Below are 125187 nucleotides of genomic sequence, written 5' to 3'. Positions count from 1 at the left end.
AGTTTAAAAAACGAATGAAAAAGTATTTAATCTGGGGATTATTATTGAACCCATTCTGTTATATATTCTGAAATAAAATTAAACCATATGTTAGTCCCGAAATGACCTAGTTTGTGTTGAGTGGACGTTAAACCCCATTTCTCTCTCTCTCTCTATATCATAAACCATATATATGGTCATATCACGGGGTAGTTCTGTTATTGAAACCCAACTGCATGAAAATGGCTTTCGATCGTAACCGATGTAAATTTAGTGAAATGCTGAAGCAATTTTAGTATAAACAAATCCATTAATTAAGTGTGAATTACTACTATTGAGCAGGCTGTGTAATATAAATTTAGCGTAGCCGTTGGATTTGATCAAATCATTTCACCTCTATTTCAATTTCTTATAACTGATTTCAACAACATAGGAAAAGGTACGAATCAATTTGAGGTACGAAGTGAAGTACAAAACGGCTCATGTGAGGTACAAATGAACTAAGTACGAAACAGCCAGGTTACGAAACAGCTGACATCCAAAATGGAATTATATGGAGCCGGGCAAAGAGACCAGAATTAACATTGATGTCAATTAATGGTGGTTTGACACCTATTCTCTATTTATACTTACCTCCCTTGCATGTGTGTTGGATATCGGTGAAATGCAACCGGTATTTGTAATTATTTTGTACATGTTATATATTTTATACGCATTTAAATTTCAATGGGGTGTTTATTTTTCACATTCCATTTATTTGCTTAATTTTTATTTAAAACAATGTAGGGCATACGTCCCCTGTGCCGCCTTTTCGGAAATCATGCATGGCATGTGCGGATTATTTGATTTATACACGTAATTTTAAATCGATTAATGAGGAGTAAACCTGTTTTTGTCCCCCGCTTTTCGAAGAAAGCAGGGGACTATTAAAATGGGTTCGTCCGTCTGTCTGTCCGTCTGTCTGTCCACACTTTTTGGGACACAATAACTCTCTTCCTAATTGAGCTAGAATGTTCAAACTTGGTGTATGTGTTTATTAGGTCAATGCCTTGATGGAGTTCGAAGATGAGCATTTTCCGCTTAGGGTAAGCAGAGATAAGCAATTTGATTGGTTGATGCTTTGGGACACGATAACTCTCTTCCTAATTGGGCTAGAATGTTCAAACTTGGTGTATGTGTTGATTAGGTCAATGCCTTGATGGAGTTCGAAGATGAGCATTTTCCGCTTAGGGTAAGCAGAGATAAGCAATTTGATTGGTTGATGCTTTTGGACACGATAACTATTAATTGAGCTAGAATGTTCAAACTTGGTGTATGTGTTTATTAGGTCAATGCCTTGATGGAGTTCGAAGATGAGCATTTTCCGCTTAGGGTAAGCAGAGATAAGCAATTTGATTGGTTGATGCTTTGGGACACGATAACTCTCTTCCTAATTGAGCTAGAATGTTCAAACTTGGTGTATGTGTTGATTAGGTCAATGCCTTGATGGAGTTCGAAGATGAGCATTTTCAGCTTAGGGTAAGCAGAGATAAGCAATTTGATTGGTTGATGCTTTGGGACACGATAACTTTAGTTCTAATTAAGTGAGATTGATGAAACTTGGTGTATAGTTTCATTACAGTAATACCTTGACTAAGTTTGATAATGAGCATTTTCTGCTCAGGGTAAGCAGAGCGATACGCAATTTGATTTTTATATGTGTCCTCTAATTATTTTCCTATTTCGGCGGGGGACATCAGTCTCACTGTTGGCTTGTTTTCTATACCGATAAGTATTAGAGAAAGAAGTGATCTTGAAATATATAATTTTATTAATAATAAGTGTCATTATTTGGTTTATACGGGGGTGCTCGGTTGTCTAACTGGGACGTACTGAATTGCAATCGAATGACGCGGAGTTCAGCCCAGTCACAATTCTGCCTGTCCCCAAAACAGTGATACACAGATGTTAGCATAAGCTCCATGATGCTAGTAAAATCGTGACATATTTAAAGACAACATAATATATAAAGCTGTCATGGTTGGTTGAGGTATTTTCTTATGCAGCACAAAATCTTCCTTTTCGCTATTTTCAGGATTGAGATACAATTCCTGAACTTTCAATCGAGTATTCGCAATATGCATGAGAAAAAGGGGGAATAACTCCTTTAGGATTGCATTTGAATAAATAGTGGGAGAAAGCAATAGTTTGCACATTAATTATATAAGGCCTATGGATTACAAACAACATTATTAGTGTGCTGTTAAATTGCATATCAGAAAGAAAACTATTTTTATCAAACTGTGAAGCCTTATTTACTTCTTATTCAACATATTAATATCAGTTTCGATTTGAAAAAAAAAAAATGACTAAAAAAATTGAGCATGATCAGGCTGCCTGGCCTGTTTTAATAGACACCAAAGTCACAAAAAGTAATTAAGTTAGGATTTATCATTGACATTCAGTGTGTTTGTTATTTTTTACTGACATATCGGGGGGAAAAAAACCTTTGACTTGTTGAGTGTAGGTCGATTTACAATTTCGAATGAGGAGAAATACATTTTCTGAAAAATGATTGTGCATTTCTCAGTTCTTCAGACAACCCCCCCCCCCCCCCAAAAAAAAAAGTCTATAAATGCAGTCTTTAACTGATTAGTGTCATCTTTTTTTTTCTTTTTTTTTTTGACACTAACACAATGTATACTATAATTCTTTAGGCGAAGTGTGGCCCGTGAATGAAATTTGTTTTTATAAAATGGACGTCCAGCGGTAAACGAAGTCGAGTAAATATGGACTGGAATTACGAAGATTGTACAGCCAATATGGACTCTTTTTTTTTTAGACCCGTGGAAAATACTTGTAGTTTCAAAATAAACCGAACTTCAACAAATGAGATGTGTTCTTTTTAAATTAGACGACTTTTATTTGTTGTATATGTCTAAATATTAAAATAATGTTTTACATTTTGTAGCTGAATTTTTAGCATTACTTATTTATAATTCTGTACAAATTAAGCCAATATAATCAAACAAGTAGTGGTTTAAAGGCCAGCTAAATGGCGTCATCTACGGTCTACCAAGTGACATTTTGAACACGTTTTAGGCTTGTCAGCGAGTCTCAAATCACTGCTTAAAGGCCATGACTTCATTTAATTTTACCGTTTTATTAGCCAGTGTTTATTTACAAATTTAAAGCACAGTTTCATGGTTCAATTCCTATTGCTATGGCATGTGTTCTTACAGTTTCTGTGATATTACTAGATCAAAATAACATTTTCAAAGTATGTATTATTTAATAATCCACAAAACATTGACATGTAATATTATTTTACAAAATTGTTCCGTTTCAAAAAAATTGTTTTTAGCAAGCCCAAAAAATAAAATACCCGTGCTTACGGTTACCGTAATGCCGATTCAAGCATGTAAATACCAAAATTTCAGTGTCTACAGAAAACCACGCAAAGACCGATTTATATATATAGCTCTTAGAAAATGAGAACCAGCGGCTGCCAGGCAGTATACGCCCACATTTTCGAGAGATGGATAGAAAACCAGCTAAACGAAAGTGATTTTTCCTACAATCAAGGGCCATAATTCAGGAAATTACAATTCGATATGCGCAAATATCAAAAGGAACCAAGATCTTTGTGTAATAAACTTACATTTCAAGTTTCAACAAAATCGGATAAAAATTGTGACCTCTATAGGGTCCACAACCTTGATATACCATATTTTTACGCTATTTGAGAACAAGGGCCCGCCATTTTGTCAGTCAGTTTTGGGCCAATTTTCACGAAATTCGAACTCAGTCGTCCTTAGGGTGTAACGGTGATATAATAATACGTTTTTTTAAATCGGATAAAAATTATGACCTCTTTAGGGTCCACAAGCCAAAAAACGCGTTTTTACGTACAATCAGGGGCCATAATTCAGGAAGTTACGGTCCGATATGCGCGAATATCGAAAGGAACCGAGATCTTTGGGTTATAAACTTACATTTCAAGTTTCAACAAAATCGGATAAAAATTGTGACCTCTACAGTGTTCACAAGCCAAAAACGTGATTTTTCGTGCAATCAGGGGCCATAACCCATGAAGTTACGGTCCGATAGATGCCAATATCGAAAGGAACCGAGATCTTAGGGTGATAAACCTATATTTCATGTTTCATTGACATCGGATAAAAATTGTGACCTGTAGACTGTTCACAAACAATTGTGGACGGACGTCCGGACGGACGGACGGACAGGGGCGACGACAATATACGTCCACATGAAAATGTGGGCGTATAAAAATATGTTACGGGTCGTCGATTTGAGCCTTTAAATAAAAAGAAGGGTCGGTCGGATAAATGTAAACATATGTATTTATATTTGCCTAATGGTATGTATTATGTATTTTACTATGTTTTTAAGTTTCGTATTCAAGTGTAATAAAATAGTTGACTTTGTAAATTGAGTAATGTTTCAAAATAACCATACAGGAACTTGGAATATGAGTAACCATCCGGGAAAGGAAATTAAACTACCTTTGTGTGTTTATTATGACGAACATGCGCTAGATATCCAATCCAAGTAGACAGCTGAAAAGGAAATTCATATTTTTTATATCCCTTAATGAGAGCATCTTGTCAGTTTTATTTTCATGAGGTCATCTTTCAAAATGTTTCTGTTTCCCATAAACCTATCCTGTATCCAACGACAATAGTGTTATGTCCGTTTTTATTGGCCCAGCCGGGGCAGAACAGTAGGATGTTAAATCTCATTATTTTATTTTTTGATAATTTATTTGAATATGACTTATGTAGGAGGTAAATCTACCTATTATAATGACAGCGATTGTCGCCATAACGATGTTAATTTAGGGTTTTGTATTGTATAATATATCCGATTTGTCAAGTTGCGTGGTTTAGACCAAGAGTATTACGTTTTATCCCATGTACTAATTGCTCTCTCTCTCTCCCTCCCTCTATCTCCCTCGTGTCACTGGGAACTGTTTAAAGCACCGGGTTTGATAAAGTTGTCGATATGGCCCTCAAATGACACATTATTCACTATGCAGATATTGATTTAATATTTGTGCTTTCAGATGGTCGTGGTTGGGGAATGGTCTAATTCGTGACAAGGAGTAGGATCGCCTATAGCCGCCTAACCTCGTTGGTTTTCTGTTAGTCCAGTGGACGTTAGTTGAATGAAATGAAATGTGGCTTATAACGTCCTACTGTACTGAGCCTACTGTGCTTTGAGGGGAATTTTGCCCGGACAGCGGCGCTACGGCCAGGGTTTTTCTACGTGCATTGCAATGCGTACACGGGTCCTCGGTTTTTCGTCCCATCCGAACATCTATACGTTGTCCCATGCCAGGCCTCCCGTTCTATACCAGACGTATAGCAAGAGTGGGAGTTAAAAGCTCCCCCTCTTTCTTATAGCACGAATCATTCTAGTATTCGCGTATATGAGTAATGCGCTTTTCTAAGGTAGATCACGACATGGATTTTCGATTAAGTAATTTTATAATGAGGCTTAACTGGATGGATTTTCATTGGGATAGTAATAATATCTTCTTAAACTTTATAAGGCTGTCTGACCGGTTGATCCTTTGATCCACGCCAAATTGGTCTATTAGTTATGAGTGTAGCCGTTTGATGATAGAAAAAACAAACCAGCCGAAGTTCACAAAGTCAAACGTCTATCAATAACAAACGACGTCGAATACCACTTGATAGTATTAAAAATGCTGGAAGATACCGGATAAAAATATCGATGCGTTATTTTCGCGTTTGCCTACAAGTTTACTTTATATTTTGCAAGATTTATTTGGACCTAACAAAGCTACGAGAACGTTGAGATAATTCTATTAAGTTTATTTTATAGTGTATTTGATCCTTTTCGAATACCTTCTGATATTTAAATATTCGGCATAAATTAAATTTGATCGATCTTAGTTTCGTATAGGAATAACTCATTTAGTGGCAGCGGATCTTCATTAGAGATATAGGGTTAGCGCTAAATGATGAGGCCAACCCTATCCATCGTGTAAAAAGGAATTTTTTTCATCTGGGGATACCAGTTTGTCATCTGCGAAGTATCTAATCGGTTTTTTAGAGGCACGCAAGTCTTTTTTCATCTAAATTATGTAAATTATCATTTAGATATTTTTTTACACGTGTGAGTGAAACAATTTCTCTTTTTTTGAACTAGTGTATAGCAAGAATGGTCAACTTTTTATCTCAGTCTTGTATAATAATGCGTGACAGAAAAAAATAATATGGTCATCAGTTACAAAAGGTTTGACCCCCAAAATTCGTAGACTGTGCAAATGTTACACTTTTTAAATAAGAATCTTTAAGATGTCTGACATTGTATGTGGCTTTGGTAGGGCTAGATCTAATTGACCACGTCAACTGCATATTTCCTCAAGACGTTTAATCATCAACAGACGTTGAACAGCAGATCGGATTTGAATCCAATGAAAATCGGACATATAGGATGGCATCGGAGTTGATTATGGTCTTTTTATGTAAATGTCTAATTAATAGTTTATATAACATTTCAGGCCTAAAGTAAGACCTGCAATAGGCAGATGTACCTCTTGCATAATGCATGTTTAAATATAATCAAAAATAATTAAATATAATTAAAAATAATCCGCACCCAGCTAATAGTTGAACTAGTTCATGCACCTTAGTGCACTGGATTTGTGACGTAATTGCTGGCTGATAAGGGTGAAGGCACCGGCGTTTGATTTTGAGGCCGACTACTGTTGCACTATAAAAACCTAATTGTTCAGATTCAGTTAATGTTACGGGTCGTCGATTTGAGCCTTTAAATAAAAAGTAGGGTCGGTCGGATAAATGTAAACATATGTATTTATATTTGCCTAATGGTATGTATATGTATTTTACTATGTTTTTAAGTTTCGTATTCAAGTGTAATAAAATAGTTGACTGTGAATTGAGTAATGTTTCAAAATAACCATACAGGAACTTGGAATATGAGTAAACATCCGGGAAAGGAAATTAAACTACCTTTGTGTGTTTATTATGACGAACATGCGCTAGATATCAAATCCAAGTAGACAGCTGAAAAGGAAATTCATATTTTTTATACCCCTTAATGAGAGCATCTTGTCAGTTTTATGTTGATGAGGTCATCTTTCAAAATGTTTCTGTTTCCCATAAACCTATCCTGTATCCAACGACAATAGTGTTATGTCCGTCTTTATTGGCCCAGCCGGGGCAGAACAGTATAAGGATGTTAAATCTCATTATTTTATTTTTTGATAATTTATTTGAATATGACTTGTGTAAGAGGTAAATCTATTATAATGACAGCGATTGTCGCCATAACGATGTTAATTTAGGGTTTTGTAATGTATAATATATCCGATTTGTCAAGTTGCGTGGGTTAGACCAAGAGTATTATGTTTTATCCCATGTACTAATTGCTCTCTCTCCCTCTATCTCTCCCTCTATCTCTCTCTCCCTCGTGTCACTGGGAACTGTTTAAAGCACCGGGTTTGATAAAGTTGTCGATATGGCCCTCAAATGACACATTATTCACTATGCAGATATTGATTTAATATTTGTGCTTTCAGATGGTCGTGGTTGGGGAATGGTCTAATTCGTGACAAGGAGTAGGATCGCCTATAGCCGCCTAACCTCGTTGGTTTTCTGTTAGTCCAGTGGACGTTAGTTAAATGAAATGAAATGTGGCTTATAACGTCCTACTGTACTGAGCCTATAATACTGTGCTTTGAGGGGAATTTTGCCCGGACAGCGGCGCTACGGCCAGGGTTTTTCTACGTGCATGCCAATGCGTACACGGGTCCTCGGTTTTTCGTCCCATCCGAACATCTATACGTTGTCCCATGCCAGGCCTCCCGTTCTATACCAGACAAAAGCAAGAGTGGGAGTTAAAACCTCTCCCTCTTTCTTATAGCACGAATCATTCTAGTATTCGCGTATATGAGTAATGCGCTTTTCTAAGGTAGATCACGGCATGGATTTTCGATTAAGTAATTTTATAATGAGGCTTAACTGCATGGATTTTCATTGGGATAGTAATAATATCTTCTTAAACTTTATAAGGCTGTCTGACCGGTTGATCCTTTGATCCACGCCAAATTGGTCTATTAGTTATGAGTGTAGCCGTTTGATGATAGAAAAAACAAACCAGCCGAAGTTCACAAAGTCAAACGTCTATCAATAACAAACGACGTCGAATACCACTTAATAGTATTAAAAATGCTGGAAGATACCGGATAAAAATATCGATGCGTTATTTTCGCGTTTGCCTACAAGTTTACTTTATATTTTGCAAGATTTATTTGGACCTAACAAAGCTACGAGAACGTTGAGATAATTCTATTAAGTTTATTTTATAGTGTATTTGATCCTTTTCGAATACCTTCTGATATTTAAATATTCGGCATAAATTAAATTTGATCGATCTTAGTTTCGTATAGGAATAACTCATTTAGTGGCAGCGGATCTTCATTAGAGATATAGGGTTAGCGCTAAATGATGAGGCCAACCCTATCCATCGTGTAAAAGGGAATTTTTTTCATCTGGGGATACCAGTTTGTCATCTGCGAAGTATCTAATCGGTTTTTTAGAGGCACGCAAAAGTCTTTTTTCATGACTTAAAATGTTATGTAGATAATCATTTAGATATTTTTTTACATGTGTGAGTGAGACAATTTCTCTTTTTTTGAACTAGTGTATAGCAAGAATGGTCAACTTTTTATCTCAGTCTTGTATAATAATGCGTGACAGAAAAAAAGAAACAGTCTAAAACCATATAGTCCAGGAGCTAATGACAAAATAATATGGTCATCAGTTACAAAAGGTTTGACCCCCAAAATTCGTAGACTGTGCAAATGTTACACTTTTTAAATAAGAATCTTTAAGATGTCTGAAATTGTATGTGGCTTTGGTATTATAGATGGTTAGGTAATAATATGTATTCATTTGAGGTTCTGGGTTTTCGTATTTTTACAGTAACTATTCGAATACTGTTCGAATATTAGCTTGATATTCGCCCATTATTCGAGTAGTGAATTAATTGGAATGGCAGAACATTATTCGTTTAACGAAGATCGAGAGACCAAATACCTGATTTAGGTTTAACAGAGGGTTGCGGGTTCGGGACCTGAGAAAAGCTTTCGACGTGGTTTCGGCATCAAGGACAAACAGATGCTAACGGACCAACATTAGTGACGTTTTTGCAAATGAGGACGGACAAGTATATGGAGGAAGTTACACAGAGACGAGCCGCTTTTAAAGATGGGTTCCCGCGTACAAACTGGGTGATTTAATGGTATATATGGACTAAAAACATATTCAAACTAATTAATTTGTCATAATTTTGCTTCAAATCCTTCTCAAACATTGTAATTGCGAAGGAATGCCCTGCTATAAAGATTCGATCAAACCAGGTAAGGTTTACGTCACGTGACTTACCTCTCTTGGAAGTCAGAGGAGAATTCATTGTATACATAAGACAATGTTGTCTTTAATCGCTTGCTATTTATTACAAATATCGATTCCTAATTAGATTCTCGGATTATCCACTACCCGCGTCTTTTTCCGTCATTTTTATCTCAGAAAGTGTTGTACGTCTAACTCTTCATAAAGTTTATCAACTTGTACATTAAGCGCTCAATGTTCGTGTGTGACCTTTGACATGTACGCGTGCAGAAATTCCTAATCGTCGGGCTGTTGATTAGGGGAACCCTTACATTTTTGTCCTGAAAACGCTCTATGAGTGTTTTTCGGGGAATCCAGTATTTTTCTAGTAAGATTGGATATCTCTACTTTCCATATATACCAAAATTACCATACTTTTATTGGAAATAACCACCCGATAAATACTTTTCTGGGAACTCATCTTTAAACTAAGACAAGGGCTAGATCTAATTGACCACGTCAACTGCATATTTCCTCAAGACGTTTAATCATCAACAGACGTTGAACAGCAGATCGGATTTGAATCCAATGAAAATCGGACATATAGGATGGCATCGGAGTTGATTATGGTCTTTTTATGTAAATATGTCTAATTAATAGTTTATATAACATTTCAGGCCTAAAGTAAGACCTGCAATAGGCAGATGTACCTCTTGCATAATGCATGTTTAAATATAATCAAAAATAATTAAATATAATTAAAAATAATCCGCACCCAACTAATAGTTGAACTAGTTCATGCACCTTAGTGCACTGGATTTATGACGTAATTGCTGGCTGATAAGGGTAAAGGCACCGGCGTTTGATTTTGAGGGTGACTACTGTTGCACTATAAAAACCTAATTGTTCAGATTCAGTTAATACCCTTTTTACAATAAGCGTGTATATTAATGGATTTTATCGGTTTTGAGGATGTCGAGTTTCAGTAACAGGTGCTCATCATGTCTATTGATGACCATCAACAAACTGGACGTTCAGTGGCGTCCAAGATCCCCCAGATTATGGACAAAAGATATCCCCACGCAAGGCTCCCGGTCACTCATATACGACAGTTCTTATATATAGACCCACACTGATCAGCAGTGAATATTCGCTAGGCCGCGACAATCATTGATAAGGATGAAATCGATGCGACTTAATGAGCCACAAATATTAACTTTTTTTCCCCCGACAAATTAAATTCTAAAACATTTTTTTTATGTATTAGAAAAATAAATAAAGACGTTTGCCGTATTTGTAGGTAAAAATTATTTCCTATTGAGTCAATGATTGACGCCGCGTGATCAGACGTCACGTGATGAATGTAGTCATCTTTTACAGAGATATTAGAAGACTTTCGTAATCCTCTGTGAAACAGATTGATATTGACCCCATTGATTGTGTCCACTACATGGAGGTCTGTCCAAAGTACCGGAAATAAATCTGTTTGTTACGCTTTGGGATATTTTTGACGCTCTTCAAGTGTTAAAGGAGCTAATATTTGGGACCTAGAAATTGACACAATTGGGTCGCAACGCATACAATAATGTAATATGAATGTATATAAATTAATTTATATTTAATCGTTTCTGTTTTTACTGTAATTTCTAATCGTGAGGTTCGGCGAAATACGCCAGTAGGCTATTCTCAATCGAATTTCAATGTCTATTATAGAGTCTGGTTATTCCAGTCTACGCCGATAGAATATAGCGTCACCGTTTGACATGACTTGTGGAATATGCCTAGCCTCGTTTTTCGAGTCACTTATTACAAATAGTGCTGAAACGCATTATGGTACACGATGGAACATGTTTATTTTGTCTTAAATATTGGATCTTTTCCCGGTAAGATCACATCATCAATGTTGATTTAAAGCGACAAATAATTCGTGTTTTCAATGTCGAAGATTTTGGATGATATTGAGTTAGAGACTTAGCTACTTTAACATGAAATACTCGACGCATTGCATCTCACCCCATCCGTGATCCTATCTGACAGCATATGAATTAAGAACCAACATAGAGACATAACTGGGTTTAGCATCAAACCAAGCCCAATTTGTTTACAGAAAATATAACCTAGAGTTTCTTGTAGGCCCACATCTTCAGACATTCATGTAGTAGGAGTAGGAAAAGATTTGTAAAATGAAATGAAATGGGGTTTAATATTTTTTTTCAAAGTTCGGTTCAGAACTGACAGGGCTAATGAAGACAGGGTGCGCCATACAGTGTGCTGCGAAGGACATTTTTACCCGGACAGCATGACTACGGCCTACTCTTATATCGAATTCCAACTGCTAATGAATCTTTTACGTAAACGGCGCTAAGATTTGTAATTAATTTGTAATAAATAATATGTTGAGATAATTATTTTAACTTCTTGAGGTAAAATAAAATGGTCTTAAGCTAATTTAAATAAGTAATAATTATTGATTATATCATGCAGAATTTTGACCGAATTTGAACTAGTTATGGCTAGTTTTTACTAGATTGTTGGGGCCAAATCAGGATTTGACCGCTCATGATGTCTGTTATAGCTACGTGTGTAATTCACGCTAAACTGTGATCAACACTTGTCTGCGATATCACTTCGGTGGAAGCGGGCGTTAAATAAAGCTAATTAACAAAGACGGGAGAACACTCGTCGAAACGTCGCTGTAATAAAACTCTTTACGTAACTTGTATTCCAATTGTGTCATGTGTTAATTAACTCACGTCATCAACAGAGCAAAACATAATAATGCGGTGCTGTTTCTGCCACACCTATCACTAATAAATTTAGTGTCGTGCGTGTATACATTAATTTGCTTGTTAAAGCCTATTATCAGGATTTTGATCACTTGAATTTTTCCTTCCTCATATTCTGACACTAATTGTTTCCTGGAATTATTCTGGATCCGGTTTTATTGGTTATGGTGTCCGTAACTACAGGCCCAGGCGTGGACCGAGGAGGAGTTCACGATAATGCTCTTACGTCATCTGAGGGGTCTTTTTTTTAATTTATTAGGGAGAGGGGTCTTATTAGACTTGATTTTACGCAGTGTTTGATGAATCGGTAAAACATCACACGATAAATTAAAGAGCAAATATGTTAAATAGTGGATTACTGTCTGTTACAGGTGATACTCCGACTCGAAAATTGCTTGCCATTTCTTCATTTTTTAATTACAATGGCTAAAACTTTGTGACATACCTGTAATTTTCACCCCTTTGATTTCTTCCCTTAGCCTAACTGACTAGGGGTCCGATGTGCCCTTTGTTCTGACTCGGTTGTTCAGGATACTGATAAACCTGTAATGGGTTGTTTACCCGCGTGCCCAAGTAAAAACCCGATCATATTAACCCGGTGATTGTGGAAAACAGACCATGAATTTTCATGCGTGCACTGTATTATAAATAACATTGACCTGTTGTGGATTTTAAAGATAGTTTGCCAAACAACGAAACATACGCCCACAGCCGCCAAGTCGTACGGGCATTCAACAAGGGGTGTGTCATATTTTTTTTTCTTTTGTCGGTAAGGAAATTATTTAAAACACACTAAAATCTAATTACAAATAACAACCCATTAAGTAATTGTCAGACTTGTTTGGCCCCTAGTTCTGTCCCATATTAACGTTTAGTGCACAAAATATTATATATCAAGGGCCATAAATCTGGCAGTAATAAACGGAAATCATTGAAAGTCAGTAGGATTCTTCGTCTCGTCATTGTTTAGCCTCCAGAGTGCACACCGGACCGGCGGACGGGGATGACAACAATATACGACATGTAGGCGTATAAAAAAAGTGTCGAAACCCTGAAATCAGTAAATAGGCTTGAAATACATTTATCCGTATACCAATCCAAATTTCTTAGAATTGTATTTCAAAAACCTGACATTGGAATGATCTGATCTGTATGCATCGTAAATAAACAGGTATAAACTGGCTATATTCAAGTTATTGACCACCTCCCCGACCTGCTGAGTAAATATTTATCACCCAATCCCTTTTTTTAACATGCACAAATAAATAATTACAATTCTTTGCTATAGATTTCACTTTTACTGAACCTGATTACATTACGGCGTAGTGATACATCATTTTTTGAAAGCAATTCAACGATTGCAAAGTCCTTTATATTGACCCGGTGTTTCCAAAAAGTTACTTTTAATAAAAAAAAATGAACTGTTCTTTGAAAATGAATAAAGTAGTTACTTTTTGATTGACCAATCAAATCCATGTAAAGCGATATCTCCTAATTTATCACACAAGATATCTACTGTAGAATGTATTATTGGGTGATAAAGTTTAATAGTTTAATAGACACCTACACATCCAAGTAGGGCGAAACGACTTAAAGCCAAACAGCACCCAGATTAGGCCAAACATGGCTGTTTTCAGTAGGCCTACCAAGATGTCAACAAACTACGATTTTTCAAGGGAGAACAGCAATATATAGCTTGATCTGAACTTAATTCTCACAAGACAGAAAGCAGGCAACGTGATGACCATTCCAGGTACTTCACAAAGTTTCGGCCATTTTAAATAAAAATTGAAGAAATGGCAAGTAATTGTCGAGTCGTAGTATCACCTGGAACAGTGTAGCCGGAAAGCATCATTTACAGTCAGTTTTTTTTTACATTGTCTCCGTCCCCAGTAACGCACCTGTGCCAGGAGCCCCAAGGTTTAGAAGCTCCTTAAAAAGTTAGAACCCCGTGATTATTATTCTACGATCGCTTTTAACCACCCAAGTCTCTAAACGTTCCTTTGGTAATATGAAACGAATTAAATTAACCCAGTGTTCCACTATGACACAGGAGACTAACCAATTTGATATTGTTAAGTAGTAGGCCCTATAGGTGACTTTACTCAGACTTTTCGGATATCACGGATTCTTTTTGTACAGCAAAGTCACGTAACCAACTAATTTAATTGAAGTTTACTGAACAACAATCTGATCATATTTCTAAAGCAATGACCCGAGAAATCAGGTCCAATTAAAGGAAACACTATGAGGAGTATGCAATTTGACGCGCATCGCTAACATTGTGCTGAAAATGTATACGTCTCCAACACACACACACATACACACACAAATTACATGATTGACTTTAAGTATTTAACGTATTTTAGCAAAGGGGCTGGGCAAGTGCCCCCATTTACCTAAGTATGCCTTAATCCGAAACTGTGTAGCGAATACTAAACTGGTATAACTCAAGCAAAAGGTTTGCGATATCAATTTTGTGAAATCAGACGTCCAGCAACAAGAAGACGAAGCAAAAGTTCAAAGAATTATACATGTATATAAATAACACATATTCTGACATCAAAGTACGTCAGTCTTTGAAATTAACATCTAATCATAATAACACATTATTATTATGGAAGACCAAACAGCTCTTTATTCTGTGTTCCCAATTCTTATTTCTTAATTCAGTCCTTAATTCTTATTTTCTTCCTTTGTTGTCGCATTTCTAAACTTACATTTGTATCTTAAAATCAATATTTGTTTCATAAATTAATATTTGTTTCATAAATTAATATTTGTTTCATAAATTAATATTTGTTTCATAAATTAATATTTGTTTTATAAATATTAAAATTAATATATTTGTTTTATAAATCAATAAAAAAAATCAGACAAATTTTTCATATCAAAGGGGGGGGGGGTGGATGGCTGAATGGTTAGCGTGCGCGCGCTGTATCATAAAGTCTGCTAAAGACCCCTACGCGCAAGCGAATTATTGAAATAAAATTAAACCATTTGTTAGTCCCGAAATGACCTAGTTTGTGTCGAGTGGACGTTAAACCCCATTTTTCTCTCTCTCTTGTCATATCAAATTTGTAAATTCAAATTGTATCTTTATTCAAATTAATAGTATTTTAACATAATAATAAACTTTCTTTTCGACCATCAAAATATTATATTTAAATTTCCTCACAAAAATACAACGAAGAACAAATCACAAATCTCGAACATCAAATCTCCAAATACCAATCTTGCATATTTACACGATGACATGCACGGTTATTGAAATAACCACTGTAACGTTTATTGAAATAATGTCCATATTTCTCTCTTTCTGAAAAGATTTTAGTATAATTCATCTGCCTTACGAAATTATTTACAAACTTACGAGAGAGAGAGAGAGAGAGAGAGAGTAATGCGTTTAATGTCCACTCGACACAAACTAGGTCATTTCGGGACTAACATATTGTTGGACAGGCGATCCTACTCCTTGTCACAACCGGGGAAAAGAAACCTCAATGACAGACTTTATGATACAGCGCGCGTCATGCTAACCATTCAGCCATCCAACCCTCCACAAACTTACAAGTAAGTTGTTTAAAATTATAATTATATAAAGAGTTTGATAATCATTATATAAAGTTTTAAATTACATTGACGTATATTATCAAAGGACGCGTATATTGCGGCTACTGTGACAGTAACGCGCTAACCATTTGACCACCCCTATCCCCCACTATAAATAGACAGTAAAAAAACCCTGCATATATGGTACATTATATGAATATACGAAACAAAACGTACAAAGTATAAAATCACATAACTAGACAGTATAAAACCCACACACAAGATAGTATATGAAAATTATGAATTAAGAATTAAAAATTAAAAACACCGAATACAGGGCTATGGTCTACCATAATATTATTATCGGTAATAATAATATGACGCGTTTTCAATTAGATAAAGGATGTGTTTTACAAACGTAATATAGGTCTGGTTAATCTGACATTCTATTGACGTCAGTAATGTGTCATAGCTAACGCGTTCTCTGGTCGCTAAGCTTCTATTAATAACCCCACTTGACATCTACATAAGAGGGAAACACGACCAGTGTTTCATATAGTAAATATTATTTGTAAAGAAAACATATAAGAGTGTTTTAGCTTAAAAACATTGTGATATCTTTAATTGACCTTGTTTGATCCAAGCTTGTATAAGTATGTATTCAGCAGTTCTTTTAGACAAGTGTGGTATTCACGAATTTGTTCCAGTAAATTGTACCATGGAAAGAAGAAAGGGACTCGGATATATATTTGAACGAGTGGATTTGGAAGCGTTAAAAGAATTAGGATGGTGTACGGAGCACTTGGATCAGAGAATATGCTGTGAGGAACTTTATGAAGAGTGCGTGGAAGAAAATAACACACCGATAGAAAAACCTACGAGAAGATCCCTTTCCGGGAAACTTGGACATCCGAATAGCCAGTTATCACAAACAGACGGAGAATATTTAAATATTGTATTTGTCTTAAACGAGAAAAAACGCCGGAATGCTGTTGGGGATTTAATGAGCAGTCTGACGTTGAGACAAAGAGAAGTCCTAGCCTCGATTGTTGACAAATATTCAGACAATAAATCCGGAATTGTTCAGAAAATTCAATGGCCAAGCAATAACCAAGTTATTTTCTATCATTAAATGTTTAGAAACTTTTTATATTTTCTACGCAAACTGTCAAAGAGGACTAATATCTTCTATAGTACTAGTAACATTTGTAGGATAGCGCTACTCGTAAGGACACTGAAACGGACTAGTAGCATCTATATGATAGTGCTGCACCCAAAGACACTGGAGTGGACTTAACGCGTCTGTCTTATACAAGGCATATTGGTGATACAAACAGAAATCCAATCCCATGCATTGGGTTCAAGAACTATCGAAAAACCTTTCTGTGATGGAAATAAAAAACCGGATTAGGTCCGGACGTGATTGCTCTTTTTACTCAATATATATAACTTATTTATTTATTAATCTGGGAGGGGGTGCATTTGATCAATGGATTGATAATGCGAGAGGTATTTTGTTTATTCATTGTTTTGCCATTCAATGAATCACTGCTATGACTAGCTAGAGAATTATTGAGAATGTATTGATTTTGAGTAAGACATCGTCGTTCACTGGTGACAAATATTTATTACTAAACATTATATGTCAATTTACTACATCACTGAATTATAATTCGAATACCTACAAATTATGTCCGTGAGTTATGGAAAAATATCCACTATTTAACTTACAATGTACTTGTTATTTAATAGAGAGCATAAACAAATAAATCTAGAAGACAACCCCGCGGACATACATATAGCATACGGGCATTGTAAGTTATATAGATAAAAGTACAAATAAATCAAATGAATGAATCAGTTATGATTAGGAAACGATTGATCAATTCAAGGTATTTTTTGATGTATTACTAATAATTCTATGAATTGATATCTGATTGCTAATCTTAGAAACTGACATTGTGGGATTTCCAAACAACGGTGAAACCGGGATTCAATGCTTTTCTTGGAGTACTAATGATTCTATGAATTGATAGTTAATATCTAAACATAGAAACTTCAAGTAATGGTGAATCCGGGATTCAATGTATTACTAAAAATTCTAACAATTGATAATTATAATATAATGATTAAACTTAGAAAATTACACAAACGTGGGATTTTCAAAGAACGGTGATATAAACTGTGGTCGACGAGCTTTAATAAATTTGTCTTCTTTTAAGGATGGGCAGGTAACGACATCATAATCTGTCGTTTTCATTTTGTTTTCCGTTTCATAAAGGTGATTGAGTGTACGTTATTAATTGTTCCTAAAGATAAAAAATACAACGATAATATTATCCTGTATGTGTTTCACTCTTTTCGTTTTTTTCGAAGTTGATCTCAGACTGACTGACTTAATCTAGTTTTATTATTTTTTATACAAATGCATATAAAGTGTGTATTACTGTATAGCCTGATTATTTGTTGATGTCAGTTATTGTGATTCATGTAATGGGATTTTATTAATGCTCATGACATAATATTATTATCTTAATCCCTAAAATGGGATTTCTGTTAATCCTGTATTAATGTTGGTTTATATTTCATATGTTTTTTTTTTAAAATAAATATAAAGAAAATACTTATGATGTTTGTTTTTATTTTTATTTTATTTTTTTTATGTATGTTTCCTTAAATGTGAATGAAGAAGCCACTGGTGTATAGAACTGACAACGTGCTCGTATTTTGTCTTCATGTGACTGCAACTCCTGGGTTATATTTTCTAACACTGAATATCTAAATGAAATGGGGTTTAACGTCCTACTGTTCTGCGCCGTCTGAGTTAATGACGGAGGCGTACGCTATACAGTGTTATATAAAGGACATTTCGCCCTGACAGCGGCCCTACGTTTCTCGACCAATACCGGGACCGAACACGGGACCTCCAGGTTAGCGAGCCAACGTCTTACTCACCCGAATACCTAAATACGCCGGTGTCAGTGATTCTCCTAAAAAATGGAGATAATGCGACTGGATCGAGATTCCTTTATATCCCGCGTATTAGGTGAGAATTCATAGATTAAATCACCTTGAAATCTCATTTTGGTTGTGTCATTGGGTCGATTGGCGTGGTTTCGAATCCCCGCGGTTGTACGTGGCAAGGAGTAGGGTCGCCTGTCCAACCTCGTGGGTTTTCTCCGGGGCCTCCGGTTTCCTCCTACTGCTAAAGACCCCTACGCGCAAGCGAATTATGTAAATAAAATTAAACCATATGTTAGTCCCGAAATGACCTAGTTTGTGTCGAGTGGACGTTAAACCCCATTTCTCTCTCTCTCTCATTTTGGTTGAAAAACTATAAATAATAATTATTATTTCATCAGCATAGACTTAGTTACTTGGGGTTTAGTTATTTGTACCGAAAGAAGGTCATGCAGGACAGTATTTTGAAATAGGAAACCTCATTAATTACAAAAATCTCCAATTATTTATTTAATCTGGAAATATCGTTGCTAAGATAATTAACAGTCAACGCTACATTTTGTCAAAAGTTCAAACATTCATAGCTTCGCACTGAATATTTTTGAATCATTATAGGAAGAATGCCTAGCTCCTTATATCTTATTCTTACATAATCAATCTTTGTAACGTCATTATTTGCTGGCTTTGTAGAAGATTACGATTTGGCTGAAGGCCAGCTGGAATCATTAGCAACAGGGATAAAGATTTCTGACGTTGATGACACACGGTTAATCCACAAAGACACATAATAGAAGAAAGAGGTCAAGCGAAATCGTAAAGCGGTTAACTTTTGATGACTCGTCACGTGTTGAAGGTATGTTGTCATCTTTTACAGAGATATTCGAACACTGTTGTAATCCTTTGGCAAACAGATTGGTTCATTCGATGTATTGCCCCGAAATCGAATCGAAAATTATTTCCTTACCGTCTGCCGTGGATCGCAGAAGTGCAAATGCCCCTTTAAGTTGCGTAAATCTTGCTGGTATAGATTAACTAGCCGCGGTGGCGAAGTGAGTAGGACCCTGGCTCAGTAACGAGGAGGCGCCTGATTTAATCTCCGTGTTGACTGATAACGTTCCTCGAGATTCTCCAGCGTGATCCCTCTTCATGGTGCAGGACGGAGGTCCTGGCAAGGAACACGTCTAATAAAACCGAAGGCCCATATAAGCTATACACGGAAAAGTAGGAAGTTAAACACCAATTCATTTCGGTATGATATGAGCAGAAGATATTTTCACCTCTGTGATTGGCTTTATATCGATCTACGTAATCGGTGCTCGAAGAAAAACTGTCTATGAAAAAGGTTTTATTCACGATGAACAAAACAACAACAAAGCAACAAAAAAACAAAACAATAAAAACACAAAAATAACCTGATGGTACTTAACGTAGCTGTATAGCGAACAAATAATGTTTGGTGGTTTTATTGGTCGCTAGGAACCAACGTGAGGTCGGGGGTTTCCCCCCGGCATCGATCCCGGTTACCCCCCTCCCACCCCCCCAATAATCCTGGCAACATCGCCATATAAGCGAAATAATATTGAGCGTATAAAACATTAATCAATCAAATTGTTTTATATATTTTTTATTTCAAATGTCTTTTGTTTTCGGGCAGGATCCGTCACTTTTGCTGAATGACATACTTTTCAGAATGTAGTCATACTCGTGGTCATACGGAAAATTCGAGAGTAAAAATAAAACAGAGCGTTATAAACACACTGACAATTATGACAGTTTGTGCCATGTTCAATCCAATTTGGAATGTATGTCACACCGTTTGTAAATAAAGCCTTGGTTTAATTTTAGATTTTCTAAGTACATAATTATAGTTTTATATATTTTGAAGAGTTAATAAAAAACTGTAGTTTCCAGCGCGAATGCCTAATGAACTGGATGGGGGCTATTTTTTGTTTTAATCTTGTACTAAAAAATGGCCACGGTGTTCTAATCTACTTAAAGTGGGAGCCTTGCAATGTCCCGGAGTGTTGATTGCGGATTTGTCAGGTTATTTTTTAAATTAAATTAATAAAAATTCCAATCCATTCAAAACTACAATCATCCGATAGTCTAGAGTGTTGATTATGGGTTTATCATGTAAATAAATGTTTAAATAATAATTTATATAACATTTGAAGCCAGAAAAAGAGCTGAAAAGTGTATATTTAATTAAAAACCATTTGATAATGAGTAATAATACACTTTTTAATTAGTTCTCAATGATCTCTTAATTTAAAGATGCGTTATTTAATATGGTCTAAAAGGTAATCCTTGTAAGACATAAGTGTTTTCAATTTGATCTAAAAGGATTTAGAAAATAAGATGACCGTTCTTTGTGTAATAGTTTAAAAATAGATAATTAAAATGAATATACTGAAAGTTTCTGTCAAATTACATTATTCTGGGACAAGTTATGAAAGTACGGTGGCCCATATACGACTTTTAAATATTTTTTAGTTTTGGGTTTTGTTTTTTAGTTTTAGGTTTGTTTATTTTTAGTTCTCACCTAGGTGAAAACGTTTTCACCTCGGTTGAAACGTTTTCACCTAGGTGATAAGTTATCACCTCGGTGGAAACGTTTTCACCTAGGTGAAAACCTTATCACCTCGGTGGAAACGTTTTCACTTAGGTGATAACTTATCACCTCGGTGGGAACGTTTTCACCTAGGTGAAAACCTTTTCACCTCGATGGAAACGTTTTCACCTAGGTGGGAACTCACGTGTTACTAATAGGTCTCGTTGTCATGTGTACAAACAGGGCGGTTCCAAAGAAGAGCGCAAATTAACTACACAGAAATTGACGAGTATAACTACATTCTGAAAAACAAGAAAAGTATGTCATTCAGCAAAAGTGACGGATCCTGCCCGAAATCAGATATTTGAAATAAAAAATACATAAAACAATTTGATTGATTAATGTTTTATACGCTCAATATTATTTCGCTTATATGGCGATGTTGCCAGGATTATTGGGGGTGGGAGGGGGGTAACCGGGATCGATGCCCGGAGGAAACCCCCGACCTCACGTTGGTTCCTAGCGACCAATAAAACCACCAAACATTATTTGTTCGCTATACAGCTACGTTAAGTACCATCAGGATAAGTCATGTTAATCGATTGATTGACTGAAGCTTATGTGGCGTCTTTCAACTGAAGCATACTTTATTTTAGCTTATATGTTCACTTTAAATATAAAGTATGCTAGACGATATCTACTTCAAATTGTATTTGTTCCGATATTTCCACATGGGTAGGGTAGGCTTATATATCGGAACAAAAACAATTTGAGGTAGATATCATCGTCTTTCGTATGAAGCATATTTTATATTTAAAGTGAACATATAAGCTAAAATAAAGTATGTTTTCACCTAGGTGAGAACTAAAAAAACAAACCTAAAACTAAAAAACAAAACCCAAAACTAAAAAATATTTAAAAGTCGTATATGGGCCACCGTATGAATGTATCAATTTTTGGCAAGATTTAGCCTTTAGCCTAAATAGTCTTGATTATGATGTAGCAGTGGTACGAAAATAATACATTGATATATGTATATTTTATTTTATATACATTCATATTTTATTTTATCTATATTCCATAACAAGTGTGTTATTTGAGTGTATATTTCATATCAGTTAATGTAATAGATATTACATGTTTTATTATTTATTGATACAAAGGTATCAGCATCGGGTATGGGGTTCTCTGGATTTGCTGATTTACACTAATAGAGAGGGAAAGAAAATAAAATGGTTGTGAAACTTTGTTATATAAATAAGGCTTTGACAAAAATAAATGATATAAAGGTATACCAGAGGTTTTTACCCTCGAGGTATGAAATAGGGGGGGGGGGGGGGTGTCTGTGTGCAGAATGACGAATGGTAGACCGTCAAGATTGGACACGCCTTTCGGTCTAGTTATACGTCATTCGCTACATAGATTATGCTCTATTATTATTATTACACCAGGAACTGGCGCCGACTATAATTATTTCAATATAATATGTATATTGTAAGACCTCTAGATAATTACTGAATAATTACGCACCGTGAATGTTATTAAATTTGTATTGTTGGAACGAACAGTATGAAGATAAAGAAATATTCACAGCCAAAACACCTTAATACGTTTAATGACGTCAAAGCGCCTTAAAGGATTTCTACGGAGCCCGGTAAGGGACGCAAAAAAAAAAAATATATAATAATAATAACGGGCGCGCGCCGGATAATAACGGGCGCGCGCCGGGTAAATAACTGGCGCGCGCCGGATAAATAACTGGTGCGCGCCGGATAATTTCCAATAAGAAATAGAATGAAATGGGGGTTAAAGTCCTACTGTTCTGCTCCGACTGCACTAATGAAGACGGGCATACGCCATATAGTGCGTGCTATGAGGGAAATTTTGCCCTGACAGCGGTATTACGGCCTACTCTTATATCGGATTCCAAATGCCAAGGGATCTTTAACATGCATGCCAATGTGTACACCGGACCTCGGTATTTCGTCCCATCCCAACGTCTGTACGTTGACCGTAGGCTCGCTATCCAGGAGGCCGCTTGTTCCATCCCTGCGCTGGCGGAGAAAGTTCATCGGGATTTTCCGGCGTGGTTCCTCCTTCTCAATTAACGGTGCAGGAGGAACCACGCTGGAAAATGCCGATGAACTTCCTCGGCCAAAGCAGTGATGGAACAAGGGGTCTCCTGGATAGCGAGCCTATGGTCAACGTACAGTAGTTGGGATGGGACGAAATACCGAGGTCTGGTGTCCACATTGGCATGCACGTAAATGATCCCCTGGCATTTGGAATTCGATATAAGAGTAAGCCAGTACCGCTGACCGGGCAAAATTTTTTTCCTCATAGTACGCACTATATATGGCGTATGCCCGTCTTGATTAGTCCAGTAGGAGCAGAACAGTAGGACTTTAAACCCCATTTCATTCTATTTCTTATTGGAAATTATCCGGCGCGCGCCAGTTATTTATCCGGCGCGCGCCAGTTATTATCCGGCGCGCGCCGGTTATTATTATTAATTTTTTTTTGCGTCCCTTACCGGGCTCCGTAGATTTCAATGTGATTATATGGAGGACCAAATGGGACAATATTCATGATTCTTGTTTCTAGTTTCTACATTCCAGTTTAAACATTTTAGACACGAACGCAACATTCTAAACTAATGATTCTTGTTTCTACATTCTTGTGTCAACATTTCATGCACAAAATCAACATTTTAAACAAAAATTTGACTTTATGTTTCATTTTCGGCGTTTTATCGGTAACTTTTATATATCATTAAATATTAAAATTAAAAAAGAAATCAATTCATTGGTTTCTGAAAGTATCTAACTGGAATTGAACTCTTATGAAAATATTTTCTACGTTTCAAAAAGTCTTGAAGTTAAAATCTTGAATTGAAAATGTCCAGAAAAATATAATGAATTATCAACATTATTACACCAATTTTTGGTTTCACTCATTTCAGAAAGTTTATACCCCTTTAAGGTAGAATCACATCATTTACACCTCCCTAAATTTAGCACGTAGATCAATCAGCATGCAGACAAACAGGAAAAATATGAAAATTCCGAGAAAAACTTATAAAAAATAATGATTAAAAACACGTCTTTATCATGGTTAAAATCACATCAAATATACACCTTCGTGTTCTAGGATACACATAGATTCATAAAAACGCTATGCCACAACATTTCAGCGTATAAAAGTAGCAAAAAAGGCGATGAAAAGACGACGATGTTATACGGACCTTTTCGTATGAAAGCTGTTCGATACGTGCTGCCGTATCCGTGGGCCGTATCACGGTATGAGAAATACACACACATTGATGATGACGTCACACACAAAATCCATACGGATACGCGATGCGGAGCAGGAATTTACGCTATAATATCCAAGTCTACTTTGACGTATGCCCTCACTAATACTGTCGTTATGTCGTGTTGTCGGGTTATGAAAATGGCGAAAAATTGCATGGCCACTGTCAGCCAGTTAGAAAATCCTGAATAGAAAATCTGAAGTGGAAAGTCGAGAGTCAAAAGTTGACAGTCGAAAGTCAAAAGTTGATAGTAGAAAGGAGAAATTATGTCCATGAAAGTAGAATTATTACGATTAAAAGTTGAAAAGCTTGATGTTTCTACTGACTAAGTACATAAATTTATAGGTTTTCATCATAAAATACCCTTTTAGATAAGAATTTTCCCGTTTACTTTAGATTTTCTACTTTTTACTGTTGACTTTCTGCTTTTTACTCTAGATTGCATTTTGAACCCGATACCCCGCCATATGGACGAACATGATAATATTCTTATATAGTAAGTGCACCACACACGGCAAACTCACGGACAAGACATACTTTACAGGACAGATATTTCAAACAATAATAAAAAAACTGTATAATCAAGAGAATAGATCCGTGAACTGGCCGTAAAAGTTATTATTCTGTTTTTTCAGTGTTTGATATAGAGCTACTTTTTGACTTTTAAAACCATAACTTTTCCGAATCAACATATAGATCTATATTTGCGCAATACCGATGCTGTGCTTTCCGTAACACGTCAAGGTCTCATGGATGTATTGGCGTGAGCAAAAGAAGTAAAAGTATTAATATAGATATTATTCCTTTTACAGAGGAAGTGTTTTAGCAGTTTTTTTTTTAATAAGGTGTGAACAAAAAACAGATAATTATGTGGGCCCCGGACAAATTTAGGTCACGGGCGAATTTGGGTCATTTAGCTTCCGGGAGAATTTGAACCCCTGGTGAATTTGGACCACTAGCGAATTTGCGCCCCGGGCGAATTCAACCCCTGCGAATTTGGGCCCATGTTGAATTTGGTCCCGGGCCAAGCCGGGTATCCTGCAAGCTATTGATAAAATGAGCAATGGGAATTGAATATTAATGGGTGGTCAGCGTCCGGTGTAGGTCGAGAAAGTTCCTCGAGACTTTCCACCATGGAGACTTTCCAGCTTGGTTTCCCTTGTCAGTGATGCACGACGACGAAACGGCTGATATTTCTTTCAAGCAAAAGACTTAAATTGTAAGTTCGGAAGACTTCGAATTAGCTATAATCTTCTGTGATAACAAATGTAATGCGTTTAGCCCGATCCAGATTACATATAATCCTTCAGCTAATTCTCTTGGTTGGTTAGGTTTTGCAGGACGGAGGGGCTGACAAGGAAAGCTGTCTAGTCGTTCGGATGGGACGGAAATCCGAGGTCCCGTGTACACATTGGCGTGCACGTAAAAGATCCCTTGGCAGTTGGAATTCGATATAAGAGTAGGCCGTAGTGCCGCTGTCCGGGCAAAATTTCCCTCATAGCACACTGTATGGCGTATGCCCGTCTTCATTAGCCCAGGTTAGGAGCAGAACAGTAGGACGTTAAACCTCATTTCATTTCATTTCATTTGGTTAGGTTTTAGGTACACTTCCACTACCAACATTATACAACGACTTTAAATTTACAAAAATATCCACCAGACTGTTGAACAATACGGCAAACTGTATGAATTGACAATGAATATAAAACTTGACGAATAATCAATACACATAACCCTACAACATATTTGAATAATGTGATTTAGGCCTATTCAGTCATACACTTTATTATGAATCAAGAATGATTAATACACCGTCTATAAATGGGCGTGGGGGAGCCACGGTGATTAAATGGGTAAGATCCTGGCTCGCTAGCCTGGAGGTCATCGAGATTGTTCGGCGTGGTTTCCCCTTGTCAGTGGTGCAGGACGGAGGGCCTGACAAGGAAAGCTGTCTAGTCAATCGGAGGGGATTAAAAACCGAGGTACCGTGTAAAATACCCCTTGGCAGTTGGAATTCAATATGGGTAGGCCGTAGCGCCGCTGTCCGGGCACAATTTCCCTCATAGCACACTATATGGTCTTCATTAGCCCAGTCGGAGCAGAACAGTAGGGCGTTAAACTCCATTTCATTTGATTTCATTTCTCAACCGTTAGCCATAAGATCCATACATGAATCGCTTCTTGCATCATTTAGGGGCATCCTGTGGGCGCCCCATGCGTTCTTCGGGAAGTCCATTATTTTTATATCAAGATTGGGTGTCTCTACTTTCCATGATATATACCAAATATGCCATACTTTTATTGGAAATAATTAACTACCATCTAAATACCTTCATTGGAATTATTGGAAATAATTAACTACCATCTAAATACCTTCATTGGAATGTATCTTTAAGCGGGGGGGGGGGCTGAATGGTTAGCGTGCGCGCGCTGTATCATAAACTCTGTCATCGAGTCGACTGGCGTGGTTTCGAATCCCCGGTTGTACGTGACAAGGAGTAGGGTCGCCTGTCCAACCTCGTGGGTTTTCTCCGTGTCCTCCGGTTTTCTCCCACTGCTAAAGACCCCTATGCGCAAGCGAATTATTGAAATAAAATTAAAACCATATGGTAGGCCCGAAATGACCTAGTTTGTGTCGAGTGGACGTTAAACCCCATCTCTCTCTCTCTCTCTCTCTTTAAGCGGGTATATCACTTTGTGCCTTTGACCTACACACAAGCATATTATATGCCGAGTCGTGCAAATGGTTAGCATAACTAAACACAGCCATGTCCTACAAACCTCGGTCGAAATGAAGAAAGGCGCGGATTCCATTGGGGTGGGGCGAGTGCAGTGGTGCCTCTTTTTTTCTAACGGCTTTCTTGTCTACCGAAAATATCGGTGGTGGGTGCGGTGGGATGTGTTTGTGTGTTGGGGGGGGGGGCATGTTTTCACTACAATTTAAACATGCATTATGCAAGAGCAAAATCTGCTTATTACAAGTCTTTCTTTTGTCTAATTATCAATTAGACATTAATTAACTTATCCAGACCATAATAAACTCTCGATGTCAAGGCTAGCCTTCGATGTTGGCTGGATTAGATTCCTATATGCCGCTAATGGCCGTTGATAATTAAATCATAAAAAGTGGATAATCGAGACTATGCTGTTTATATTAATGATTTTAGTAATGATGACCGAGACTATGCCAAAATTTCACCCGCTTATCAATTAGACATTAATTAACTTATCCAGACCATAATAAACTCTCGATGTCAAGGTTAGCCTTCGATGTTGGCTGGATTAGATTCCTATATGCCGCTAACGGCCGTTGATAATTAAACATGCATTATGCAAGAGCAAAATCTGCTTATTACAAGTCTTTCTTTAGGCCTGAAATGTTATCTAAATTATCAATTAGACATTAATTAACTTATCCAGACCATAATAAACTCTCGATGTCAAGGCTAGCCTTCGATGTTGGCTGGATTAGATTCCTATATGCCGCTAATGGCCGTTGATAATTAAATCATAAAAAGTGGATAATCGAGACTATGCTGTTTAAATTAATGATTTTAGTAATGATGACCGAGACTATGCCAAAATTTCACCCGCTTATCAATTAGACATTAATTAACTTATCCAGACCATAATAAACTCTCGATGTCAAGGTTAGCCTTCGATGTTGGCTGGATTAGATTCCTATATGCCGCTAACGGCCGTTGATAATTAAACATGCATTATGCAAGAGCAAAATCTGCTTATTACAAGTCTTTCTTTAGGCCTGAAATGTTATCTAAATTATCAATTAGACATTAATTAACTTATCCAGACCATAATAAACTCTCGATGTCAAGGCTAGCCTTCGATGTTGGCTGGATTAGATTCCTATATGCCGCTAACGGCTATTGATAATTAAATCAATAAAAGTGGATAATCGAGACTATGCTGTTTATATTAAGGATTTTAGTAATGATGACCGAGACTATGCAATAATTTCACCTGCTTCTTTCTCGGCTCATAGTGGATCAATTTGACTGAAATTTTCAGCAAATTACCTTTACACTATCTAGTTTTTAACTATTATAGCGAGAACTGCCCTCATCAATGTATTTAGTCAATTCTGCATACATAAACTTGCACCTGCATTTGACATTTAGGGTTGTGGTAATACTATACATTTTCCCAAACATTTTTTGACTGTCAGACCAGTTGATTAAATTACCGGGTTAGTGTTATTAAATGATAAGACCAGCTCAATTTTTCGTCATCTAGGTCACGAGATGTAAACAGGGCTAGGGCTAATCGAACAGGAACCAGAAATGAAATGAAATGGGGTTTAACGTCCTACTGTTCTGCTTGTAACCTGGGCTAATGAAGACGGAGTGTGCTATGAGGGAAATTTTGACCGGGCAGCGGCGCTACAGCCTACTCTTATATCGAATTCCAACTGCCAAGGGATCTTTTACGTGCACGCCAATGTATACACGGGACCTCCATCCTGCATCACTGACAAGGGGAAACCCGGGCCGCCGGGAAATCTGAATGAACTTTCTCGGCCAATGCAACGATCGAACACCCGACCTCCAGACTAGCGAGCCAGCGTCTTAGTCACGTGATCCCCAACAGCAACCAGGATACAGACCGAATAATTGGGGGATTAAAATATAACTGTGTTTATATATATATATATATGTAAACATAAAAAAATCCATACTATAATATTGCTTCAAAAGAACTTCTATTCTATTCTAGGCTATTCTATTCTATTCTTATCTACTCTATACTTTGGGGATCACGTGGCGAAGTGGGTAAGACGCTATAGCTCGCTAGCCTGGAGGTCGGGTGTTCGATCCCTGCATTGGCCGAGAAAGTTCATCCAGATTTTCCTTCGTGGTTCTCCCTTGTCAGTGATGCAGGACGGAGGGGCTGACAAGGAAAGCTGTCTAGTCGTTCGGATGGGACGAAAAACCGAGGTCCCGTGTACACATTGGCGTGCACGTAAAAGATCCCTTGGCAGTTGGAATTCGATATAAGAGTAGGCCGTAGTGCCGCTGTCCGGGCAAAATTTCCCTCATAGCACACTGTATGGTGCATGCCCGTCTTCATTAGCCCAGGTTAGGAGCAGAACAGTAGGACGTTATAAAACTCCATTTCATTTCATTTCACTCTACTCCTATAATGTCACAAAATCTGTTTTAATGTAACTATGGACTAATGTTTGTCTCGGAGAAAACCACAAGAAAGAATAATGATCCACCAAAATAAATTTGCCATGATACGTTTGGCCACACTTTGGTTTTGCATCAAAGCCTTTTAAAACTGTATCCGCCCTCTTATGCTTCTAGTTTCTAAACTGGGTTATTTCCGCTGAACTTTTTGTTGCCAGTTCGTACACGCAAGCATCGAATAGTCTACGCTACTATATGAGTTGGTCTACAATGTTCTTAAAACCGAAATTGGACATTGAAGATATACAGCGACTGGTTTTAAAAGTGTACGGATTAAAGGTTTTATCGGTGGAAAATCTAGACAGCTATGACGATAAAAATTATCACATCGGAGTCGTCGAAACTGTTGATGGGAACTGTAAGATAACCAGGACCGATCGACATGGATACACCTTAAAAATTCTCAATACAGTTTCTTCTCAGAAAACTGCTGCAATAGGTCTGTAGGCTGTCTTATCGTTACATCACGTGGCAGATTATTTCCGTGTGTTTCATGAGATAATCGTAATGTAGTTTTATAGGCTACGTGGGTCATGATTCCCACACTGCATTGTAAATATCTCAATCAAATTGTTAATCTAGATCTCTGCATCTTTTATTTTAAAATGTAGCATATGTATTTGTGCGACAAAAAATAAATGAAATGTTTAAAATAAAAGTTTTTTAAGCTGAAGAACAAGTGGTGTATGGAGCGGAATTCCAACTACTAATCTAGTAAATAAATATACTATCTCCCAATGTATGGAGCAGAATTCTAACAACTTCCTTGTAATTATGAAGGCAATGATTGTTAATTCAATGCATGTGTGATAAGTTACCCAAATCTACCCAATATATCAACTCATATGACACTAATTTATATCGATATTTGATAATGTACCATAATTCTTTATTCCAAATTGACAAATTTAATTCAAATCTTAATGTTTATATTTTTGTGCTAAGATGCGATTTCCATGATTTTGTTTGAATACAAGTTGAAATTACAAAAAGTCACAATAATTAGCAGTTATATAATATTTTTAGTATAAATTTGTATTTTATTCTAATTTCATTATTACTTTTAATTTACTGTCATTTTATGTCCCCTGCCTTTTAATTGGTCGAGACTTTTGGAGCTTGACAGCTTTAATTCTAATTGAGTGATAGTGGTGAATCTTTGTGTATATAGTTTCATTACATCAATCAATACCTTACTTAACCAAGTTTGATGCTAAGCATTTTCTGCTTAGGTAAAGTAGAGTCTTCAATCTGATTGGTCAAGAAATTGGAACACAATAACCCTACTTCTAAGTGATGTAGATGTAGGTGTCTATTAGGTGAATGCCTTGACAGAGATTGATCATGCGTTAAGTTAAGCAGAAATAAGCAATTTGATTGAGACCATGGTTCACACAATAATTTGGCTGTAATTGGGTGAGAGAGATGAAACTCAAAGTATAGATTCATCATCACCTTGACTAAGTTCGATGATGAAAATTTTCTGCTTAGGCCAAGTAGCGATAAGCAGTTTGATACGTCAAGACTTTGGAACATAACAACTCTGATTTTAATTGAGGTACAATGTTTAAACTTGATGTAAATGTTCATTAGGTGAATGAGTTCAATGATTAACATTTTACGCTGTCTGACAATAATTTCCCTCATGTCACATTGTATGGCATATACTTGTCTTCATTTACCCAGTCACATGAGAACAGTATGATGTTAAATAAACCGCATTTCATTTCATATCATTTCCATTTTCATTTTCAATATATTCAGATATTCAACATACTATGATAGAGGAAGTATCAAGAATAGGAATAAAAACACCAAAACCCCAGCCTAATCTAAAGGGAGATAACTGGTCGATGGAATTATTAAAATCAGAAGGTAAGTATATATATATATATAAGCTGGGTCTTTTTTAACCAAACGATGTAGGGTGAATTCAGCTCCTGCCTTTAAATGCAACAACAGTTTATTGTGGTCAAATGTCCATTTTAAATTGGATCATGTCTGTATTTTCTAATAATGATATTAGTGGACAGTATCAGTGAGTAGTACAGATTGTGTTAATGACTTTTAAACCAGACCTGTCATTGAGTCAACTGGCCTGGCTGGTTTTCGATTCCCCAGTTGTACGTGACAAGGAGTAGTGTCGCCTGTCCAACCTCGAGGGTTTTCTCTGAGTCCTCCGGTTTCCTCCCACTGCTAAAGACCCCTAGGCCTACGCGCAAATGAGTTATTGAAATAAAATTTCCCGAAATGACCTAATTTGTGTTGAGTGGACGTTAAACCCCATCTCTCTCTCTCTCTCTCTCTCTCTCTCTCTCTCTCTCTTTCTCTTTCTTTAAACCAGACTTTCAACAGTATTTAAAGAACAACAACAAAGGGGGTGTTGGGCAGCACCACTGCCTTAAAGACATAGCTGTTGGTGCATAAGCTGGTGCAGGTTGACAGTAACTAGCAACTCTTTCAATCAAATTAAAATCTTATATTATTTTTATACGCCCACATTGTAATGTGGTTGTATATTGTCCTCACCCCCGTCCGTAGGTCCGGCCGGCCGGCGTCCACAATTGCTTGTGGACACTCTAGAGGCTAAAGTTAATATCCGATTGACTTTAAATATATATACATTGTTTAAGGCCATGAAACGAAGAATCCTATTGATTTTCAGCGATTTCCGATAATTACTGCCAGAGTTATGGCCCTTGATCACTTCAAAAAATCTTGTGGACGCTCTAGAGGGTAAAGTTAATATCCGATTGACTTTGAATTTATACACAGTGTTTAAGGTCATGAAACGAAGAAGCCTATTGATTTTCAGCGATTTCCGATAATTACTGCCAGAGTTATGGCCCTTGATCACTTCAAAAAATCTTGTGGACGCTCTAAAGGTCAAAGTTGATATCCGATTGACTTTAAATTTATACACAGTGTTTAAGGTCATGAGACGAAGAAGCCTATTGATTTTCAGCGATTTCAGATAATTACTGCCAGAGTTATGGCTCTTGATCACTTTGAAAAATCTTGTGGACGCTCTAGAGGCTAAAGTCAATATCCGATTGACTTTAAATTTATACACAGTGTTTATGGTCATGAGACAAAGAAGTCTATTCATTTTCAGTGATTTTCGATAATTACTGTTACAGTTATGGGCCTTGATCACTTTGAAAAATCTTGTGACACTCTAGAGGCTAAAGTTATCATCCGATTGACTTCAGATTGATACACAGAGTTTAAGAGCTTGAGACGAACAAGTATATTGATTTTCAATGAATTTTTATGACTTGAACAGCTAAATCCATGATATTAAAAGTTTTGTATACTAAACGTTAGCATGGGGCAGAACTTTATAAAAAAACAAACAAATTCTAATGGTTTTCTGATGACTTCATGAGTTGTTACTCTTAATCAGATTTTAGTGTATTATAAATGTTTCATTACCGAAAGAAGTACAAATATGCGACAACACTTGTTGACTGCCCGGACGATTTAGCTGCTGTGGGCGTATGTTTCGTTGCCCGGCAACCTATCTTTGTTATGTGTGTACTCAGATGGTCACTCACTTGAAATCTAAGACATGCCTATAAGAGAGATAGGGTTTAACATCCATTTGACATAAACTGGGTCATTTTGGGACTAACATGGTTCAATATGATTTCAATAATTTGCTAGCGCTTAGGAGTCTTTAGCAGTGGGAGGAAACTGGTGGACCCGGAAAAAACCCATGAGGCTGGACAGCTGACCCTACTCCTTGCAACGTACAAGCCAGGAATTGAAACCACACCACTTGACGCAAGTCGGCCACCAAACCCCCAGACCAAGATGAAATGATCAAAATACCGAAAGATAAAATGTAACAAAATGTCGAGCACTGTAATTTTAAATAGACTTTTTGTGTGTGTATTTTGTGAGTTCCGCCTTTAAGCCTGGATGTTACGATGGCTCACTGAGTAAGACGCTGGCTCGCTAACCAGGCAAATTTCCCTGTGATTTTTCGGCTTCATTTCCCATTGTCAGAGTTGCAGGAATTAGGGCCTGGAAAGGATGGGACAAAAACCAAAATCTGTGAAGTTCAAAGTTAACAAAAGTTGGCTGTAGTGCCACTGTCCAGCTGCACAGGCAAAATGGGAAATGTATAGCATATGCCCGTCTTCATTAGCCCTGTTCTTGCAGAAAAGTAGGACGTTAAACCCCATTTTCATTTCATTTTGTATTTAAGCCATTTCATTTTGTATTTAAGCCATTTCATTTTGTATTTAAGCCATTTAAAGCCAGGACTTTCACTTCAAAGTCAATCAAGACTGATAAATATGAGTGAAATGAGAGCTCTGTTTGTTGTTTTATTCAGATGGTAACAACTGGTTTTTAGTTCGTCTGTTCAACTATGTACCGGGTACTTTGCTGCAGTCGGTTCCTGTGACTCTGGATCTCTGTTACCAGATTGGTGAATGTGCTGGAAAAATGGACGTAGCACTAAAGGTATTGTAATATTTGTGACTTACTATGATGAACTACCAAACACTTGTAGATGAGCTGTAGTAAAAGAGAGAAATGGGGTTTAACGTCCACTCGACACAAACTAGGTCATTTCGGGACTAACATATGATTTAATTTTATTTCAATAATTCGCTTTAGCAGTGGGAGGAAACCGGAGGACACAGAGAACACCCACGAAGTTGGAATGGCGACCTTACTCCTTGTCACGTACTGAGAGAGAGAGAGAAATGGGGTTTAACGTCCACTCGACACAAACTAGGTCATTTCGGGACTAACATATGGTTTAATTTTATTTACATAATTCGCTTGCGCGTAGGGGTCTTTAGCAGTGGGAGGAAACCGGAGGACCCGGAGAAAACCCTCGAGGTTGGACAGGCGACCCTACTCCTTGCCACGTACAACCGGGGATTCGAAACCACGCCAGTCGACTCAATGACAGACTTTATGATACAGCGCGCGCACGCTAACCATTCAGCCATCCAACCCCCCTTGTCACATACAACCGGGGATTCAAAACCACACCAGTTGACTCAATGACAGGCTTTATGATACGGCGCGCACGTGGTAACCATTGGGCCATCCAACACCCCTGTAGTAAGAGCTGTTTGGTAGTTGTATAATAAGTGACTCTTTTAGTGTCAGTTACTTCACTGATAATTACATGACCTTTTGGTGCAACAGTGTCTTATAAAATATATTGCTGTATCACGGTTGGAAACAACATTTTGAGTTGTACATGAAATGAAATGAAATGGAGTTTAGCGTCCTACTTTTCTCCATCACTAGCTCGCTAGCCTGGAGGTCGGGGGTTCGATCCCTGCATTGGCCGAGAAAGTTCATCCAGATTTTCCGGCATGGTTCCCCCATGTCAGTGATGCAGGACGGATGGCCTGACAAGGACAGCTGTCTAGTCGTTTGGATGGGATGAAAAACCGAGGTCCCGTGTACACGTTAACGTGCATGTAAAAGATCCCTTGACAGTTAAAATTCGATATAAGAGCTGGCCGTAGTGCCGCTGTCCGGGCAAAATTTTCCTCATAGCAGCCTGGGTCTGGAAGGACAATAAATGTAAGATGTAAAATATATTGTAATTTCTTATTGATTATGTTTGGTGAAATATGTGAATAGTCCAAATTCAGTCATGGTCTCTGTCATTGAGTCAACTAGTGTGGATTCGATTTCCTGGTTGTACGTGACAAGGAGTAGGGTTGCCTGTCCAATCTCTTGTCCTCCGGTTTCCTCCTACTGCCTAAGACTCCTGCACGCAAGTGAATTAGTGAAATAAAATGGAACCATATGTTTGTCCCAAAATGACCTAGTTTGTGTCGAATGGACGTTAAACCCCATTTCTCTCTCTCTCTCTCTCTCTTCTCTCCCCCATATTTTCACAGCCATATAACATTCAAACTTTATAGATAATGAAACACAAGAGTTATTTGGAAAACAATTACTCTATTTTAATTGGGAGCTTCGTTTCTATCGAGTTAGAGGTTTGCTCCTTTAATAAGGGAAGGTCTAATCATTGAGTCAAGCGGTGTGGTTTTGAGTGACAAGGAGTAGAGTTGCCTTCCAACCTTGTGGGTTTTCTCCGGGTCCTCAGGTTTCCTCCCACTGCTAAAGACCCATATGTGCAAGCAAATTATTAAAATAAATTTGAACCATGTTTTAGTCCCGAAATGACCTAGTTTGTGTTTGTTGATTGGGTTTTATACTGTCTGGTTATGTGATATTATACGTTTTGTTTCGTATTTTCATATTATATACCATATATGCAGGTTTTATACTGTCTATTTATGGGGTGGTGGGGTGTGGGGGGGGGGGGATGGCCGTATGGTTAGCGCGTGAGCGTTGTATCATAAGGTCTGTCACTGAGTCAACTGGTGTGGTTTCGATTCCGTGGTTGTAATTGACAAGGAGTAGGGTTGCCTGTCCAACTTTGTGGGTTTTCTCCTGGTCCTCCGATTTCCTCCCACTGCTAAAGACCCCTACACGCAAGCAAATTATTGAAATGAAATGGAACCATGTGTGAGTTCCAAAATGACCTAGTTTGTGTTTGTTGAGTGTACTTAGACTCTCTCCCTTTTTAATTGTGGCATCTGGCTAGAAAAGATGTAAAGGTTACAGAGGACAGTTGTCATAAAACTGTGATTTCAATTTGTCACAGGAATGTAGTTTAAACAATGAAGCACGATTTTTAATTATAACATTGATCATAAATTGTTGACCATAAAAGAAATAGATATACATTGTCCGTCAATTTTACAACCTTGAGAACACTTCCCGCCCCCCTCATTGCTCTGGGCTAGTTATGGCCCTGCAAGTAATTTGGGCTAAATTTTATATTGGGGGAATAGTGCAGTAGTTATATAGGTAGTTTGGTGGATAGTGCACTTGATTGTTATCCTAAGCGTAAATTATAAATCTAATAATTGTGAATATATGACAGTAAAATCAAATATTGCATGTAAATAGAATATTAATAACAAAAATGCATACAGAAGCTCAAATATTTTTGTTTTTTCAACTTCCTATTTTTACTTTTAATTTTAAAAAATCATTTCTATTCTTAATTTTTGATTTTTTAGAATATTAAATTAATTATTAATTTTTGTTTTGAATTTACAATATTGTCAGATTAATTTTTAATTCCGTAAATTAATTTTTATTTATAATTTTGAACTTACAGTTTTATATTTTGTATTTTAATTTCCATTTTGAAAATAATTTATATTTATCTTTTGAAAAACAATTTCTATTTCTCTCAAGCACCATTTAGCAAACCTGGGCTGATTCTGTGATCTTTATCATGTCATGTAGCTCGCCAGTTCGATGTAGCTTGATATGCATCTCCGCTTTCCACCTGACGTTTGGTACGGTCGTAGGTTTACTGATTAGGAAAACTTGTCACTTAACAAAAAATAGTTCTTAAAATGGCATCGTTAGGAGATTTACCGTGCATAGTCGCAAGATTCTATAGCCGAGGTCAGATGGAAGTATCAAAATAGCAGAGGTAAGCAGAATGTACAGGCGACAGGGAAATGAAATGGTGTTTAACATCCTACTGTTCTGCTCCAACAGAGCTAATGAAGAAGGGCATACACCATTCAGTGTGCTATGAGGGTAATTTTGCCCAGACAGGACCTTTTTTTTTCGTCCCATCCGAACGATACGTTATCCCTTGCCAGGCTCTTGATAATTCTTGTGTTCTTGGGGGTGAGGGGGTTGGGGGTAGTCTAGTTGTTTAGTGTGTGTGCATGAAACTATAAGATCTGTCATTAAGTCAAGTAGAGTGGTCTGAGCTGGATCAAGATCCACAGAGGCTCTAAGATTTTGGTGCTCCCATATGTAATTCAAAATTGAAAGAATAATAAACCACAAACAACGGCCAAGCATGTGAATAGAGTTTTTATACGCCCACATTTTCATGTGGACGTATTATGCCGTCGCCCCTGTCCGTCCGTCCGTCCACAATTTGTGGACTCTCTAAAGGCCACAATTCTTATCCGATTTTGACGAAACTTGAAATTTAGGTTTATCCCCAAAAGATCTCGGCTGCTTTCGATATTGGCATGTATCGGATCGAAACTTCATGGATTATGGCCCTTGATTGTACGAAAAATCACGTTTTCAGCTTGTGGACCCTATAGAGGTCACAATTTTTATCCGATTTTGTTGAAACTTGAAATGTTAGTTTATAAAACAAAGATCTCGGTTCCTTTCGATACTCGCGCACATCGGACCGTAACTTCATGAATTATGGCCCCTTTGTACGACAAATCGCGTTTTTAGCTTGTGGACCATATAGAGGTCATAATTTTTATCCTATTTACAAAAACGTTTTATTATATCACCATTAAACCCTAATGACGGTTGAGTTTGAATTTCGTGAAAATCGGCCCAAAACTGACAGACAAAATGGCCGGCCTTCGTTCTCAAATAGCGTAAAAATATGGTATATCAAGGTTGTGGACCCTATAGAGGTCACGATTTTTATCCGATTTTGTTGAAACTTAAAATATAAGTTTTTAACCCAAAGATCTCAGTTCACTTCGATATTCGCAGGTATCGGACCGTAACTGAATGAATTATGGCCCCTGATTGTACGAAAAATCGCGTTTTTAGCTTGTGGACCCTATAGAGGTCATAATTTTTATCCGATTTAAAAAAACGTATAATGATATCACCGTTACATTCTAAGGACGGCTGAGTTTGAATTTCGTGAAAATCCGCCTTAAACTGACAGAAAAAATGGCCTCCCCTCGTTCTCAAATTGCGTAAAAATATGGTATATTAAGGTTGTGGACCCTATAGAGGTCACAATTTTTATCCGATTTTGTTAAAACTTGAAATGTAAGTTTATAACCCAAAGATCTTGGTTCCTTTCGATATTTGCGCATATCGAATTGTAATTTCCTGAATTATGGCCCTTGATTGTAGGAAAAATCACTTTCGTTTTAGCTTGTTTTCTATCCATGTCTCGAAAATGTGGGCGTATCCTGCCTGGCAGCCGCTGGTTCTGTGATTTTATTAATTGCTACAAAACAGGTAACAGTATGAAAAGACAAAAAAACAATTTGAAAATTAAAATTTTAAAAATAAATATTTTAGATATTGCATCTAACAAAGCAGAAATTATGTGGTGCCCGCAGAACCATGATGCTCAAAGCACATGCTTATTTTGCTTAATGATTAATCTGGCACTGAACATAGTTTCAATTCTCGCTTGTATGTGAGTGTGCACAGGTTTTTTCCGGGTCCCTCAGTTTCCTACCACTACTGAAAACCCTTATGTGGAAGCGAATTATTGAAATAAAATTGAACCATATATTAGTTCTGAAATGATCTAGTTTGTGTTGAGTGGATGTTATACCCTATTTCTCTCTCTTTTCTTGTGGAGGGAGTTGGGGGGTGGGGGTGGGGGTGCCTAAGATTCCACTAATTACGATTGACATGAAGTATAATGTAAAAAAACAGAACTTAAAGCAGAAAAGAGACAAAAAAGACATCACTCAAAAGTAGCACAATTCCAAAATGGCTGCAATGATGTCATACCCATTCCCTGGTTCCTATAGTAGGATTGTATTTGCTTTTTATGCTTGCTCCACCAAACGGTAGAACATGGCTACCCTTCAGGAACAAGGATTCGTCTACGATTATTATTCCTTTTTTAATTGTAGAATGTTAGCAGACCTATTGGTTGGGAATGTGAATTTAGTCACTGGAGTATGGAAGTAATACCTGAATTATTACAACATTTACATCCTATTAAAGATGGCGATGATAGACATTTACTACAAACAGTTATACAAGAATTTGATTCAAAGGTTCTGTCCTGTTACGAAAAATTTCAAAAAGGTCAGTGCCTCTATTTTAAAACAATGGCTAGTTATACGTACTGTCATCACACTGTTAAAATGCCTTTGGTTTGAAAAGGTTCCATATAAAAATAGGGAACCAAACGATCACAGAGGTGAGCTCGGACAAATGGATGGGGCATCCAGAGGGAGCCTAATAAATGAAGATTTTCCCCTTTGTGATGCCCCAAGATCAGTTCCCACCCCCCCACTTCAGCTCTAGACAGCTGTGTGCATATAAATATGATGTCCATGCACTGTGATATCACCACATATGGACACAGCTCACCAAATATTTCTACGCAGTCACCCACTAATGTAGGGCGAAAGTTATTTTTAGTCTTTCTCTCCCTTTTCCTTTTTCGAATAAAAGGGTTTGAACATATATTTTCTGCCAGGTTTTGGTGAATATTCATGATTTTTAGGCGGAAGGATACAAGAGTTGAGAGGTTGGTTAGATTGAAATTTAGGGTAAAAAATTGCATGTTTTTTTACTTGTTTCCACTTCCAGCTTGTGTATCTCAAGTTTTCTATGGAGAACCTCATACATGCTTTTGGGCAAGAGGTTGCCACATGTTGCTCCATCTGTGGTAGAAAGCGTTCTACCCAACAAAAATTTGGGAAAAAGTTAGAGCCGGTCTAAGAGACGAGAATTAACATTAAAGTCAATGGGGAAATCATTAGTGATCTTTGGCCTGTCTTGATTTTCAATGATTTCAGAGTTATTCCCCTTTATGATAAAATCTTTTTAGCACTGTCAAATTTTCAATTATGATCTGATCGTTCTGAAATTTATTTTGACTGTCCACCTACTGAAGTGAAATGAAGATTGTTTTTTTTTTTTAACAGTTTTCGATTACTTCATGAGTTATTACACTTGTTAGAAATCTTGTTAGCTTCTTAGAAATTTTAAACATGAGCGGCAATTCTTCTACTGTACTTAGAATTATGCCCACACTGACCACATTTAAGTATGCGCGTATTATGTTCTACATTTATTTTGTTTTCTTTCACAGGTTTTATCCACGGTGACATGAATGATGCAAACATCCTTGTAACTTCAAACACAGTTCACAACAATAACAAAAACAGCACAAGTGAGGAAGATTATAAGCTTGAAGCAATAATTGATTTTGGCGACTTCTCCTTTTCTTTGTATATTTTCGAAGCTGCCATTATGATGAGTTATTTGGTTTTATTAACAAAAGATTTTGATATTGTTAACGTACCAGGAAAAATTTTATCAGGGTATTTAAAATACATAACCCTTTCCGACGCAGAACTATGTTTTTTAAAACTTTGTATGTGCGCTCGATTGGCTCAAAGTATTGTAAGGGGAGCACTCAGCAATGAAAATGATGTTGGTAATACCTATACCCAGAATACCAGTATCACAGCTTGGAAAGCACTGAAAAAACTTTGGCCAGTTTCTAATGAAGGAATCCTAAAACAATGGCTAATGGTGTAGACACAATGGTGTATAGAGGTCTTGGAGGGGGGTGGGGGGAGAGAAAGCAAGAGAAAGAGATAAAAGAGTCCACTGACACAAACTAGGCCCTTTCAGGACTAACATATGGTACTATTTTATTTCAATATAGTTTGCTTGTGTGTACGGCTCTTTGGCTGTGGTAGGAAACTGGAACTGGATGATCTGGAGAAACACACAAGTTTGGACAGGCGATCCTACTCCTTGTCATATATACAAGTGGGGAATCGATAGATTCGACCACTAAAGTCCCACAGATAGCCTGCCATGAAGACTCAAGTGGGGTTTACATCATCTTGATTGAATAAGTAATACACACTTATTATTATAATGATATTTGAGTTTCATGTTAAAAGCCATTTATATCTATATATTATAGGGGTAATGTATTTGTCCTGACAGCAGTGGATGGACCTCTGTTTATCAACCCAGCCTAACAACTAAGCCCACTTTTCTCGCTAGCACTGCAGGCGAAATTGAGATGTTAGAGCTGTCTATATGTTGCATTTTATCAGTTACAAGTGGTTAAGTTCATCGCTGCTCTATAAGCGAGGATCAAATAATAGGGAGCCACAGTGGTTGAGTGATCGAGTTACGGGCTGGGCTGCTAACCATGAGGTCCTATCTTAGGGTGGCAAATAAAGTTTATCCGGATTTTCTGGCATGTTTTTATGTTTGTCAGTGGTGCAGGACAGAGGGTCATACAGTGTCTAGAAAGTTGATCAGGATTTTCTGGCATGTTTTTCTGCTTGTCAGTGGTGCATGACAGAAGACCATACAGTGTCTAATCCTTCGGATGGGACAAAAAAAAAACCCCTGAGGTTCTAATTTGGGTCACAAAATTATATAGGAAGCCACAGGAATTTTTCATAAGGATAGTTATATACACTTCTATAAATAAATATTATATGATGTGTCTGTAGTTTGGATTGATTAGTTGTTAAAAAGAATTAAATTTTCCAATCAGTAGATGAATCAAGAGAGAGGGAGAGAGAGGAAAATGAGCAGAGGGTACACTGTTAGTCAGACTGGTACTAATACAAGTGATCATTACTCTAAACTAATTTAGATATAAACTTTTAGGGGCATGTAGTTACTGGATAAAGCACAGCCTAGAATTATTAATACATATAAGCGAATATTGAATGAATTGAGTGATTAGAAGACATGTCTTTAAATGGCATTCAAAATAGACGCCTTCTCGTATTATCAGCTCATGGCATTTCTTCGTTTCGTTGTGAATTTCCCCGGTGGTTCTAATTTTTATAGCAGAAATATGTGGGAAATAAAGGAATCCAGGTCATAAGTCGCATTATCCCTTTTTTTTGTGGCGTTCGCTCTTCGCCGTTTTAAAAGAATCACAGACACCGATTGGATGGGGTGGTGCTATTCTCAACAGGATTTCAGAGTTTCGAAAAATCACACATTTCTGATTTTGATTCAGGGTGTCTAGTTCTCAAACTCAAACTGCAGTAGTAGGCCTACTACTTTCTGTTATTTTTCGAGAATTTACTACGGTTACTGTTCATTTTTTTCGCGTGCTGCCGCCATATTTTTCAGGAAAAAATGATAAAACATAGGCCGTTATAATGATCAATGAATACAACACAAGAAATGAAGAGGCATTAACATAACTAATTATCCTTTCCAAGAATGAAATTCAAATTCTGTGAATTAAAAAAAAACATCCATAGCTTTACTTTCAATTTCATTCTGTTAGATTCGCAGAAGAAAGGTGTGTAATTGGTATGTTTTCCTTGAAAAAATCCTCAACCTCAGTTTTAAACGTTTCAGGTGTGTGTTACATAGTGTGTAATATTTGAGATGCCCCCATCCATTCTAGTACCAACATGGCGGAATTATTTCAAGACTGGAATCAAAGTGACAAATTTCAGAACTTTGAGCGAGTCTTAATCCATTGTCAATTGCACATTCTAATGTAAAATGAATGGTATTGACGAAATTGTAAATTATTGTACGGTGTTGATTCAAGCTAAAGTGTGTTTAGGCACGACAGCCTCAAGTATAAATATAGGATTATCAATATTGAAATTGGTCAAGGCTTTGCGTCATTGCCCTATATTTTTTTTAAATGAAGTTCGCAATTAAAATTTCGAACAGTTTTGCAGTAAATGTGATAACACATTAGAGGTATGTGATATATTGTTATACTTCTTTTTGAAATTTTTAGTAAATCGGAATCTTTTGTTTACAGGAGATAAGATTTTATATTTAAGAGAATAATAGTTAAATTGGAATTCATTGCACACATTCATTGTCGTTTCTTTAGAATTCATAAAATAATTCATCTATTACTTGTTAGCTTTAAATATACATTTCCACGAAAGTATTTATTACGTATTTATTTCCAATAAAAGTATGACAAATTTGGTGTATTTCCTGAAAAAAAAAACACCATAGGGCACGCACAGGGCATCATGCGATGTAATATTATAGAGAGAAATGGAGTTTAACGTCCATTCGACACAAACTAGGTCATTTCGTGACTAACATATGGTTCAGTTTCATTTCAATAATTCGCTTGCGCGTAGGTGTCTTAGCAGTGGGAGGAAACCGTAGGACCAGAAGAAAACCCAAGAGGCTGGACAGGCGACCCTACTACTTGTCGCGTACAACCGGGGAATCGAAACCACGCCAGTTGACTCAATGACAGACCTTATGATGCAACACACACGCGCTAACCATTCGGCCACACAATCCCCAGACTTAATTAGACGTGCTTGGTATGACGCGTTGATGGAATTACTGCTAGCGGGTGTGAGAACAGTGAGAGACTTCAAGAGTTGGCCAGTCAAAATCACTGTTGGAATTTTGGACTAGAAATAGGCATCAACTGTCTCCGCAGTGTCTCCAAGAATTGCCGGTCGTTTGATTGACAGACGATAACTCCACCCACATATTCTCGATTATCAAATAACATTTTCAATGGCTACGGTACCCTGGATTGTCAGTCATTTCATCGGCAGCAAATAATCCAAGAATTTATTGGAATGGCAGTGCACAAGATCAGCTCGCGGAACATTATTTTTTTCTCTTCTGACTTCACACCAAATGAGATTTAGAACTACAAATAAATTGATTTTTTATAATTCTATCGACATAATTTCCAAATAATGTGTTTAAATACTTACACACAGATTGAACAATTAAAATATATTAATATGTACATATCACATTTTAAAACACGAATCTCTAATTCACAAATAAATATGTCTCTTGGAAACATTTCAAATAAATATCAATGTCTTGGAAACATTTCTGAAAGCTTTCTTTTGAGCAATTTCATTCCTTGCAATTTCACACTTTCATTGTTGTGTTTATATTTTACCGACATTTTCTATTTCTTTTGTAACGTCATTCATTAACGTTTGTCAGACGTAAATGTCTTAGTAATAAAATATCACTTTCACACTACAACATTAAAACAGTTACACACCTTTAATAACATTATCTATTATCATATAGGTCTATTATTATCATCTTTTGAATTTTACGTGATTTGTGACGACATTTATCAGATTGCAAAGAATGAAAAGAAAATTAATTTTTTTAAATTTGAAATCATGCTGTTAACTTTGTTGAACAGGCTGTCCTATTTAATTAGAATAAAAAGTTTATGTCATCTATCTTTTTTTTATCACATCCTTTCTTGTAGCATACCAAACTTACAAAATTACAATATCTTGTTTTCTCATTCTTGAGATTGGGTTCATGCTCTTGGATTTTATTTATTATTTATGAGATTGACTATGTCAAAAGCTAAACCAAACTACAATCTAGACTTCTATATCATGACACACACACTCGTATAGTAAGAGCAGGAGGGCTACACCAAACACAAACAAATATACAAGACTATTCTACGGACAAGGCACAGTATACAGACATCACAATCAACAAACACATCAGATCAGGTGTTCATGTTAATCATATAGTCTCATATAATGCTGATGTTTCAGATCTAAAACATAACACACAATTGTTCATAGTCATGGATTTCATTAACTATTATTTATGAGAATGACAATCTAGACTTCTATAATGGCACAAACACACATGTAATCATCCTAAAATAGTCTCACATAATTCTGATGTTAGCGATCTAAAGCATAGCTCATAATTTCAGACAGGGATGGAAATGCGTTCATACTAGACAACCATCCTGCTTCTGGTACGGTCAGAGGTTGATCTTCCTGCGTAGAAAAATGTTCGTTAATCCCTTCATCTTCCTGATTAAAACCTTGAATGTCATTAGATAGAACCGAACGAGAAGTAGTCTCTCTGTTTTCTCTTATTCTATTATGCCCATCATCAGCCATGCCTGAAATTCTTACTTCATTTCTTATTATACCTCTTTCAGACAAACCCATAGGGTCAACAGTGGATGTTGTGCTGGGTCCAGATAAATTCAGGTCGTTACTAAAGGTCTGGTAGTTTAATACGCCATTGTTTCTACTAAAATCAGTTGCTGTAAAATCTTGTTCGTCAACTATACAACTGAATGTTGGTGATTCATCATTGCCATCATCAGGCATGTCCGAAATTCTAAATTCATTTCTTATTCTACCTCCTTCAGATAAACCTGTAGGATCCACAGTTGATATTGTACTGACAGATTCTCTAGACGAATAGGAAGTGTTAACCAAGTTACTGGAAAAACTGTTTGGAGAACCCAGGGTTGAAGGCATTGCATTGTCATATATCCCTCCATTATTTGCGATTTTGGTGTTAAATGACACTTCGTTATTGTTGGCAGTGGTCTGTGAAACGCCAACTTCATTTCCTGGTGGAATTCCAAGCTCTGTTGTTGGGGTATTATTTTGTATCTGTGCCACCACGATCTCACTTCTTGGACCGTTCAGCAGATCAATCGTAGAGGCACAGCTGGAAGTGTTAGCACCACTGCACATGTTGATTGAATGAGCTGTTGATGAAGGCTGGGCTACATTATGCACACCTCGATTAGTAACATCTATGTGATTATCTTGATTGCTGGGGAAAACTGCAACTTCACGGCTTGGTTCGTTCTGCAGATCAATAGTAGAGGAAGTGTTTAAAGCGTTACTTGTCGAACCACCAAATGAAGTGAAATGGCCACCATTTCCATTCATCCCCATATTACTGGTATTGCTAGGATTATTTGGTATTTCCGGTATGCCTCTGCGCTGTAAATTTTCTTTCGGCTGAGAGCAGCCTGTGTTTGTGGTAGTTGTGAGTGAAGTCAAATTCTCCCTAATATCACCGAAGTTATCTTCATAAAAATTCAGCTGTGACTGATTGGTCTGGTTTTCGCGTATCGGATCTGTTATTTCTGAATCGGGACTTAAGAATGGTTTTTCCTCCTTTTCTTGATATGCATCATGCTGCTGCTTTAACTCTTTTGTTATCTGTTTAATGGACCTGTCAGAATTGATATTTTTCTTTTGATCTTCGGGATTTACAACACTGCAGTTCCCCTTAGTTTGAAAACCATTATCTTCCTGTTGCCTTTCTCCTTTTGAATTATGAATAAGTTCTGGATTTTTAAGCGCAGATTTTACCAGTTCCTTTACATAACCCGATTTATCCAAATTCATGTTATCCCTTGACAGATCTGTACTCCTTTCTACAGATTCATTATCAGAATTCTGACTGCTGTGTTGATTCGTGTTTCTTAATTCTACCGAAGAATTCTGGATTAATTTTTGGATTTTGTTTTGTTTGGAATAGGAATCAAGGTTTTGTTGTTGGATCTCAACATCAGTCCTTGAGTCGTTCCTTGTGGTAACTACGTTGTTATCTACATAGCAATTACTATCAGTAATATCATCCGCTGGTGATGGTGGGCGTTCTGGTGCAACGTTTAAACTGTTGGGTTGGTTATTTGACACAGCTGTATTACTGACTTGAATATTAGGCAAACCGGTACAACTAAGATCGTTCCGGTTCTCTTGATATTGGAATTCACCTGAATTATTTGCTCTTCTACTGACAAGGCTTGCTGTCCTATCATGTGTATCCAAGCGTTCACCAACTTTTGTTGTTTGACTTTTATTTACACATGAATTAATTTCGGGTACGTAATTAGGGTCATTTCTATTTTCTGTGCGGTTGTAATGACAAATATCTGTGTTTCTTTGAGCGACACAATTTCTTTGATTGACTTCGGATCTTCTGTATCCATTAGAGTTTACATCGCTGTTTCTGGTTAGATATTCGGGAATGTCATATGTATACCCAACGTCACCTCGATCCCGTCCACTATTATTAAAAATCCTTTCTCCATTCCTCACACTTTGATTAAACGAAGTACCGACGGCTGTTTGGTTTGCTGCTCTTGTTCTTCTATGACGTCCTGTAATAATAATAGAACTAGAATTGAGACAAATATTTTGATGTATCTACAAATAAACTTTCCAAATTACTGCACCCATGTCCACATAACGCACGAATAAGATTGCAGCCGGTCTAGTTTATGAAAATTAGGGAGAGTTCCGCCATTTTTAAATCCCAAGCTGTAATGGGGTTTTCTTAAAAAAAATTGTAGCCTATGCTATATGTTTAGAAAATAAAAAAATTCTCATTATTTTTAGATTCAATGAGGATTTTGTGCCCTCCATGTTCTTCGTTCCGGAAACAGATACGTACCAGGTTGCTCACCATCATCTTCCATATCCGACCAGTTTAACAGCATTATGATTTCAGGACGTTCTACTTTCAACAGAGCTCGTCTTAAATGAACAAACCAGTAATCATATGTTTTTAATGTCATTAACAAATCAGCGTTAACTTGCTCGTCAGACTTTACTACCAATTGCCTTGTATACTTTCTCTGAAAATCATAATTTACTTTTGGTCAAAAATATAAGCCTCACAATCCTATACTCATACGGTCCAACTACTGATGGGTGGGGTTTTTGTATGACGTGTCAGCCTTTTGGACAATAAAGACAATCTGTTGAACATTTTCTAGTAACAACAAATTATTATATCAGGATTTTTACGTAAACAGTCATAATATATTATGTGAATATTTACTGAATACATCGTGTTAGAAAAAGTCATACCAGAATACAAAATCAATATAGTAATAAATTTCTTAAGGAATAAAATTTAACTTTAAAACATTTATGAAGAGAATTTGATTTTTCTTTTGACTTTTATTTCCCTTTAGAAATAACACTATAGACCCTAATGTACAGAATCTTAGCACTACGATGTCTTTGGTCCGATAGACATGGAATGGGCTTTCATTGTAGTCCAAGTTGGACTGTCCAACAATGTGACCATGATCTTCGGAATAAACGACTTCTAGATAGTGTTGCTATACGGTCTATAAGAACATACCAGTTCTGCTTAGTGTATCTTGGTCGGCATAGACTATTGTAAAGACAGTGCCTTCGCGTGAATGAGGTTCTGTCGGAATTGGGTAAAGATTTGGGCTGGTCCTTTCGAAGAGCTGACCGTGCCACAAGTCAGCAGACTATCATGCGGCGTTCCTATAGAGAGATAACCATAAGAGACTGACACAAACAATCATATAGTCTACATTCTATCGCTAGAGTTAGCAATGTCAGTCTGAAAAAGTGGGATATGGTCTAGGCTCGTGAAACTGAGACTGCAGAAAGACATTATAGTTACAGGATTTTAGAACAATAGGCCTACAAAGTTCAAGATTTCTAATTAAATATGACAAGGTCAAATCCAAGATATCAAGAATATTGTTCACAGTTAAGTATGGGATTGTGTCACACGGCAGTGACATACAATAATTAACATTCGTTATTTTGAAGCCAGTGACGAGAATTGTCTTTGGCGTCTTCAATAGCAGGCTTTGCTTCAGGAACACGAGTCTTTGGAGGCCTGGCGACACAGCACGGTATAGCGTCACAGAGTGACCCCCGCCCCACCCCTCCGACACACACACCAACACCCACTCACTACCACCACGTCATTTTTGGGATAGGTAGCTCAATCCCTAGTCATTCAATTAATTTCCGTAAAAACACCCTGGCATTCCTGTCAACAGGGAGAGCAAATGGCGTTTGACACCAACTCCCTTTTCAAGCCTTTTACACTAAATGAAGGATAAACAATTTGGGGCATTCTTAGGGTCTTCGTTTAATGAATATAAATTTCCATAGATTTCTGACATGAGTCATATAGGTTTTTGTGGGCCGAAAACAATTTTTATATAGTAGCCTACCGTCTCTTCTACCATTACCTACCATATCAGAGTCTCTAAGGCATCTTAAGTGCTGTAAAATGGCTTCAGTAGGAATTTGTTTAATAAGAACTGGTAGATGAGCTCTGACATCTTCCCAATATCTATCACTTTTACTGAAATATTCAGCCATTTTGTTAATTCGACTTCCTTTGCTATTAAAAAACCCCATTACCATTGGGTCATGCTATGGAAAGCCGTTAATATCATCATCTTATATACTTGTCGGACCGTGATACAAGAAATATAATGATGTAACATTGTTGGTACGAGGGGGATGGGTTGGCCGAATGGTTAACACGTGCGCGCTGTATCATAAGGTCTGTCAATGTCATTGAGTCAACTGGCGTGGTTTCGAATCCCCGGTTGTATATGTGTCAAGGGTCCTCCGGTTTCCTCCCACTGTTAAAGACCCCTATGCGCAAGAGAATTATTGAAATGAAATTAAATCATGTTTGTCCCGAAATGACGTTAAACCCCAATTGTCTCTCTCTTTTTATTGGTACGAGTATTTAATTAAAACAAAGGCATGATGCAAAATATGATGATGTATGTACGCCCGTAATTATGAAAATGTCTGAAAGACAATTATAACAGAACAATTTACACTACCAAGACTAGAAGTAAAATTATATTAACAATGGTAATAAAATCGAGATGCTATCTTTCGGGATGAATCACACATAGAAATATGGGTTGATATTGAGGTAATATTAATTACCCAATAACTAAATGACGTGGAATTTCGCGCGTAGCAGCGGTTGATATTGGATGTCTAATTCACACGTGCGCTAATACCAGGTGATAATCTTCATAGTTTGTGTCAGGAAGCAACCTATTTCCACGGTTATTATTCGGAATAAAATATAGGGTTTCATATTTCGATTATCGCTACATAATTCACAGGAAATATTCGATTCTGCAAATTAAACCTTCTCACATCACCCAAAATTTGTTAAAATAGCCAATGTCACGCAGATGCAGCTTTTTGGGGATCAAATGGAAATACAAATTTTCTTTCTTAAAAGATTGTATTAGGACATGATATTATCAGGAAGTGGGATTCGTCTTTAATTAAACATATAGATCACAATGATGAACAATGGTGGCACCCCAAATAACCGCGATTATTCATCATTACTAATGTATTTTGATTAAAAAATTATGTCAAAATCGACAGTCGTAGAAAAGAGAGATAACTCATGCATAATTTTAAAGGCATCAGACCACAGCTATCCTCATTTGTAGTATTGAATTAGCAGCACGGAAGCGTTGTCTTGAATGCCATATTAGTACAATGTAACCAAGGCAGCGACTATTTTAGTTTCAAATACGATATGCGGCTCGTTTTGCGGTATCACAGCTTAAACGAATTTGTTGTTAATTATGTTGGCTTGTAGGAATCAGGCTACGGTTAGTCTCATCTTATTAATTACGAGGCTAATGGGAATATTCTATTGTTTATTATTTCAATGTAGGCCCTACAATCCCCACCACCTCCTACGTTATATGTAAAATAATATTTGATTTTAATGGATGGATATTTAAACAAGATTTCGTGTTTAGTCTCATCTGTATCAATGATATCTAACAAGATCTGTCAGATCCACCCGTCTTGATATGTAAGTCTGTGGTATAGTAGTTTCACGTGAGGACGACATACAGTGTTTTCTTCTACTTTACGATCAAATAACATTGTATTTTCGGGCGATAATCAAATCTGTAGGGCAGTGGCCAAATAATGAAAGAAATAAAGTTTTAGTGGATGTGAAAGTAAAAATATGAAAATTATTTCATTCCGCAAGTTCAAGTGCCCGAAACCCGGGAATTTTACTGACCAATGGGTGTGGTGATGCAATTCCCAACCGGAGTTCAGAGTTTCAGAAAATCACACAATTCTGTGTTTGATTCAGAGTGTCTACTTCTTAAACTCAAACTGCTGTTCCAGCAAATTCGCTCCGGCTAGGTGCTACTTACCGTTATTTTTCGAAATTTTACTACGGTTATGGTTCATTTTTCGGATGCTGCCGCCGTATTTTTTCGGGAAATAAAATGATAAACATATCAATGAATATAACACAAGAAATAAAGAGGCATTAACATAACTAATTATCCTTTCCAAGAATGAAATTCTTATTCTGTGAGTTAAAAAAGAGATACAAAAACCTACTTTCAGTTTCATACTGTTAGATTCTGTGATTGGTATGTATTCTTTGATAATTGGGTCTACATTTGTTCTTATATGAAAAAAAAGAATCTGGATTCCATTCAAAGAAAAAATCTTCAACCTCAGTTTTAAACGGGGCAGGTGCGTGTTACATTGTGTGTAATATATATTTGAGATGTTCCTCATCCATTCTAGTGCTAAAATGGCATAATTATTTCAAGACTGGAAACAAGATGACATATTTCGGATATTTGAGCGAGTACTGAACAAAATTTCAAATTAGTGTACGATGTTGAAAAGAAAGGTGTGTTTAGGCACGACAGTTATGTTCGGCGAAATACGCCAGAAGTCTCAATCGAACATATTCCTGAAGCAACGGCCCGAGAAATCCCTCTCTGGTCATTGCTGTATTGGCTTCTAATACTTGAGCTTTTGCGGGAGTGTGTTCAATCAAACATATCCCAAGTACAGCAACATGACAAACCTTCGTTTAATCTGGGGTCTTCCCTAAAACTTTGGACAGTGATTTAAGGTATTAAAAATGGTGAAAAATTAAGTATTGTCTCCAAACAGTATTGTTTACATTGTATTCGTGTTGATAACTTCGTTTCTCACGCAATTAGTTTTTCTGCAATATTCTGCTATATGCACTAGTTAATTGGGCATAATAAAATCGTGAGTCATGACGTAACGTTATGTAAACATATTTGGTCCAATTCGGAGCTCTGTTTAAAGCGTAATGATATTGTTACGCAGTTAGCTATTGGTTGCTAATCGGACTATTGATCAGTCATAATTTGGAACAGAAATTTTCTTCCATTACAGCAGTGTTAAGTCGGAATAGCTGTAATCAAACGAAACACTACGAGGAGTATGCAATCGAATGGCAATCTCTAGCGGCTGGTTATTACAGTCTACACCGGTAGTATTTATTGCGATTGCTCTGCAGATAAGAATTATGGCGAAGAAGGTTCATCGGAATTTTCCGGCGTGGTTTCCCTTTGTCAGTGATGCAGGACGGAAGGCCTGTCTAGTCGTTCGATGGGACGAAAAACCGAAGTCCCGTGTAGACATTGGTGTGCACGTAAAAGATCCCTTGGCAGTTGGAATTCGATATAAGAGTAGGCCACAGTGCCGCTGCCCGGGCAAAATGTCCCTTATAGCACACTGTATGGCGTATCCCGTCATCATTAGCCCAGTCGAAGCAGAACAGTAGAACGTTAAACCCCATTTCATTGTGATGATCCATTTATAATCCCGAGGGAATGGCAGTGCACAGGATCAGCTCGCGGACCTCTATCTATTTGTCTTCTGACCTCATATCAAATGTGATTTAGAACTACAAATAAATTGACTTTTTATTATTTTATCGACATAATTTACAAATAATGTGCTCAAATACTTACACACAGATCAAACAATTAAAATATATTTTAATATGTACATATCACATTTTCATAAATATACATCTTCAACACGAATCTCAAATTTACAAATAAATATGTCTCTTGGAAACATTTCAAATAAATATCAATGTCTTGGAAACATTTCTGAAAGCTTTCTTTTGGGCAATTTCATTCCTTGCCATTTCACACTCTCATTGTTGTGCTTATAGTTTACCGACATTTTCTGTTTCTTTTGTAACGTCATTTATTAACATTTGTCAGACGTAAATGTCCGAGTTATAAAATAGCAGTTTCACACTACATTAAAACAGTTTCACACCTTTAATAACATTATCTATTATCATATAGGTCTATTATTATCATCTTTTGAATTTTACGTGATTTGTGACATTTATCAGATAGCACACGTCCCGGGGCACACATTTCAGGGAATGGGAATCTAATCAAAGAGTGACATTAAAACTAAATTTTTGAAATTTGAAATTATTGCTGTACAGGCTGCCCTATTTAATTAGAATAAAAAGTTTATGTCATCTATTTTTTTTATCACATACTTTCTCATAGCATACTAAACTGTCTACAGTTAGCTCCGCTTGAGAACAGACACTTAGCCAGTTTAAAGTCCTAAATCGACGATTTTAGTCGAAATCACTAAGCATACTTCGAGAATTTTGTTAAGTATTTATTCTGCTTCCATTTAATAAAATTGAAAAAGTTTATTCGGCCTCTGTGTGTATGACAGGTGTGTAACGGAGTAGAACCGCATAACAAAACAGTAATCTATTATTTTTTTTTGATATGGCGGCCATTTAAAGCAGATATCTATTCTCGAAGTATGCAGTAAACGAATCTATGTCTGCAGACGGATCGCGGAGTACCAGACCCCATACTTGAGAGTTGACTATGATTAGGTTGGGCTCAGGCATCGCCAAGCCTATAGACACCACTGTCAAGCAACGAATTCGACAAAATGGTCTTAAAAGAAAGAGTAGTTTTCATCTGGTCGCCATTCGAGTGCATGGGATTTATCAACTGGTTACAGAAATAACCCCTACATACCGAATTACCACGTATGCATTATTTTTGGAGGTTTATTTGAGATCCGATCTTGTCTGCATTGTACCAGGTCAACCAGCCATTTATTGGAGACTTAAAAATTGTTCATAGTCATGGATTTGATTATTTGTTATTTATAATTAATGACAATCTAGACTTCTATAATGGCACATACACACATGTAATCTTCCTAAAATAGTCTCGCATAATTCTGATGTTAGCGATCTAAAGCATAGCTCATAATTTCAGACAGGGATGGAAATACGTTCAAACTAGACAACCATCCTGCTTCCGGTACGGTCAGAGGTTGATCTTCCTGCGTAGAAAAATGTTCGTTAATCCCTTCATCTTCCTGATTAAAACCTTGACTGTCATCAGATAGAACCGAACGAGAAGTAGTCTCTCTGTTTTCTTGAGGCTCAATGTTAAATGGCGAAGAATCTACTCGAGATGCGAGACTCAATGAGTCTGGTGGATGGAAACTTTGAACCAAATCAAACGTCGCTCCTCTGTTTTCTTCATCCTCGAAGTTCATTGGATATTCACTGGAAAATTCAGGTGCATATGCTTCGATCTCCGATGTTTCGTTACTTTGTTCATCACCAAATGGATTACTTTGTGTCGTTGATTCATTTTGTCTTATTCTATCAGTGTCGCCATTCTGTTCATCAGCTGTACCGGTTATTCTGATTTCATTTCGTAGTCTACCCCTTCTTGACAAACCTGTAGGGTCCACGGTGGATGCTGTGCTGGGTCCAGATAAATTCAGGTCGTTACTAAGGGTCTGGTAGTTTGATACACCACTGAATGTTGATGATTCATCAGTGACACCATCAGCCATGCCCGAAATTCTAAGTTCATTTCTTATCCAACCTCTTTCAGACACACCGGTTGGATCCACAGTGGATGTTGTTCTCGCAGATTCTCTAGACGAATAATCGTCAGTATTAGTATCGTTTGGTATTTGGGCGGCATTCGAAGCTGTTTGCGAATCAACTGTAGCTGAAGACACCCCAGTGTTTTCTTCATCCTCAAAATTCATTGGATATTCACTGGACAATACTGGTGCATTTACTTCGGTCTCTGATGTTTCCTCACATTGTTCATTATCAAATGGATTACTGCGTGTCGTTGATTCATTTTGTCTTATTCTATCAGTGTCGCCATTCTGTTCATCAGCTGTATCGGTTATTCTGATTTCATTTCGTAGTCTACCCCTTCTTGACAAACCTGTAGGGTCCACGGTGGATGCTGTGCTGGGTCCAGATAAATTCAGGTCGTTACTAAGGGTCTGGTAGTTTGATACACCACTGAATGTTGATGATTCATCAGTGACACCATCAGCCATGCCCGAAATTCTAAGTTCATTTCTTATCCAACCTCTTTCAGACACACCGGTTGGATCCACAGTGGATGTTGTTCTCGCAGATTCTCTAGACGAATAGTCGTCAGTATTAGTATCGTTTGGTATTTGGGCGGCATTCGAAGCTGTTTGCGAATCAACTGTAGCTGAAGACACCCCAGTGTTTTCTTCATCCTCAAAATTCATTGGATATTCACTGGACAATACTGGTGCATTTACTTCGGTCTCTGATGTTTCCTCACATTGTTCATTATCAAATGGATTACTGCGTGTCGTTGATTCATTTTGTCTTATTCTATCAGTGTCGCCATTCTGTTCATCAGCTGTATCGGTTATTCTGATTTCATTTCGTAGTCTACCCCTTCTTGACAAACCTGTAGGGTCCACGGTGGATGCTGTGCTGGGTCCAGATAAATTCAGGTCGTTACTAAGGGTCTGGTAGTTTGATACACCACTGAATGTTGATGATTCATCAGTGACACCATCAGCCATGCCCGAAATTCTAAGTTCATTTCTTATCCAACCTCTTTCAGACACACCGGTTGGATCCACAGTGGATGTTGTTCTCGCAGATTCTCTAGACGAATAGTCGTCAGTATTAGTATCGTTTGGTATTTGGGCGGCATTCGAAGCTGTTTGCGAATCAACTGTAGCTGAAGACACCCCAGTGTTTTCTTCATCCTCAAAATTCATTGGATATTCACTGGACAATACTGATGCATTTACTTCGTTCTCTGATGTTTCCTCACATTGTTCATTATCAAATGGATTACTGCGTGTCGTTGATTCATTTTCTCTTATTCTATCAGTATCGCCATTTTGTCCATCAGCTGTATCGGTTATTCTGATTTCATTTCGTAGTCTACCCCTTCTTGACAAACCTGTAGGGTCCACGGTGGATGCTGTGCTGGGTCCAGATAAATTCAGGTCGTTACTAAGGGTCTGGTAGTTTGATACACCACTGAATGTTGATGATTCATCAGTGCCACCATCAACCATGCCCGAAATTCTAAGTTCATTTCTTATCCTACCTCTGTCAGACACACCTGTAGGATCCACAGTTGATGTTGTATTGGCAGATTCTCTAGACGAATATTCGTCAGTATTAGTACCGCTTGGTATTTGGGCGGAATTCGAAGCTGTTTGCGAAACAACTGTAGCTAAAGACACCCCAGTGTCATGCAGTCTTCCGTTAATTACTGCAGGTTTGTCCTGTATATCAGTTGTTGTGGAAGTGATGACAGTGCCAATACCACTGGTAGTGTCCTGTGACGTAACTACAACTTCACCTTGAAAATTTATTGTCGAGGAAGAAGTGCTAACCAACTTATTGTAAAAACTGTTTGGAGAACTCAGGGTTGAAAACATTGCATTGTCATATGTTGCTCCATTAATTGCGCTTCTGGTGTTAAATGACACTTCGTTATTGTTGGCAGTGGTCTGTGAAACATCAACTTCATTTCCTGGTGGAACTTCAAGCTCTGTTGTTGGGGTGTTATTTTGTATCTGTGACACCACGATCTCACTCCTTGGACGGTTCAGCTGATCGATCGTAGAGGCGCAGCTGGGAGTGTTAGCACCACTGTTGATTGAATGAGCTGTTGATGAAGGCTGGGCTACATTATAGACACCTCGATTAGTAGCATCTATGTGATTATTGGGTAATGCTTGATTGTTGCGGAAAACTGCAACTTCACGGCTTGGTTCGTTCTGCAGATCAGTGGTAGAGGAAGTGTTTAACGCGTTACATGTAGAACCACCAAATGAAGTGAAATGGCCACCATTTCCATTCATCCCCATACAACTGGTATTGTTAGGATTATTTGGTATTTCCGGAATGCCTCTGCGCGGTAAATTTGCTTTCGGCGGAGAGCAGCCTGTGTTTGTGGTAGTTGTGAGTGAAGTCACATTCTCCCTAATATCACCGGAGTTATCTTCATATAAATTCAACTGTGACTGATTGGTCTGGTTTTCGCGTATCTGATCGGTTATTTCAGAATCGGGATTTAAGAATGGTTTTTCCTCATTTTCTTGATATGCATCATGCTGCTGCTTTAACTCTTTTGTTATCTGTTTAATTAACCTGTCAGAATTGATATTTTTCTTTTGATCTTCGGTATTTACAACACTGCAGTTCCCCCTTGTTTGAAAACCATTATCTTCCCGCTGCCTATCTCCTTTTGAATTATGAATAAGTTCTGGATTCTTAAGCGCAGATTTTACCAGTTCCTTTACATAACCCGATTTTTCCAAATTCATGTTATCCCTTGACACATCTGTACTTATTTCTACAGATTCATTATTAAAATTTTGACTGCTATTTATATTGCTAGGATTATTTGGTATTTCCGCAATGTCTCTGCACTGAAATGTGTACTTGCTCCCATTATCTTCCTGTTGCCTTTCTCCTTTTGAATTATGAATAAGGTATGGATTCTTCAGCGTAGATTTTATCAGTTCTTTTACATAACCCGATTTATCCAAATTAATGTTATCCCTTGACAGATCTGTACTCCTTAATTCTACTGATTCATTATCAGAATTTTGACTGCTGTTTACGGGTAGATTATCATGGGGATTCATGTTTCTTAATTCTACAGAAGAATTCTGGATTGATTTTTGAATTTTGTTTTGTTTGGAATAGGAATCAAGTTTTTGTTGTTGGATCTCAACACTAGTCCTTGAGTGGTTCTTTGTGGTAACTACGTTGTCATCTACAGACCAATTATTATTAGTTATATTACTTACTGGTTCTTGATATTGGAATTCAGTTGAATTATTTGCTCTTCTACTGTCAAGACTTGATGCCCTCTCATGTCTATCCAAGCGTTCACCATCAGTATCATGAGTAACTGGAATATTAGGCAAACCTGTACAACTGAGGTCGTTCTTTTGATATTGGAATTCACCTGAATTATTTGCTCTTCTACTGTCAAGGCTTGATGTCCTCTCATGTCTATCCACGGATTCACCACCCCTCCTTTTTAGAATTTTATTATACCCAACGCCACCCCCACCTCGACCCCGACCATTATTAGTAAAATACCTTTCCTCATCTCCCCTTCTTTGATTAAACGAAGGACTAACGGTTGGTTGGTTTGCTGCACTTGTTCTTCTATCACTCCCTGAAATAACAATAGAACAAGAATTGAGACAAATGTTTGGATATACTGCATCTACAGATAAGTTTATACAATTACTGCACCCATATTTAAGGATTTAAAACGGCCATTGGTAAATAGACCATGTAGCATCCGGGATATATGAAATAAGTTTGAATATAAATACCACACTGCTGAACATTGCCATTGTTATAACACAACTTCTAATACTATAAATTGACAGTTTACGGCCTATAGTTTAACACCACTCGGGCTGATGAAGACGTGTATGCACCATGTAATGGGAATATGCACCATGTACATGTAATGGGATTTGAGGAAATTTACATCAAATGAGTTCGCAATATCGACTTTGTTTCCTTCTGGAAATGGAATTCTAGAACATTTTTTTGAAAGTAATAGAAAAATAAATAAAGGGGTTTGAAGTATATCTGGATATAAAAAAATATTTCCTATTTGGTGTATCAATGAGTATGATTAAAAGTCTCCATTCTGTCGTGTCGGGGTTGTAAAAATTGGACGAGCTATCGAGCCAATGATTTACGCCCTGTGATGTGACCTGAATATGCGTAGAATATACTTTATAAAGGTCAGCCATCTTACACAGACTTATAAGAAGAAGGCCTTCGCAATACTTCTAGGGAAACATGTAACAACCTATAATAAACGAACTGATTCAACAATGAATGTTCCAATGCATACACATTAACCCTAATTACGTAAGTTCCCCTATTTATTCCCATGCCGTGCAGTACCGCAGGTGTACTTTGCGAAGATAAGGTAGAGTTCCGCCATTTTATTAAATCCCAAGCGATTACAGGCTACCTATTCTGTAATGCGGTTTTCTAATACATTTATGTGGCCTATGCTATATGTTTAGAAAATGAAAAATTCTCATTATTTTAGATTCAATGAAGATTGCCGGAAAGTTGTTAAAATGAGTTCCACATTGGAGGAGAGACTGGTGGAAGAGGAAGCAAAGGTTTTGTACCCTCCATGTTCTTCGATCCGGAATACAGAGAACCAGACTACTCACCACCATCTTCCATATCCCACCAGTTTAATAGGTCTATGATGTGATATCGTTCTAATGTGAATAGAGCATCTTTTAAATGACGAAACCAGTATTCACATTTGGGTAATTTCAATAACAAATCAGTATTAACGTGCGCTTCAGATTCCCTCTCCAATTGTTTTGTATACTTTTCCTGAAAATCATAATATATACATTTGGTCAAAAAAATAAGTCTGACAATCCTATATTCATATGGTCCATCTGATGGGTATATAGGGTTTTAGTATGATGTGTCAGCGTTTTTGACTGGCCAGCAGTACAGTTTGGTATACCTTTCCGGAAAATTAAAATAGCATTAATAAATTATTTAAATAGTCTGACAATCCTATACCCATACGGTCCAGCTGGTGGGTGGACTTTTAGTATGATGTGTTAGCGTTTTTCACTGCCAAACACCACACTTTTATGTACATTTTATGAAAATTATAATTATTTGACCAGAAAAATAGTCTGACAATCCTGTACCCATACGGTCCAGTGGCTGGACAGTGTTTTAGTATAACGTATCAGCGTTTTTAAATCCCTGGCAATACAATTGTGTATACCTTTCTGGAAAATTATAGCCTCGTCAGAAAAAATAGTCTGACAATCCATACCTATATAGTCCAGCTGATGGGTGGGCTTTTATGATAATGTGGCAGCGGATTTGAATCCCTAGCAATACAGTTTTCCGAAGAATTATACCATTTGGCCAGAAACATAGTCTGACAATCGTAAATATACTCATAGCCATACGGTCCAGCTGATGGGTGGGGTTTTAGTATGATGTGGCAGCGTTTTGGACTGTCAAGCACAATAAAGACTGTTGAACACTTTTTAGTAACAACAATTTAGGAAATTATGATTAATTCGTAATACTTGTTAGATTTCGGTAGCCTATTTATAAATATTTACCACCGTTATGAAAAGTTTAGTCTACCAGTACCATTACCTACCATGTCAGAGTCGCTAAGGCATCTTAAGTGCGGTAAAATCTCTTTAGTAGGAATTTGTTTAATAAGATCTGGTAGATTCCGTCTTAAATCTTCCCGATATCTATCACTTTTACTGAAATATTCAGTCATTTTATTAACTTTCACTTTCTATTGGAAAAACCCATTAAATTCGGCACTAACGCTAGATCGAAGACGGTCTAGCACAAAATGACGTCATATGCGGATTGTGGGTTAGGTTAGGGTAAGGTTTAGGGTTTGGGTTAGGTAGCGCTCTCGAGAACTTGACGAAATCTGCAGTCCTAACCCTTACCCACATTTCACATTATGATGTCATATGTGCTAAACCGTCTCCGATCTAGTTCAGCTCTGAACGTAGGTCTCATTACGTTCAGGAACCGTTCTATTGAGCTGAACTATCTCCGATCTAGCGTTCTCCCTTTCGTACACCTAGTACGTAGAGACTTGAAATTTGCTGTTAAAGAGATTTCAATATTCGATGTAGTCTGGTGCATTAAAACTGATAAAGAGACCAACAAGATACGACATGGTGCCTCATGCTTAAGGGGACCATTGATAGTATCCGTTGAGCCTCTTCAGCAAAAATCGGGATTGAACCGCTCTGATTATCGAGTCAACGCTTTGTCATTGAGCTAAAAATATTCCTAAAAATAGCTACTTAATAATGTGACGAAAATTATTAATATTGATCAGTGGTAGTAAGAAGCTTGCTTGGTGTTCAGCAAGTCATATTTATAGTGTCTTGGTATTCAAGTCAGAATAGTGAAAAACGATGTTCACCAGACTGATCCTTGCATGGCTAGATCTATTTAAGGCCAACTCAATTTTCGTCAAGGTCGCTGCATGAAACTTTCGAAAATAAAAGGTGTTCTAAAATCTGAACTTATTGACCCATTCGTCTGAAATTTGGTGTGGGGTCATCACCAGTCCCCCTTAACACTCCCAGCCGTGGGAAAGGGAGATAACTCATGTATAATTTCGTAGGTATCAGACCATGGCTATTATCTATGTTGTAACATAGTACTACTTGTCAGCACAATGGCGTATCTTGTATGCCATAGAACAATGCTACCAAAGCAGCGGCTATTTTAGTGTCAAATACAATATGCGAATCATTTTTCGGAATCAAATATTTGCAATATTTCAGCTAACACATTTTACAGCTTGAATGTTGTTATTGCAGAGATCAGGCTACTCTTAGTCTCATCTCATCATATCACGGGACTAATGGCAATATACTAATGTTAATTATTTCAATGTAGGCTCTTTGATCCCCAGCACCCCACTATGTTATATGTAAGATAAGGTTTGATTTTACTGTATCTATACTGAAGTTTATAAAGAGCCCAAAATATGCAAACAAGGTTGTATGTTCAGTCTTGCCCTCTTAAACACCTGTAGGCCTATCAATATCTAACAAGACAGTCTATGGTATAGTAGTTTCAGGTGTGGATAACAGACAGTAGTGCTAGTGTTATTTCTATGCAAACAAGCTAATGAGAGAGAGAGAGAAATGGGGTTTAATGTCCACTCGACACAAACTAGGTGATTTGGGGACTAACATATCATCATATGGTTCAATTTTATTTCAATAATTAACTTGCACCTAGGGGGTTTAGCAGTGGGAGGAAACCGGAGAAAAACCCACAAGGTTGGACAGGCAACCCTACTCCTTGCCACGTACAACCGGGGAATCGAAACCACGCCAGTTGACTCAATGGCAGAACTTATGATACAGCGTGCACGTGCTAACCATTCGGCCATCCAACCCCCCAACAAGCTAATGAAGACGGGCATATTCTTATGTGAATCTATGATTCTAATAGGTAAAACATAGCATTCTTTGATGAATTTTCCTCTCCGGTGCAGCCTCCAGTATGGTGTATATGTACCATCCAGGTTAACCAGACCCTTGATGTGTAACTAGAATCATCTGGACACAACGTAGTCTTGCTCATCTAGGCTCTATATTACAGCAAGCACTGTTTTTCATTCCATACACAGGACTAGACACTTGTTTGCAGGCCCTATGTTGTGCACCTCTCATAGGGAAGATAAATACAGATTAACATCCACTCAATAAAAACTAGGTCATTTCGGGACTAACATGTAACTTTTATTTCAATAATTTGCTTGTGCGTAGGGATCTTTAGCAGTATTAGAATACCAGAGGATCCAGAGAAAATTCACAAGATTAGACAGGCCATCATACTCTCTGTCTAGTCATCGGCTACAGTTCTTATTTATTTTTGGGGACCACGTGGCTAAGTGGGTAAGACGCTGGCTCGCTAGCCTGGAGGTTGGGTGTTTGATCCCTGCATTGGCTGAGAAAGTTCATCCAGATTTTCCGGCGTGGTTCCCACTTGTCAGTGATGCAGGACGGAGGGCCTGACAAGCACTGCTGTCTAGTCCTTTGGATGATACGAAAAACCGAGGTCCCGTGTATACATTAGAATGCCCGTCTTCCTTAGCCCAGCATAGGAGAAAAACAGTAGGACATTAAACCCCATTTCATTTCATTTCTTATTTATTTACTTGTTTTGGAATTGCAATTGGTTAAACATCACTGACAAGGGGGAACCATGCCGAAATAAAAGTGACGAGGAATTTGTCATATTTTTTATTTGTCAACAAAATATTAACAAGGTGAATTGTATACTCCATATTATCCAACATGCATAGAAATATCCTTCATTCAAGCAGATAATCAACTGATTAAAACACGGATCCTATTTCATTTCGTTTTTTATAGCTAAAAATTTTGTTTTTTCTATACTACACTAGGATCTGGAAGAGTTGTTATATAACCTGCGTTCTGAATTGTGTGAAAGATTAGCCAATGAAACCATCTGTTACAGCGCATTCTTGTCTGATGTCGTAGGGTCAAAAGCTGTTCATACAACCTCTGACGCGACGTTTGACTACAATCGGTCAGATCTTCATGTAGTGTAGGCCATCGAAAGTATAAAAAAAACAAATATAGATCTGTATTTTAATCAGATTGGCAGATAACTAATTAATTTATGAAAATCAAAGGTCTATACACAGATAGCAGTATTAGGAACAATAGTAAGATTTTGACACTTGATATTATTTTACGGATGCATAAAGTAAGATATAGATAAAAAGTTGGCCGTTCTTTCTATAATAGATAATGAATATTGAATATTTCAATCTAATTACTGTATACTGAGCAAAGTTATGAATGTTTGAAGTTTTGACTTAAAATAGTGTAAATAGTACTGATGGTCAAGTACCATTGCTACAATAATAAACACTCAATTTCCATTTTATTGTTTAGCGAAGATATGACAGACATGGTCTAATCCATTCAATATCTCAGTCATCTGATGATCTAGAGGGTTGATTATGAGCTTGTCATGTGATTAAATGTCTTAAAAGCTAAAAAAGAGCAGATTTAACTCTTGCTTAATACATCTTTAAAGGATGATAGAAAGACAACATATCTGTGTGATGTTTAGAATTAATTTTTAGAATATAATTGTCCTTCAGAACTACATTTGGTCATAGTCCCGATCCAAAAAAGTCAAATAATATTGGTCGCCTCTCTGATCGCGACAAAGACATTACATGTTATTTAACATCAAATTTGACAATCAAAAAATTATTTTCAGAGCAGGTAATTGTATTCCATAGAATCTTGTCTGTGTATTTTACGTTCGACAGGAGAGTTAAATTCAAACAGAAAATTTAATGAATGTGTCTGATCATTAGTATCCATGAGATTTCCAACCTATGGTATGCCTGCTAGAGTCTACTTCTATATATCTAGTACATGTACTGTTTTATGGACCCCCAACCCCACTCTATATAACATAATAAATAGAAGTTGTCAAATAATATACAACCTTTAAATTACAAGAGAAATATAAATAACAAACAATCAGAATGCTTGACAATAGTTTTATATAACAGTAAATTAATAGATAAAAACATTTATAAATGCTTAAATTCTGAAATAATGTCAAATCCTTGGCTTTATTAATATTAATAATTATTAATATTTCATGTTAATTTGGTTTTGTTGTAAATTCACACAAAAACGTACCTGGCTAATATTAAACCTAGACTGGAAGGCCAGTCTTAAAAGAACCTAATTTAATACAATTCAAAAGTGTTTTTATCCACTAAGACAGCTAGCATGACTTCCAGTATATATTATATCACAAAGTTAAATTTAACAGGAGTTTTATTTAGGCCATACAACAGAACTATTCTGGTTCTCAAACAATCCTTACCAGAAATCTGATGCTGTAGTGAGGTTTATAGTTTTCTGTTTTTATTTTGTCAAAGGATCACCACTGCCCTACTGGTCTGAATAACTCTCATAAAAATAAACTTACATTTAATGATACATGTAATAATGTATATTTGTAATGTGCTTAATAATACATCCCTATATGCATGTTCAAAGCGCCACATTTAAGGAGTCTCTAGTCAATAAGAACACACATAAAACAATCTGATTCTAATCTGGATAATAGAGTTTAAACAAATGAGTTTTTAGTTGTGACTTAAAGATTGTGAAAGTTTGAGATTCTCTAATGTTTACTGGTAATTGATTCCAAAGACGAGGTGCAGCAGCACTGAAACTTTTTATCACCAAATTGTTTTAGTTTCGTTTTAGGAACAGTAAAAGTATTTTTTTGTTTTGCGATCTTACAGTATGTTTAGGTTTATAGTTTGTCAAAAGTTTAGACAAATAAAAGGGAGCGAGATCATTTTGAAATTAACAGATTAATGACAGAACTCTATACTTATCGAGTTCATTCCAGTATAATTTATGATTATCAGTAACATATATCAGGGTTGCATACTTGATGAATGAGCCAATACAACATTTCTTGATTCATTCCAATATTTTTATAGAGTTACTTCCTGTAACACGGTCAGGTCAAAAAATTTATGTGTGGCAATAAATGTGACGGTTTTTATATTTTATTCTTTGAATTAAAAACATGTGACGCACAGGATTATCTGACAACCAGAATCAGAATATTTTTTTATATGGCCTAATATACATGTATGCTAATATACACATAACCTACTGACTGTGAACCAAATTTAAACTAATTTAACTGAGAAACAAATGATGGATTGGAAATACTTCACACAGCAGCTATATGTCAACAAATGTATAAACATCCACTTATCCGAAAGAAAACTTGGATGTTAACAAAATTTGATTCAGTTTCAATCTATACAATTGAATTAATTATTGTTATAAATAATTATACTTGTGCCAAGGAAATGTTAACTATTTTGTGTTGCTTTCGACCTGGTTTTTCTAACTGGTATCTCAACTTCTAATTCTTCTAGTCTAAAAAATAAAACAATTATAAAACATGTAAAAATCTGTTGTTTTTTTTCTCTTTAAAATAAATAACCAATAAAAGCCCCAATTAAATTTATTTGATTCAATCAATTCTTACTCCATTCTTCATGAAGTTTTTTTTTTATACAGCAGTTTTTACATTAAGATATTAAATATTATTTTTGTATTTAGAAATACCTGTATGGTGTAACAAACAAGCCTGAAAATATGGCACCTGTCACAGACAATATCAGACACAACTCATTCTTCATATAAAAAGTATCACAAAATATTACATACAGCTTTGCATTACAATTGTTAGATGTGCTTAATTACATAATAAGAAGAGTCATTACATTATTAATAATACTCATTTTACTTTCATTTTTTCTTTATTTTTTAACTCCATATGTATAAAAGTTCACATATCCAGAGATAATATGGCAGATATTAGGATAATCTAAATTATAATCCTTTTAATTTTAAGTATATCAGCCTGTCTACCTGTATATTTAATATGTCTACTGGTACATTTAATATGTCTACCGGTATATACTCTTAAAAACAAGTAGGGGATATTCAGAAACAATACAAAACTGCCGAAATGCACGCACTGCTGTTTTTATTAGAGGTAACCAGTGTATGTTAATAACCGGCCAATTGCCTACACATGAACATAAACACTTCATATGGGCGGCTTATCTGATGGCCCCATTTCACTCGCAAAGAGATACACCATCAAAAGTGAAAATGGACGTTTTTGATTTTTGTCATAATAATGAGTAATTGATCCACCAATCCTCAGACATTTAGCAATTCGTTGCGGCATGCTCCTAATCAACCGTCCAATCATGATTTGGGGCAATCTGACCCAGTCCTCTTGCAGTGTTGTCGGTTGACGTTGACAAACACGTCTCCCGGTCAAATTAAATGTAACACACTAAAACAAAGATATGCTAAACAATAAATCTTATGCAAGAACCGATAGGAAAGCAAACATGGATAGATAAACCAGCACACTGCAGTTTTCATCAATCCTTCCTTGAAGTGTTAAATTTGACAATGAACCCCTCCCACGTGTATGACGCTATTGCATGTCGCATGTGCAGCTCAGTGGCTCTGTTGGGGCGATAAGTTCTTCATCTGTGAACATACTCCCAAAGCATGTCAAGTGTCCATAACTATTTATCATATCACAACCTGCATAGGTATTTGCATTTCAATATCCCCTACTTTTTTTGAAGAGTATATTTTGATTCTATCAAAGAACCATTCAGATTGTATATTATAATCTTTGGGTGCAAATAGGTTTATTAAGATCAAACATGGTTATAAAACAAACAAAATGGTTCCTGACATTTTCTCAGGTACAAATTATAACATTATTGCTAGATCTCGATATATATATGGAATCATTTTGGGTTTATATAAAGAAACTCTATGATAACATTTATTATTATTATTATTAATGTTAATGAAGACTGATGTGAGACACTTAAACAATAGTGAAACATGATGATCATGTGATGGCCATGGTGGCCATGACAGCAGGGCTGTCGGTAATTTTTCACAGTTGATTAGCAGCACTGCTAATCAAAAAGTCCAATTTTGCCAAATTTGATTAGCAAATTTAAAAATTGATTAGCAGTTTTTCAGTTTCAAGGTAAAACGCCTAAATTACAAGATATTACTTTAATTCATAACAAATATGATTAGATTCCATTCTGACTATTCTTAGATTTTTTAGCACTGCCACAAGTACTTCTGACAGTTTGTGAATGTGATGTAGACGTTTAGTTAGGTCTTATGTCTGACGCCAATTCTTGACAGTGACTTCCAAAGCCCCACTCATTTTAATTGTTATTTTTTTTGTTACGTTAGAAATCTTCGTTAGAAAACAATTTCGTCTGCTTTTTATCGTGTATTACTATTTTTTTTCAATCGGGCGCACCTCGATTAACTAGACACACGCGATATAAACAATAATATTTTACGGGAATTTTTACTTTGATTTATCATTTTACAATACGTTAAAGCGGAAATTGCAAATTTTTAAGTTATAATTTTAAAATTTATTAAAATAAAGCCTGAAAATAGATGGTATCCATAAACAGTCCTACCTTGTTAAAGAATAATCCTATAATTCACTATTGCCAGCTGAGAAATTGACAAAAATATCATTTTCCTCTTCATTTTCAAACGTTTGAAAAAAGCTACTCCATGGTGGAGAATAGAAAACAAGGGAGGTAATTGTGTTATTATTTCCTGTGTAAATGAGTTTTAAGTGTGAGAATGACACCTATGATCGTATAATGAGCAAAAGACAGAAATAATTACGTTTTGACTTTCTTAGAAAATTTGCAATTTCCGCTTTAACATGTATTTATATTTGTATATTTTATTGACAATACGTGGGGGATACACTGATTTTATTTCTTTCAAAATGAATATGATATAATTACTTGATGTCTCGCAACGTGAGTGGTACTACTTGATTCCTTATTTCCGGTTTAATAGTATTGTGTCTGGGTAGTTCGAGAAGAAAATGTCACACGGAGAATTCAGTTTTGTTTATAAAATTTTATTCAACATTTTATACATGTTGAAAGTGTTGAGTAAGCCTTTTAGTCTTCAAAATGTGGATTATTCTTGTGTCAATATCTAAAATGACAGGCATATGAATGATTCACAGTAACTGCGAATCAAAAATGTTAGATTTTAATTTTTGGTTAGCAACGGACAAAATATGTATCGCAAATTGCGCTGCGATACTGGTTGTCGGCAGCCCTGCATGACAGTAAGGCTGTCAACAGAAAAAGTTTAATGTCTTTTCACTCTTTGTATAGTTTATGTAAAAGGCTGCTGAAGTGATATTAATCCAGTCATGCTCATTATTGCACACTAAATGCTTTCTATAAAGACTAGCTAGAGGGAGAGCTTCCAAGACACGTCTTGTCGGCTCCACTCCATGTTCCTATCAATGTTATCACCCATTTATCAACTGACGGCACCAGCACATTTAGCTCTTTATACAACATCTACCTAAGTAAATCAACAATTATACTACAAAGATAGATCACATCAGGCAATGCAACATACATGTATGTGTACAAAGCAGTCAAGTCACCTTGGGGATGCTCGATTCACAGTCCAGAACGTCCGGAATTGACAGAATTGCAATCGAGTAACACAGAATTCAGTTCTGTCACAGTTCTGTCAGTCCCAACAACGGAGGTGGTGTGAGTAGAATCATGACGTAATTAAAAGGTTTCGGCTGCACGGTTGGTTGAGATATTTACTTATTCAGTTGAAGCATGCGCTGTAGCCCGAAATCACCTTTTCACTCGATTGTCACTATGTTTGGAATTGAAGGAATTCAATTCCGGAACGTTAAATCGAGTACCCCCCAAATCAGTCCATCAAGGGTGTTAATTGTTATTCTTTAAGAGGTACATGTATGTAACATATGGAGTCAGACCACCAAAAATGTTTACCTTCTCAGTAATTTATACAGTAGCGCATCCCCCCCCCCCTCTCTCTCTTTTCTCCCCTTTTGAATGTCCATTTTTTGTTGATTTTTTGGTCTAGAATGGATGAAAAGGGTTTGAATTAACATTTTCGACTAGGTTTTGGTAAATATTCATGATTTAGAGGCAGAAGGATAACAGAGTTGACAGGTTGGTTACGGTGATATTATGCTACTTCAAGGTTGTGTATCTCAAAATTTTGTTGGTCAACCTCATACACATTTTTGTGCAAAGGCATCACCATTTGTTTCTCTGTCTGAAGTGAAAAATATTCAGGCCAACGAAAAGTTGGAGCCAGACAAAGAGAACAGAATTAACATTGAAGTCAATGGGGAAATTAATGGCGGTCTGCCTCCATATAAATATCATCAAAGGAAGTAATCAGATATAATTAAAATTTGATAGTCCTCACCCTGACGCTAAATATCTTTAATATACAGACTAATGCCACTAACAATGGTTAAAGTAATTTAATCAAAATGTTTAGCAGTTTATAAAGACTGATTAAAAAGCAATAAAACATACGTTCCCCCAATTACTAAAAGGCAAACAAGGGTAACAAGCCATAAAGTAATTATCGGAAATAATCAAAACTTGGCAGCCATTAGAGAAATTAAGTTGTACAATGTCAGTGATAGTTGTGTATAGTATGTTAAATGCATAAATACTTTTTAAAAATTTATGGCATATAATAAACACAAGAATGTATTATACCAACCTTGGTGGTGCTTGAATAACTGGAAATTAAGAATATGATAATTGTTTAAGAGGGACAGAGAGAGAGAGAGAGAGAGAAAGGGGGTTTAACACCCACTTGACATAAACTATGTCATTTCAGGACTAATATATATGCTTTAATTTTGTTTCAAAAATTTGCTTGCATGTAGAGGTCTTTACCAGTGGGAGGAAACCAGAGGACCTAGAGAAAACCCACGAGGTTGAACAGGCAACCCTAGTTCTTATCATGTACAAGCTGGGAATAGAAACCCAATGACTCTATCACAGACCATATTATCCAAAGCACATGTGTTAAACCATTTGACCAGCCAGTGTTAAAGTACATCTGTGTGATTAGATACATGTATACTAATATTATAAGAACTGTCTATTTTAAGTACATTTACCTTTACCACTACCATTTAATTAAAGCAAGTTCGACCAAATGTATGAAATGGGGTTTTACATCCTACATGTATCTTATTGCCTGAACTGGGCTAATGACAGCACGCTCTTACAGCGCACCACAGTCTACATGCATCATTTATGTGCACACACTTGTACACTGGGCCTCAGTTTTTCGTTCTAACTGAATGAGTAGACACTGTTCTTGCTAGGTCTGCATTCCTGTACAACTGTTTTATTTTCTTTAAAGATAATTTGTGTTAATTTTATAACTATACCTTGTTGAATATCATCCCCACATGTAGCAGCATGCCTCTCAATATGACTTATTTCAAACATATTACTACACAATGGACATTCTATCATGTTACTTTCCATTTCCTTAAAATAAAATACAGGTAAAAATATATTTCTAATTTAAACAAGAGGTTGCCATGTCAAATACGCCCACATTTTACAATAGATTGCTGACTATCGATAGAGTTTGTACTGTATAATGACCCCTCAAATTTGAAACAAATCCGTTAAAAAATATAGCCTCTATCACCTTCAGAAGGTATTCTGCAAAGGGGAGTGTCTTTTTAACGCTATGAAATAAACTAATATAACAAAATACATTGATTTGAAGGATTTGCAATACCAAATATTTAGAAATCCAAAATGCAACAAATCGAATAATAACTTGAATTAGAATATTTAAATATTCAAATAGTATTTGAATAATGACTTAGAAATATTCGAATAGTAAAATCAACATCCCAAGTCTAATATATTTACCGATAGTTACAGGTACTTACAATCTGGTTACTAGCTTCTTCATGTATATCTGCTGTGTGTACATGTACTACTTGTCTTTGTGGTTTGACAGCATTAACAATACGGTCTACAGAACCTGATGGTCCAGCTGCTGGATCAACAATCACAAGTCGATCAGAATCGGAAGAACTCTCAAAATAAGTCTTTTTATTCTGAGTAACAATCGGTTTGACATAAACTGTCTTTGATTTAATTCTCTCATTTCTCAAACTCTCAATTTTCTCAAACAATGGTTGTTGAGACGAACTGTCCTCATTACTTGAAGAAAAACCTTCTTTATTCGATTCATTTATCATTTCTTCATTTAACACTTTACGAAAACTACGTCTTTCATTTTGAATTGTCACTGATGTATGATTGGGTTTTTTATTACAATCCTTTTCACTCGAACTACTGTTGGTTGAATCAAAAATAGTGTGCTTTACTTTTTTACCAAGATTTTTGATAGGAGAAACTAAATCAGAAATAATTTCAGAATGAACTGACTGACTAGGAATAAAATCAATATCTACTGTTTGGTGTTTCGATTGACTCCCTCCATTTTGACTTTGACTGCTATGTGTTAATGTTCCTTGGGATAAAATCTGATCTATGTCAAACCCAACAGAATCTGATTTAGGATGTCTGTCTTTTTTTAGATATGTTTTCGATCCTTTAGTTTTAATATTTGTGTCTGTGTCGTCACTTACAAATACATCCTGATCAGTCAGCAAAGAATAATCAAGGGGAAGTAACTTGCGTTTCTTTTTAGTTGTTTCTCGGAAATGACGTTGAATTAATTGGTCATCATCACTGTCTGAATCAACTTTACGTTTGATAGTCTCCTGTTTTGTTTTTGTTAATTTACGACCCGGCTTATTCTTTTTAATCTGGATCTTTTCAGATTTATTCCCAGTGTTTCTCCTCTGTTGTATCTGAGTGGAATAAAAATCTCCTTGAGAGTTCAAAAAGCCGTTGGACCCTTGACTACATCTGGACTCATCATCTATGATGTGTATATTTACTTCCCGATTTTGCGATGGTAGTGGTGTCGAACTGGAGGATTTGAGATCCTCTGGATCACTCACATTTTTGGATTCGATTTGAAATGGAACGGGCGAGATTGATTTTCTTTTATTTGATAGCCTTGACTTTGGTTTGGGTTTAACTCTTGGCATCCACTCCATTTCAACATAATCTGGATCCTCGAGTAAATCTGTTGGATCATATTCCTGTGTTTCACCTAGGTACATACTGTCTTTAGCTGGATTCGATTTTATATCCTTATCCGTTGATATTGTCAGTTTGATATTAGCAGATATGTCTGACGTTTGTTTGAACGAGACTTCTTTTTCATCTTCCGATGTATCAAAAGTGATCGATTGGCAACCTCTTTTTTTAAGATCGATAGTTTTTGATTGGTGGCGACCTGGTAGAACAGGTTTTCCCCAAGGTAAGCAACATGATTTTGAACGTTTTTGCGCTTTAATCAGCTGATACCTGTATCGTTTCAACATATATATTATGGTAGCTGTATAAGCCGAACAGTGAATTCCCTCAGGAGCATAAAATGGATATTTTTCCTGAAATAAAAAATTAAATATTTAAACCATGGCAAAGACAACAAGAATAATTACAAGAAAAAAAATGGGATACTACATCATTTTGGGTCTAACATATAAGATATCTTTATATGCCAGTGTGTAAGAGAGAGAGAGAGAGAGAGAGAGAGAGAGAGAGAGAGAGATGGGTTTAACACTGGACACAAACTAGGTCACTTCAGGACTAAGATATGGTTTAATTTTATTTCCACAATTTGCTTGCGCAAAAGCCACTCCTTCTCACATTCAAGTGGGGAATCGAAACAACAACAAACCACTAGACCACCCACCCATTGATCATTAAGGAACGGCTATAGAATTATGGATGTTCCAATGAGCCTTAGGCCACAAAAAAATTTACTCTGGTAAAAGATCAGATGTTCAGTTGTTAGCATCTACATACCTTTCGTACCTTTCTGTAAAACCATCAACACAAATATTATGAAAAGCAAAAAAAAATATTATAATTCAATAGGATAAAAATTGTGAATTTAACAATACAATGTTGATCTACATGTAAAGTAAGGAAGCAAAGCAAGAATTGCCAAGAATTATTTTTGGAAACCAGAAGAATTTACTACACTAAATTATAACATTTGTTAGCTTACAAAATTTCTCAGACAATGCTGTACTCTCATTTATACTGTCTGATAGTCCACTTTAAACTAAGAAAATATTCTTGGGATGTCAGTACCTTACGGGAGATAACTATATTTTTCAAATAATTCAATAACAAATGCAGTTATTCCTTCTCTCTATAATCTTTCTGCAGCACCTAACTTCTTGGTGAGTAATTGACATAAACGCTTTTGTATTTTGTATAATTTTAAAGCTTAAAAGATGTTAGTCTATAGAGGTTTACAATCTTTATATTATGCTACTTCCAGTTTGTGTATCTCAAGATTTCCAATCCATGCCACACTCTTTGGCAAGAGAGAGCGAGGGAGAAATGGGGTTTAGCGTCCACTCGACACAAACTAGGTCATTTCGGGACTAACACATGGTTCAATTTTATTTCAACAATTCGCTGGCGCGTAGGGGTCTTTAGCAATGGGAGGAAACCCACGAGCTGGACAGACGACCGTACTCCTTGTCACGTACAACCGAGGAATGACAGACCGTATGATATAGCGCAGTGCGCTAACCATTCGGCCATCCACCCCCCCTCTTTGGCAAGAGTCAATGGCTATACGAAAAAATCTGATTTCTTATACACATGTCCTTCACGTTTAAGACCCACTTTAGCTCTTGCGCCTCTCGACTTATCTTCGGGGGAGTCATTAAATACGCCCGCTAATTAGCTAAATCACTCTCCTCAATATTGAGATTCATAAACTACCGTACTTTTAGTTTTTGTTTATTTTTAAAACTTCACGTTTAAGACGTGCTTTAGCTCTTGCGCCTCTCGACTTATCTTTGGGAGAGTCATTAAATACGCCCGCTAATTAGCTAAATCACTCTCCTCAATATTGAGATTCATAAACTACCGTACTTTTAGTTTTTGTTTATTTTTAAAACTTCACGTTTAAGACGTGCTTTAGCTCTTGCGCCTCTCGACTTATCTTTGGGAGAGTCATTAAATACGCCCGCTAATTAGCTAAATCACTCTCCTCAATATTGAGATTCATAAACTACCGTACTTTTAGTTTTTGTTTATTTTTAAAACTTCACGTTTAAGACGTGCTTTAGCTCTTGCGCCTCTCGACTTATCTTTGGGAGAGTCATTAAATACGCCCGCTAATTAGCTAAATCGCTCTCCTCAATATTGAGATTCATAAACTACCTTACTTTCAGTTTTCGTTTATTTTTAAAACTGCACATATTCGAGTATAATGACCTCCTCCTCGTGCGATGAGCGTTTCCATGGTAAAACTAGAGCTGCCATAATTATTCATCAAACATATTGAATTCTAGTGTAAGGCTCGTTTTAATTGGATAGCAGTCAAAAACAAGCCAATAGAATATGACGTTACTTGACAGCCTAATATGTCGCCGGATGTTGATGGAGAATATCTGCGGGAATGACAGAATGACGTACGTCTAATAATAACATTACGTTGTTTAAAATGTTTTCATGTCTCATTGGCAATGCGTTGATTATCGCTATCAATATGTCTGGAGATGGTCAAAACAGCCAAATATGCGACATTTTAAAATTGGAATTACTGGAGGGCACATAGCCACGGAGGGAGACAAAAATGGGTTTGTAAAATTAGTTTGATCTTTAGACTTAGTGCAAATTCTGCACTAAGAAGCACGCTGACAAATTGATCAAACTGACGAAAATTCATGAAATTATGAATGGCATAATAAAGAGAATATGAGACAAAACTAAAGTATATAAATACAATGTAGAATTAATCTTGCAATATAATTAAGAAGATTATTTTTTTACGGGAGCTTTTTTCTCAATTATTAAATTGGCGAGAGTATTTTATAGCTCCCGCACCATTTCGTAAACGTGAAGGACTGATACACACACCCTTACATCACAAAGCAAAACAACCATAAAAATATATAACAAACTACCTGTAAAATCGTTTCAACGGCACGGAAGAAGTAAAGTCTGGATCAAACCGGTCATCAAGCATCATTTCCGTCTGACTTGTCGTACAGGACTACAACAGAAATTACCAATATACATTAATTCCTTAAATGACATCTACCGGTAGAAGGAATGTTAAATATTCACAACAAAAAGACGACACATAAATACATCTCATTTAGTTACAAAGTTTCCTAACACTTAGCGAGACGTTTCAGCAAGAGTTATTTTATCAATTTCAAGCATGAACACTTATCAAAACATCAGAATATTTAGAAGAAAAAACAATTGATTTCATTCCATACAAAAGGTCTTGGTGTTTTTAAAATATAGCTGGCCAAGTATTATTTTCCCTGTGTTAAACAGGCATTATGCAAGAGCTAAATCTGCTTATTTTACAGGTCTTTCTTTAAGCCTGAAATGTTATATACATTATTAATTAGACATTTAACTTACAAAGACCATAATTAACTCTTGGTACCATCCGATGACAGCGATATAAGTAGATTTAAACACGTTTTGTGGTTGATGTGGTTTCCATATAAATGGATTATCAAACTTTGTCTTTGTTTATTATCGTAACATCCGCAGCTAAGACAATTGAGGTTAGACTATAATTGTATCGCTGATATCTAGGCTAAGGGTGAAGTCATTTGAGTGAAATTTTCAGCATATTCTCTTTCCATTATCCATTTTTTTTAACTATTATAGCAAAAAATTGTCAGCTCTTTATCTAATCTTACCTAATGCAACTTTAATCTTCCTAATCTAAACACCTAGATTGAATGTCCATATAGAAAGTTTGGCGAACTATTGCCTAAATCATGATGCAGTTGGTCAGATGCTCTTTAAATATGAGTAGGGCTCTTGAATACCATAATATAACAAATGTGTCAAAGAATCGGGACATTATTTACCAAAGATGCATGTATAAAGCAAATAGAATTTATGTTAGGGTCTTTCTCAGAAATATACCTGTTGTGAACAGTCTTCATCAGTCAGCATTCTGTAATTATAAATACAAACATATTTGATACAGTCTATAACCAAATGTGAAGAGATCTTTGCCTTAATGCAATTAACTCCTAATCTCTGTCATCCAAACTATAATGCTCTATGCTCTCTTGACAAAGAATGGAACATTGGTCTATGCGATTTGAGTATGGCACGCTTGTGCACATGTCCAAATTTGACGACTATACAGTTTAATAATTGAAATAAAAACCTATTTGAAATTCATGCAAAAAAACATATATTATCTCATTGTTAAGAGAATGAAATTAAACATCCTACTTTTCTGCACCTTTCAGGCTAATGCAATGTGCTACATGTATGTGGAAAATGTTGCTTGGACAGCGGTGCTACAGACTAGGCCTACTTTTATTTCAAAATCAAACTGTCAAGGATTCGATCATGTGCACGTTTTTTTGTCCCATCCAAACGACACAATGTATACATTGTGCCTTGCCTGGCCCTCCGTCCTGCAAGACTGAAATGAACTTTCTGGGCTAACACTGTGACCAAACACGGGACCATCAGATTAGTGATAAAGAGAATCTCCATTTAGTTAGTTATATCTGACAATCAGGCTGACTGGTTAATCAGGTGACATCTTATTTTTATATAATCACCTGTTGTCTTCTTCTATATCATCTGGTGGTTGGGTGGCATCAGATTCATATTCATTTTCCATTTTCAGGCCTGTCTCAAACTTTTAACTGTATCAAAAATATAGAATACAGTATTGGAATAATGAAAGTAGGTAGCCCATTGTATAAGGAGAATTCAATTCAGTTAGAATTATATATTAACTTGTCAGTGTATAGTATTAGTAGCATTGTTGTAGTTAACACGCCACTTAACTCAGAATATTTAATTTTCCATCATGATATTGATATTGATAATTCATAGATCCATGTGATCATGGCTCATCTCTGCATTTTGCCATTTGTTATTAAAGCGTAAACATTGGCAGTCACGTCTCATTAATGGTAACTCATAGAATATTATGAACACCTGGTGTCAGCAATTTTAATGTGAGAATATTTATAGTGTCATAATAATGTTTCTGCATCACTGGATGTACAAGACTAAAAACAACAACAAAACAAACATACGGACTAACGGAGGATGTCAATAAAGCAAATATCAGGGAATTCGGCTTTATATAAGTCCTCGTAAATTATTCTCTGAGCTCTGGGGTAACTGTTCGGTAACAACATTAATCATGTCAGAATAAATATCCTATGTTTATGGAATATTTATCACAGAAATTTGGTTGATTTCTTTTAGAACTGGCGGGACTTCCAACACTTCCGTTCTAGCCATCAATTTAAGGGAGATAACCTTCTTTTTTGTCCACTGGACGCAGACCACAATTAATATTCATTTTGACATCAATGTTAACCCTGGTCTAATCGGTCGATTCCAATTCCCCCCCCCCCCCCCAAAAAAAAAAAAAATATTAGCTCAACACTTTTCACTACTGACAGGGGGCCAAGTCTTTGCCCCTGACCACAGCAATTTTGAGTTACAAAAACGTGTAGTCGCATACTAAAAACGTGTAATATATCCGCCTAGTCCCTGATCGGACGCTGTCTTCTGGTCGTCCCTGGCCCTACAAAATTCTACTTGAAAATAGTTTTTGAATTTTTATAAATTTGTGTCAGATGTGGCGAAAAATGATCCCTTTTGGCGAAAAAAAAGAATCACAGTGAAAAATATAGAAGGTAAAGGATTCCAAAATAGCCTGGGACGACCAGGATCGGTCAGATAATGACAGCGTCCGATCAGAGACCGTTCCTAAAGAAAGGAACTATTATCTGCCGTACATATCGCCCTAACCATTTTTCCGTTTTCTTCGATTCTAGACCGAAAAGTTAACAAACATGGCCATTCAAAAGGGGAGAAAAGGGCTAAATCTATAATTTTCGTCAACGTCACTGATATGTAAATAAGGTTACGACTGTTGGTTATGGTTAGGGCGAGCATTAGGGCTAGGTCTAGAGTTAGGGTTAGAGTTGGGATTAGCGCTAGCCCTGTCTACATCTCGTGACCTTTGACCAAACTTGAAGTTTGCCTTATCAAATATATCTAACCTGAGAAAGGGAGAGCTATAAATAGGCGAACTACAAATCGCGGGTTGATCATGGTCTGCCTCCTATATAGTTTTAAAAGTTCATATATCAGCAAAATTCTTTTCTTCAGAGCGTCCCAATTATTCTAGCAACATATTTTAAATATGAATAAAATACAATTGCAACTTCAAGTCAAATATAAAATGAAAATGAAATGGGGTTTAACGTACCTTACACGTTCTTCAGCTCGGACTGGGCTAATAAAGACGGGCATACGCCATTACACAGTGTGCTATGAGGAAAATTTTGTACGGACAGCGACGCAATGACCTATTCTTACATCGAATTCAATCTGCCGAATGTTATTTTACGTGCACACTAATGTGTACACGAGACCTCGGTTTTCGTACCAACCGAACGACTATAAACTACCACTTGCTAGGCCCTCAGTCCTGCACCGCTGACCAAAATTTCATTAGTCAACCTCATAGGCTGTAAATTTGGAGCAAAGTTCTACTTTCGCAGAACAGGTCACACGGATTGACGTATTTGGAATTTTGTCACTAGGATAATCTTTCGCATTGGTTATTCATGACACGTTGGGTAGAGTAATACCTCACACCCCCACCACCCCCACCACCCCCACCCCCACCCCCAAACGCCTGATCGCCATCCACAATCGAAAATATACACTAGAAAAGTTTATACATTCGGTAATATCCACTTTTACTTTTAACCAATTGGACCATGAACTCGTGCTATTGTAGGGAATGGTCTGGGTAAATATAAGGTACGTGTACAGAGTAATCGTTATGAAATGGGCAGTATATTTACTTAGATAAACTTACCCGATACAACTGAAGTTAGCACAGAAGCGAACGACTAGTCTTACTTATCAGTTTACCATATATTCAAAATGCTTTTACGACTTATTTTAGTTTGCCTCATATTAGCATCAGGTAAGATCTAATGAATTTTAAAACTAAAATACTAAATTTGAACGATCTGGTAAGTTATTTTAGTCGCTGTCATATTTGAATCAGGTAAGATATGATGAATTTTAAAACTACTGACATAGGCTGATCTGATAGGTTATTTTGATTAGCGATGGAATAAACTCTATATACTAAATATTTGTTTCAAAATGTTAAGCGGACATTAGTTTGTGTACCAATTTAAATTTCATTTTTGACATGAATTGTGAATACAAAATCAGTCACATCTCAAAACTGGATTGATCTATAATGACGTAAATTTGGAATGAAGATAGACTATCATCTCACGTCAAAACTACGATGGCTCAAGCAGTTCATTGTAAATTTGAAAGTAGGAATATTTGAAATATTCAAGCTCTCGTGCTCTAGTTGGGCTTATCGGAAATATGATTGGTTCAACTGATAAAGCTGTATCTATGATTTAAATTACAGGCAAAATTACAGGGGTTGGGGGAGGGGGGGGGGAGTATTGTTCTCTTATTTATGGTTGGCGTGGGGCAACTGTAATACTACTTCTGAACTATTTTACAGTAGAACAGACAACAAATGCTGCTGCGACATGCAAGGCAGATATACTTTCTAATGAATGTCCATTAACTGGTTTGAAAAATAACCCAACCACAGATGAGGAAATTCAAGCTTCTTGCGGGTATGTTAATTGTCAGTGATATTAATGCGAGTATAATAGGTAATGATATTAATGCGTGTGCAATAATAATAGTGAATGATATTAAAGGAGCTAAATCTCTGACTCAATATTCTTTTCATAATATTCGAAATTAAAATTACGAATTAGAATTCAATATTGGAGCGAAAATTGCAGACAAAACCCCATTCCCCCGAGTTCCTCGGTCATGGCAATTTCGACATATCAACAGCCCGAATGAGCATTGTTTCCGGAACCTTAACCCTCTTCATCGAATTCCATGCACGCCAGGTTTGTTTTTTACTTGCAAGCCGACGTATATATACGTTGTCTCTCTGCTTATCCCGTCTTACACCACCACACCTACCGCACAAAAAGGGCCTGGAAAGGCAGGGTGTCTAGCTGTTCGGCTGGGAGAAAAACATGGCCCGTGTACAGATTGGCGTGCATGTACAAGAACCTGTGCCCGTCTTCATTAGCCCGGGTGGAGTAGAGAAGTAGGACGCTAAACCCTATTTCATTTTGTGTTCGTGTAAGTAATCCCTTTATGTAAACGCTTACAATGTAAAAAAAACCGACAGCAGCGTCATATATTTAGTTGACACACTCGTCAAAAACTTAATTTATTTACATTTTTGGCGTTTTATTTCCTGAAGGATTTACTTTATTTATTTTATTTGACTTCAGTTTATTTTGGTTGGATTTATCTCCCCGGGGGTACAAATATCACCGTCGTGACATTCTCATGCTCTGTCTTTTTCAGGATCTTCAAGACATATTTCACCTGTGTTGATACAGTAATATCAACTTGTTCTCAGACTGTCAGAGATACCGTCGAAGCAAGACTAGATCCATATAAGACCCAGTATAATGAAACATGTGCCGGTAAGTAGATGACGTACGAAAGGGTCGCGTAAGATTTCTAAATGTGTTTGATTGGTTGTTAAAATGTTTGTTAACCAATCGTAATTCAAGTCCGTAGAATTTGTCAATATGTTTAAATTGTGTAAAACTATAATCCTGATTATGAACTATTTTACAGTAGAGCAGACAACATGCAAGGCAGATATACTTTCTGATGAATGTCCATTAACTGGTTTGAAAAATAACCCGACCACAGATGAGGAAATTCAAGCTTCTTGCGGGTAGGTTTATTGTCAATGATATTATTGCAAGTATAGTCAGTTATATTATTCTGGTCACGTGTAACTATTGAATATGCTGTGCTAAAACTGTTTGCCATTTATATCTTGGTATTATAGTCATTTGTAACTTTTTGAATCTGCTGTCCTAAAATTGTTTGACATTTACGCCTAGAACCCACTCTCTTTTATTCAGGATCTTCAAGACATATTTCACCTGTGTTGATACAGTAATATCAACTTGTTCTCAGACTGTCAGAGATACTGTCGAAGCAAGACTAGATACATATAAAACCCAGTATAATGAGATATGTGCAGGTAAGCAGTATAACATTCTCCAATATTTGTGGAGTTCCATAGCAAATTTTGTAATTGAATAAACCTGGGCAATAATAAGCTTTTAGCTATAAGGATTATCATAACTCCCGTGGCATTTGATCGTAAGTGTTATAAGATTGGTCGCTGAAATGATTGTTAACCAGTCGTAAGTTAACACAGAAAACACCATTCAGTGCAGCAAGATTATTCATCACGCCACAGCGCTATTTCACTCTGAGCAATGCTGGGTTTCGTGCACGAAATAATAAATGGCATAATAATAATGAGCTTTATGATATTTAAGTTGAATATTATGTCAGTATTCTGAAATAGGGCCGCCATGTTTCCAGAATAACACGTACATGCATTAATAAGATGTGCAGACAGGGATGTTGCAAACGGACGTAAATTAAATTAAATGTGTTAAGACATAATATCCAATTATTTAACATTTTCAAACCGGTGAAGTCAGGGTTGTATTAACCATTAAACAAATAGGCACGTGTTTAGGGCATCATGGCCGAAGGGGGGGGGGGCACCACCTGCTTTGTTATATGAAAAATTTATAATGTATAATTTAATTAAAAAATTAATTAAGCTTTCCATTGTTTTTCTGCTTCCTTAGTGTTTCCCGCGTTGTCGCAACAAATCATGACGTGTATAAAACATCATTTTTAAGAATACAAATTTATTTTATGGTTTATTTTTATTTATATACATATATGGGGCCACCAAACTCTGTTTAGTGCATAGAGCCTTTATTATTCTTAATCCAGCCCCGTGACAAGTCATTTAAGCTAAATATCTAGGACAACTATATGCCTTTCAAGAGAGGTTAGCCCTACGCGTATAGTTACCCTAATGCAAACATAACAGTTTGTATAATACAAACCATAACACGGCTTTTGATTGACTGTAATGTATAAATGCTTATGCCATTCTATTAAAGGTAATATTACTGTACTCGACCTTTGGAAGGCAGCTCTAAAATAGTTGTACTAGGAAGCAGACCACCAAATATTTTCTCCTTGAATTTCATGTTAACTTTCGTCTCTTTGCCCCTTCTCTAACATTCCCCGAAACACATTCTGCCACAGATAGAGTAACATTTCATCGTAAATAATCTCTCAACCCTGCGCAAAAACCCAAAACCATGACGCAAAGCGCGTCATTGCGTCCTTCTCACTTAGCCCTTGTGTGTAACATACAATATAATAAAGTATAGCTTCACCATTTCTGTTATATTTAATGTTTTTTTGTTATATTTAATGTTTTTTTTGTTATATTTAATGTATTTTTGTTATATTTAATGTTTTTTTTTGTTATATTTAACTATTTGATTTAGGTTTAAAAAAAGGGAGAGAAGCTATAGGCCGATGTTTAGTTTATATAATTAGTATAATTGGCCAAGATCTGTACGATTAAATGTCTGATTCGAAATATTATTTAAATTCGGTTTGTGCATTCATTTTAGTTTCATATTTTACTTAATGTGTCGCACACATAATCGGGTTTATCTGAACATAATAGGCCGTATCTTAGGGCGTAAAATATTGAACGTATACAGATTATCATTTTGTCTACCTTTCAACTACAGAAGTCGTTATAAACAAAGCAAGGATATATAGGCTGAAATGACCGAGACTAATCAATACAGGGGGGGTGGAAGGCTGAATAGTTAGCGCGTGTGGGCGCTGTATCATAAAGTCTGTCATTGAGTCGACTGGCGTGGTTTCGAATCGTGGGTTTTATCCGGGTCCTCCAGTTTCCTCCCACTGCTAAAGACCCCTATGCGCAAGCGAATTATTGAAATAAAAATAAACCATATGTTAGTCCCGAAATGACCTAGTTTGTGTCGAGTGGATGTTAAACCCCATTTCTCTCTCTCTCTAATCAATACATAAAATCCAGTGAGGTCCACAATTTAATTTTGATCCTGATAAAAAGAAGCCACGGAAATTATTTTAGTTATCTTGTAATTTCAGGTATGGCGATTAGTCCATGGAATACCGGTGTCTACCTTATTATTGCCTTGGTTATTTTCACCTACGATAGATTTGTTTAAATCGTCCCTGGAAAGAAAACGTCGTTGATATGTATAAAGACAGCAACCCGAATTTTAAAGTTGTGACAATCAGACATTCCTTGTGACCAATGTAATTAAATTATCAAATGACAATTTCGTTCCGTTTTATCTATGATTTGTTACACAAATAACACCGAATGTGTGGCAAGGAAAGGGCACAGTCGTTCAATAGGACGAAAACCGAGTTTCAGCTGTGTGTACTCATTTGCTTGCACGCAACAGATCCGTTGACAGTTGGAAATGCACGAAGAGTTGGACGAACGAGCTAATATTATTAGCCCTCCTTGCAAAGGGAGACACCGAATGGTAGTTGGCTATTCCAACAATCACAGATGACGTCGTTCTGGGGACTGCACAAGGCTTTGATTGGTAATCGAACATCCATAGCAGGCTTTAATAAGACAGAAAATTCTGGTATAAGCCGTGTACACGTCTAGGGTAATCTGAATATTTTCGGGGAATTTAGAATAATTGGACATTAGGTATTTTTCCTAATGTTGGAAGAGTCGTTTGTCGTTATTTCCATTTTCCCAGACAATATTAAATGTACGCTAAGATGTGCGTAAATTCATTATAGTGATGGGTTAGTAAACATTTGTGTCAGATGTTGCGAGGAATGATTCCTTTTGACGAAAATGGAATAATCACTGTGAAAAATAGGCGGCAAGGATTCCAAAATAGCTTTAGAACAGAGGTGGGGTTTAAGCGGCATTTTCATATTGCAGCTTAAAAAAGGGACAGATAGGAAGGGTGAGAAGACGTCCTCGGAGCAGACACCAATCCTAAAGGAATTACAGGTTTGATTTAGCTCCTCCCGTCACCTTTATCAACCATACTTTGTCTGAAGGAACCTTCAGAAATCGTGAAAAAATTGGTCATGACCAGTCTCCGTAATACTATTTGGTAATTTATGCGAAATTGCATTAGGACATGATTTATAATTTGCAATATGATTAAAATACAGATGTATCGTTTTTTATACACTTTCGACGGCCTACACTTCATGAAGATCTAACCTGTTGTAGTGGAAGGTCGCATCGGGTGTCATACGAGCGGCTTTTGGTCGTATGACGTCAGACATTGATTAATCAGCGTTGATGTTTCTAGTGGTTTACCCAAAGTTCCGTGCACCCGACGCCAAAAACTCGTCGTAACAGACCGTTTCATTGGCAAACCCCTCACATCAACCAGAACATGGGTTATATAACAACTCTTCCAGAACCTAGTGTAATAAACGAAATTTTGGACTATAAAAAACGAAACGAAATAGGATCTGTGTTTTAATCAGATTGTATATTTGATAAATACATAATATGTTTTATTTGTCTTCTTCATTGTCAAAGTATTAACTTTGGCATAAGTTTATTTGAAAACGGAAATTAAATTGTTTATGAAATATTGTGAGAATAACAGGTAAAGGTGTGTAAGGCCAAGGATAAATTCATTGGTCTAAAACACGTGATAGGAAAATTACGATTACACCATTGCTAATCATTATAATTAATCATTATAATTAATCATTATAATTAAATAATTTGACCAATTAAATAATAGATAGCGGAAGTCCTGGCATAAAAATCTACAGAGCTGTAGGCGATTTTAGCATATATGCTGTTTCTACACATCAACAACCAAACAATAAGTTCTTTTATTAAATAAAGGGGAGAACCTCCCGCTAAACTCACTCCATGGCGTAAGGTCGCAAATGGAAAGATTGCAAAATCATATTCTAAAAACAGGAAGAAGCTTCGACACTCCTATGTCTTGTCTGCGATATCACTTCTGTGGAAGCACAAGTAGTAGTAGGCGATTTTTAGACACCGTGTAGAGAGCAAATACTATCTAGGTTCGTTGGGAGAGACTGTTGAGGTTCAAGAGACAACATCTGGTTTCAGAATGCCCCCAAAGTCGTACGATAGCCCTATGATGTCGTGGGATCCGCCAGTAAACTCGTGCTGGTAGGTTTGACAGAGTAGAGAATGGTTTTTATTTTAATCCATGCTTGTAACCTACGTATCCAGTGCTTAACTTAAAATGTAGAAACGAACTGTGGTATTGTTATTCCTGTAAATAATTGTATGAAGATGTAAATTCACAACGTGGGATGTCAGAGGGACATTTAACGAAGCGTCCTGGCCATAAGTAAAGAATTAAAAATAACCAAAGACAATACTAGACGATCACAAGGCTAATAAAATATGTAGCAGAGGATAGAGTATGCGTCACAAGTTGGATGTAGGCAGTTTTTGACAGGTGAGCCTTCCACATCTATCAGTGACGCATTCATGGTATTACATGTTTGATTTGGTTGCCGAACTGCATATATAGTGCTGCATCTCCAGCAGTGGACAAAAACATTCAGAATGATCACATCTGCACTTTTATAACCAAATAATTAAAAGAATTATCAGATTTGTATTATAATTAAAATAAACGCTTGTTCGTATAATTAGTAGTGCAAAGAAACTTCTAAAATCGATTAACGGAGCATACAAACCTTCACTATCACCTCCACCCGACGACATTCACCCTTCTACAGTGCATAAATCTGTTAATGTAATCAGCACTGGCGCGTCTACTTTTCCCGAAATTTGCATGCAAAACAGAAAGCGAAAGTGAAACGATATCGTAAGGCTGAATACCACGACATGATTTATGATCATAATGATGCTGTTGCAACAGATGACACACTTGCTCAGTCTCCTCCTACAATCTTCTCGGATTTACAAATACACGTTCAGATTCACAAGGACACTCTTCATTTATTTCAAAGCACGTGTTTTTCTTCCCAGTGTAGGCTTCTACTAGACTTGTAGGCACGTTAAACTAGCCAACGAAACTAAATACCAAGTTTCTTCATGGACTATATCCCCGTCAAATGGTCCATGGTTTCACCACTTTCACTCATTTATAATTATAAGTATATAACTATCGAGTTCTGAAGCATTTTTGAAATCTTTATAGTGGCGGGAGCCCGGCTTCAGATTCCCCAGTAATCGTTCGTTGCTATACGTTGTTGGGGTCTTTTGCGAACTATTCAGGCTTAGGACTAAGTGAAAACGATTATTTCAAATCATAAAATAATACTTTATATCTATACTTGATAATAAATATACTGTTCTTATGCCATATTGGCATTTTTAATTTAAAATCGTAACGTGTTTGTATCAAAAATTTCCCTCAAAATTACCGGGAATTGTCACAAAAAAGTTAAGGAAAATGACAATTTACCAAAAAACGGTATATTATCAAATATCAATATATTATTGTGATATGAATTAAAATAATGGTGGATTTGGTTACAACTTCTAAACTTGCTTGAAAATCGCACTTTGAGGGGCATTTTGACACAAAAACGTTACGATTGTAAATTAAAAATGACAATTTGGAATAAAGAACGGTCTATTATCAAATATCGATATAGATTAGTCTTACAAATTGAAATAATGGTGGATTTGGGTATATTTGGGTGGATTTGGATAAATCGTGCTACCAGTAGAATGTCAATCTGTTTCACAGAGAATTACGAGTCTAGTAATATATTTCACAGAGAATTACGAGTCTAGTAATATCTCTGTCAAAGATGACTGCCTTAACACGTGCCGTCACAGCACGCGGCGTCAATCATTGGGTGAATGTCGCGTGCATTGTTTACATAAGACGTTACTGCTTCGGGCAGAATGCTGCCTTTTAGTCATTTTAATACCCATTTACACTAAATAGGAAATAATTTTTACCTACAAATACGTCAAACACCTTTATTTTTCCAATACAAAAAAAAAAATGTTTTAGAATTTAATTTGCTGCAGGAAAAAAGTTAATATTTCTGGCTCATTAAGTCGCATCGATGTCATCCTTATCAGTGATTGTCGCGGCCTAGCGAAAATTGGCTGCTGATCAGTGTGAGAGAATGTACGGTCGTCCCCTTTATTCCATATAGTTTTTTAGAATCGGGTACCTGGCCGGTTTCATCGTCGCACCATCCGCAACGTGTGAACAGAAATCCGCGGATTAAAAATATTGCTGTTATACAAGTACAACTTTCGCATAGGATAGAGTCAAAGAAAAGTTTAAGTCACGAAGGACCCGCGGTGTTTGTATATCCTACTTTAATCACTGTTTAGTCTAGAAACAGAAAAGGGAGACCCATTATCAAATCGGCAAAACGTCTTGGGGTTAAAATTGTATTAGAAATACATGTAGTAATGTTTCTTTTATTATGAATGTCTAATACTCAGAAACCATAAAAAAATATGAATATTTATAAAAATGAAGTAAAACCAAACCCGAAATTAATTTTGTTGAAATTCATGCCCAGTAATTGCGGGCGTATTGACAAGTCCAAGTTGCTCGTTTTGACTCATCTTACACGCTGGTTATGGTCGTTTTGACTTTGAAGACAAGTAATTAACTTCCGTTTCCGTTTAGTAACTTCCGTAAACAAACAAGATCGGTGGAAAGTAAAATATAAAAATTAAGATAGGTCAACAAAATCAACAACAAATTACAAGATGTCATCATCAAGACACCAGCTTGGAGTTATTGAATACCGTACCTAAATAACAGACGTCTGCCAGTCCCAGGACAAAAAATCAAGAGACAAACGCACAGGAATCAGGACGAAACCGGGTAAAAACATTTTCAAAAGTCTGATTTCACATTTTTTTTTGTATCTTGTGAAATGGGTTAGAACCCAATGTAAATCGATCGAAATCAAAAAACTAAATATCTAATATCTACCCCCCCCCCCCCCCCACTAATTAGAATTCGGAACTATTTCCGTATTAACGTATCTCTACCAGTTCCTGTTATCGTAGAGACTTGAAATTTACAGGGGATGTTCAGGTTCAGGGGGGCTAGTAATGGTCATGAACACCCCCTGAAAATTTCAGGAACTGGTAGAGGTAAGTTACTGAAATAGAACCAATTTTAATATTGCCATGGCTATTACGACAAGTTGCAAGAATTATTGATCGACTATACATGTACTTATGACATGGTTGAAGTTCCAGTAGCGCAGATTGTTTCACAAACGATAAAATAATGATGATAAAGATCGAGGTGTAGAATGGAATAAGCAGGCGTAAACGACTGCCATCCAGTTTAAATTATCACATATTTCAACAAACATAATTGATTAGAAATTACAATATTTTTTTCAAAAATTAAATATATTATAAATCACTTTACATTCATTACATTAATAATATATGCTTTTAGAATCATTTTCGTGTATTTCAAAGTTCGATAAAATGAGGCCTTAAGTAGACTGAAGCTTACTGTTGTCAAATATAAAACTTTCACAAATGTGTGAATTAAGCTTATCAACTGTGCCAAGCTAATTCTTTTTCCACGATTATTTCAGACAAAAATTGGTAAAAGAACGAGTAACACCTGTACATAATAGATCAGTTGTGCCTGTCAGAAGACATTTACTACCACCTTTAATTAAAGGAAAAGCTAATATTAATCAGTAAGCTTAATTCATATATACATGTAGACTCAAGTTTTGAATGGAAATATTGACCATTCGACTCTTTAATGTCCCCTTTTTTTTTGCATTTTAATTTTATTATCCAGAACTAAAAAAGTTAAGGGAAGTTGGGTTTATATGAAAGTGATCCCTTTCTCTAATTCTGTCCCGGTTTGTTTCCAAAGCATAAAATGTTCATGATATTTTTTTTGGAAACTTTGTACACACATCAACCTATTATAGTAGTTGTGCCTTTTGTTATTAAAACATTTCTCAGATTCAGTAATTTTTATGTTTCCATGGAAACAAATTTGGTATAGTTTGACTGGATTATGTTGTCTTTATTTCAGTCTACCTGATGAATTAATGTTGAAGTTATTTGAATATTTGGGTGCATCAACGTTATTAACTGCTGCATGTGTATGTAATAGATGGCATGGTTTGGCTACAGAAAAGTAAGAATTTTAATGTGGTGTTCTATACACAGAAATAACAATAATGAATCTAGTAGTTTGGGTTAATAAAAAGTTTTCTTACACAAACTGACAGTCCATTCTTAAAAGGTCATGTGATCCCCTTGAATAAAATATGCAATATGTAATACTGCATACGTATGCAATGAATCTACATTTTTGAAATAAATTTTTTAAAAATTCAGGTATTTTTAAAAGGATTTTGTACTTTTTTTTAAGGATTTATATATTTTGTTAAAGGATTTATATATTTTGTTAAAGGATTTTTGTATTTTGTTAATGTTAGATCTGTATTTTAGCTCAGTCGGAGCAGAACAGTAGGACGTTAAACCCCATTTCATTTCGACTTTTTGTTCTAATTATTACTATACGTTCTTTGTCTGATATATTTCATTCTGTTATGTTTATTATTATTGAACTGATACTTGGCTATTTGATTCCCAATAAAACTCTTGAACCTACATATTATATTAATTGTAATTTGTTCTTAATAAATACGCATTTAGGCTACCTTATGGCTAATTCGTAACCTTGTCTCTTGAAGGAGAGCCTTTACGTTTTGCTTACTTTACCCGGTGGGAGTCACTCCCATTTTGCAATTAACGATTTATGGGACTGGTCAATAAAAATAGCACAATCATCAAGGGCAGATATCTTGAAAATGTTAGATCTGTATTTTAGTCTAGTCAGAGTAGAACATTAAACCCCATTTCATTTCAATTCTAGATTTGTATTATTCATTTCTTTATCATATATTGCAGTTCTATATGGATAAATATTTACAAAAAATATGCCAAAGTTAAAGGAAACCAAGCTGTTAAAGACTCAAAGCTACCTTTGTCTTACTGGAAAAATCTTTGTCTAAAAAGGTAATTACATCTTTATCCATCCGTTCACATTTTGTGGATCCCTCTGAGTGCAAGTCACAATTTTTATTAGATTTTGACAAAACTTGAAATAGAGGTTTATATCCCAAAGATCTCAGATCCTTTTGATATTGGTATGTATCGGATTGTAACTTTATGGATTATGGCCCCTGATTGTATGTAAAATCATGTTTTTAGCTTGTGGACCCACTAGGGGTTACAATTTTTATCCGATTTTAAGGAAATTTAAAGTATTATGTTTCTAATTTATATGCCAAAGATCTTAGTCCCTTTTGATATTGACATATGTCGGACGGTAACATCCAGGATTATAGGCCCTTATTGTATTGAAGTCGTTTTTTATTTTAGCTTGTTCTCTGTCCATCTCTTGCAAAATGTGGGTGTATCTTGCATAATGTTCTTGATTAATAGCAAGATAGATCTAGTATAATTTTAAAATTTACCATGCATTTATAGATATAAACATTTCATGATACATTCAACTCTTAAAAAGTTCAAAGATATCATTCTGTTAGATTAATAAATAAAATTTTATTCCAGATGTTCGGAGGATAGAAATAAAAGTATTTTGAAATTAATGAAAAAAACTCATCCTTTTACTGGTTTACCAACTAATACAAAACTGGCAATGACGTAAGATTTGTTTTCAATTATGTTTACACCACAATTTTACTATATAGAATTTCTCTTTGTTGGCCAAGAATGTTCCTCGGTTGTAGAGAATTGAGGGCCTAGCAAGGAAACGTGTCTAGTTGTTCTGAGGGTATGAAAATATAATCTGAAAGCTTATGTATTTTATTTTTTTAAAAGTCGCTGATCCTTATTGTTCATTTTCTGAACAATATGTAACTTTTCACGGCTTAATCATGGAGCCATGGTAAGAGGCTGGCTCCCTAGTCTGGAGGTAGCATGTTCGATCCAAGAAAGTTAATCGGGATTTTCGGACGTGGTTTACCCTTGTCAGTGGTGCAGGATGGAGGAGCTGATAAGGACAGCTGTCTAGTTGTTCAGATGTTACAAAAAACCAAGTCCCCGTGTACACATTGGCGTGCACGTAAAAGATCCCTTGGCAGTTGCCGCTGCCCGGGCAAAATTCCCCTTGTAGCACACTATATGGCGTATGCCCGTCTTCAATAGCTCATTCGGAGCAGAACAGTAGGACACTATATCATTTATTTATTTATCTATTAAAACATTTGGTCCGAGTAGTCTTTCTGCTTGGTCCGAGTGGTCTTTTCGTTTGGTCCGAGTAGTCTTTTTGTTTGGTCTGAGTGGTCTGACAACTAGTCCTAGTAGTCTTTGGTCCGAGTGGTCATGGAACCATTTCATTTCATGGCTAAATCCATACAGAAAAACGGAATTGACCAATTTTTGGATTATATTTATTTTTAGATATTCAACTTTCTTTCACAATATTATAGCGAGCTTTACATCCGCATATAAATTGTGTTTATTTTAGATGATTTTAAATCAAATCCATATTATTATTATTATATTTTTTCATCAGGAAATCTGGTATATATTATCATCTGAGAATAATTGATCGTAACGGACAAGAATCTAGTTGTAAATCAGCTGGTATATTTTGGCACAGTATGTCGGTATGTGTTAGATGGTATAATCTACAGACAGTTCCGTTAAAAAATATACGTAAAATACAAATCTTATCCTGTAACCCGTTATTTTTTGATAATAGTGGAACAGCTATAAATAACAGGTAAGCTTTTTTTAATATGCTAAACATAGAGATATTGTCTTCACTGCAGTCTGTCAAATCTATTCAATAAAATTAGATTTTATTTCTTGAAAAATAAGAAATAAACTAAAGAAAGTGAAAATGCTGATAATGTGAAGTTTGAAGTTCTAAATGGACTATCATAAGACCACAAATGGTTGAGTTATGTTCACTATTTACAAAGAATTGATCATTTTGCAATATTTTTCATCCTCTAAAAGTGTAAAAGCTAAAATCGTTTTTAATCTTGAAGTGTAAGATTATCTGCCGTTGATATTTTTGTTTTGTTTTCTTAAAGATACATTATATAAGATTTAGATAAAGTGCTGGCCGTTCTTCATATAATCATTCAAAAATAGATAATGCAAAATGAATATATTGAAAATTTCGTTCAAATTACTCTATTGCGAGTGAAGATATTAGCCTTTGAAGGTTTGACAAGATGTGTGCATTAATTGAAACCACCATACTGGTTTTTCGAAGCTAAACCTTGCTTCTCCATTTTTTAAATTAAATCAAAATATGGCTGTTCTAATCTTCTTTATATCAGAGATTTACCTCTTGCATAATGTATGTTTAATTAAATGTTAAATAATCAATTTGAGTACATTTTAGTCTGGACAAAGTCATGAAAAATTAGATATTGTCTGAAATATTCAAATGACTATTAGTAGCGTTAAGTCACATTTTGAATTGATATAAAGTCTCCATTGTTTGATTTAGTTCTATCTGTATTGTTTCTTCAGTCCTTATCAAAGATCTTTATTAACTGAGTGCAGTTTTAAATGGGAAGTCTGGAAGAGAGAGAATAAAGCTATAAAAGAAGACGAGAATGTCCAGTTGTATCGTCTATCTGATGATATATTAATTGCTACATGGAAGGTATAACTGTTTTTAATCAAACAAACTTCTTACTGAAATATTATTTGTAATAATAAAAGATGACTGTATAACTTGGCCCCAATATTCGTGACTTTAGATGAGAACAGTGGGGTAAGATCTTCTGAATACCTTTTTAGTGGTAAAGAAAATATGACCGGTTGACAAAATATGGAAGTGAAAACCCATGAATTGTCTGCACCTCTTGTAACGATGTCATATTATTGTGTCATTTGGTCTGTATTCATTGTGTGCATTATTTCTATATGTAAAATTTTGTTTTTATCCGGAAACAGGCTGATGAGGAATTAGCTTTTATTGTGACAGGATTTCATCAAGAGAACTTGGTTAAAAGATGTTTACTGGGCTCCTCTCAGATGTAAGTATGAATTGCTTTAATAGACTACAAGTGTTTATTTATACCTTGTAGACTGTACAACATAGATTACAAACTATCCTTTTTCTTTAAAACTACAAATCAGAAGATCTACAGTTTTCAAACGGTTGTATTATATAGTTACTTCTCACCCAAAGTACTAAATTCCTCTCAAATACGCCATTCACAGGAAAGGTTGCCTGAATCTTAGAAAAAAAAGAGCCCCAAAAAATCAAGTAAACCTTGTCTGAAATATGTAACATTTTCTGCAGTTACATGATTTTAAAGAAATTTTGATATGTTGGATTCAAAGTAATTATTAATGCAAAATTTGATAAATATAGGTTATGTATGTATAGAGAATCTCCTACCGGTCTTTTTTGATATGTTTTGATATCAAAAAAGACGAGTAGGAGATTTTATTTATCACCCAATCCCTTCTTACATACACAAATAGATAAATATAATTCTTTGTTGTAGATTTCACTTTTACTGAACATTACGGCGTAGTGACACATCTTTTTTTGACAGCAATTCAACCATTGCAAAGTCCTTTATATTGACCCAGTGTTTCCATCAAGGTCAATTGAATAAAAATAGTTCATTTTTGATAAAAAAAAGTTACTTTTAATAAGAAATGAACTGTTCTTTGAAAATAAAAAAAAAGTAGTTCCTTTTCAACTGACCAATCAAATTCATGTAAAACGATATCTCCTAAGGAGATATCGCAGTAGATTATGAAATATATCACACAAGCGATATCTACTGTAGAATGTATTATTGGGTGATAAAGTTTGTTAGAAACGATGTTTGATTTTATGTTTCGTTATATACAGACATGTGGTTTTGTATCTCTAATCACGTTTGTCAGCACGCGAGTTCGTAAACAATGAGGTTACGTGGGAGCGAGGACGCCCATTGACAGAATACAAGTGACACAGAATTGAGTATTGTCCAAGTTCTGCCAATCCTGAAAACAAATGTAGTGTTACAGAACAGTATGTTTTGAAAAATCAGATTTCTGTTAAAACATATTGTAAAAAGAACAGTTTATATGTTTGTATTATTTTACCCAAGTCTCCAATTTAAAATAAACTTTTGTAATTATAAATTTGTAGAATGTATGAATTACCGGAACATAAAGTAATCCTTGATGATATAGACTCAAGTTATGGTAAATGTATCTTACATATTTATATTAATTCAATATACATGGGCTGGGCTACTTCCTGAGTTACTGTCCCTCAACTGACATACCATTAAACAATATTTCATTCATTCATTCCTTTAGATGAATGTGGCCCTGTATATTGGTGTTTGGGTGATGGTGTTGGAAGGCTGAGGGTCTAATGCATGTGCTTTCGATCATAAGGTCTGTCATTGACTCAACTGGCATGGTGGGTTCGATCCCACATTTGTACAGGACAAGGTCTATGGCCGCATGCCTAACCTTGTGAGTTTTCTCCAGGTCCTCCCAGTTCATGCCACTGTTAAGGACCCCTTTGCAAAAGCAATTTATTGAAATTGTACCATATGTTAATCCCGAAATGACGTGTTGAATGGATGTTCAAATTGTATTGTATGTTAGTCTCGGAATGACCTTTTTTGTGTTAAGTGGACATAAAACTTCATTTCTCTCTCTCTCTGATTTGTTGTTATTGCTTTTCTCTCTATGTATAATTTTCCCCTACGCATTTGTTACAGGACTTTCTTGAATATAAATTATTTATTATTCGTCCATTAAGTGTGTATTAAAGTTTAAAGATACATAAGTTAAGAGTTTTATAAAGAGTTGGTCATTCAAAATTCAAAAATAGATAATGTAAAATGAAAATATTGAAAATTTCATTCAAATTACTTCATTCTCAGCCAAGTTATCATTGTTTGTAGTTTTGACAAGATGTGTGCACAGTGGTAACCAGTGCACTGGTATAATCGGGACTTAGCCTTGCTTTCCCATTTTTAAATTAAATTTTTAAATGGCAAACCGTTTTAATCTAGTTAAAATCTTGAGTATCCGATGCCATCGAGAGTTGATTATGGTCTTATCCTGTTAATTAATGTCTAATTAATAGTTTATATAACATTTCAGGCCCAAAGAAAGACCTGCAATAGGAAGATTTACCTCTTGCATAATGTATGTTTAATAAAGTAGTGGTGTAATTTATAATTTCAGGTTTACATCATTATACATGTACTGTAGAAATACGTAATATGAGGCAATCAATATGGAGTCAACAGTTTCAGAGTATCGAATGTAAAAAGGAAAATATTGGTCAGTATTTTCTGTTGGTTGTCTGTTATAAATAAAGTTGTGCAGAAACAAGTCCCTGTAGATGATTCGTTGCTTAGAGGGAATGATAATAGAGGGGGGGGGGGTAATTTCTTGTCAACATATTACTTTGGTCATTTTGAGACAAAAATATGGTCATTGTTATTTCTATGGCTATGTTTTCAAAGCAAGTTCAGAAGAAGAATTTGTCTTGAGTGGATTTCATGCCTATGTGTACATGGGCAGACCTCTTTTTTGTTCCATCCGAATAACTATGCACATGTTCCATATCATCCTCGCAGGGTCCACCTCTGACAAATGAAGACCAGGCTTGAAAAATCCAAAAGTTCTTATATGTGTATGCCAGGATTCAAACCCCGAACATTGTATTCAACCGTCCAGTGCACTGACCGCTCAAATAAAACAGCCCACATATAGTATCTGATTAATATGACAGCTAAATTATTTAAAGATAAATAAATATTATTATTATTATTACAGAATTTTTATAGTGAACCCTTTCACACCATGTGTACAGGGGCACTTTGCAAAGTGACAATATAACCATAAGAACAAAATTATTGACATGTTAAAAATTGTATATACAGAGTCAATTAAAAGCTATATTTTATATTTATATATTGTAGAGAATAATGTATGTAAGTTTGTTTTAATGAGAAGAGATAGGGTTATAGATAGAGTTACTGTTGCTAAGGAAATAGAGTTACCATGGAAAACAGATCTATTTAAAGGTGTTGTCAAGGTGATTAAGATTGTAATTTAATAATCAATTTTGATGACTTTTTATAAACAAAACTTATAATTTAACTAAAAGTGTTATTTAGTCTGAAAACAATCCAATTACGGGGCAGAGGAGATTAGTTTTATTTGTAACCATGGTTTCTACCGTATAGAAGATATATGGTACGGTGGCTAATTAATGAGGGACAAGAAAAATAATATCATTTATTTTTTTTAATATTCACCCAAGTCAGTTTTAATAAAATTTGTTTTTTATAATTTTCACCTAAGTCAAGTTTAATTTCCACCCAAGTCATTTGTAATATATAACAAATGACTTGGGTGGAAATTAAACAAATGACTTGGGTGGAAATTAAACTTGACTTGGGTGAAAATTATAAAAAACAAATTTTATTAAAACTGACTTGGGTGAATATTACAAAATTAAAAATGCCATTATTTTTCATGTCCCTTATCAGCCACCATAATTTGGCTACACGATGTTGTTTTGTTTTTGCTTACGCAATCATTAGTCATATAAACCAAATTATTAAATTGTTTTATTTGTAGGATGTCTGCTGGCTGGATATTACGTTACTGGATGAAAGAGGTGAAGTGTTCTGGACAACCAGGTATTTTCAATATCTAATATTCCTAATATTTCTATATTTTTAAGCATATTTTTTTTTAATATTGGAAAATCAAAACGACTTATCCCTGAATTGGAATATGGAAGTATATACCATGGAAAACTAAGAATACTTAATAAGCTGTGTAGGGGTAAATGAGAAAGCTTAGAAATAAGGTACCTGTCACAGACATTTTCAGGTACAAATTAAGGTTTTTTGCAGGTAAAGTTCCTCTGGTGTCTGTCATTTCTTGTTCCTCTGTTTTATTGATACATGGTCGACAGAAGTAAAGAATGGCAGGTATCAGTTCATTAGTGCCTGACATTGTCAACTGTGGGAGGGGGGGTTTGGATGAGAGGGTATATTAAACCTTTTTCTTATATAATTCTTGTGATATACATTTATATTTCTTATTCTAGTTGTCCAGTTTATGCAAGAACTAAAGAGACAGTTAGAAGTAAGACCTTTTATAAAACACATTTATCATTAATAATTTTCATAGAGCCCATTGATTATAAACTGTTATTGTGCTACAGTATTGAGACCTGTTTCAAACATTGAAGAGGATTTGGAAAAACCTAGTAAATCAAACTTTCGCTAAAATTTTTGTGACCCATATTTGAACTTACTACATATTATAGGTTTTTCTCCTTCACCGAAAAGGCTTTTAATTATTTTCATCTAATAAAAAATAAAATTCTGTTTTATACTCAGTAGCTTAATCCTGAAAGAAAACAGTTTTCCTTTGTTTTCTCAAATTTACATTCAACAGACTTACTAGGTTTTTCCAGATAACAGGAGAAGGGTATCAGACATCAACTTAGTTTGATTTTCTTTGGCTTCCTTCATGCAATTTAATCAAGCAAAGATGTTTCAAAATGATCTGACTGTAATGAGTGTATATTAAACCCCTTTTCTCTGTCTACAAGGAATGATACAATACAATGTATGTTATATATTATTTAAGGTATTGCTATGGATTTTGAATATGATAATGAATCTAAACTAGAAATAGTTCATCAAGAAGAGAATGTTGATGTTTTAATAGAATTAAATGAAGTAAGTTTATCAATTGTTTACCTTTTATTAAAGTAGCTAAGTCTCTAACTCAATAGCATCCAAAGTCTTCGACATTGAAAACACGAACTATATGTTAATTCAAATCAACATTGATATTGTGATCTTACCGAAAATAGATGGGCTTCAAATATCCAATACATGTATTTAAAACAAAATAAACATTTTACCATTGGTACACAAATCGCGTACCATAATGCTTTTCAGCACTAATTGTAACAAGGGACTCAAAGAAAGAGGCTAGACATATTCCACAAGTCATGTCAAATGGTGACTGCATATTCTTATCTGGAGAGCATGCACAAAAAATACTATCGGTGTAGAGTGGTATAACCAGATGCTAGAGATTGCTATTCCATTGAGACTGCTGGCGTATTTCGCCGAACACAACTGATTTGAAATTAGAGTAAAAACGGAAACGATTGAATGTAAATCAGTTTATATACATTCATATTACATTATTATATGCATTGCAACCCATTTGTGTCAATTTGTAGGTCCCAAATATTAGCGATTTAGCTCCTTTAAACATAGGTAATTACCAGGCATTAAGACATGCATCCATAAACAGCATTGTCATCCATGCCTCACTGGAACAAAAAGTGAATGGCAGACATGGATGGATGACAATATACGAACATATGAAAAATTGGTTGTATGTAAATGGTTATGACTCTTGAAGACTCACATATTTTAATAGAACCTTTATTCTTAAATTAACACTGTTAGAGTCATGCTATATGGTGATTCAGTGTTTCATGTATCACCTGGCTTGGTTTCTACTGTGATTGAGATTAAAATAATAATTTTTGTTGTACCAGGAACTAATGAACAGGCACCTTATACTGTTTGAACTTTGTACTAGGAACTAATGAACAGGCACCTTACTGTTTGAACCAATGAACATGCACTTTACGGTTTGACTTTTGTACCAGGAATTAATGAACAGGCACCTTACGGTTTGAACTTAGTGCTGGACATGTTTTATGAATATCATTAAAACACTGCAAAAAGAAAAATCGATGCGGGACAGAATGGCAAGAACCAGAAATATTGTGTGTGACAATGTCTTTGATAGGTGACTTGTTTCCAGACTTTGCTTTAATGTAACGTTAAATCTGCGATGTAGACTGTTTCACATTTCTATTTTACATGAATGTTTCTCTTTTGTACTTTATTTACAGATGGATGATGGTAAAAGATTTATAACACATCTTGAAATAAACGTTGACACACAGATGATTGACAGCTGGTTCGGTACATCGTATACACCACCAATACCTAAAGATAAACTTAAAAATAAACTTAAAAATAAATAATATTGTATGATTTAGAGATACAGATTGTCCATGCAACCTGTGATATAAACATACACAGTAATCACAACCTCTGTGATATAGACATAAACAATAAGCACAAACCTCTGTGATAGACATAAACAATAAGCACAACCTCTGAGATATAACACGCACAACCTTAAAAATTTATATATTGCTTAAAACTTGGCTATTGAGGTGGGTATAGGCAATGCAGTTTGCTATCAAGGAAATTATACCTAGACAGCAACACTTCCTGCCTTTTTACTTTATGTGCATGCCAATTCGTACAAGACTGGACGCATTTCCTCTGACATGCAGAATCCAGACTGGAAGTTCCTGAGGAACTTTCTCAGCCAAAGCTAGGAAGGAATCTGGGACCTCCAGGTTAATGGGCCTGATACATACCCACTTAGGCACTGTGACTCCCAGATTTTATACATTAAAGGTGTTTTCTATGTAGATCAATTGTTAGCTATTTTAACTTCTCACATATCAGGTGTTCTAGATGCTAACTATGGCTGACATATTGGAGTTTATATTGTTGGAGTTCAGAAGCCAATGCAAAGTGGTAGTTGGACAATAGTGTGTAACAGAGAGTATCTTATGGATCTGTGTTTGTGACAACTGTAATAAGATTAGATTGGGCAAGACTTGTCTTTTACCTGTAAGCAGCAAAATATCTGTGATTTTCTGTTTTTGTGAATTATTTCATTGTAAACAGCAATTTCCCCGCAGGTTCTGATATAGTAAGCTATACATCACGACACGCACAGAGTTTCATCGTATCCCGGGATTTTATGATTTAGCACAAAATAAGCTATTTTTCCGGTGTGCAAAATGACCTATGGGTCTGATCCAGTTATGGTCATTTTCCAAAGCCCTCGGTCCCGACTGGCATATACAGCCGACATGGAACCCATGGTCCACACCATTTTATGAACTACCGATAATTGAAAACATTCAATTTGTTATACATTCCATCCATATCTATATACACCACACACCACGGTTACATTGTTATTATATTATATAATATTTGTATTGATATCTTGTATGTCTACATATAATAAGTTTGTTATACATTCCGTCCATATATAATAAATTTGTTATACATTCCGTCTGTCCATATCTATATACACTACGATTACATTGTTATTTTATAATATAATATTTGTAATGATATCTTGTACGTCTACATATAATAAATTAAATGTTATTGTTGAATTTTTGTTGTATTGTCTTCTGAATTGAATTACAAAATTATACCATGTGTTTTAAATCTAGCATAAAGTGTAAAAAACATGGAGATATACTTAAGTGGGCTAATGAAGATAGGCATATACTGAGCTGGTTTGACAAAATTGGACTGATCAGGGTATGGGATGAAAACCCACATGCCGATCGATGTGTTTATGTGATAATCTGCTCCAAAATACAACGAAATCACACATTAAGTTCCTATCAACACAAATCACAAACAAGAGTTATCTCCCTTAACGCGAAAACTCTGATTTTTGGCACAAAACAGACGCGTCTTCACTAAATTGTTATTGTGCGTTTCCAAAAGTCAGCATTTTCGAGTTATTGGATAATTGGACGCGCCCATGCAGTGTGCCACTTTCACCTTTTCATAAAATTCCAACAGTCAATGTCTGTTTTATGTGAATGCCAATCAATGTGTACACAGGAGCTTGGTTTTCAGGTCCATCTCAATTGAATGCTTTTACTTGCCAGGTCCTCCATCATGCCCCACTGACAGAGCAATTGTCAAGTACCATATCATGATTCTAAGTCTATACTCCATTTATCATCAGTCTCCAGCCATATGAGTGTTTATCTCAAATGTAGCAAAATTAGCTACTCCACTGAGCCATCCAATGATTTAGAGAGTTGATTATGTGAATAAATATCTAAATAATAATGTATAAAACATTTGGAGCGGTGAAACATGCCCGACAATAAACAAAATTTAGATCATGTATATAGTGCCTCCTAAAGTGACTAGAACTTTAGGTCACTACTGACCACAAAATATGGTGCATGGGCCGAAATATATCAGTCCAATTTAAGTGGAGTAAAATATAAAAACTAGACTGCATAGAATCCTTACATTTATTATTTACTAGTGGATGACCCCGCGCTGCATGGGTTGAAAGTAGTATAACTCTGAAACCAGAAGCGGTAGGCAACGCCACTAGGCCTATGTTACTCCCTGGTCCGAGCTACCCCATTACACCAAATTTCAGCAACGGGACAACCCTGAACAGACAAATGACCGTCACAAATATTAGTATAGATATAGTTCATCCCGTTTGAACTCTGTTTTTATATTCTGACATATACTGCTGTAAGTACTGTACTTTTTACTCACTGGTGGGAATTACCGTCAAAATTTGGTTGAAATGATGCCATTGGTCTCTTTTGTATGGAAAATAGTCTATATTTACTGGTTGAATCGGCAGGCAATGCCATTAAGTGACTCATTTGATTTAGCAATCATTATAGAAAATCCATCCAAAGATTTATATTCCCTCCGAAGAAAAGACAAAAACCTTTTACAGTACAGTACCAAGGCATTACTTGTAATTCCACAAAGTCGAAACCAGTCTAATAACAAAGGTGGGTAAATGAACAAATCACATTTTTTTTTTTATTTCAACAAAATATTTAACACTTATCTACATATCTTTGAATTATTCATGGAATAATCTACATGTATTTACAATGTCATAGATGTGAAGAAATATGTTAAGAAAAGAATTTTAAATTACATTTAGTAGGAATTAGACTAAAGTACATGTATTTTTAAAACAAATTGGACTCAATTTTTTGAAAAGAGAGTTGTCCTTGAAAGAATTTTGAAACTTGCCTTTCAATTAAAAGACGTCAGAGCCATAATTTAGACAAAAAACCCAGAGTTTTGAATTATACTTTTTTTAGTAGCTGACTAAAATACATGTATTTTTTTTATAGATCGTCTGTCTTTATTAGCCCAGTCAGAGAAGAACAGTAGGACATTAAACCACATTTCATTTCATACTTCGTTTGTTGTTGAAATGTCCCTGCCAGATTGTTGAATCATGCCATACTAATTAAAGACATCAGACTTACAATCATAATACATAATTTAGTTAAGAAAGGTTAGGAGTAATCTATTCTATATACCAGCAGTACGTCTGAATAAAATAATAGCTTCAAAATACATTTTTATTAAACAACAGGGGCCTGTTTCACGAAATTTTAACTTAGATAAAATTCAAATTTTAGTAATTTGATTGGACAATATTAGATTGATTTTAGTGCTTAGCCAATCAAAATTGAAGTATCTATTAAAGTTTGGATTTTATCTTTAGTTAAGATTTCGAGAAACAGGGCCCAGGCCATCAAAACCATCTTTTTATTTAAGTACACATTCTAAATATTGTTATCTTAATTGTAAAAGAAAGTAGTCTACTGGACCTGCCAGTTAATTAACAAGAAAAATATGAAGAAATAAGTTATCGATATATATGTATTCTCATTTTAAATAGATTATGGAAGTCAGTAACTTTATTATTATACTTTGTTTTATTGTTTCAAATCCTTGTGTGAACCAAGTATTTTGTCTCAGTAGTTAAAGTTGATGATCCCGATTGTGCTTGTTAATATCAATATGACGAATATTGGAAAATTTTCAATTCATCATAACTTTGCTTTATTGTTTGAAATCCTTGTTTGAACCAACATGAGTATTTTTTTCTCAGTAGTTAAAGTTGATGATCCTAATTGTGCTTGTTAATATCAATATGACGATTATTGGAAAATTTTCAATTCATCATAACTTTGCTTTATTGTTTGAACCAAGCTAAGTATCTTTTCTCAGTAGTTAAAGTTGATGATCCTAATTGTGCTTGTTAATATCAACATGATGAATATTGGAATATTTTCAATTTATCATAACTTTGTAAATACGGAATGGAATTGAACCATTTTTCTACTGATATTTCTTCTAGAGATTCAACTTATTATAGTTTGCGCGGGATCCAAAATCCTTCAAATAACAATCAGCTGCTTTAAATAAAATGACTATATAAGGCCATATAAAAAATATATTCTGGTTCTCAATCCTGTATCACTTGAAAAAGGTTGCAAGACATGTTTTTATTTTAAAAAATAAAAATGGTCTAGGTAAAGATGCATTATGTAAGATTTAGATAAAGAGATGACCGTTTTTGCTATAATATTTCAAAAATAGATAATGATAATGCAAAATGAATATATTGAAAATTTCATTCAATTACTTTATTTTGAGCGAAGTTATCAATGCTTGTAGTTTTGACAAGATGTGTGCATTGATTGTAACCTCCGTACTGGTCATTCAAGTCTTAGCCTTGCTTTTCCATTTTTAAATTAAATCAATAAATGGCCGAACCGTTCTAATATACATAAAATCGGGGCCATCCGATGACAATAAGAGTTGATTATGGTCTGGATAAGTTAATTAACGTCTAATCAATAATTTATATAACATTTAACACCCAAAGTAAGACCTGTAATAGGCATTTTTAGCTCTTACATAATGCCTGTTTAATATTTTCCTTGGTCACAGGAGGTTACTCTATAGAAAATTTGAAAGGATCCAGAAATGTGCCATAGGCTTATTTATCAATTGTGCAACCGTGATAAATGTTACTGGATCATTATCCCTATAAAAAACATGATGAGCTAGCCTTGAAATGCAATGTTTAAAAGAAGTGATTTAGCCCAGTAGTGATTCTTTGACAAATAAAAACACAACAGTAAAAACCTCCCTCCCACATCAGATTTTTTGGATGGAGTAAGAACCAGAATATTTTTTATGTATGGCCTAATGTAGGAAGACATGGATAAAAGGTAAAATATTTGGTTAATACAATAATCAAATTAATTAGACAATTAAATGTACAGTGATGAAACCAGTGTGTTTATAAGAAATGTGAATAGATTAATGGAAATCTCTCATTGTTAATAAAATTTCATTTGTTTACATATCTTAACATTGTACCAGCCAAACACCATCTTTAAAGATTAATGGAAATCTCTCATGGCTAATAAAATTTCATTTGTTTACATATTTTAACATTCTACCAGCCAAACACCATCTTTAAAGATTAAGATAAAGATTATAGTATTATAGTAGATCATACAAGCCAATCAAACCACCTTAACCCCACTTCATTAATTATTCATGAAAGTGAATGAAATAATGGCCACAAAAAAATGAATGAATGAATGTCTTATTTCATGCATTTACTATTGAAGAAATTAGGAGTACATTTAGGATAAATTCGATAATTTAGATTCTAGAGAAATCAAATTAAAATATGATATAAAATAGTGTATTATAATGAATGGACTAGATACTATTACATATTACACATAAGTTTAAAATTACATTCTGTATTTATCTAAACTTTCAATTTCTTGCAACAATCAACTATTAATATCATCCTATTTCATAAAAAATTGTTGGCATTACAAAACACTGTTTCAAAACTTAAATGTTAGAACTCACAAAAATATTAAAATTTCCAAATTCACCTAGTTTTTCTAGGCTATTTGGAGTGAGTTTTTAGTATTCAGTTTCAATTAAAACTAAAGGGATTTGGTCTGTTTTTTGTCTGCTGTGATATATTTACGAATATTAATTGAAGGAAATCATCCAATATCCCAAAATAAACAGATAACATAAATATATATTGAATTCTAGAAATCTGAAGATACAGCAAAAATGGCCTAAAAATTGATCATTTCAATTAGTATTCGAATAATAAAATCAGCATACGATGTGAGCACTATTAAATTTTGTCAGAAAATATATTTTATAGTTTTTATCCTTTGAGGATGTTAATAAATTAAACTAAACATGTGCTTATTATATGTTGATATGTGATATACTTGTATATACCTAAAACCATGAATAGGGCTAGATCTATTTGTTAAGGCCAACTCAAGATTTTGTCAAGGTCGCTGAGAGGTAAATAAGGTTAGGGCACGTGATTGTTGTGTAGATTGTAGGTTAGCGTTAGGGCTAGGTGCAGGTTAGGGTTGAGATTAGCTCTAGCCCTATTTACATCTTGTGACCTTTGACCAAAGTTGAAATTGGCCTTATGAAATAGATCTAACCCACATGAAGGGACTATCATAGTTACATGTATGTAGTAAGATAGTGTCAAATAAAATCCCAACCTGATTAAAACACAGATCCTATTTCGTTTCGTTTTTTATAGTTCAAAATTTCGTTTTACTTGTCTTTACTACACTAGGATCTGGAAGAGTTGTTATCATTGACGTATTCTGAATGGTGTGAGGAATTATCCAATGAAACGGTCTGTTACGGCGTCGGGGAGCTTTAGGCGTGTATTGCACAGAACTGTGGGTAATCCACTAGTAACATCAATGCTGGCTGATTGATTAATCATATTTCTTACGTCATAGGTCCAAATGTCGCTCGTATGACCTCTGACGTGACCTATCGCTACAGCTTGTCAGAGTTTCATGTAGTGTAGGCCATCGAAAATATAAAAAAATAAAACGAAATATAGATCTGTATTTTAATCAGATTGATAAAATCCCAACCTGGTGCCCTCCTGGTCATTAAGAGATTTTACCCAGCCCTAAACTACAGCTTCAATTAGCAGATAAAAACATCTGTTTAGAATTTGAGGATACTTGGATTTATTCTCATTTGACACTTTTCAACCAAACAGAATTCAAGAAATTGCATTTTGGGTAACAATCTTTTTTTTTATATAAGAGATTTTATTTTGACAATCAGGATGGTGTCCGTCTCCAAGAGATATTTCAGGATAGTATCCATCCCCAAGAGACATTGTCACATTAACTAAAGAAATTAAAAGTAATTAAGTTTTAGTGTTGGGTATTGCCACTGCAGTCACAATACGATATGTAATGTGACTCAGGTGCCTCAATACGATTCGTATCACGATTCATAACCAGGTCAATAATTACCATGAAAACAACAGGATAAATGAATGATTGATATTTTTGGTCCTGCGATGTAGAAGAAATAAATAGACTGTTTTATATCACACTATTGATGTGGGTCAATATAAGGAACAAAACAATTTAAGTGTGTTTGTGTACCTATGGATACAAGGAAAGCTGTCTAGTCGTTCGGATGGGACGAAAAACCGAGGTCCTGTGTACACATTGGCGTGCACGTAAAAGATCCCTTGGCAGTTGGAATTCGATATAAGAGTAGGCCGTAGTGCCGCTGCCCGGGCAAAATTTCCCTCATAGCACACTGTATGGCGTATGCCCGTCTTCATTAGCCCTGGTTAGGAGCAGAACAGTAGGACGTTAAACCCCATTTCATTTCATTTCGTACCTATGGATAATGTGTGACATGTATAATTAAGACTGACAGGTAACTGAAGTGACAAAAAAAAAAGAAACGTGATACATTGATTCAGCATCTCACGATTCGATAACCAAACCGTGAGAAGGTGAATCACAACACATTTTTTGTTTTGAAAAATTAAACAAAAGTCGGCTTGTTAACTAAATTTAGTTTCATATTTGGCTTACTGTATTGACATAATCAGTTATATCTCCTCCCACAATGGCTTCTTCTATATGAACCTGATATTTTCAATAAACATATCTCAACAAAAGTTGCCAAATAAAATCTCATTATATTAACACTTTTATTTCTGGCCCAAGTCAAATAGGTCTAACAATGGTCATTTTTAACTTGATAATGTCATTTGTAACATATATATCACCCAACACCAAAACTACTGGCCAACAATCCTTCCTGACTAAAACCAACTCCACTCAATCCATCCCCAATCTGTCGTAGAATAACACAGAGCAGCAGTAACAACGGCAGCTACAGCAGTCGTCAACAAATAATGACGTCGACCATAATTAGGCATATGTGTCGACACCCATCTAATATTGTTCCTCCAACTCCACCGGTGTAGTTTCGCTACTCCATTGGCACGTTGTCTTTTGGCTCTGTTGTCATTTTCTTGACTAAAATAAAATAAAATGGAGGATGTGTTTCAGCATATTAAGGTATTCACATAAAAATGAGTAGATCATGGACGTGCTCAGTTGTGAATTTAGATCATAAGGTCTGTCATTGAGTCAAGTGGTGTGGTTTCAATCTTAAGCCAGAACATGACAAGGAGTGGGGTAGCCTGCCCAACCTTGTGAGTTATCTTAAGGTCCTACTGTTTCCTCCCTTAGCTAAGACCCCTATAATGTACATGCAAGCTGTCGGCGATATCACTTCATTGGAAGCGGACGTTAAATAAAGCTATTTCACACAAAATCCGATTAAAACACAGATCCTATATCTTTTCGTTTTTTATAGTTCAAAATCTTGTTTTACTAGTCTTTACTACACTAGGGTCTGGAAGAATTGTTATATATCCCGTGTTCTGGTTGATGTGAGGGATTAGTCAATGAAATAGTCTGTTAGGGTGAGTTCTTAGAATGTGGTGCATGGTACTCACTGTGGGTTTCCCACTAAAAACATCAACGCTGACTGGCTAATCAAATATCTCAAGTCATAGGACAAAAGCTGCTCTTATGACCCCTGACATGACCTTCCACTACAACTGGTCAGATCTTCATGTAGTGGAGGCCATTGCAAGTATAAAAAACGAAATGAAATATAGATCTGTATTTTAATCAGATTTTTTCACACACACATGTAAAATTGAATTATTGAAATAAAATTGCACAGTGTTAGTCCCAAAATGACCTAGTTTATGTCAAGTGGACGTTAATCCCCATTTTTTTATCCCTCTCTTCTAACAAAAATACCAAAGTGTACCTTCTAAATTCAGCCTCTGAAGCGAGATCTTCAGGTGGAAACTGTAAATATAGGTCACCAGCTTTGCTAATTAACTGTTCAAAAGGTAGATTATCTGGTATACGTGATAATAAACTATGAATAAAACACATCTCACATTCTGTTTCTAAAATCTCATCTTGTCTATATAACACAATCTAAAATATAAATAATAGGAGGCTAAAAATATAAAATCTCATCTTGTCTATATAACACAATCTAAAATATAAATAATAGGAGGCTAAAAATATAAAATCTCATCTTGTCTATATAACACAATCTAAAATATAAATAATAGGAGGCTAAAATATCATCTTGTCTATATACATGTAACACAATCTGAACAAGCCAACAGTGAGGCTGATGTCCCCCGCCGAAATTGCAAAATAAATAGATGACACATATTAATTAATCGCACATTTATTTTTTTCACTAAGTTTCATCACTCTCTATCAGATAGAATCAAGATTATCTTGTCCCAAACCATCGACAAATGAAATCGATTAGCTCTGCTTAGCTTCAGCTCGAAATGTTAATTATTGAACTCAGTCAAGACATTCACCTAATGAACATCTACATATACATCAAGTTTAAACATTCACCTAATAGACACCTATGCCAAGTTTGAACATTCTACCTCAATTAGAAGGAGAGTTATTGTGTTCCAAAGTTTCTACCAATCAAATTGCTTATCACTCTGCTTACCCTCAGCAAAAAATGTTCATTATCGAACTTAGTTAAGGTATTCATATAATAAATCTATACACCAAGTTTCATCAATCTCACTTAATTAGAACTAAAGTTATCGTGTCCCAAAGCATCAACCAATCAAATTGCTTATCTCTGCTTACCCTAGGCGGAAAATGCTCATCTTCGAACTCCATCAAGGCATTGACCTAATCAACACATACACCAAGTTTGAACATTCTAGCTCAATTAGGAAGAGAGTTATCGTGCCCCAAAGTATCAACCAATCAAATTGCTTATCTCTGCTTACCCTAAGCGGAAAATGCTCATCTTCGAACTCCATCAAGGCATTGACCTAATAAACACATACACCAAGTTTGAACATTCTAGCTCAATTAAAAGTTATCGTGTCCCAAAGCATCAACCAATCAAATTGCTTATCTCTGCTTACCCTAAGCGGAAAATGCTCATCTTCGAACTCCATCAAGGCATTGACCTAATCAACACATACACCAAGTTTGAACATTCTAGCCCAATTAGGAAGAGAGTTATCGTGTCCCAAAGCATCAACCAATCAAATTGCTTATCTCTGCTTACCCTAAGCGGAAAATGCTCATCTTCGAACTCCATCAAGGCATTGACCTAATAAACACATACACCAAGTTTGAACATTCTAGCTCAATTAGGAAGAGAGTTATTGTGTCCCAAAAAGTGTGACGGACAGACGGACGGACGGACGGACGGACGGACGGACGAGCGGACCGACGGACGGACGGACGGACGGACGGACGGACGGACGGACGGACGGACGGACAGACAGACAGACAGACAGACAGACAGACAGACAGACAGACAGACAGACAGACAGACAGACAGACAGACAGACAGACAGACAGACAGACAGACAGACAGACAGACAGACAGACAGACAGACCCATTTTAATAGTCCCCTGCTTTCTTCGAAAGGCGGGGGACAAATATAAATAGTAGTAGGCTATTGTTCATTAAACTTTTGCACTTAGTACATCTAAATTTTGACTACCCTGGATATACCAAAACAGCTGTTCATTCGACTGCCTCAAACTGCTGAAGATATGTGAAAAGCTTTAGGACCAATTACTAGCTTGTGCATGTGCGACAACTGTGCACTTTACGGGTTGGTGGTCTAAGGAGTCCTAGTTAGGGCAGCCTTACTGCTAAAGGGTTAAAGTATCTGATCATCATTCAGGAATGTTTAACCCCATCTAAACTACAATACTGTTGAATCTTTACAAAGATTTATCAGTCCATAAATGGTTCAATTCTGTTCAGTATTTCCAAATTATGATGAATTGAAAATTATATATAGTGTGGTCTAATAAATATTATCTATCTTAAATCCAATTTTTAATTTATACATTGTATGGTCTAATATATTTCAAAATAATGGTACAATATGAAAGTGTGGTCTAATATTATACAAAGTGTGGTTTAATATTACCTATATAGAAGGGGATCACGTGGCTAAGTGGGTAAGACGCTGGCTCGCTAGCCTGGAGGTCGGGTGTTCGATCCCTGCATTTGCCGAGAAAGTTCATCCAGATTTTCCGACGTGGTTTCCCCTTGTCAGTGATGCAGGATCGAGGGCCTGACAAGGACAGCTGTCTAGTCGTTCGGATGGGACGAAAAACCGAGGTCCCGCGTACCGTACACATTGGCCTGCACATAAAAGATCCCTTGGCAGTTGGAATTCGATATAAGAGTAGGCTGTAGCGCCGCTGCCCGGGCAAAATTTCCCTCATAGCACACTGTATGGCGTATGCCCGTCTTCATTAGCCCAGGTTAGGAGCAGAACAGTAGGACGTTAAACCCCATTTCATTTCATTTCACCTATATACAAAATGTGGTCTACTATTATCTATATACAAATTGAGGTCCAGTATTATCTATATAATATTGTGGTCTAATATTATACAAAGTGTGGTTTAATATTATCTATATACAAATTGTGGTCTAATATTATCTATATACAAATTGTAGTCTAATATTGTCTATATACAAATTGTAGTCTAATATTATCTATACAAAGTGTGGTCTAATATTATCTATATATAAAGTGTCGTCTAATGTTATATATTTTAAATTGATGGTAATTTATACGTTGTGTGGTCTAATATGATTTATTTCAAAATTGATGGTAAATTACTTGTAGTTTGGTCTAATATTATATATTTTAAATTTATGATAATTTATACCTTATTTGGTCTAATATTGAATTAAATTTAAATTATCCAAATGTATTACAGTTTATGATACTCACAGCTGCGGCTAAATATATCGGCATCAGTTGATGGCAGGCAATAAAAAAGTCGTAAAGTCGAACAATATGTTTTATATCATTTAAAACATGTCCATACCATGTAATCAACCAACTGAGGCAGAATATTGTACCAGTTTCAGCTCTAAAAATAAAAATAATTTATAAAACATTTCTTTAATTTAGGAAGTTGTAATAAGCCTAAATTAGGAAATGTATATATTACAGTAGAATCTGTATGAGCAGCCACTGCTATTCAGCGACATCTCCTTGTAAGCGGCCACGATAAATTCCCCCCGTAAAAATTCTATTGTTTCATCTCTTTATTCAACGGTCACTCCTCTTATGCAGCCAGCGGTCACTATTTTACTAATAAATTCAACAAAACATCGCCCATTCAACGGCCATTGTTGAATGATATCATCTTGTTGTTCTTTGTAACACCCCCGCTAATCCCGTGAATAGTAGTTAATTAACTGGACCCCCACTGATCAGGTGAAAAGAAACGTAAAAATAACAATCAACCCGGGATTATCTGTTAATTAATCTTTTGTTTTATTAAACGACTAACCTGATCATTGTTTTCACGCGTAATGACACATTATTTGATACTGATTGAATAAAATAAAAGTACCAAGTTTTGTCACGATCATCTAGTATCTCTTTTCCATTGCTACTTTGTTGTTAAACAGACGTTTTAGCGCCTCCTATAATATTACATACAGTGTTACACCCCTGTAAATAGGTGATAAAATCAGTGATGGTTTTTTGTTCATGTGCTTTTTTGATAAAATAAAATTAATTCATCGATTTTCTTCACAAAAATGGATAAATATTATCAAATGCATCACAATGGTAGACAGTAGTATCGAAGGTTGGTACAAAATGACAAGTTTACAGAAGTTATGTCGGAGACTTGAGTAAAGAAATTTCATTTGGCGCAAGATTCAGTGACGGTCAAATTTACCGATGCAAGTATTGATATTCGCTTCAAATGCATCCAAGCTGAATATTTAATTTATGTCAGCACAAAAAGCACCAAGATTTTATTAAGAGGCCACTCCCGTTAAGCGGTCAGTCGTGAAAATTCCCATTGGTGGCTGCTTAATGCAGATTCTACTGTACTATTAAAGACTTACATAGCACATGCTTCACAACAGAGTGACATACATATTTATATATATAAACTGAATAAATTAATTTAAAGATAATATTTATTGGGGAATAAAATTATTAATACAAGATAAAAATGAATGGGTTTATAGACATAATTTAAAGGAGCTAACTCTCTGTTCTTTGGCACCTAGAAATGGACACAATGGGTCGCAACGCACATAGTTTGTAATATGAATGTATATAAACTGAATTACATTCAATTGTTTCTGTTTTTACTGTAATTTCTAGTCAGTTATGTTCCTCCAAATTGAATGGCAGTCTTTGCAATGGCACCTGGTTATTTCAGTCTACACCGGTAGTACTCTACCATGGGATATATTTAGCCTCGTTTATCGAGTCACTTCATTAAAAATGGTCGTTTGAAAGCATTCTGGCACGCGATTCGTATGCCAATTTTAAAATTTTCATTTTGTTTTAAATATTGGATATGATAAGCCCATCTATTCATGGTAAGATAACAACATCAAAGTTGGTTTTAACTGATCAACAAGTCGTGTTTGCAATGTCAAAGACTGTGGATGATATTGGGTTAAAGACTTGCCTCCTTTAAATAGAGAACTGAATTGATACAGTGTTTAACTTCCTACTTTTCTACACCAAACGGGCTACAGAAGACAGAATTTTTAAAGCAATTCTGTGTACCACTTTGATAAAAGTTGGAAGTTTATTCTATAAAAACAAGCCTTAATAGAAAAAGTTTAACAAAGTGATCTATAACTTTTATCAAATTGAACTTATTGACCTCCAGCTCCTTTTTAATAATATATATGAGAGAGAGAGAGAAATGGGGTTTAACGTCCACTCAACATAAACTAGGTCATTTCGGGACTAACATATGGTTTTTTAATTTTATTTCAATAATTCGCTTGCGCATAGGGGCTTTAGCAGTGGGAGGAAACCGGAGGACCCGGAGAAAACCCAGGAGGTTGGACAGGCGACCCTACTCCTTGTCACGTACAACCGGGGATTCGAAACACGCCAGTCGACTCAATGACAGACTTTATGATACAGCGCGCGCGCGCTAACCATTCAGCCATCCAACCCCCCTGATAATATATATGATATTGACCTTTCAACTTTGTATGTATTTCTCTTAAGTCACGACTGTCTGTGTTGTAATTAACACGTAATTAATTCAATATGTCCTTTACAAGCTACACATGATCTGTGTACAACACTCGGCAGGACTTCAAAGGGAATGCAGTGGTTAGTGCATCATACCATGACCTGGTAATGACTTCAAAGGAAATACACAGTGCAATTACAGATACCATAATCTGATAAATAAACAATACCATATATTATGATGACTCTTATCCATTTTCCCTATTTGTCGGATGCTACATAACCAGGATTTTACTGACAGTAAGTCAGAATTTGAATAGAGCTCCTCCCAAATTATGTCTATCATTATGCTGATCTTCTGTTATCTGTAGTGTTACAGAAGTGTGTTCACCGAATGAACACAGTTGTTGCCTCTGGTTGAAGAATCAGTAACCCATATGATAAAGACCTTAGTTGTTTAGATGGGCAGCTAAGTTGTAAAAGACCACATAAATAATACGGTGCCGAATCATTACGACTTTTGTAACATAACGATCAAATTTGAAAATCAATAAATTTTGAAACTTCCCATTCATTAATGCAAATGATAAGCAGATTCATATCATTTTCAAATGATATTTTTACGAGAGTAATAAATATTAAGACTTGATACCATGTATAAACGTTGTTTGTATTTTAAGCAATTAATAAACTAACCTCTCCATATATTCACATAGTTGGGGCCTAGCTTTATCAATAATAGACTTGATATCAGAAATAAACTAACCTCTCCATATATTCACATAGTTGGGGACTAGCTTTATCAATAATAGGATATAAATAGTTTAACATATGTTTGGTCCGGTCCATATCAACATCCATAAAATCCCTGAAATAAAATATGCAATAATCTGTAAAACACTAGTATGTATTTCAAAATCCTAAATGTCCCTAACTATATATAACACCAAAAAGTATGTTAAAGTAAATTTTTTATGCTGTACTGCATTAAAGAGAGAATTTCATATTTTCTAAGAAAGTCAAAACACAATTATTTCTATGTCTTTTGCTCAATAGGTTGTCAACTTACTATTATACGATCATAGGTATCATTCTCCTACTTATAAATCCTTGACCCCGGAAATTATAACACAATTACCTCCCTTGTTTTTCTATTCCCCCCCATGGAATAGCTATCTTCAAACGTTTGAATTTGAAGTTGAAAATATTAATTTTGCCAATTTCTCAACTGGTAATAGTGAATTATAGGATTAATAGGATTATTCTTTAACAAGGTAGGACTGTTTATCGATACCATCTATTTTAAGGCTTTATTTTAATACATTTTAAAAATATAACTTAAAAATATGAAATTGCAACTGTAACATTAGACATATTTTCTTTGTTAACAGTGTTCAGATCATTTGAACTTATTGACCAATCAAACTACCTGTATTGGTATTTGTTTTGTGCTGAACTATAGGAATTCTAAAACCCAATCAGAGTTTGGCAAAAATTAATCAAAATATTACATTAATTAAAAAGAAATTCTTGCACATACCGTAAATGTTTTTGGGACAGTTTTTCAACAATGGCAAAGGCAACATCCTCATCAACAACCAGTAGGAATGTTACACAAATATCATGAAAACCCTGATAATAATAATAATAATATAGTGCATTTTTAACGCGCTAAACTCCATACACTAAGTATATGCTCATAGTGCTACAAAAATTCTGATGACATTATGGTTTATGTGCTCTAACAATTTTATGTCTCATAGTATTCTTTAAACTGGTGTGTTTTTAATAAACTCTTGAATTGCAATAGTGTCAGTGCATCTTTAACTTCTGATGGTAGTTTATTCCAAAATGTTGCTGAGTTATACTGGAAAGATCGCTGTCCAAATAATCTTAATTTGACTTTTGGGACACAAGCTAAGTTTTAGTTAGCCGATCGTAGTGTTTGACTAGGATGATATCTTGAGACAAGTTCCGATAGATAACTTGGTGCGGTTTGGTGTAAACACTGATATGTGATTGATAGGATTTTAAATTTCACACGGGCCTCCACTGGGAGCCAGTGAAGTTCTCTAAGTACTGGATTTATATGTGCACACTTTCACTGGTTCACTGAATAATCCAACAAAATTTCATGGAAATACGGTGTTAGTTAAACCTGACAAAATGTTCACATATATTCAGACTTGGAAATCAGGATTTAATTGTAAACTTTGTGTCGGACACACATACATGTAAAAGACAAATAGAATTGTGCCAATCTGATTAAAACACAGATCCTATTTCGTTTCGATTTTTATAGTTCAAAATTTTGTTTTACTTGTCTTCACAACACTAGGATCTGGAAGAGATGTTATATAACTGGCGTTCTAGTTGATGTGAGGAATTAGCCAATGAAAAGGTCTGTTACAGCGAGTTCTTGGCTTGCTTTGCACGGAACTGTGGGTAAACCCCTAGAAACGTCAATGCTGACTGATTAATCAAATGTCTGACATCATAGGGCTAAAAGCCACTCATATGACCCCTGGCACAACCTCCAAGTACAAGTGATCAGATCTTCATGTAGTGTAGGCCATCGAAAGTATAAAAAAACGAAACGAAATATAGATCTGTATTTTAATCCGATTGGAATTGTGCCTGATATTGTGTGTGACAGGTGTCTTATTTCCAGACTTTTTTGGCTGTCTATTATAGGTCAAATATAGTTTTTCTGATTCTAGCTTCCACCAAGGTGGAAGACCATAGAAAAATCCAGAAAAATTCTGATTACATTGGTTCAGGTGAACAGTTTTCATATTATATTTTTTACCTGATAATAATGAAGTTCTGAATTATTGACTAAAACCCTCATAATAACATCGACAAGTATATCTTGTAGAGCAAATCTTTCATCATCATCCATACCTTTAAATAAAATAACAAAAATAAGAAATGAATTGAAATGGGGTTTAACATCCTACTGTTCTGCTCCGACTGGGCTAATGAAGACGGCATACGCCATACAGTGTGCCATGAGAAAAATTTTGCCTGGACAGCGGCGCTTAGGCCTACATTTATATCGAATTTCAACTACAATGGATCTTTTATGTGCATGCCAATGTATACACAGGACCTCGGTTTTTCGTCCCATTTGAACGACTAGACAGCTGTCTTTGTCAGGCCCTCCGTCCTGCTCCACTGACAAGGGGAAACTACGCTGGAAAATCATGATGAACTTTCGTGGCCAAGTCCGGGAATGAACCCACGACCTCCAGGCTACCGAGCCAGTGTCTTACCCACTAAACCACCGTGGCTCCAAACATTGCTAGATGTATTTGGTATTTAATATATATACATAACTATGTGTATCTATACTTTCACAGTGTGGCGTTTAATATATTGTAAACACTAGCACATGGTTATTATTTTTCTATTGTTACATGTACATGCATGTATGTGTGCAATTCAAGGCATTTCTGCCTACTCCTAAAATTCCAACTGTCAAGAGTTTTTTTTTTATCTGCACCCCAATTTAATCTGGAGTGGACCTTCAATTTTTATTTTCCGTCCTATTAGAATGACAAGGCACACTTTACTTTTCAACCCTGCAGGTGTTACACCTGAAAAGCAAAAACTGGGCTTGAAAAATTCCAAGGTTCTTCTCGGCCCACAACAGAATTTGAACCCCCATGTCCATTATATACTGTATACATGTATGATCCGACGGGACATACATCACCAGTGACATTAACATTTATTCCCCTGCTTTTTGTATATAACCAACACCAGGCAGTGGGAAAGGCTGAGGACATCAATCTGGTCATGACATGATGATTAAACAACACTAACAGGCACTGTGGAACAGTCTGATTAAAACTAGTGTTTCTAGTGTCTGATAAGTTATTGACCTGTAGTGGGTTAAAAATGATAGTTACCAGGTGGAAATCTTTTCAATGATCTGTTAACATCCATAACGACCTGCTCATAATCTCTATGTCCATGTAACACATCCTCAGCTAAAATGAATAAATAGTCTTTTTCAACAAACATGTCATGATACACACACTAGTATCTTAAATAATGTAGCTGTTAGATTGTTCCAATGTCTGATTGGCCGAAGTTGGCTCCTTCTGTAAATCTATTTACAAATTCTTAGTATTCATTTTTCTTTTAAAATTTTACAATTGACAGGCCTATAAAACCTTTAAAATTCTGAGGTTATTAGTTTTGGCCAATCTGTGTACTATAGAAAGTGTATTGGAAGAGAATTATCTTCGAGTCATCACGTTAGATTGCTCCAATGTCTGCTTGGCCGAACTGGCTCCTTCTGTTGGAAGAGAATTATCTTGAGTAAAAGAATGCATAGCCAAGCATTTCTATACTCCTTCACTTAAAGGAGCTAAACTGCTAAGATTTTGGATCTAGAAATTGACACAAATGGGCCACAACGCATATAATAATGTAATGTGAATGTATATAAACTGATTTACATTCAGTCATTTCTGTTTTACTGTAATTTCTAATCAGTTATGTTTGGCGAAATATGCCAGAAGTTTCAATCGAATGGCAATCTCTAGCATCTGGTTATTCCACTCTATACTGATAGTATTTATTGTGCATGCTCTCCAGATAAGAATATGGCGTCATCGTTTGACATGACTTGTAGAATATATCGAGCCTCGTTCTTCCCTGGTTACAAATGGCGCGGAAACGCATTATGGTACACAATTTGTGTACCAATGGTAAAATGTTTATTTTGTCTTAATTATTGGATATCAGAAGTCCATCTTTTCCCTGTAAGAATAGTAAGATCACAACATCAATGTTGATTTAAATTGACAAATAATTTGTGTTTTCAATGTCAAAGATTTTGGTTGATACTGAGTTAAAGACTTGGCTACATCAAGGAGACCAGTAATCTTAACCTTGAGGTAATCCTATATGTCGGCCTACTAGTATTTTTCATCAACGCTAAAAATAGTTCATTTATTTTACATACCCGGTTTTGGTGTGATTTCATTTAATTTGACACCTAGTTGTTTTGGCCAAACTTGTTTTCTCAATTCATTAGTTAATAAACCCCCTCTATTGATTGCAAAACTTTGCAACTCTGATACATCCACACCATCTTTCAAAGCTCGCAATATTTTCTTTCTCTTTGCTGCACTTCCTGCAATAAAATCCCCAGACATAATGTAATATATGTAAGACATATTTTTGCGTTCTAATCTAAACAATACATAGGCCTACATGTATATAATTAAACATGAATTATGCAAGAGGTAAATCTTCCTATTGCATGTCTTTCTTTAGGCCTGAAATGTTAAATGAAATATTAATTAGACATTTATTAACATGAAAAGATCATATCAGCTCTCGATGTCATGTTATCTGTTCGATTTGAATTGGATTTAAATCTGATCTGCCGTTCAACGTCTGTTGATGATTAAATGCAAAACTGGATAATCAAGACTTTTTTAATTATCGTGACAGCGCTAACAATGACAAAGATTTTAAAGTAAGATTTTCTCAGCTTAGAGTGAAGTAATTTGACTGAAATTTTCAGCACATTCGCTTTACATCATCTAGTTTTTGACTATTATAACTGCCAGCTCTTTATCTAATCTTCCATAATGTAACTTTAATAAATAGAACATAAATCATAGAGCTAGTGGTCACATTCCCTTTTCATCATCTAGTTTTAAACTATTATAATGAGAACTGCCAGCTCTCTAATCTTCCATAATGTATCTTTAATTATTTCCTTTCCTTGCCTTTGGCTGTTAATTTTTTATCTTTTTATCAGGCATCTAAGAAACTACAATATCCATAGCATTGTCACTTCTCAATACCAACATCTACACAGGTCTAGCAATTGTTTTTTAATCCTACTGACTAATAAAAAAGTCCATAGATAAAATATTTTTGACTTTAATTTAATGGTACAGAGTTTGCCAAAACAAATCATAAGTATAAGTAAAGTACTACACACAACGATTATTATATTTTGACCAAAATGGATCATATGTGATTTAATTTAGTCTAAGCACCTACCAGGTGATAGTTTTACGTTCTTATTTTTATTCTTGTCATCTTTTTCTGTCTTCGGTGGTATTACATCAGGTTCGACGATATCAGGTGATATAACGGATATAATTTCAGTTTGGGGATCGATTTCAAGCCAGTCATTTTGGTCGGATTGATTAAAATCCGACTCCTCTCCGTTCATGAATGAATCAAAAGTTGTCTACGTGACAGTATACTTTCATTTACACTGTTAAATCAACTAGTAAAGCTGACATGCTGTCACATTTGGAAAACAAATTATCAAAATTTCATCAATTTAATTTTCACCGACATTACAAATAAAGGGAGATAACTCTCATTAAATAAAAGTTTATTTTGGAACCGTCTAAAATCGTACAATGGACTCGATAACATTTTGAAATGTTTTATAATTCATTTACGCCATACGCTAATCCGTTAGTTTTAATATAGACCTTATAATATAATATCAATGATTTAAGATCTCCATCAACATTTGATTACAAAAACGATGCACCTGTACTTAAAATATTTCGTATATTGTATGTTGTCCTCAAGGGAGGTTCCGATGCAATATTGTGTGTCTTGTGTAATAATTGTCATATCGTTATAATTTTTATGTACACGTTTATATTGTATGCTGTCCTAAATGGATGTTTCGATGCAATAAAATCTTATCTTATCTTATCTTTTATAACATTCTTAATTTCCAATTAAACAGTACCGATACTGCACATAGCTCAAAGCGGCATTATGGAAGATTAGATACAGAGCTGACAGTTCTCGCTATAATGGTAAAAAAAAGAGAAGAAAATGTAACGGGAATGTGCTGAAAATTTCAGTCAATTTACTCTGAGCCGAGAAATACTAATTCTAATTCCGACGTGGTTTCCCCTTGTTAGTGGTGCAGAACGGAGGGCCTGACAAGGGCAGCTGTCTAGTCCTTCGGATGAGACGAAAAACCGAGGTCCCGTGTATACATTGGAATGCACGTAAAAGATCCCTTGGCAGTTGGAATTCTATATAAGAGTAGGCGATAGTGCCGCTGCCCGGGCAAAATTTCCCTCACAGCACACTGTATGGCATATGCCCGTCTTCATTAGCCCAGTATACGAGCAGAACAGTAGGACGTTAAACCCCATTTCATTTCATTTCATTTACTAATTCTAATAACACCGTAGCCTCGATTGTCATTGTTACCGTTGTTGCGATAATAAACAAAGTCTCGATTATCCAGTTTTATGGTTATTCATCAAGGCTGTTGAACGACAGGTGGGATTCAAATCTAATGAAAATCGAACCCATCAGATGGCATCGATATTTGATAATGGTCTTGTAATATTATTAAATTTAGCTCTTGCATAATGTATGTTTAACATATTTATAATAAAACAATTCCCACTTGAATAAAGATGAAAGCGTACCGCATAATTATATGATATGATAAAACCCGACGGCTACGCCGCCTAGGCTACGCAATAATTCTTTCCTTTCCAACTAGAAATGTCTGCCAATCCAGAATAGCGTACCACGTGCTCAAACGTCCCTTTCAATATATGAAGTCCATGCCCATATTTATGACTTTAGCGAGGGAAAACAATGTCTGAAGCAGTAATAGACCGCGAGTAGTGGTTTATAGTAACAAATCCTGACAAGGAAAGCGAGGGGCGGGGTAATGCCACGCTTAAATTGGCGAGATTTCAAATAATGCGTCCTGTACGTCATTAGAAATATCGTTTCGAAACGCATTACCACACAGAACGCATTACCCCCCCACCCCCCAATAAAAAAAAAAAAAAAAAATACCCCCTCCCCCCCCCCAAAAAAAACCCAAAACAAAACAAACTGTTCGGTAAATATTTTAGTCGTCCACTCATCACCATTTGTGATAGAATTAGAATTGTGATGATATGTATTGCGCATATACTCGAAAATGGTATTAATTGTTGCGGCGGACAAGACACGACGCCACTGCAATATTACAGTCACGCAATTCCGAGTTCTGAGAGGCATGTAAAAACATTACAGCGTCAAGTATAGGTAGTGATTGTTAGTTTTTATAATAGGCCTATTATGCATAGGATGCCAAATGTTGTCAAATTTATCATTCATATTGTACTGATATTCCTTTTACAAGGGATTCATATTCTCTCAAGTCCCAGAGACTCACAAATGCATTATGCTAGAGCTAAACCGGCCTATTTCAGGTATTTCCTTAGGCCCTATCTAAATTAATAATTAGACATTTAACTTACCAAGACCGTAATCAACTCTCGATGCACTCTGCGGTGTTTAGTGGATTTGAATACGTTTTGTGGTGGATGAAATAACCATTAAAATGGATAATCGAGACTTTGTTTATTATCATAGCAACGGTAGTAATGACGATAGAGGCTAGCCTAAAATTGAATCGGTAATATCCAGAGCCAGAGTTAAGTAATGTGACTGAAATTTTAGACATATTCTGGCAGCTCTTTAGGCCTATCTAATCATACCCAATGCCGCTCTTATTTAACCGTGTAATTCACAGGTAGAAGCAATCGGTTTGAGCAAGACGCACAAGTTGGTAGGCTAACATAGAGTTACGCCCCTTCCATTGCACGAATCAAGATTGTGAGAATTGCTGGAATTTCAAGTCTGGTGAACACAATACTAAAATATAGTAATTGCATTTCCATGGGTAGTATTGGAGAGAGACTGTTGTTTTTGTGCCCATTCTGCTTCGAATCTCAGCTATCAATATCGTGAAGCAATGATCCGTGAAAGCGCAGTGATTAAGGCACTGGCTCACTAACCAGATGGTCATGGATTCAATCCCGATATTGGTCTAGAAAGTTCCCCGGATATTTACATCGTTGTTTCCCCTTGTCAGTGGATAAGGACGGAAGGCCAGACAAGAACAGTGTCTAGTCGTTCAGATTACCCAATATGTACTCGGATGGACCTCAGTTTTCGACAAGGCACAGCTTTTTAATTGTCAGAAATGTTCGGGTAAGCATTGTGTGAAAATTCAGAATTATACGTAGATTTGAAAAAATTGATAGCCCTGTGCAGCTGGTGCGCGTAAATTCGCTGTCTGACAATGATATGTTTATAATATATTATATTAGATTATAGTTTGAAATAGCACATGAAAGGGTAACGCTGTCAATATTAAATTTCTGCTAAAATGTCTTTTTCATTGATTATGTATAAAAAATACAATGTACAAAGTCCTAATACCGGTAATGATAAAGTCAAAATACCTCTAAGGGCAAAGTTAAATGTTTTATTGGAAAATGCTGTTTTTGACGTGTCTACATTTTACATTTCCCTCATTACATTTTATATTTGCGTTCTGTCGCATCACAGTTGTCCTTTACGCTTTCTAGATATCATCTTACGCAGAGCACTAAGTTTGATATGCAAATGTAGGATATCACGTGACTTATTAACATATACGGAAACGAGGCCGAGATCAACCATGCAGACTATAAGCCAGCAAGCACACTATATAAGGTATTTACCACACGATACTGAGGCAATCAACATGGCAAACTATAAGAAATTCGCTGGACCACCGTGCTTGCAATGAAATCGTGTGATTGGTATGACTAATCCGAGCCTTCGACAAATAAGATAAATTGAAAGTATAGTCTATATTTAGTAATTAGGTTACTGTTGGACAGCGACACATTTCTTTCGACAAAACAACGAGGATTTTTCTTTCTCTAAAGTAGGTAAGCAAATAACTGATAGATTCAAAGAGACACAGAAACATACGATAACTGGATTTTCGTATTAAAACCCGTATTTTGACATATCTTAATAAGTCATGTGATATCCCTATTTGCACATCAAGGTTAGTGTTCTGCGTAAGATGCTTTGTAGAAAGCGTGAAGACAGATGAGATTCGGGCAAATGTAAAATGTAGACACGTAAAAAACCTCAAAAAACACCCCTTTCAAATAAAACACTTGTCATTTGACACATTACATTGAACGTTTTACATTTAACTTTGGCCTTAGAGGTACTTTGACTTTATCGTTACCGGTATTGTGACTTTGTACATTGTACTTTTTACACATAATCAATGGACAAGACATTTTAGCCGAGTATTTAATATTGGCCGCGATACCCTTCCATAATAGCGTGCTTTGGTCGACTTAATGCTTTGCAACTTGAATGGAAGTTTTATTTCTTGTCTAGTTCTAACCTAAACATTGTCACCTTAAGTAAACCTAGTCCATTATTATCTTTGTACTTGAAGCATTAAGACGTAAAATCACAGGAAAAGAAATTAGTCCTCTTTATGAACAGTAAATTCTTTTCCCGCAATTAGACTACTTTGCTACACATTTAGACAAAAATATCACTAAAAATGTCTTCTTTCGAAGATTTCTCTAATGGAGATCGAAGCCATTAAAATAAAATGTCGATTCTGGACCTAGTCGTCAAATAGGTCAAGTGCTACTTTAGAAAAATAAGATAGTCGACGAACAAGTAACTCTATCAATATCCGATAATGGTTAAGTGCTCCCGACATTTTAGATTCAAGAGATGAAAAAAAGGATCTACTTTATTCTGAATTGCCGGGGAGTTAATGAAAATTAAGTGCTGTCGTCTCCTGCTCAGTATACTCAATAACGAAACAAAACGCTTATTATGGAGCGGAAATATTTAATCGAAAATAACAATAGCCGCCATAAAGAGTCCAGCAGTAGTTTGACAGGCAATATCCTAGCGTAGACATGTTCTGTTCGCTCTTCACTGATCGCATTCATCAAAATATCTATAGACACAGTTGCTGTTGAATATCTTCCATTTAAAAACTGTCACTTCAAATTATTAGCGCATAAAGATTCAGTGCTTTAGAAGAAATTGTTTCGAAATTACAATTTCGTGTCCTTGGAAAATATCGCCTATATTCGCTGTGTTGTGTCAAAATAATCCGAGGTAAAGACTAACCGAATGGCAAGTGGGCAGAGTGAACCTGATGACATTATTACTGAATAATATGTAATTGTAAAACTTGATTATAATGGAATACTAATGTTATAAGATCTGCAGTAAAACGGTAATCGAATGAAAATATACTGGTGAAAAACAATTTGCTTCATTACAAAACTTCGACAAATGGCAAGAACGTAAAGGAAAATCAATGCAGATGGAATTGTATAACGTGGAATATCTCTTTCTATAGATTAAATAGTAGACGTAGATAATGTTGTTTTGGTTTCAACCACTGAAGGTCATTTAAAGGAATTACAAACTATAATATTGCGAAAGATTTATGGGGTTGAACGTCCACTCGACACAGGACACAAACAAGGTCATTTCGAGACTAAAATATGATTCAATTTTATTTCAATAAATCGCTTGTGCGTAGGGGTCTTTAGCCGTGGGACGACACTGGGGGACCCGGAGAAAACTCACGAGGTTGGACAGGCGACCCTACTCCTTGTCATGTACAAGCAGGTCATTTGACTCAATGACAGACCTTCTGATCCAACGCACACGCGTTAACCATTCGGCCACCCAATTCCCTTTAATGTATAAAAGAAATATCAGTCCAAAAATGGTTAAATGTTGTTCAGTATTTACAAAATCTTGCAACCCTAGACATACTT

The 125187-nt window shown here is 35.8% G+C and overlaps 6 protein-coding genes and 1 long non-coding RNA gene across 10 annotated transcripts; 3 read left to right on the top strand and 4 right to left on the bottom strand.

Moving 5' to 3' along the window:
* The first annotated feature begins 29888 nt into the window (after window positions 1-29888).
* LOC126814431 (hydroxylysine kinase) lies at window positions 29889-59770 on the top strand. Its single transcript, XM_050539529.2, has 6 exons — window positions 29889-30177; window positions 31503-31613; window positions 34081-34211; window positions 39407-39584; window positions 40600-43220; window positions 59314-59770. The coding sequence occupies exons 1-5, from the start codon at window positions 29934-29936 to the stop codon at window positions 41049-41051; spliced, it is 1116 nt and encodes a 371-aa protein (XP_050395486.1). The 5' UTR covers window positions 29889-29933; the 3' UTR covers window positions 41052-43220; window positions 59314-59770.
* On the bottom strand, window positions 44156-49454 carry LOC126814428 (probable inactive serine/threonine-protein kinase scy2). 3 transcript variants are annotated; one of them, XM_050539522.2, is made up of 3 exons: window positions 49298-49454; window positions 47718-47901; window positions 44156-47424 (listed from the first exon to the last, which is right to left on the bottom strand). In XM_050539522.2, the coding sequence occupies exons 1-3, from the start codon at window positions 49424-49426 to the stop codon at window positions 45185-45187; spliced, it is 2553 nt and encodes an 850-aa protein (XP_050395479.1). In that variant the 5' UTR covers window positions 49427-49454; the 3' UTR covers window positions 44156-45184. The 3 variants fall into 3 exon arrangements, with proteins under 3 accessions (XP_050395479.1, XP_050395481.1, XP_050395480.1); XM_050539524.2 differs by lacking the exon at window positions 47718-47901 and having other exon boundaries at window positions 49298-49447; XM_050539523.2 differs by lacking the exon at window positions 49298-49454 and having other exon boundaries at window positions 47718-48148.
* LOC126814430 (putative uncharacterized protein DDB_G0282133) lies at window positions 52818-60706 on the bottom strand. Its single transcript, XM_056099431.1, has 3 exons — window positions 60418-60706; window positions 59444-59615; window positions 52818-58410 (listed from the first exon to the last, which is right to left on the bottom strand). Exons 1-3 carry the CDS (start codon window positions 60544-60546, stop codon window positions 54140-54142), a joined length of 4572 nt encoding a protein of 1523 aa, XP_055955406.1. The 5' UTR covers window positions 60547-60706; the 3' UTR covers window positions 52818-54139.
* A 2336-nt stretch (window positions 60707-63042) lies between these two features.
* Window positions 63043-77675, bottom strand: LOC126815405 (uncharacterized). Of its 2 annotated transcripts, none has more exons than XM_050541020.1 (9): window positions 77478-77675; window positions 76992-77078; window positions 76336-76366; window positions 75345-75433; window positions 73219-73231; window positions 71217-72797; window positions 70698-70800; window positions 70016-70034; window positions 63043-65776 (listed from the first exon to the last, which is right to left on the bottom strand). In XM_050541020.1, exons 2-9 carry the CDS (start codon window positions 77051-77053, stop codon window positions 65710-65712), a joined length of 1965 nt encoding a protein of 654 aa, XP_050396977.1. In that variant the 5' UTR covers window positions 77054-77078; window positions 77478-77675; the 3' UTR covers window positions 63043-65709. The 2 variants fall into 2 exon arrangements, with proteins under 2 accessions (XP_050396977.1, XP_050396978.1); XM_050541021.2 differs by lacking the exon at window positions 77478-77675 and adding an exon at window positions 77224-77439.
* A 2290-nt stretch (window positions 77676-79965) lies between these two features.
* On the top strand, window positions 79966-83682 carry LOC126815589 (uncharacterized). The gene is made up of 5 exons (XR_007677993.2): window positions 79966-80081; window positions 80842-80963; window positions 81121-81223; window positions 81417-81538; window positions 83524-83682. It is a non-coding gene; the product is annotated as an uncharacterized LOC126815589 (long non-coding RNA).
* Window positions 83683-88058: 4376 nt separating this feature from the next.
* Window positions 88059-100720, top strand: LOC126816007 (F-box only protein 15). Its single transcript, XM_050542136.2, has 15 exons — window positions 88059-88253; window positions 88990-89097; window positions 89448-89552; window positions 90332-90439; window positions 90998-91090; window positions 91965-92174; window positions 92939-93074; window positions 93368-93450; window positions 94566-94621; window positions 95624-95722; window positions 96367-96482; window positions 97031-97092; window positions 97509-97546; window positions 98057-98148; window positions 99351-100720. Exons 3-15 carry the CDS (start codon window positions 89464-89466, stop codon window positions 99483-99485), a joined length of 1317 nt encoding a protein of 438 aa, XP_050398093.1. The 5' UTR covers window positions 88059-88253; window positions 88990-89097; window positions 89448-89463; the 3' UTR covers window positions 99486-100720.
* Window positions 100721-102114: 1394 nt separating this feature from the next.
* LOC126815246 (TBC1 domain family member 20) lies at window positions 102115-119903 on the bottom strand. Its single transcript, XM_050540807.2, has 10 exons — window positions 119588-119903; window positions 118533-118703; window positions 117469-117549; window positions 116364-116458; window positions 115095-115186; window positions 114321-114422; window positions 111317-111458; window positions 108313-108488; window positions 106855-107504; window positions 102115-106610 (listed from the first exon to the last, which is right to left on the bottom strand). The coding sequence occupies exons 1-9, from the start codon at window positions 119760-119762 to the stop codon at window positions 107288-107290; spliced, it is 1251 nt and encodes a 416-aa protein (XP_050396764.1). The 5' UTR covers window positions 119763-119903; the 3' UTR covers window positions 102115-106610; window positions 106855-107287.
* Between the last annotated feature and the right edge of the window lie 5284 nt (window positions 119904-125187).

The sequence above is a fragment of the Patella vulgata genome, chromosome 3 (assembly GCF_932274485.2).
Source record: "Patella vulgata chromosome 3, xgPatVulg1.2, whole genome shotgun sequence".
Classification (NCBI taxonomy): domain Eukaryota; kingdom Metazoa; phylum Mollusca; class Gastropoda; family Patellidae; genus Patella; species Patella vulgata.
The sequence above is the reverse complement of the archived record's forward strand: the minus strand, read 5'-3'. Positions and strand labels throughout refer to the sequence as shown.

Excerpts from the sequence above, each read along its gene's own strand:
- LOC126814428 (XM_050539522.2), bottom strand. The coding sequence starts at position 49,426 with ATGGCTGAATATTTCAGTAAAAGTGATAGATATTGGGAAGATGTCAGA. Across the intron at positions 47,902-49,297 it reads GCCTTAGAGACTCTGATATG|AGAAAGTATACAAGGCAATT; the intron begins GTAGGTAATGGT and ends TATGATTTTCAG. Across the intron at positions 47,425-47,717 it reads AGATGATGGTGAGCAACCTG|GACGTCATAGAAGAACAAGA; the intron begins GTACGTATCTGT and ends TTATTATTACAG.
- LOC126815405 (XM_050541020.1), bottom strand. The coding sequence starts at position 77,053 with ATGGAAAATGAATATGAATCTGATGCCACCCAACCACCAGATGATATA. Across the intron at positions 75,434-76,335 it reads ATGAAGACTGTTCACAACAG|TCCTGTACGACAAGTCAGAC; the intron begins GTATATTTCTGA and ends TTTCTGTTGTAG. Across the intron at positions 70,801-71,216 it reads AAGAAGCTAGTAACCAGATT|GAAATGGAAAGTAACATGAT; the intron begins GTAAGTACCTGT and ends TTTTATTTTAAG.
- LOC126815246 (XM_050540807.2), bottom strand. The coding sequence starts at position 119,762 with ATGAACGGAGAGGAGTCGGATTTTAATCAATCCGACCAAAATGACTGG. Across the intron at positions 114,423-115,094 it reads CTGTCCCAAAAACATTTACG|GGATTTTATGGATGTTGATA; the intron begins GTATGTGCAAGA and ends ATTTTATTTCAG. Across the intron at positions 107,505-108,312 it reads TCAGAGGCTGAATTTAGAAG|TCAAGAAAATGACAACAGAG; the intron begins GTACACTTTGGT and ends ATTTTATTTTAG.
- LOC126814430 (XM_056099431.1), bottom strand. The coding sequence starts at position 60,546 with ATGACTGAATATTTCAGTAAAAGTGATAGATATCGGGAAGATTTAAGA. Across the intron at positions 59,616-60,417 it reads GCCTTAGCGACTCTGACATG|GAAAAGTATACAAAACAATT; the intron begins GTAGGTAATGGT and ends TATGATTTTCAG. Across the intron at positions 58,411-59,443 it reads GTGGGATATGGAAGATGGTG|GGAGTGATAGAAGAACAAGT; the intron begins GTGAGTAGTCTG and ends TTGTTATTTCAG.
- LOC126814431 (XM_050539529.2), top strand. The coding sequence starts at position 29,934 with ATGAGTTGGTCTACAATGTTCTTAAAACCGAAATTGGACATTGAAGAT. Across the intron at positions 30,178-31,502 it reads TCAGAAAACTGCTGCAATAG|ATATTCAACATACTATGATA; the intron begins GTCTGTAGGCTG and ends CAATATATTCAG. Across the intron at positions 39,585-40,599 it reads TTACGAAAAATTTCAAAAAG|GTTTTATCCACGGTGACATG; the intron begins GTCAGTGCCTCT and ends TTTCTTTCACAG.
- LOC126816007 (XM_050542136.2), top strand. The coding sequence starts at position 89,464 with ATGTTGAAGTTATTTGAATATTTGGGTGCATCAACGTTATTAACTGCT. Across the intron at positions 89,553-90,331 it reads CATGGTTTGGCTACAGAAAA|TTCTATATGGATAAATATTT; the intron begins GTAAGAATTTTA and ends CATATATTGCAG. Across the intron at positions 97,093-97,508 it reads GAAGTGTTCTGGACAACCAG|TTGTCCAGTTTATGCAAGAA; the intron begins GTATTTTCAATA and ends TTCTTATTCTAG.